At 40.1% G+C, this 144,179-nt stretch overlaps 2 protein-coding genes and 1 non-coding gene across 4 annotated transcripts; 2 read left to right on the top strand and 1 right to left on the bottom strand.

Annotated features, from left to right (window-relative positions):
• Positions 1-40,356: 40,356 nt before the first annotated feature.
• GSX2 (GS homeobox 2) lies at positions 40,357-42,807 on the bottom strand. The gene is made up of 2 exons (XM_004764965.3): positions 41,932-42,807; positions 40,357-41,259 (listed from the first exon to the last, which is right to left on the bottom strand). The coding sequence occupies exons 1-2, from the start codon at positions 42,503-42,505 to the stop codon at positions 40,919-40,921; spliced, it is 915 nt and encodes a 304-aa protein (XP_004765022.1). The 5' UTR covers positions 42,506-42,807; the 3' UTR covers positions 40,357-40,918.
• Positions 42,808-73,623: 30,816 nt separating this feature from the next.
• On the top strand, positions 73,624-73,730 carry LOC123392074. Its single transcript, XR_006606738.1, has one exon. It is a non-coding gene; the product is annotated as a U6 spliceosomal RNA (small nuclear RNA).
• A 2,923-nt stretch (positions 73,731-76,653) lies between these two features.
• Positions 76,654-142,756, top strand: CHIC2 (cysteine rich hydrophobic domain 2). Of its 2 annotated transcripts, none has more exons than XM_045079767.1 (6): positions 76,654-77,145; positions 100,174-100,228; positions 100,372-100,443; positions 133,538-133,594; positions 133,761-133,820; positions 137,284-142,756. In XM_045079767.1, exons 1-6 carry the CDS (start codon positions 77,027-77,029, stop codon positions 137,332-137,334), a joined length of 414 nt encoding a protein of 137 aa, XP_044935702.1. In that variant the 5' UTR covers positions 76,654-77,026; the 3' UTR covers positions 137,335-142,756. The 2 variants fall into 2 exon arrangements, with proteins under 2 accessions (XP_044935702.1, XP_004765021.1); XM_004764964.2 differs by having other exon boundaries at positions 76,667-77,145; positions 100,372-100,527.
• Positions 142,757-144,179: the final 1,423 nt, after the last annotated feature.

Here is a 144,179-nt window from a genome sequence, read left to right as displayed (position 1 = left end):
TACCTGTAGTACAAAATGGTATTAAATGCTTTTATCACAGGAAAATAAGACCATTTACATTTACTGGTAGTTACATGGTCTCAGGTGACAAGCATTTTAGAAATTAAAAACACTTATTGCAAGAAATTGTCTCATTTTATTTTTTTAAACATTCTTATATTCACCTTTTTTTTTTAAAGATTTGTTTTATTTATTTATTTGACAGACAGAGATCACAAGTAGGCAGAGAGGCAGGCAGAGAGAGAGAAGGAGAAGCAGGCTCCCTGCTGAGCAGAGAGCCTGATGCGGGGCTCCATCCCAGGACCCTGGGATCATGACCTGAGCCGAAGGCAGAGGCTTTAACCCACTGAGCCACCCAGGTGCCCCAAATTATCTCATTTTAAAGAGGTCAAGATTAATAAGTTATTGCCACCTCCAACCCTGATGAGACTCTTCTAACTTAATTTCTGTTTTAGTAGGTTACATAAGCTTAATAACTGAAACAAATTTGAACCATGAAAATATTTCACAGGCAAACAGTTTCCAAAGGAAAGCACATTTATCTTTTATTGGGAGACTTAGACTGTCAAGACATTTCAGAAATATTGCCCACTATCTTTTTTCCAGTGCAAAGCAGAATTCTTTTCTTTCTCCTATTGTTATTCAACATTATTATGTTTGCAAGTATCATGCATCTAACTCATGATTCCATTTGCTGAGGCTGCTGAGTATTTTGGGGCGTGAGGCTGGAGAGTAGTATTGTTTGAGCACATATTTGAAAATGAGAATGACAATTTGGAGGGGAAAAAATAGCAGCCCTTCACTTCAAAACACATGAACAAGAAGTGGGAAAATATCTCTTGTCAGGTGAAGAGATTACAAATTTGAGGAAGACAAGAATGAAGAGGAATCAGGAGATAATGGAAAAGGGAAGAGACAAAAGAGAACCAGGGAGAAAGAGTGAAGAGATAAAGCATCTCAGTATCATCCATTTATCCAATAAATACATACTGAGCTCCTTCTGGAGCCAGACTGCCCAGAAAAAAACTCCTCACCATTCCAGAAGTTTGACCTGGGGCAAGACACCTGTAAAATGAGATCATAATAGTACCTGACTCTAGAAAGCTATGTGAACTGAACTAAAAGTAAAGTGCCTATAACAGTGCCTGGCATGGAGGACAATGCTAAATAAGAATTTGTTAGGGCTCCTGAGTGACTCAGTTGGTTGAGTGTCTCCTTCAGCTCAGGTCATGATCCCAGAGTCCTGGGATTGAGTCCTGCATTGGCCTCCCTGCTCAGTGGGGAGCCTGCTTCTCCCTCTCTGTCCCTCCCCCTTGTGTGTGCTCTCTCTCTCTCCTGCTCTCTCTCTTAAATAGGTAAATAAAATCCTTTTTCAAAACTAGTATTTGGGGGCACCTGAATGGCTTAGTGGGTTAAAGCCTCTGCCTTCATCTCAGGTCATGATCCCAGAGTCCGGGATCAAGCCCCACATCAGGCTCTCTGCTCAGTAGGGAGCCTGCTTCCCCTTCTCTCTCTCTGCCTGCCTCTCTGTCTATCTGTGATCTCTCTGTCAAATGAATAAGTGAAATCTTTAAAAAAAAATTTAAGAACTAAGTATTTGTTAAGTGAAGGAATGAGCTAATGAGTAAATGAATACATAATGTGGAGAGGAGCTTCCAAAAGTAAAATAAATCCAAAATATACAAATAACTCTTAAAACTCAGCAATAAGAAAACCATCTGATTAAAAAATGGGTCAAGTACCTTAAGTGACACCTCACCAGAGATGATATACAGATGGCAAATAAGCACAGGCAAAAAGATGCTCTGCCTCAAATCCCGTCAGGGAAATGCAAATTAAAATGAGACACCACCACATACCTATTAGAGTGGCCAAAATTCAGAACACTGACAATATCAGATGCTGGTAAGGTTGTGGATTATTAGGAATTATCATTCACTGCTGGTGGGAATACAAAATGGTGTGGCTACTTTGGAAAGCTCTTTGGTGATTTCTTACAAAACTAAACATACTTTCATCACACAATTTAACAATCATGTTCATTGATATTTACTCAAAGGAGTTGAAAACATGTCCACACAAAAACCTGTACACAGGTGTTTATAGCAGCTTTATTCGTAATTGCCAAAACTTGGAAACAACTAAGATGTCCTTCAGTAGGTGAATGGATGAACTGTGGTACAGCCAGACAATGGACTATTACTCAGTGTTAAAAAAAAAAATGAGCTATCGGGCCAGAAAAGACATGGAGGAAACGTAAGTGCATATTACTTAGTCAAAGAAGCCAACCTGTAAAGACTATATACCATATATTCTAACCATATGACATTCTGGAAAAAGCAGAACTGGAAACAGTAAAATGATCAGTAGTTCCTAGGAGGAGTAAAGGGGACCGAAGGATGAACAGGTTGAGCACTAAGAAATTCCAGGGTAGTAAGACTACTGTCTGTGATGCCATAATGGTAGATACATGTCATTCTACATTTGTCCAAATCCACAGAATATATCATAACACTTACAATAATAAGTGAACCTTAATGTAAAAAAGGGTCTTTGGGTGATAACAGTGTGAGGTGATAACCCATTTAATTGTAAAAAATGGGTAAAATCCCCTGATGGTGGATGTTCTAAATAGGGGAGGCTATTGAGGTAGGGGGTAATTAGGAAATCTCTGGAAACTCAGTTTTGTTGTGAACTAAAAACAACTCTAAAAAAGAAAGTTTATGATTGTCGTTGTTGTTTTAAAGTAAATGAACACATAGGACAATCTTAAAAACTAACTCTGAACTAATGGGAGTTTGGTTGGATGGGATGGAAAAGGAAGTCACTGAAGATCAAATGTTCTGGAGTCCTTCCAGAAACCACACTGAAGTCTTACTGGTGCTTACTACTTTACCGTTGCCCTATCTAATCCATCTTCTAGTGGTCAGTGACATCACATTTAAAACATAGTTCAGACCATGTTACCTCAATGAGTTCCCACTTGGGGAAAAAATCCAAACTATGTAACATCACACGTAAGGTCCAGAGCAAAAGGCTTCAAACTGATGACTCCCATGCCACAATGGGTTCATAGATGGGCTTACTTGCTCAGTTTTTATAAAATCCTTTTAAAATTACCCCAAATATACAGATGTAGTGAAGAGAAGGGCCATTTGTATCCAATGTTCATAGCAGAAATGGCCACAGTCACCAAACTGTGGAAAGAACAAAGATGCCCTTCAATGGACAAATGGATAAAGAAGATATGGTCCATATATACAATGGAGTATTACGCCTCTATCAGAAAGGATGAATACCCAACTTTTGTATCAACATGGATGGGACTGGAAGAGATTATGCTGAGTGAAATAAGTCAAGCAGAGAGAGTCAATTATCATACAGTTTCACTTATTTGTGGAGCATAAGGAATAACAAAGAGATGGAGAAGAGAAGTGAGTTGGGGGAAATTGGAGGGGGAGATGAACCATGGGAGACTGTGGACTCTGAGAAACAAACTGAGGGTTTTGGAGGGGCAGGGGGTGGGGGGTTGGGTGAGCCTGGTGGTGGGTATTATGGAGGTTATGTATTCGATGGAGCACTGGGTGTAGTACATAAGCAATGAATTCTGGAACACCAAAAAGAAATTTAAAAGTAAATAAAAATTTTAAAAAAATAAAAGATAAACAAATGAATATAATAAAATTAGTGGCCAGATTTTGAAAATTTGTAGATTTTATTAAAAAAAAAATCTGAGTTATGTCTTCTTTTGAAACTCTGCATCATAGGTATTATTTGTAAACACTATCTTATAGATAAGGAAACTGAGGCATGGAACTTTCCTGAGATCACAGCATAGTAAGAGGCAAAATTGGCACTTAAATCAAGCATGCCAGTAGCTTCATCTATACTCTGACTACCACATCAAAACATTCCCTAAAGATGCTTATTTGTGCTCTCTAGTTCCCCTCTCTAACTTGTGTCCCCCAGACCTGGTCATCACACACTGCTCTGTCTCCTCTGAAACACACTTCCCTCTACTTTAAGGGTGCCCAGCATCTCCTTCTCAGCTTTCTGTCAATTTAAATGTTAGCACCTTGGAAAGCACTTCTCCAAGCAAGTTCAGAGAATTCTTTTCCATGTTTCTCTATGGACAGCATCTGCACATTCTTCACAGAACGTATCACTGTTTCTAAATTATTCTTATTTGTGACTATTTTACCTCGTTCTTCACTAGATTTTCAACTCCATTAAGGTTAAATACCATTTGACTTACCCTGAGACCCTCACAGAAAGCCTCCACAGTTGATTACTGAATGAATGAAGGAATGGATGAATTAATGAAGAAATAAATGGCCTCACATTAAATGAACTTACAGCTAAGGAACATCAATAGACACAGCATTAATGAGCTGGGTAGATTTTCCCACAGAGGTAGGAAAAGGTTTTTCCCTCTGTGACCCATGAAATCAATTACATTGATTGTCAGTTTCCCACCACCATTAAAATGACATCATCTCAAATCATTACCATGCCTTCTTTTGCAAACTGAGTGCCACCTGAGTGCTGTCACCTGTGTTTTCCAAGCAACCCCTCCCCCATCAATCATCCAAGCTTCTTGGATGTAACCCATGTACTCTGACACTTCCCTGTACCCTGGAGAACTGGAGCACTGGGAGGGGCAATTACATGTATTCATCATGACGGGGAAATTTAAGTGAGAGTCATCATTCCAATTCCTTTGACCCAGACTATTTTTCTTAACAATTAGTAGTTCAAAAGAACTTATCAAACTTAACACCCCCCCCCGAAAAAAAAACCCAGTCAAGAGATGGGCAGAAGACATGAACAGACATTTCTCCAAAGAAGATGTACAAATGGCCAAAAGAAACATGAAAAAATGTTTCACATCACTCAGTATCAGGGAAATACAAATCAAATCTGCAATGAGATACCACCTCACACCAGTCAGGAATGGCTAAATTAACAAGACAGGAAATGAAAAATGTTGGTGAGGATGCAGAGAAAGGGGAACCCTCCTACACTGTTGGTGGGAATGCAAGCGGGTGCAGCCACTCTGGAAAACAGTATGGAGGTTCCTCTAGAAGTTAAAAATAGAGCTACCCTACGACCCAGCAATGGCACCATTAAGTATTTACCCCAAAAATACAACTGTAGTGATTCAAAGGGGAACCTGTAGGCCAATGTTCATAGTAGCAATGTCCACAATAGCCAAACTATGGAAAGAGCCCAGATGTCCATCTCGACAGATAAATGGATAAAGAAGATGTGATTGATATATATATATATATATATATATATATATATATATGTAATAGACTATTACTCAGCCATCAGAAAGTGTAAATACTTACATTGCATTGATGTGAATGGAACTGGAGGGTATTTTGTTGAGCGAAATAAGTCAATCAGAGAAAGACTATTATCACATGGTTTCAGTCATATGTGGAATATAAGAAACAGGGCAAAGGCCATTGGAGAAGGGAGGGGAAATTGAATGAGAACTCATCAGAGAGGGAGAAAAACTATGAGAGACTCTTAACTATGGGAGACAAAATGAGCATTGCTGGAGGAGGGTGGGTAGGAAGACGGGGTAACTGGGTGATAGACATTAAAGAGGGCACATGATGTGATGAGCACTGGGTGTTATATGCAACTGATAAATTATTGAATGCTACATCTGAAACTAATGATGTACCATGAGCTGGATAGTTGAATTTAAATTAAAAAATAGACAAAAAATATATACAAATGGATACCTTAGGCAAAAAGTATGGGAAGGTTAATGGCTTCTCTAGGGAGAGCGAAAAATCAATTGTGAAAATCATGAGATATCCCTCACAAGGAACTTCTGTAATTTTCAGTGGGTCATGTGTTAATGAGGAAATGTCAAGAAGCATACAACCTCTTAAGTTCCCCTTGGCAAATTTAGCCTTGCCCATGATTCTTCTAAAGACACTTTCATGTGAATTATAATGATTTGCTTTTGTGCTATATCTCCATTAAAAAGTAAGCATCTTAAAAGCAGGGAGTATGCCACAAGCCAGTCTGTGACTCCAGAACAGAGCCAAAGATGTAGATACTCCGTCACTGTAGAATGGCTAAGTAAATGATGTAGTCCTTGCTCTCCCACAAGTACAATCTAGTTGGGGAACTATGGCACAGGAGAGTGGACAAAAAATTCCAAGACATTTATCTGCTATGAAAAGAGAGATGTATAATAATTGCTGAAGAGATCCAAGAAGGGGAGAAGTTAGTGGTTGCACAGGAAGGTGTCAAGAAGATGACAAGGTACAGAGGGAAAGAAGGTCTCTCCTGATACAGAGAATGGCATAGCTACAAGGTTGGTGCAGGAAAGCACAACATGCCTAATAGAGTTAGGCATCCTAATTAATTAATTAAGGATACTAAGAGGTAGAAATATTAAGGGCCTAAGCTCAGGCAGTGACACTAAAAATGAATGGAAGTAAAGTTACCTTGTCTTTCCAAAGCCTGCATTGCAGGGGGGAATGGAGTTTCTTCAGAAGAAAGTCTCAGCCATAGCACAGCAGAGTGAAAGTGTCCAGCAACAGTTGGAAATTCCGTCTTCAGGACAGAGGTAGCTAGAAGAGATGTTAGAATAGATTATCTGTACATCCATGCTCATAGCAGCATTATTCACAATAGCCAAAACACAAACCAAATGTCTGTCAACAGATGAACAGATAAACAAAAGGTAATGTACACATGCAATGAATACTATTTGTCACTAAAAAAGAATGAAATTATGATCCGTGCTCCAAATGAATGAGTCCTGAAGACATTCTCCTAAGTGAGATAAGCCCGTCGCAGAAGGACGGATATTGTATGAGTCCACTTATGTGAGGTGCCTACGTTGGTCAAATTTGTAGAGACAGATAGTAGAATGGTGGTTTCCAGGGACCATGTGAGGGGAGGAATGGAGCATTATTATTTAATGGCTAAACAGTATTAGTTTGGAGATGGAGGGTGGCAATGGGTGCACAGCTGTGTGAATGTACATTCAGTGCCACTGAACTACACCCTTAAAAATGGTTACCATGGCAAATTTTATGTTGTGTGCTTTTTGCCACACACAAAGAAAGCAATGTTAGATCTGCAAATCTTCTAACAGGAGATCATTGATCCTACATGATCATTAATCACTGATCTTATAAAAGAAATAATTGACTCCCTGGGAGATGCAAGAGCTTTGAGGAAGAGAGTGAGGAACAAGAAAAAGACAGAGTCTTAGGGAATGCCTACTCCATCGAGGGGCAGGAGAGGGAAGAGTTTAGTCCAATCTTCCAAGACTTGACAACCCTATCATTCAAACTTCTCGCCTTCAAGCTGAAAAAGAAAAATCTGAGTCCTGTTGATTATTCCTGAAATGTTCTGGGAGGCATTGAAATGCAAAGTTAGTTACTGGGGGGTGGAGAGGGATGGTGTGATTTTAATCTACTTTCCAAGTTGTTACAGTGGCAACTCTATGAATATGTTTTGAACAAATAATAGTAGCTGCCTGCCAAGAAGTGAGTTCTTAATGCTCATTGGCTTCTAGCCAGTTTTTCTTTCAGAGCTTGGAGAGAGAAATAAATACATCATAAAACACATTCATCTCAATTAGTTGCAGAATTATGGTTCTGCGCTTGTGGGAGATAGGAAGGGATGAGTACATGTATGTGTGTGAAAGGGAATACAAGACAAGGAGTGATTTTTAGGTTTTAATCACAAAATATAGCACTCAGCACCCATAATTATGTTTATGTAAGGGTCACTTTGTCTGGAGAAATAGGAATATTAAAATGGTTTGCAGGAAGACATACTGACTGTTCTTTGTCATTCCAGCCAGGTAAGCAACCTTAACAAATAGGTCTCTATAAACAGCAAATAAGAGTTTGGCATTAAAAAGAATTCAATTTGAAATGCAATGATTTTTTCCAGAAATATATACCCATAGTCCTATTCTCTGGCAGATCTCATGCCCACAGAAGTTAGTTGTCAGGAGAAATAGTTAGATTTCTCAGAAAATACAGAACAAAACTGGTATGTTGTCATAAGATAAAAACAAACAAACAAACAACAGTATGTTTGAGGGGTTTTAAATTAACCTATTTCCTTACCCATCTGGAATTACTATTGATGTGTCTGTCTACAAAGTGGAAAATGGACATTTAAACATAACTGCCCCCCAACCTAATCCTTTATGCCACAAAAACTGGATGGATAATTGCTATATTTCCTAACTTTGTAAAATCCTTGACAAAAAGGCCTTATAGTAAATGAGTAGCCAAATTTAAACATTTTTAAACTTGTAAGAATTAAAACATTTTCTTTTAACTTTTAACCTAACTAAAGTAAGGGTAAGTATTTTGGGGTCTTCTCTTTTTTGTCTACTATGAAAAAGTTGGACTACATCAGAGATGGAGAACTGGTGGTCCATGGACTGAAATAAGCTAACATATATTTTGTTAGGACTGAAATACATTTTAAAGGAATTTTGAGTTATTTGCCAACATGAAATATTGGGAAAATTTACACAAAGTCCTCAATTTCAGGATTCTTTTAGCAAAAATAAAAAAGAAGAGGGCCTGACGTGCTAGACTAAAATCTTTGCAAGATAACAATAGGATAGAATTGACCTCTGGCTCCCTGTACCCTCCAGATCACAATGACTGGATGACTTCATGTGTTTAAGTTACCTGGTTGACTCCTGTGGCACAAGAAACTGATGACTCTACTGGAAAGCTTAGTGATCTCATTGTTTCATGATGCTTAGATTTCAAAGCTCTGCTGGAGGGAAGAACCTGATCATGTTCAAGACATCTGCTATCAGAGGTGAACTGAACTGAAACTAACCAATGTGCCAGCCCAAACTCTGAGTAGACAAGAGATCAGCCACTCAACCTGGTTTGCTGTTAGAGGAAAGGGCATTGACTTATCTGGGGCTGAATACTACTTATAAACAAACACACACAAAATGTCTAAAACAAAAATGACAAGATATGGGAAAAAGTGATGAACTATGACTTATGATCAAGAGGGAAAAAATAAGGAAGGCAGATTCACAGATAACCCAAGTGTTGGAATTAGCAGACAAGAATCTTTAAATAAGTTACAAATATGCTAAAGAATTTAGGTAAAAGATGAACAAAATGAGGAAAGAGATGGAGAATTGCAGCAGAAAAAATGGAAACTCTAAGAAGAGGACTCTAAAAAAAAATTACAGTATCTAACATGAACTGTGCATTGGTTGCACTTAAGAGCAGACATATATCACAGGGAAAAGAACTAGTGAAAGCCAAGACAGGTCAATAGAAATTATCTAAACTTAAGAATAAAGAAAACTGTGAGAGAGAAAAAAAAAATAGAGCAGAGACTAGAGACCTATAGGACAATATTAAATAATCTACCATACAAGCAGCTGGAATCTAGGAATTGAGGAGAGGCTGGAGTAAAAATAAATATTTCAAGATGTAGTGGTGAAGAATTTTCCAAGGTTCATGAAAGAATCAAACCCATATATCCAAGAATCTTAGTAAACACTAAGCTAGAGAAATAAAAAGAGAGCTGTACCTAAAAACATCTTAAAAGCAGCCAGACTGGGGGTGGAGGGGAGGGACAATGATCTTAAGAGAACAAAAATTAAAATGTTGATTGACTTCTCATCAGAGAAAAAAATGGAAGCTGGAAAACAATAGGATATCATATGAAAAAAAGAGTAGTCAAGTTTGAATTCTATACCCTGTGAAAATATCCTTTAAAAAATGAAGGCAAAATCAAAACAGAAACAGGAAAAAGTTGTCCCTTAAATGCCTACACTGTGAAGACATGCTAGAAGAAGGTTTTGAGCTGAAGAGAGATGACTCCAGAAGGAATCCATGAAGGTCACTGGAAAGAACAAAGTAAATGTAAGCGGCGCCCAGATGGCTTAGTCAATTAGATGTCTGCTTTTTCTCAGGTCATGTTCCCAGTATCCTGAAATCGAGCTCTGCATTGGGCTCCCTGTTCAGTGGGGAGCCTGTTTATCTCTCTCCCTCTAATGCTCCCCCTGCCTATGCTCTCTTTGTCAGATAAATAAATAAAATCTTTAAAATTTTAAAAGTAAGTAAATATAATGGCAATGTATTATAGTAGATAAGAAAAAATACACGACAACAATAGCACAAGGTCAGAAGGGTAATAAATGGAACTAAGTACATTATAGTAAGTTCTAGATTGCTTATAAAGTGGTACAATAAGGATCAGTTAAGAATGCATATTGCAGACTTTAGACTAGTAACCACTAAAAATAATGCCAAGAGGTATTACTAGAAAGCCAGAAGAGGAAATAAAATGGAATACTAAGTTATACTAATATACTCAAACAAACAACAAAAAAAGAAAAGAAAGGAAGAACAAAGAAACAAAGAACATTTTTTTTTAAGATTTTATTTGTTTATTTGACAGAGAGCATGTGTCCATGCACAAGCAGGAGAAGAGGGAGAAGTAGGCTCCCCACTGAACAGGGAGCCCAAAGCAGGGCTCTATCCCAAGACCCTGGGATCATGATCTGAGCTGAAGGCAGATGCTTAACTGACTGAGCCACTCAGGTGCCCCAGAACAGATTAAATTTTTAAAAATATTAACAACTATTGAATCAACCATATCAGTTGTTAATTTAATACAAATGACATAAACTCTAATAGAATTTGGCAGACTAGATTTTAACAAAAACAAGACTCAACTATATGCTATAGGTAAAAAACATACTTTAAATATAAGGACACAGGGGCACCTGGGTGGCTCAGTGGGTTAAAGCCTCTGCCTTCGGCTTGGGTCATGATCCCCCGGTCCTGGGATCCAGCCTGCATTGGGCTCTCTGCTCGGCAGGGAGCCTGTTTCCTCCTCTCTCTGCCTGTCTCTCTGCCTACTTGTGATCTCTGTCAAATAAATAAATAAAATCTTAAAAATAAATCTTGAAAATAAACAAATGTAAGGACACAGACTGAAAGAAAAGGAGAATAATCTATAATTCAGAGCAAAAATTATGGTATAGACCAGGTAAAGCAGAAATGTTAGTAGACAAGTATAAATATGGAGAGGGTCAATTATCAAACCTTCTTAGAGGTGAGGAAATGAATCTCAGAGAACAGGAGTTCCCTTCTGTTACTCCATGTAGCAGGACCTGTCAAAGTCCACAGCGACCTGCGACTAAGTGCCCAAGTCTGTATAATTTGGGGTTGGATATTAGCAAGTCCACTTGGCTAACAGACCTGAGCTGTGTGCCTGGCTCTGGCCTCCATGACAATAAAGTGCTGTTTGGAATCTTCATATTTACTCTTTTATTTTTCTAGTTGTTCAGACCTAGGCAGGGAGAAGATGACATTTACTAGGAATCTCCTTGAAGTCTCCAAAGAAACATTGGTTGGCTTATGGCAAGTGAAGCCTTCCATTAGAGCAAGAGATGGGATCCACACTAACCAAAGCACCTGACTACACCAAGGAAGAAGCGTGGCTTCCCTGAGGAAAAATCTAGGTGCGGTCTGGATGAGAGAAGAACCCAAATAGATAATGAAAAGGTATTCATGAGTTGCTTCTTAATATGGTCTGATTCATAAATACTCTGTTTCCTTCTATCAGTTGCTTAGGAAATGTGCTTACAGATTTAATATCTCCTATGTTCTGCACGTTTGTCTTCCCCATACCCTTAAATTCTTATGTGGAAATCTTAACTCCCAAGGTGTTGGTGTTAGGAGATGGGGTCTTCAGGAGATGATTAAGTCATGAGAGCAGAGCCCTCATAAATGGGATTAGTGCTCTTAGAGGCTTCAGAGAGTTCCTTGGTTTTCTGCCCCCTGAGGATGTAATGAGAGTCTACAACCCAGAAGGGTGCTTGCCTGAGTATGCAGGCCCCCAATCTCAGACTTCCAGACTCCAGAGCTGTGAGAAATAAATTGTACTGTTCATGGCTCTTCTCCACACAGCCAGACTGGTTCTCCAAACAATTCAGTAGTTCTGCCACTTTATGCAGAGTAAACAGTGGCCTCTAGAGCCTACACTGCTATGATCTTGCCTTTACTACCCTCCCCAGCACTTACTCTGCTATAGCTGACCTGGCCTCTTTGTTACTCCTCAAACATTCCAGGCAAACTCCTGCCTCAGGGCCTTTGTACAGACTCCACATTCTGCCTGGAATGCTGTTCGCTCAGATACCCATCTGATGATTTTTCTCTTCCTTCCATCTAACTCAAATGACAACCTCCCAGTGAGGTGTTGCCTGACTCCCTCAGCCTTGAGAACAGCAGGGATGGTCACTGTGGCTGAGTTAGTGGTCAGCAGAGAGGCCAACTATATTGATGTCTTTGAGCCTGCACAAAGCATCAGAGTCTGATGGGTGGGCATACTCTGGGCAACAAAGTCATGAAGTTAAAAAGGATCTCAATGCTTCCAACCAAAGCCTGGGTCTCACCTCATTTGCTATACAGGCAAAAAGCCCCACCCAACCTGGATTTCTAGAAGACCCTAACAAGAAGGTGAAATTCCCCAAAGTGTAACTAATATTGGATTTAGAATACATAGACACAGTAGCAATTCACACATCCAGGTGTTATAAAGCAATTCACATCTACCCCACTATATTTGAAGGAAACTTTTCCCCAATACACATGGGAGTATAAATAGACATAAGAAAGGGCAAATTATTATGTCGTACACTTTAAATATACATAATTTTATTCATCAATTGTATCTCAATAAAGCTGGACAAAAATAAAATAAATTTAAAGGAGCATCCAGAACAGCACATGTATCATTATATAAAGTAAATGTAATATTTTCAACTTACTGAAACCACATCCATGAAGACAGCGATGTTATAATAATCCTACAAATATCTGTTGATTAACACAATGAAATAGCTCAGCTCTCTCGAAAACTTTGCTTCACTCTTTATTATGACAAAAATCACAACTCACAATAAATCTTCAAATCTCTGATAAAAACCTCAACTATTCTGGAAGTTGTTTTTTTTTTAAAGGATACCCTTTTAGCCAAGAAAATGTACAAAAATCCTGTAGTCACAAATAGTTTGATATTAGCAACCCTTTGTTTACACTGTAAATAGGTAGCAAGCTGAACATTTTTGACAACTTAATTGCAGGTTGACAGCTAGGAAGGCAACAGGCTACAGGGCTAGATTGGTAAAACTGACTCACGTACATTGTATGAGCTGTTTGATCTTGGAGTGATCACAAAAGAAAATCTGCGAAGAGAGGAATTCATAAAAGAGAATAAAGCTTTGCAAAAAGGAACTGTCTTTGGATCTTCAGAAGTGACTAAAATATTTTAATAGGGTTCTTTGAGTGCCTCTTTCTGCTTGCCTATGAAATATTGACAGGTCTTCCTGACTGGGAAAAATCAAAACTCATTAAACTCACTGTGTCTTACTTGACTGAATAAAGAGAAGTAGAAAGACAGACTCATTATTACGAAAAAGAAACAATAGAAGGTATGGAAATTGGAGTTCCAAACATCAATCTTCATTTGTGCACTCCTGAGCAGTTTTCTTACTTGGGCATCAGCTCCCCACTTCTCTTGTCATGAACATCCTTTACTGAGAATTGCCACAGGCACCCAGATTTGCCACTCAATACCTCCCAGTGCATATGTGCCTCAAAGGCTGAATAATTGTCTGTTGTCCTCCTGTACCAATTCATACATACTTCAGATTCCTCCCCATCCCCTTCCCCATCCTCCCCATACATGTGCAGACTTTTGTTCTGAGATCACATCCAAAAGCCACCTACCCCTCACTAGAAAGATTCTACAAGTAGAGAAGTCAGCCAAGGGCCCATCTGAAGATAGCCTTCCCCCTTTCTGGTTTTGAGGCTAAGGAAATGTTATGAAGAGAGGAAAATGGGCGAGGGGAGATTGACCACTCGTAGGTATATAAAACAGAAATATATATTTTTTTAATCTGACACTATTAAGGGGTGTCTGCGTGTCTCAGTTGGTTATGCCTCTCCTTTGGCTCAGGTCATGATCTCAGGGTACTGGGATCAAGTCCAGCATTGAGCTCCCTACTCCACAGGGAGTCTGCTTCTCCCTCTGCCTCTGCCCCCGGCTTGTGCTCTCTCTCTCTCTCTCAAATAAATAAAATGTTAAAAAAGAAAATCTGACACTATTGAGGGGCGCCTGGGTGGTTTAGTTGGTTAAGCATCTGACTTCAGCTCAGGTTATGATCTCAGGGTCTTTGGGATCCAGCCCTGGGTGGAGCCTATGTCAGTCTCTGTGCCCAGTGGGAGGAGCCTATGTCAGTCTCTATGCCCAGTGGGTGGAGCCTATGTCAGTCTCTGTGCCCAGTGGGAGTCTGCTTGTCTCTCTGCCTTCCCTCACTGTGCTCGCTCTCTCTCAAAAAAAACAAAATACTTTTTAAAAATCTGACACTACTGAAAGCTAAATAATACAGTAGTTACTTCCACAGGGCAGGAGGGAAACCCTGATGTCTTACCCCTGCACCCTGCGCTTGTGGCTCTTCGGCTTAGCAGCCTTAACTCCTTCAGCCATGACTCTGATGACAAAGTCTCAACATCTGTTACTCGTCCAGATATCTTCTTGTTCATTGCATAAAGCAGATAATATAGAAAATTTTATCTTTTATTTTCAGTCCTCCACAGTTGTTAGGATTTAGTTAAACCTACCTAAAAGTGCAATGTTTGCACAGTATTTTATAGCTAGCAAAGCACTATGCATTAAGTTATTTCATTTAATCTTTACAACACTCAACTTTACAGATAAAAGAAACTGCAGATCAGAGAGGTTAAACATTGCCCAGGGGCACACAGCTCATAGGCAAAGGAGTGAGAGATATAACCCTGGTGAGGCTTTAACTTCTAGTTCAGTACTCTTTTCCTGCTAGCAATTCTACTTCAAAGAGATAGGAAAGTTTTGAAGGTTTTTTTTTTTTGTTTTGTTTTTTAGGTTTTATTTATTTGACAGAGAGTCTACAACCAGTGGGAGCGGCAGACAGAGGAGAAGCAGGCTCACCACCAAGCAGGGAGTCCCATGCCAGGCTCAATTCCAGGACCCTGGGATCATGAGTTGAGCTGAAAACAGACAGCCACCCACGTGCTCCAGTTTTGAGGTTCTTGGTAAGACTGCAAGTAAGGCTTATTTTTAAATATAACCTATGAAATTGTGCTGCTTTATGAGAGGTCTGAGAAATACAGGATTTAATTTGTATTGCTTGAAAGGAATACAAAGAAAAACGTATTATCATATTTCTTCATTTTAAGTTCAAAGTCTATTAGAGAATAAAATAGTCTGTAAATTCAAAATCTACTTAATTTTACATTTATATTTTTTAAAAAATACTGTATTCTGAATTTTAGAATGATTTATGTGTCATTTACAAAGTTCTTATAGATTTGTGAATTTCTCAGAGACTGTCATCAGATCGTTTTTTTGAGAAATGTTTTTTTGAGCTGTTGGACTTCATGAGCTCATGGGTTCAAAAGTGTGGAAACTTTGGAAACTTTTCCTATGCATCTGAGTAACAATTTAGGTTTTTGCACAAATACACACACACACACACACACACACACACATATTTACATTTATATAATTAAATCTCTTACTTTTTGATATTGGTACCTCTTTTCTTAAGATTTATTTACTTATTTTTCAGAAAGAGGGAGAGAGAGCACAAACAGGCAGAGTGCAGGCAGAGGGAGAAGCAGACTCCCTGCTGAGCATGGAGCCCGAGGTGGGACTCAATCCCAGGACCCTGGGATCATGACCTGAGTTGAAGGCCAATGCTCAACTGACTGAGCCACCCAGGCTTCCCAATGTTGGTAACTCTTAATTCACTTTCCTTTCTATGGCTTGCTAGAACCCATACAAAAGCATTAAGTAAAATGATTACAGTGGGTAGCTTTTCTTGCTCCCAGATTTAATGGGGATATTGTGAATGTTTCACAACTCGGGAAAATTTTAACCATTAACATATGACAAATGTCCCCAACCAAGTTTAAAATAATTTCTTTCTGGGGGCACCCAGGTGGTTCAGTTAGTTAAGTGTCCAACTCCTGATCACAGCTCAAGTCTTGATCTCAGGGTAGGGAGCTCAAGACCCATGTTGAGCTCCATGCTGGGCATGGAGCCTGTTAAAATAATAATAATAATAATAATAACAACAATTTTTTTTCTGTTTCTAGCATACTAAGAATTTTTATCAGAAATGGAAGTTTAGAATGGAATTTTTGCTAAGGCATGGCCACCTCTAACACCATACCTGATTCTGTGCGCTTTGGGCTATTGAGGAACAGATTTACTAACTTCAACTTCACAAGGAAAATCTAGGAAATAAAAGCAATTAAAAAGAAATTGTTTGGTGCTATAACGCTTTCAACATGAAGGAAAAGTGTTTTTAGGGCGCCTGGGTGGCTCAGTGGGTTAAGCCACTGCCTTCGGTTCGGGTCATGATCTGAGGGTCCTGGGATCGAGTCCCGCATTGGGCTCTCTGCTCAGTGGGGGCCCTGCTTCCCTTCCTCTCTCTCTGCCTGCCTCTCTGCCTACTTATCTCTCTCTGTCAAATAAATAAAATCTTTTAAAAAAAAGTGTTTTTAAAAAACACACGCATTTCATATATATCTGTGTCTTAGATGTCTTTATATATCACACTACAGGGGAAATAATAAATTCAAAAATAAAGTAAAAATAATTCAGATGTTGACCAGGAGCCTGATGTGGGACTCGATCCCAGGACGCTGAGATCATGACCTGAGCTGAAGGCAGCTGCTTAACCAACTGAGCCACCCAGGCATCCCCAAGAACTCATTCTTTTTTTTTTTTTTTTTTTTAAAGATTTTATTTATTTATCAGAGAGAGAGAAGGGGAGAGAGCGAGCACAGGCAGACAGAATGGCAGGCAGAGGCAGAGGGAGAAGCAGGCTCCCTGCTGAGCAAGGAGCCCGATGTGGGACTCGATCCCAGGACGCTGGGATCATGACCTGAGCCGAAGGCAGCTGCTTAACCAACTGAGCCACCCAGGCGTCCCTCCAAGAACTCATTCTTGATGCGTGGTAGTTCTTATGGTACTCAAGAACTTATCCAAAAACAACTTTTCTTTTGGTGTCTTCCAGGACAATCATTCCAAACAGATAATAAGAATTAACATTTTTTTGTGATTATTTTTATTCTATGTGATTTTTTTCTTAGTTCTTTACAGTTTGGGGAAGAAATTTTACATTTATGGATTAGCATTTCTAAAACTCTGTCTCAGTTAACTTTATCTTAGTATTTGAATGACTATATTTCCTGGCATTTTTAAAAATATGTTTTTTTCACAGATGAGTTTTTAGACTCTTCACTTTTTACATTTTTTTAAATTTATTTATTTTATTTATTAATTTATTTATTTTAGACTCTTCTCCTAGAAGAAATCATAGGCAAAATCTTTATGACATTGGATTCAGTAATGATTTCTTGGATGTGACACCAAAAGCATAAGCATCAAAGAACAGAATCAACAAAGTGAAAGGCAACCTAAAGAATGGGAGAAAAATATTTGCAAATCATACATCTCATAAGGGACACAATTCAGAATATATTCAAAATTCCTACAACTAAACAACGAAAAATCAAATAACCCAATTTAAAAATGAGCAAAGGATGTGAATTGAAATTTCTCCCAAGATGATATACAAATAGCCAACATGTATATAAAAAGATGTTTAATATCCCTAATAATTAGAGAAATGTGAAACAAAATCACAGTAAGACATTACACCATTAGGATAGCTACTACAAAAAACAAACAAATCACAGAAAATAACAAGTATTGGCACAAATATGGAAAGTTGGATTCCTTTGACACTTGGTAGGACTGTAAAAAATGGTACAACCACTATGGAAAACAGTATAGTGGTTCCTCAAAAAATTTAAAATATTAAAAAAATTTTTAAATAGAATTACTGTATGACCCAGCTATCCTACTTCTAGATACATATCCAAAAGAAATTAAAGCAGGTCTCAAACAGATATTTGCACACCCATATGCATAGCAGTGCTATTCACAAAGCCAAGAGCATGGAACCCAAAGGTCCAGCAATGGATGAATTAACAAAATGTACATAAACACAATGGAATGCACCATGCAACCTTTCATGTGTCACAAAATGGATGATCCTTGAAAACATCATGCTAAGTGAAATAAGACAGAGTTCTAAACAAAAGATTCACAGCAGCTACACTCTCAGTTTCAAAGGGGAAAAGCCACTTTATTGATATTATAAAAATGTAGTAGAAACATAAAAGAAGAAGAGGGAAATCTGAACATAGATGAGGGCAATAGTAACCAGGAAAGGAGAGTAAGACAAAATGAGATCACATCACATACTTACAACATCCAATCTCATCTACTGGCGAACCCCTGTGGACACAGCCAATCTCAACTGGAAGGAAGCTTTTGAGAGCACTCATCAACAAGTCCTCCTCTCAGGTCAAACTTCCAACTGACCAACCCTATAAGGGCCAAGTTTATACGGCAAATGATGGGATCTGAAGTTAAACATTTGTTTGACTACGTGCAGTTCGGAGCAAGCTGCATTCCTATGTTATCATGTGTTTACATCTTCAAGGAGTCTGGGCTAGGTGTGCTTGCTTCCCCTTCCGGATTCCATTCTGGGGTTGGGGGTGGGCAGCCCAGCCTGGAGCTTGAGGAGATGCAAGGTAAGACTTATAGCTCTTGATGTCCAGACGGGAAGGGTCAATTCTGACCTGGAGGCCACCTCTTGTCAATTGATCAGGCTCCCAAGGTCACTTATGCAGCACAAGTCTCACAATCAACATTTTTTAGCCTGCCTGCATATATGCAGGTCGAAGTGGTTGGTTATGCAGGACGAATCACAAGAACCCCCATCCAAACAATACAGAAAGACACAAAACAACAAATACTATATGAGTCCACTTACATGAGGTGTTTGAAGTAGTCAAATTCATTGATATATGGAAAGTAGAATGGTGGTTACCAGGGGCTGGGGGGAGAGGGAAAAAAGGAGTTGTTCAACGGGTATAGAGTTTCAATTCTGCAAGATGAAAAGTTCCGGAGCTGTTTCACAATGCTGCAAACGTATTTTATACTACTGAATTGTATACCCCAAAAATGGTCATGATGATCAATTCAATTATATGTGTTTTTACCATAATTTTTTTTAAAGATTTTATTTACTTATTTGACAGACAGAGATCACAAGGAGGCAGAGAGACAGGCAGAGAGCGAGGAGGAAGCAGGCTCCCTGCTGAGCAGAGAGCCCGATGCGGGGTTCGATCCCAGGACCCTGGGATCATGACCCGAGCCGAAGGCAGAGGCTTTAACCCACTGAGCCACCCAGGCACCCCTTTACCATAATTTTTAAAGAAGTCTCTTTAAACATTTTATTTGTTTGTTTGTTCATTTACTTGAGAGTGGATGGACGGGTGGAGGGAGAGGGACAAGCAGACTCCCTACTGAACATGGAGTCCAACACAGGGCTCAATCTCATGACCCTGAGATCAGGACCTGCACAAAATCAAGAGTCAGACACTTAATGAACTGAGTCACCCAGGTGTCCCTAAAGAAGCCACTTCAGTGTATAGGTGTGACTAAAACATATAGAAATTCCTAGTTTGGTGGGGTGGGATGGGGGATTAATCCCTGCAGTTACACAGATCACAAAATATACCATGAAAGGAAAGAAGCCAGAGTTTGGTTGGTTGGTTGGTTTTGGCTCCATTTGTTGAAGAGATTTATGCAGCTAAATCAGATAATTAAAGACTATTTGCTTAAAGATCACTTTGGTTTATAGATGTCTGTATAGCCTAAAGGTGGAAATCCTGCCATTATGGGTTGAATTGTGTCCCCCTCAAATTCGTATATTGAACCCATAACCTCCCACACCTGAAGATAGTATATTTTATATGTTTTTTAATCAAAATTATAAAAATTACTACACAAGAGCTAAAACTTTAAAATTCTTAAAAGAAAATATAGGGGAAAAGCTTGATGACATTGAATATGGCAATACTTTTTTTGCATATGACACCAAAAGCACAGCAAACAAAACAAAATTAAGTTTGACTTCATCAAAATTAAAACATTTGGGGGTGCCTGGGTGTCTCAGTTGGTTAAGGATCTGTCTTCGGCTCAGGTCATGACCCCAGGGTCCTGGGATAGAGCCCCTTGTAGGGCTCTCTGCTCAGCAGGGAGCCTGCTCCCCCGCCCCTTCTCTCTCTGCCTGCCTCTCTTCCTACTTGTGATCTCTGTCAGTCAAGTAAATAAATAAAATCTTAAAAAAAAAAAAAGTCACAGACTGGGTGAACACAGAGTTGGGACAGAAATCAGGGAGATAAAAGTGATTGCTTTTCTGTGAGGGCTCACTGAAGAGTGGGGGCCCAAACTGTTAACCCTGGGACAAGAGAGCTGGATGCAACCATTTTCATCCCCAACCCGCCTTTGGTGCTGAAAGCCTTCAAGGAGCAAAACAGCATCACATATTGCAATCCAGACCTGCTTACACTGAGCCTGGCCCCCTGGGCAAAGGGGATGCAATTCCATGTGGACAAAGACACCTGAGAATCAGCACAACAGCCCCCGTCCTCAGGAGGGGAAGGAACAACAGGCTAGTACCAAGTTTATTGATCATAGAGAACTGTAAAACTTCAGCTCTTGGGGAACACAGTATATCACATTCATGTTTTTGTTTTTTGGGGTTTTTTTTTTCCATTCTTTAGTCTTTCAGTTTTATTTTTTCAGCTATTTCTCATTTTTTTCAGTTTTTTTAATTCTTTTTAAATTTTTATTTTATATATACATTATATATGTATTTTTAATTTTTGGTTTCCTTTAATTGTATTTTATTTTATTTTGTTCTGCTTTATTTTAGTAAATGTATAAATTTTTCTTTCTTTCCTATTGTGAGATCAGTTTCTTTTAGCAAATAGACTAAAATACACACGGGATCTATTTCGTTAGCTTTCTGTTTTGTTTCTTGTTTGATTTTTTTTCCTATTTTGTTGTTGTTTTGTTTTGTTTTCTGTTCTTGGTGGTATTGTTGTCTTTTTTTCTCTTTTTTTCTATTCTTTTCTGGACATAATGAGGAGATGGAGAAATTCACTCCAAAAGAAAGAAGAGGAGGTAGTACTCATGGTCAAGAATTTAATCAATGTGTATATAAGTAAGATATCTGAACTAGAATTTAAAACAATCATTATAAAAATATAAGCTGGGCTTGGAAAAAGCATAGAAGAGGGAAGCCTGGGTTGTTCAGTCAGTTAAGCATCTGCCTTCAGCTCAGGTCATGACCTGTCCTGGGATTGAGTCCCACATCAGGCTCTCTGCTCGGTGGGGAGTATGCTTCTCATTCTACCTGCTACTCCCTCTGCTCATACTCTCTCTCTCTCTCTCTCTCTGAAAAATAAATAAATAATTTTTTAAAGGCAGAAAAAAACATAGAAGACACTAAAGAATCCCTTAGTATAGAAACAAAAGAACTAAAATATAATCATGCCAAAATTTAAAATGCTATTATTAAGATACAGTTACAAATGAAGACAAATGAGGCAGAAGAGAGAGTGATATAGAAGGAAAAATGATGGAAAATAAAGAAGCTGAAAAAAATACAGAAAGAACAGCTAACAGGATCACAGAGGGAAACTTCTAAAACTCAGTGATTCCATAAAGTGAAATAATATCTCAATAATAAGCGTTCCGGAAGATAAGGGAGGGCATAAGGTTTATTTGAACAAATAAGTGAGAACTTCCCTAATCTGGGGAAGAAAACAGGCATTCACGTCCACAAGGCACAGAGAATTCCCCTCAAAAATCAATAAAAATAGGTCAACAGCTCAACATATAATAGAGAAGTTTTCAAATTTCAGAGATAAGGAGAAAATCCTAAAAGCAGAATGGGACAAGAGGTCCTTAACCTATAAGGGTAGAAACATAGAGCTAGTAGCATAACTGTCCACACAGAACAGGGAGGCCAGAAAGGACTGCCATAATATACTGAAGGTGCTAAAAAGGAAAAACATGCAGCCAAATATACTTTATCCAAAAAGATTGTCATTTAGAATAGGAGAGATAAAGGGTTTGCAGGACAAACAAGAACTGAAGGGATGTGTGAACACTAAACCAGCCCTTCAAGAAATATCAAAGGGGATTCTCTGACCAAAGAGACAGCCCAAAAGTAACAAAGACCAGAAAGGAACGGAAACAGAGACAATGCACAGAAACAGCAACATTATTCAATGACACTAAATTCATACCTTTCAATAATTACTCCGAACGCAAATGGACTAAATGCTCCAGTCAAAAGACATAGGGTAGCAGATTGGATTAAACAAACAAACAAACAAACAAACAAGGGATGCCTGGGGGGCTCAGTCAGTTAAGCATCTGCCTTTGGCTCATGTCATGATCCCAGGGTCCTGGAATCAAGTTCTGAGCCATGCTCCCTGCTCAGTGTAAAGCCGGTTTCTCCCTCTGCTATTCCCCCTGCTTGTGCTCTCTCTGTTTCTTTCTCTCTGACAAATAAATAAATAAATAAAATCTTTCTTAAGAAAATAAATAAAATTAGTCTTTTGTAGAGAGGTGGAGGGCTGGATCCCAGGGCCCTAGGATCATGACCTGAGTGAGCCAAAGACAGACGTTTAACTGACTGAACCACCCAGACACCCCAAGAGACTTATTTGAGACCCAAAGATACCTCCAGATTGAAACTGATCAGGTGGAGAACCATTTATCATGTTAACAGACATAAAAAGAAAACTGGCATAGCAATCCTTATATCAGACAAACTAGATTTTTTTTAAAGATTTTATTTATTTATTTATTTATTTGTCAGAGAGAGAGAGAGAGAAAGCACATACACAAGCAGGCAGAATGGCAGGCAGAGGCGGCTAGAGAAGCAGGCTCCCTGCTGAGCAAGGAGCCTGATGCAGGACTCGATCCCAGGTCCCCAGGATCATGACCTGAGCCGAAGCCATCGTCTTAACCAACGGAGCCATCCAGGCATCCTAGACAAACTAAATTTTAAGCCAAAGTTTGTAATAAGAGATGAGGAAGGCACTATATCATAATAGAGTAGTCTATCCAACAAGATCTAACAATTGTAAATATTTATACCCCTAATTTAGGAGCAGCCAAATATATAAACAAATTAATAACAAAATTAAAGCAACACATTGATAATAATATAATAACAGCATGGGACTTTAACATCCCACTCACAGCAATGTACAGATCATCTAAGCAGAAGATCAACAAGGAAACAAAGGCTTTGAATTATACACTGGGCCAGATGGACATAATAGACATATTCAGAGCATTCCATCTTAAAGCAACAGAACACTCATTCTTCTCAAGTACACAAGGAACATAATCAGAAATAGATCACATAATAGGTTACCAATCAGGTCTCAACCAGTACCAAAAAACTGGGATCATTCTCTGCATATTTTCAGACCACAATGCTTTGAAACTGGAACTCAATCACAAGAGGAAATTTGGAGAGAACTCAAATACATGGAGGCTTAACTGAATGAGCCACACAGGCACCCTATACCAAACATATAAAGAAGAATTAATTCTTTTGAAACTGTTTCAAAAAAAGAAATGAAGGGAAAACTTCCAAACTAATTCTATGAGGCCAATATTACCTTGATCCCAAACCCAGACAAATACCCCCACAAAAAAGAAGAATTACAGACCAATATCCCTGATGAACATGGATATGAAAATTCTTACAAGATCCTAGCCAGTAAGATCCAACAGCACATTAAAAGGATTATTCACCACAACCAAGTGGGATTTATTCCTGGGCTGCAAAGGTGATTCAGCATCAACAAATCAATCATTGTGATACACTATATTAATAAAACAAAGGACAAGAACCATATGATCCCTTCTATAGATGCAGAAAAAGCATTTGACAAAATATAGCATTCTTTCTTGATAAAAACTCTCCACAGTGTAGGGATAGAAGGAATAAACCTCAATATCAAAAGCCATATATTAAAACCACGTGGTAAATATCATCCTTAATGGGGAAAAGCTCTCAGCTCAGAAATATGACAGGGATGCCCACTCTCAACATTGTTGTTCAACTGGGAGTCCTAGCCTCAGCAATCAGACAACAAAAAGAAAAAAGGCATCCAAATTGGCAAAGAAGTCAAACTTTCACTCTTCACAGATGATATGATACTTCACATAGAAAACCCAAAAGACTCCACCCAAAAATCGTTAGAACTGACACAGGAATTTAGCAAAGCTGAAGAATATAAAATCAATGCACAGAAGTAAGTTGCATTTCTATACACTAACAATGAAGAAGAAAGTGAAATCAAAGAATCAATCCATTTACAATTGCACCAAAATCCATAAAATATGTAGGAATAAACCTAACTAAAGAGGTAAAGGATTTGTATTCAGAACTAGAACACTCATGAAAATATTGAGGCAGACACAAAGAAATAGAAATATGTTCCATGCTCATGGATTGGTATAACAAATATTATTAAAATGTCATGCTACCTAGAGCAATCTATACATTCAGTGCAATCCCTATCAAAATACCATCAACTTTTCTCACAGAAATGGAACAAAGAATCCTAAAATTTGTATGGAACCAGAAAAGACCCAGAATAGCCAAAAGAATGTTGAAAAAGAAAACCAAAGCTGGTGACATCACAATTTTGGACTTCAAGCTCTATTACAAAGCTATAATCATCAAGACAATATGGTACTGGTACAAAAACAGTGCCAAGGAAACAGAATTGAGAACCCAGAAATGGACCCTCAACTCTATGGTCAACTATCTTCAGCAAAGAAGGAAAGAATAGCCAATGGAAAAAAAAAGACAGTCTCTTCAACAAATGGTGTTGGGAAAATTGGACAGCCACACACAGAAGAATGAAACTGGACCATTACCTTATACTACACAAAAATAGACTCAAAATGGATGAAAGACCTAAATGTGAGACAGGAATCTATCAAAATCCTAGAAGACAACACAGACAGCAACCTCTTCCACCTCAGCTGCAGCAACTTCTTGCTAGACATGTCTCCAAAGACCAGGGAAACAAAGGCAAAGTGAACTATTAGGATTTCATCAAGATAAAATGCTTTTGTACAGCAAAGGAAACAGCCAACAAAACCAAAAGACAAGTGACAGAATGGGAAAAAATATTAGTAAATGACATATCAGATAAAAGGCTAATATCCAAAATCTATAAAGAACTTATCAAACTTAACACCCAAAGAACAAATAATCCAATCAAGAAATGGGTAGAAGACACGAACAGACATTTCTCCAAAGAAGACATCCAAATGGCCAACAGACACATAAAATACTGCTCAACATTGCTTGGCATCAGGGAAATACAAATCAAAACCACAATGAGATATCACCTCACACCAGTCAGAAAGGCTAAAATTAACCAGTCAGGAAATGACAGATGTTGGAGAGGATGCAGAGAAAGGGGAACCCTCCTACACTGTTGGTGGGAATGCAAGCTGGTGCAGCCATTTTGGAAAATGGTATGGAGGTTCCTCAAAAAGTTGCAAATAGAGCTACCCTATGACCCAATAATTGCACTACTAGGTATCTACCCCAAAGATACAAATGTAGTGATCAATAGGGACATGTGCACCCAAATGCTTATAGCAGCAATGTCCACAATAGCCGAACTATGGAAGAAACTCAGAAGTCCACTGACAGATGAATGGATAAAGAAGATGGGATTTCATACACACACACAATGGAATATTACTCAGCCATCAGAAAGGATGAATGCTTTCCATTTACATTGATATGGCTGGAACTGGAGGGTATTATGCTGAGGAAAATAAGTCAATCAGAGAAAGACAATTATCCTGTGATCTCACTGATATGTGGAATTTAAGAAACAAAACAGAGGATCATCTGGGAAAGAGGAAAAAATACAATACAAAACCAGAGAGAGAGAGAAACAGATAAACCATAAGAGACAAACTGAAGGTTTGGAAACAAACTGAGGGTTGTTGGAGGGGGAGGAGGGATGGGGTAACTGGGCGATGAATACTAAAGAAGGCATGTGATGTAATGAGCACTGGGTATTATAAAAGACTGGTGAATCACAGACATGTGGTGATTGGTTCTGAAACCAATAATATATGTTAGTTAATTAGAAAAAAACATAACTACATGAATAACAAGAATCAACTATATGTTTAAACTCCATAATACTTTATTTTACTTTAAACAGTCAATTCTCTCTCTCTTTTTTAAAGATTTATCTATTTATTTATTTGAGAGAGAAAGAGAGAAGGAGAGCACAGAGGAAAAGTGATAGTGAAACAGGTTCCCCAGTGAGCTGAGAGCCCAATGTGGAACTCAGTTCCAGGACCCTGAGATCATGACCTGACTCAAAGGCAGACACTTAATCAACTGAGCCACCCAGATGGCCAACGGTCAATTCTCTTTTTAAGGAAATTTTCTAAAGCATATTCTATATTTACCCCCACATAGTTACCATCTCCAGTGTTCTTCACTCCTTTGGATATATGTAGATTTTTCTCTGTTATCATTTTCCTTCTACCTGAAAGACTTTCTTTAACATTTCTTGCAGTGATGGTGTGCTGATGATGAGGTCTTTCTGCACTGTATGTCTAAAAAAGTCTTCATTCAACATTTGTTTCTGAAAGAGATTTTTGCTGAGTTTAGAATTCTGGTTGACTGTTTTATTCTTTCAGTAGTTTAAAGACAGAAACCACTGCTGTCTTTGGCTTGCATCCTTCTTGACGACAAACTGACTGTCATCCTTATCTTTGTTCCTTTGTATATAATGTCTTCTTTTCTCTAGCTGTTCTTAAGATTTTCTGTTTATCATTGTGATTTTGATGTGCCTTGGGATGGCTTTCCTCATGTTTCTCCTGGTTGGAGTTTACTGAACTTCTTGGATCTGTATAGTGTTCATCAAATTTGGAAAGGTTTTGGCCATGATATCTCTAAATGTTTTTTCTGCCCCTTCCTCTTTCTCTTTCAATTCCTTCTGGAACTCCAATAACATGTATAGGCCACTTGATATTGTACCACAACTCACTGATGCTTGGTCTTTTCATTTTTTAAACTCACCATAGTTTGCTGTGGACAGTCTTGATGGCTGTCCTTAGGGTCACTAATCTTTTATTTAGGGTGTCTTGTGGTTGTTAATCACATCTGATGGGGTTTTCATCTCAGGCATTATATTTCCTAATTCCATAATTTTGATTCAGCTCTTTTTAAAATACTTTCCAGATCTCTCATTACTATGCTCATGCTTTCCTCTACCTTCCCGAATATAGCTGACCATTGAACAATAGAGGGGTTGGGGATCTGACACCCACACACACTGTCTAAAGTCTATATGTACCCTTTGACTCCCCAAAACTTACTGACTCCCCAAAACTTAACTACTAATAGCCTCCTGTTGACTAGAAGCCTTATGGATAACATAAACAATGAATTAACCCATATTTTGTATGTTATATGTACTTTACACTGTATTCTTACAATTAAAAAAGTTAGAGAAAAGAAAGTTATTAAGAAAATCTTAAGGAAGAGAAAATACATTCATGATACTAGACTGTGTTTATCAAAATAAATCCAACTGTAAGTTAACCTGTGCAGTTCAAACCCACATTATTTGAGGTCAGCTGTATATGGATGGGATTTTTTTTTTCTAGAGATTTTATTTATTTATTTGACATAGAGAGGGGAAGAGCAAGAGAGGGAATTCAAGCAGGGTGAGTGGGAAGAGAGGGAGAAGCAGGCTCCCCGCTGAGCAAGGCTCTATCCCAGAACCCTGGGATCAGGACCTGAGCCAAAGGCAGATGCTTAACGACTGGAGGGCATTTTTAAATGTAATGATTGTTTTAATGTCTTTGTCTACTAATTCTGCCAATTGTGTCATTTCTGTGTCTGTTTCTATTGATTGATTTTTCTTCTCATTGTCAGAATTTGCAACCTCTTTTCATGCCTGGTATGTTTTCATTAAATGAATTTTATCTTCTAGGGTGCTAGGGTTTTTTGGTTTTTGTTTTTTTTTAATTCCTTTAAATAATTTTGAGCTTCCCTCTCACATGCAGTTAGTTTACTTGGAAACAGTTTGATCCTTTTGAAGCTTGCTTTTAAGCTTTGTTAGGTGGAACGTGAGCAGCCTTTAGTCCAGGGCTAATTTTGCCCTACTACTGAGGAAATACCTTTCTGAGCACTCTATTTGAATGAAAAGACTGCTGTGTGTTAGGAGGTCTTTTCATTCTGGCCAGAGGGAGGACAAAGTATTACCAGGCATGTGTGATGTGCTGAACTCAGTCTGCTTCTTCTTTTTTTATCCTTTTTTTTTTTTTTTTAAGATTTGATTTATTTATGAGAGAGAGAGAGAGAGCAGAAGCTGGGTGGGGGCAGAGGGAGAGATAGACTCCCCTCTGAGTAGGGAGCAGGATGTGGGGCTCCATCCCAGGAACCTGGGATCATGACCAGAGCCGAAGGCAGACAGTTAACTAACTGAGCCAACTGGGCACACCTGTTCAGCCTGCTTCTTTGTGGTATTCTTTCTCTGGCCTCAGGTAAGTTTTTTATGTGCAAGTACCAATGAACACTTAGCTGAAAACCTGAAGGGGAAATTTCTATAGATTTCTAGAACTTCCTTTCTGAGCAATTTGCTACTGCATAGGTACTGTGTCCTGTGAATCCTGGCCACCTTGGTGGCTTCTGAATTCTATCTCCTCAGAATTCAGGGAAACTGCTGGACTTTGTTCAGGTTACCCTCCCAGAGTGCATGAAATTTTCTCCAGGCAAGAAGCTGGGTCAGACAACCCACCTCATTGTCTCCCTCTCTGCTAGTTCTTTCTCATCTCTGTGACTTTTCCCCATACTTGTAAGTCTTAGATTTTTGAGTCTCCAGCCCTCAGCTCTCAGGTTTCTTTCCTTTTTATTCTATACTCACGCTCTTATGAGTTCATCTTGTCTCATGGTTCTAATATCATTATGTCCATAACTTCTCTATTCAGTTCTCCAGTCTGGATCTCACTTCAGAACTTCAAGCATCTTTCCCAATTGCCTTCATGATATCCTACTATCACTTTGATGTTTAATTATCATTTCAAACTTAACATATCCTAAAATTCATCCCTCCTATATTCTTCTTTTTTTTTTTTCTTTTAACACTTCACTGACCGAGCCACCCAGGCACCCCAAGAGTTGTTAATTTTTTTTTTAAAGATTTTATTTATTTATTTGACAGAGAGAGAGAGAGAGAGAGAGATCACAAGTAGGCAGAGAGGAAGGCAGAAAGGGGGGAAGCAGACTCCCCACTGAGCAGAGAGCCCGATGCAGGGCTCGGTCCCAGGACCCTGAGATCATGACCTGAGCCAAAGGCAGAGGCTTAACCCACTGAGCCACCCAGGCGCCCCCTCCTATATTCTTCTTAATGCCAACTTTTTCTCTTCTAAATGCATGAGGTAAACACCTTGGTGTTCTCCTTGACACTCTCTCTCACTCCTCAGAGTCAGTCTTTCAGAAAATCCTAGCTACTCTACCGAATCAAACCCAAGCATTCTGCACTTCTCCCCACTCCCATTACCTCCACTATGGTCCACGCCACCATCACCTCTTACCAGGCTTAATCTGACAGACTTAACGTCCATGTTTCTTTTAACACCACAGCCAAATAATCCATATGTTATGCATATCGCTCCTCTGCTCAAAATCCTGCCAAAGCTTCCCAGTTGACTAAAAATAAAAGCCCAGGGGGCACCTGGGTGGCTCAGTGGGTTAAAGCCTCTGCCTTCAGCTCAGGTCATGATCCCAGGGTCCTGGGATGGAGCCCCTTGCCGGGCTCTCTGCTCAGCAGGGAGCCTGCTTCCCCCCCCCCACTCTGCCTGCCTTTCTGCCTACTTGTGATCTCTGCCTGTCAAAGAAAGAAAGAAAGAAAGAGAAAGAAAAGCAAAGCCCAAGTCCTCACTATGACCTACAGGATCCATCACATTCTGACCTCCCTTCTACCACCCACAGACACATACTCTTTGCAGTCACTCTGCCTCTACCCCATTTCTCAGGGACCTCAGCCCTGTCACCAACCAGACCTTTGCACCTGTTGCTACCTCTGTTGGGAATGTTCTTGCTCCATCAAAAGCCACAAGTTCATTTTCTTCACACTTCTTTCAGGTCTTTATTCCAAAGTTACTCTTCGAGTTAGTCCTTCTCTATTTTCTCTAAATATCTGTATATCTTCATATATATTTCCTTATTTAATCCTTAACACTCAGGTGCCTGGGTGGCTCAATCAGTTAAGATCCTAGGGTCCTGTTGGTGGGAATGCAAGTTGGTGCAGCCACTTTGGAGAACAGTATGGAGGTTCCTTAAGAAATTAAAAATAGAGCTTCCCTATGACCCTGCAATTGCACTACTGGGTATTTACCCCAAAGATATAGATGTAGTGAAAACAAGCGTCATCTGTACCCCAATGTTTATAGCAGCAATGGCCACGGTCGCCAAACTGTGGAAAGAACCAAGATGCCCTTCAACGGATGAATGGATAAGGATGATGTGGTCTATATACACTATGGAGTATGATGCCTCCATCAGAAAGGATGAATACCCAACTTTCATATCAACATGGACGGGACTGGAGGAGATTATGCTGAGTGAAATAAGTCAAGCAGAGAAAGTCAATTATATGGTTTCACTTATTTGTGGAGCATAACAAATAGCATGGAGGACAAGGGGAGATGGAGAGGAGAAGGGAGTTGGGGTAAATTGGAAGGGGAGGTGAACCATGAGAGGCTATGGACTCTGAAAAACAATTTGAGGCTTTTGAAGGGGGGGGTGGGAGGTTGGGAGAGCCAAGTGGTGGGTATTATGGAGGGCACGGATTACATGGAGCACTGGGTGTGGTGCATAAACAATGAATTCTGTTACGCTGAAAAGAAAAAAAAAAAAGACCCCAGGGTCCTGGATAGGGTTACACATTTGTCTCTCATGAATAAATAATCTTTTTAAAAAATAACCCTTAACACTCTTATAAGGAAGGCACTATTAATTATCCCCATTTTACACCTGAGAAAAATGGAAGTTAGTGAATTGCCCAAAGTCAATTGCTAGTACATAGAAGGGCAGACAAAGTGATTCCAGAAGCTTCTCGCTCTCTCTCTCTCTCTCGTTCTCTCTATATATGTGTGCATGTGTGTGTATCCTATAGATGTGTGCGTATACCATATACATTATATTTATCACATATATGTATATACAACTACCATGAAATACAGCTGTTTCTAACCTCCATGTTTGAAGCAACTGGTGGAGACTTGGAAGCAGACTGATGCTTTGATCCAGCTGGCATCTATTAGGCACCTACTGCATACTAGGATTGTGATCAGTGCTGAGGACATAGTTGCTGCCATCATGGCCCTCACAGATGGGAAAAGGGAAGAAGACACCTAGAAGCCCATGGGGGGGAAAACTCGGTAGGACCTAGGGACAGAAATTATGAGGGAAGGGGCGCCTGGGTGGCTCCAGTGGGTTAAAGCCTCTGCCTTCAGCTCAGGTCATGGTCCTAGGGTCCTGGAATCGAGCCCCACATTGGGCTCTCTGCTCACTGGGGAGCGCCTGCTTCTTCCTCTCTCTCTGCCTGCCTCTCTGCCTACTTGTAATCTCTGTCCATCAAATAAATAAATAAAAATCTTTAAAATTAAAAAAAAAGGAATTATGAGGGAAGACTCTGATTCAACACAAGGAAGTGTTCCTCATGGTCAGATCTGTCTGAGATGGAATGGGCTGGGACGACTTCTCTTACAGGAGTTATCCCAGCAAAGATGAGGAGACAATTGACCAGGCTATTACAGAAGAGACTGACTCAAGGGTAACATGGCTGGTCAGTCACTAGGCAACCACACTGAGCTGGGATTTTTGAAGAAATATTTCAACGAAATGACTATTTGCAGAGATGTGTGTAGGGCTGAGGCAACGAACAAGAATGTGGATGCACCTAGGAACCAGTAGAGTCCAGAAAGCATTTCCACCCTTTTCCATGAAGGTGTAGGGGAGCCTGATTAGAACTGGAGCCTTGGAAAAGAGGCTCTCAGAAAGGAAGTTTCTGGAAAGAAGCAGCAACTGTCTGAACTGGAACAGGGCAGCAGAAACATCCCAGGAAACAACTAATACACGTCTCCTCCCTCCTTAGGCTGCCCTGTTAGTCACAGTGCCACTCACCAAACCCAAATAGAAGCCAGATCCAAGGGGCTGCAGGAGAGGCAGGTCACAGAGGAAATAATACAGTGCAAAAAGGGCGGTGTCTGCGGGCACCCGGCAGGTCAGAGGAGGGTGGAGATGGATCTAGAAAGGCAAACAGAATAACCAGTACAGCTGGCTAAGGACCCTGCTTCCCTAAGAAGCAAAACAAATTCTCCCTGGGGACCGTAAAAATGAACGATTAGGAGATAAACCACAACTATGGGGGAGGAGGAGTGGTGAAAATTGGAACTGAACGGAAAATCTGGCTCTGTTCTCCCCACAGGCTGTCCCACCACCGCAGGCCCCCGGTGCGCTCTTGTGCGCACCACCTGCTGTGGGGTCTGGGAGAAGGACCAGGACTGGGAGCCTTCCCTTCTACGCGGCGACCAGACGCCTGAACAGCCAGGCCCCGGGTCTCCGCCCAGCCTTGAGGGGCCGAGGAGGCCAAGCTGGGGCACGCCTCCTGCCCCGCCCGGGCGCTGGCACCCACAGGGTCGGCCCAGCCGAGCTCTGAGCTCCGGAGTCGCCGCAACCATTCCGAGGACCTCGGGTCTGGGACCAGAGGAGCTTTGCACGTGGGCCGGGGCGACGCGGTTCAGGTGGCAAGGATCCAAGGCGGAGCCTTCTTCCCCCCGGGTCCACCCTCCGCCCCTCCCCACCCCCGACCCAGAAAAGGACACGCACACAAAAACTTTTGCCACACTATTAATATATTCGCGTTTCCTCCCACTTTCCCAATGGGCTACCAGCTGCAGAACTCCTGAATAGAAAGCTTAATTGTGCTTTGTCATGCAGAATACCTCGATTTTCTATAGAAGGTTACAAAGGGCCATTTGAAGTATTTCTTTCCCCCCTAATAGTGAACCATTTGCATAGGGCACCTCCGCGCCTGCCAGACCCAGGTAGCAGCCGAGCCTAAAGCTCCGAGGCCCCGGGGTAACAAAACTCAGTGTGGTTTCCAAGGGCCGCCCTACTCTGCCTCCAGCCTCGCATCCGACTTGTCTCTGCATTTCCTCGGATCGCAGCCAGCGCGGGCAGCTGATGGAAAGGATGCGAAGCTTGAGGCCGGCGGGCCGCGGTGGCCCGGCCCCTCTCGCTGACCTCTGGGCGGCCTCGGGCCATCTCGGCCCTTCTGCCCTCAGCTGGGTCCTGTTCCAGGCGGGGCCTCCCGACCCCGAGTGGTGTTTTCGGCTCCTACCTGCGGGTCCAGAGCACAGGCCGTTACCCGTGCGGGGCCCACAGCCCGCTCGCCTCCAGCACAAGGCCCAAGTGTCGTGCGGAAGGAACTGGAAGCCGATTATGATTTGGTTTCGTCGCTGTTCCATTTCTCCTGGTTGATTGGCAGGGCTGCCTTCCGAATATCTTTTCTTGTTGCTTGTTTTGACAGTTCAAATCCAGGTCTATGTGACATATAAAGCTAATAAAATTCTAATTTCATTGTTAATCTTATTTCATTGCAGTATAGGTTTTTACCCTCACACCTGCGTGGCAGGGTGTAATTCCATTAATAAAAAAATCAACATATTCATTGCATGTCTTTTCCCCGATGATATATTGTGAGCAGTGTGAGTTGAAAAAGAACCATTTATTCCCACCGTGAATGAGCCTGCATGGGGCGGGAGCTTCACCTGCCCCTCAGTCAATTAGGAATGTATCGAAAAGTCTAGCAGAAAACGAGTTAAATTAACCGTTCGCTAATTTCCTTGTGTCCCTCCTACATAATCCCCCCTTTTCAGCTTCCAGAAATTACCACATGTTGCAAGGTTCAAATAGTGCCTAATGAAACAGTGACTAAACGCTTCTCCCTCCGGCGCCGCCGTCGGGGCAGCCCTTTCGCCGGCCTTTAAAGCGGCGCGATCTCCCAGTCCCAGCTCCATATGCTTTAATAAAAAAGAAAGAAAAAAAGGAAAAAAAAAAAAAAAGGAAGGAAGATAGAGAAAAAGAAAGTTAGTTTCTTTGGTAGAAAGGAATAAAAAAAAAAAAGCAAGTTGTCAAAAACTCTTGATTCTACCGGTGAAATGACATTGGTGCCCACTCACTTCTCACCCGGACAAGGCGGTGGGGCTCCCCGGGTAGGGACCACTGCGTGGGTATTCCCCCCTCTCACCGGACAACTGGTGGCCTGGAGTTGGCAGGGTTGAGCCAGGAGCAGGGGAGTTTGGAGGAGAATAGGAAGGTCAGCCAGGAGAACAAAGGAGAGAGAGAGAGAAAAAAAGAGACAGAGAGAGGGAAAGAGAGAGAGACCCCAAGGCACAAAGAGACAGAGAGAAGTAGGCAGAGAGAGAGAGAGAGCATGATAGGGTAGCAGCAAGGGAGAGACTAACACGACCAGCTCTCCACTCCCTTCTCCCAAGTTAAACCACGTGTCTGGCTCTAGCAACTCTTCAGCCCCTCCGGGAAAGCGTTCTGAAGCCTTGAAATTCGACCCTAATAATTAATCGTGGTCATTAATTAATTAAGGAGGAAAGGGGGGAGGTGGCTTGCTGCTGCTTGACCCCAAACAATTTAAATTAGGCTTTGTGAAGGTAGACTCCCAAAGCCTGCCCTCCCCCTCCTGCCTATTCTTTCTCTTTCAAGCTCTCAAAAATTTCCATTATAATCCTCGGCGGCTGGGGCCGCAGAGCGGCGGGTCCCTCTCGAGCCCGTCCCCGCACAGCGAGGCCAAGCTGTCTCCAGCCCCTCGAAGCCGGCTGCCGCCCAGAGGCAGGAAACTCTTTGCCTTCGGGAGCAGGTCCACCTGCCTTTTTCCTCTGCACCTGCTGTGGATCGTTTCTCCCTGAACTTCAGAAATCAAGTAGTAGCCTAAGATTTCGTCGGCCTGCAGTGCTCACACAGACTGAATATTGCTACATTCCCCTTTTTCTCTGCCTCTTCTCTCTCTCTCTCTCTCTCTCTCTCACTCTCTCTCTCCCTGTCCTTCTCCCCTTCCCTCGCTCCCTCCCTCTCTCTCTCCTTCTCCTCCCTCTGGCTAGAGACTTGAGTTCCTTATTTGAAATGGTGCAGCTAATACAAAGTCATCAAAGCACTATGGTTCTTGTCTTAAAGTGACAGCCCTCTTTATGGGGCTGTTTAAAATACGCCCCCTGCTTTTCAATGTCTCTCTATCCATCTTTGTCTGCTCTTCAGAAAAGCGGACAATATAAAGCCCAGCCTGGCGAGCTCCCCACGCTCAGGCCTGGGCAGTGCCAACCTCCGCCTTTAAGCAGATTGAAATTGTCACTGCTTCATTAATCTGAAACTAGTTACTTTCCTAAGCACACAGCACACACTTCCGATCTGTGGGGATTCACTCAGAGGAGCCCCTGGGGCCTTCCTGGGTTTGGGATTTGGAAGGCTCAACAAAGGTAGGACAAGGGTTCAGGAAAATACAGAGCTCAGCTTGAAGAGAGGCGATGCCCAGTCCAGAAGGGCCGGCAGGGGCATCAGTATAAGGGCACACAGAACGCTATTTTTAGAGACAATGGGATGCCCAGAATTGTGGAGGGTGCACTTGAGAACAAGGAGCCCAGCCATGGGAACAGACAGGCAATATCTATCTCATTGTGGGGTCTCAGGTCTGTGAGGTCTCATGGGCTTTGGGTTTTCTTTCCTCAGACTGAAGAAACTTACTTCCCAATATGAGTCACTGCTGGCTTTTGTTTTTTTCATCTGAGTTCTGCTTGAACTCTGTTGCTGAGACTTCTGCCAGTTCCTGTTCTTACTGGCTTCGCTTCTTAGCTCCAGCCTGCGTGACTCCAAGGGCCAGGACCTTGGGTGAAGGAAAGCTGCGTCCCTGTAGAATTACCCTGTGAAATGAACTGCCTTTTTTCTTCACACTTTCACCATTAACAAAAGACAGTACAAAAGATTCTTCTACTTTTGATATTTCCAGCTAGCTTAGAATAGCAAGTTTTTGGATTCTATTACATCTAATTTAGGGGAGAGATGTGGGCATTTTTTTTTTCGGAGAAGCTTCATTTTCAGTAATGTGAGCCTAAAGATTTATAAAATAGATTTATATTAAATTATGTTAATAGAAGCCTAGTAAATGCACCGTTTAATTGCATGGAAAAATGTTCCCTTTTAAGAGGTCTGTCACCTTAACAGGTACATTCAAAGATTCCCTGTGAATAATGAAAATAGGAACAATTGCTTTGATGCACTGAGCTGTATTCATCGTCTAGGACAGCTTTAGGCTGTGTTTGGAGAGGGTGGGAGGAGTTCCTTTTAAAGCAGTGATTGCTCCTTTAAACCCAATTTCCTCTAGCAAATAGGTTCTATTCGGAGTGTCATTCTTCTCTCTCCCATACCCTTAAGATCTCTCTCCCGGGTCCCTCTCCTTTTTCTCCCCCCCCCCCCCCCATAGCTCTAAATACCTTTCCACCTCCCTCAAAGAAATCTCCCAAGGAGTGCCATGAAAAGTGAGTAGAACCTGCAGGAAAGGTAGAGATGTAAGGCAAAACGAAACAAAATAAAATAAAATCTGGTGCAAATAGCTCTTTCCTTTCCATGTATATGACCACCTCCCAGTGGAATTCTCTCTCTCTCTCTCTCTCTCTCTCACACACACACACACACACACACACACACACACACACACTCTTGCTTTCTGTGACCACTTTCACTTAGAACAATCATCTTCCTGGCAATTCTCTGACCAGTCAGAGCAAACCCAGCGAGCTGCATTTCTAATACTGATCAGAACTGGTAGACAGTGGAGGTAAGAAAAGAGAAGAGGGAGCCAAAAATCAAAGACTTCCCATCCTCAACTTTTTCTTTCTCTTAAAATACCTTCAGATATCCTTAGGGGGAGTAGGGGAGATGTGGTGTAAGGGGGAGGAGAACCAAGCTAAGATGATCAACTTAGAATACTTCTGAATAAAGGAAGTCTATCATTACCTGCATTTCTATCATCTGGGTCTGTGGATACCCCAAGGATAGGATGCTGGGTCCCTTCTGCCCTGAGCATGGTTTGCACTCAAGAAGCCTTGCCAAGGGGTGCCTGGGTAAGTGGGTTAAGCTTCTGCCTTTGGCTCAGGTCATGATCTCAGGGTCCTGGGATGAGCCCCGAGTCCGGCTCTCTGCTCAGCAGGGAGCCTGCTCCCCCACCCCCACCCCCCACCCCCGCCTGCCTCTCGGCCTACTTGTGATCTCTCTCTGTCAAATAAATAAATAAATCTTAAAAAAAAAAAAAAAAAAGCCTTGCCAAGTGCTACAATCAATGCTAAGTCCTTGGCCTTGGACTTGTGTTGGTCACTGAGTGGGAGGGTGAAGGGGAAAGGTCTCTGTTCCTCCTTTTCTCTCAGAATGTCAGCACTGGGCTTAGGGCACAAGGGCAGGTCACCCTTTCCACCCAGAACCTCTTCCCATTTGAAACCATCACGAGAACTGCTTGCCAAGAGTTGGATTCCAGCACACTATTGGCCCCTGCTGCTGACTTCTTTTCTCTGTATCAAGATCCTAATTTCTAATTCTCATTTTCATTCTCTCTCTCTCTTTCCATGATGTGTTTATAGGCCCCTAAGAGGCCATGTTTTGGGAAAAACTACTGAAAAGCTAGCATCTGGTGCTTTCCTAGTAGAGAAATTGTCAAGAATGACCCCACACATCTCTTTAAATAAATCTGTGGGTATTTCACTTAAAGTGTTTGATTGATATCAAGATTGCTTAGCAGACTATGTCCTATATGTTGCCCTAGGAACTCTTAACGTGAGGTCAGACTGTAGATCTTTAAAATCAGAGATTCCCAAGGACTCCTTAGGATTTGCAAACTTCAAAAACAGCAAATGATTACCTTGGGTGGACGGAAGGGTGTAAAACCTACCCTAGTAGATGGGAGACCTCATGGTTCACCGTGAAAGTGAGACGAAGGTCCGCTGGGCGCCAAATATCCTAGAACCTCCCTGAAACCCCCTAAGAAGTTTTTCTCAGGAGAATGTCCAACGTCTAGCTATGTATCTCTGTCTGAAACTTTTTGCCTCTGGTCGGAGACGAATTGTTAATTGTCTCTCCCCTAAGGAACTTCCCCCCTACCCCCCAGAGACAGAAAGGAGGGGGACTGACACCATCCAAGCAGCCCAAAACCTGGCAAGAAGGGCTGGTGCCGCGTGTCCTTCTCCCGTGGGGGCGGTGGGGCTGGACGCCGAGCTGGGTCGGGTGTGGCAGGTGGGTGGTTCCGCGCTCCGGGCGCAGGGCCTGGGGTGCGCGAGCCAGGCGAGGCACAGAGACACAGAAGCTCGGGTTCCGATTGGGCTGGGACTCGGGGAGGACCAGGGCCCAGCGCTGGGCGACGTAGGGGTGCCCACCCCCAGCCGGCTGTGGTTGGGAGGGGGACCAGGGAACAGAGGTGTCGGCCCACCGCCCAGCTGAGGATTCGCTTTGGGCAGGAGCGCGGAGAGCTGCAGCCGGGGCTCTTTGTCCTTCGCGTGATTTCCCGAAAATGAATTCTCTGTAAACGCTCTCGTTCTTTGCGCCTCAAAACTCCTTTCCTCCCACCCTTATATTTGTGGGCGGAGAGTCCTGTTTATTGGGAAGGGGGGAGAAAAGCAGCGGGAAAGGCAGGAAAGGCAGCGGGCGGGTTACCTCCTCCCCTTTGCGGCGGGAAGCACGACGGGCCCAAGGCTCCGCGCGTGAGAGAGTCCGGGAGGCTCAGCCTCCCAGGCCGGGGTAGGAGCGAGCTGGATGCCTGTGACCGCTGCGTAGGACCAGGCCCAGACCCGTGCACAAAGCGGCGACAGCTCCCTATTCAGTCCCTCCCGCCTGCCCTGGCCGGTACCCGAATAGGAGCTGAAGACCAAAGTCCTTCTCTGAGCCTCCCGTGTGTGTGTGTGTGTGTGTGTGTGTGTGTGTGAGAGAGAGAGAGAGAGAGAGAGAGAAACAGAGACAGAGACAGAGACAGAGAGAGGAAAGAAAAGGAAAGGAAAGGAAAAGAGAAGAAAAAAGAAAAGAAAAAGAAGAAAAGAGAAAGAGAAAAGAACTAAAGAACTCTGGGTAGGGAAAAACCATAATCACATCCTCCACCCCACCCCCACCCAACTTTCCCCTTTGCCCAAACTAGCTTCCTGACCTCAGTTGTAGAGCCCCATCTCACCTGGTAAGATTTCAGTTCCTACCTACCAAAAGTAAATCAGATCTAGAGAAACCTGTGTGTTGTAAACAGTTCCTATTAGCGTGAACCCCTTGGGTGGCATTATTTACAGAAAATAATCAGAAATAATACCAGTGAGGGTTAGAGGGCTCAGCTTGCCTGGAACGAGACCCAGTTTCCACATTTCCAGCTTCACTTGTCTTCCTTAGGTGACAGGCCCTGGCTGCACAGAGCAAAGAGCCAGGTTGCCCTGCTGAGGGCAGAGTAAATCTCCAGGAACAGGTTTGCAGCAATTAACTCTGCAAGATGAGGGGAAGAAAGGGATCAGGAGGGAACAGATTTAGGTTAAAGTTAGGGAGACCAAGGAAAACTGCAAGAGTCCGAAGGCACCTCTGAGCTATTTTGGAAAACTGAGAATATAAATCTTTGGGCAGAATAATCCCCTGTCCCTGCCCTCATGTTTTCTCAGCACTGATGGTATCAGCTGATTTCTTCAGTAGAGGAACAACGGGGAACTAATGTTTCCAGTCACTTGCAGCATCATTTGTAAATTTCCTTGTGGATTGCTTCCAACCTGTTTGATAGATTGTTGCTCTTCCTAAAACTGTTCGAATTCCATTACATATTCCGGTTTTAGTACTAAAAGAGCTGTAGGGGGAAAGGGGAGGAAAGGAGAACTGCCACAGAAAATAGATACTAGGTAAGGAATATTGACATTTCCCTGCTAAATAAATCAACAAGTTTGTCATTAATTGTCAGTGTCACTTTAAATGGAATGACTTGTCCTTTCAACTGTGAGCAGCTTAGCTCTTTTGAGGATGGGGAGTTAGTATTCCGTAGGCAACATCATCACTGAGGGGGTGCCTTGAGCTCCCTTAACCCAAGCCCCACATTACTAGTTTTTAGTCAACACTTCCCTCTATATTCTCAGACACCTTCCCTCCCCCCATCCGTGCTTTCTCTAGGTATTGGCAAGGGGGAGACAGGGGAGCAAACACCACAAATTGAAAACCTTGATTTTGTTTCATTTATTTAAATAAATATAAATATAAATTTTATATAAAACTATTCACATACAAAGGGACTTCTGCAACTTGAATTCCAATCTCTCCCCAGGCAAATTTTCAGGAGGTGAGACCTACAGGATTCAATTCTCTAAATTATTTGCAATTGAATACTTTCATTTAAAAAACAACAACAGAAAATAATCAAGAAACCCCCGGTTCTCTTCTTAGGTTCTGAAAGACAGTGGGGAAGGGGAAAAGACATGCGCTTTCAAAAACCCTCATACAGTGTTAAACTTAAACCAACCGTGTTTTTTTTTCCCTGCTACTTGACAAAGCAGAGTTGAATCTAGATTATTTACATTAAAAAAACAAAGACCTATAACTTTGAGTGGAACTTCAAACAAACAGGTCAAGGATGAGACCTGAAGGGTCACGCCGGGCATGTGCGCGGGGAGAATGCTCAACTCCGTCCTTCTGGAGATGGGACCACAGCATGGGTGAGGATTTGGGCCCCTGGGTACCGGTCACCTTGGTGTTGTGGGGGTGGCCAGGAGCGTGTGGTGAGAGGGAGGCGGGCCTTCCTCATAAGGGAGAAATCTCCTTGTCATCGTTGGCCGAGGCCGGAGACAAGGAGTCTTCATCCTCGGAGCGCGCGTAGTGCGCCTGGCTGCCTACGCACTTGCAGCCCGCGTGACTGTTCCTCTGGGTGCCCTTCCCTTCTTTCTTATGCTTCACCCGACGGTTCTGAAACCAGATTTTCACCTGCTTCTCGGACAGGTTCAGGTATGTCGCGATTTCGATCCTCCGGAGTCGAGACAGGTACATGTTGGAAGAGAACTCGCGCTCCAGTTCCAGAAGCTGCGTGCTGGTGAACGCCGTCCTCATTCTCTTGCCATTGGGTACCTGGCTGGCGTCCGAGCCCCCTGCAGACCGGCCAAGAGAGGCAGAGACGTAATTCTCGGGTGAGGCGATCCCACCCCACGTGCCAGCCCTTGGACAGGACGCCTCTCCAGGACCCACCCGCGAAGCTCAAGCACCTGTCCCCATCCCTCTCCCTTTCCTATTTCATGGCACTTCGTTATTCAGCGGGGAAGGACAGAGACCCCCACAGCAAGTGAAGGCCTTTGATGTGTGAGATGTGAAGTCAGAAGCTTAAAGAGGGGTGGGGAGCATTGTCCGGTCGTCTCCCTTCAAGCCTAGCAGAGAGGCAGGCTGGCTTGGCCAAAAGCATGGACATGCTTTAGCTAGCCCCGACGACGGAATGCCACACTTAAGTTCAAACATACCCACCCCGAACCTCAGCCAGTTTAGCCTTCGGTTTCTCAACCCTCAAGTTTGAGGTCTCAAAGGCCCCGATATTACGCAAGACTGAGACACCAGGTCCCCGGAGTGCACGGACGAGGCTGCTTGGAGAGGTTGGAAAGCTAACTTCCACCTTGGTGGAACTTCTGGGGACGACTCCACAGTTACACGAAAAGCCCCTCCTCCCACTCACCCCCCCGCCCCAGGCTGCCACTTCCTCCACTGGAGGCGGAAAGTTTGCTCCTGGGAGCCGGGAAGGCGCGGCGCGTAGGTGCCCAGAGCCCCCGCCCTACCCATGGTGAGGCAGTGGAATCTCCGCGGGTCCCCCACGTTGTAGGTGGTGGCGGCGCAGACAGGTGCGTGGTGCTGAGGATGCCCCAAGGCTGCCGCGGCTGCCGCCGCAGCCGCCGCGGCCGCTGCAGCGGCGGCGGAGCCCGGCTGCTGGGGCTGATGGTGGTGATGGTGGTGCTGCGGCGGGTGGTGATGATGGTGCGCGTGACTCACGCGAGGACAAAACTGCGCGTCCCCGGGACCCGAAGAGAACTGACCCTTGAGCAGGGGCAGGGCCCCTGCGCCCCCCGGCGCCCCCCCACCGCCGGCCCCTGTGCTCCCGGCGCCTGCGCCCCCGCCGCCGGAGCCCGCGGGCCCGCGAGAGGAGTGCAGGTGCGAAGTGACGCAGAGTGGGCAGACACAGAACGCGCCACTCTTGCGGGACGGGCAGCCAGGCCCAGACACAGACATCACCAGCGGGGACGGCATGCCCAGCGGGATGAAGAAATCTGGCCCCGGGTGCGGCTCTGGCAGCGAGGGCGCGGGACGCGAGGAGTCCTTGATGATGAGCGAGTCGACATAGAAGGAGCGCGACATGTCGGGAGGGGGGGTGGCTGGAGGGCCGGGCCGGCGGTGGCGCCCCCTCCCCTCCTCTCCTGTTCTGAGCTCTGCCCCGGGCGCGGCGCGGACGCAGGCGGTCAAGCCCTCGGGGACGCGGAGGTGTTCGGCGTCTGGGCTGCGAACAAAGGGGTCCCTGGAGAGGGCTGGTCCTCACGTCCCCCGCCCGGCGCCCCGGCTCCGGGATTTTATAGCCCCCACCCCGGCACGTGATGCTGCGGAGTACCGCTCGGCTCAGGCTCCTCAGCAGCTCCCCACCCTCGGGATAGGCTGCCCGAGTCACAACAGAGGCGGCGAGGAGGGGCGGGCGCGCGGCAGGGAAGAACTCAAAGGAGGGGGATGGGGGAGACTTTGCAAAGTGTAGGTTTTGTTAATTTCGCGGGGAGGCCGGCCTCCTCCCCCTCTTTCTCCACGCTTTCTCGAGAAATCAGAGCTGCATCCTCCATCCTACCCCTTTCCCTGGCCTGGGCCCCAGCCAACTCTTACCCACTCCCGGCCGAAAAGGACACCAGGTGGGGACCTTGAGGCCTTTTTAATAGGGATGCCCAGTGCTCCCTGCTCCTCTGTACCAGCCGCGGCTGAGGCCGGGAGAGTGTGAGGCCTGCTGTTCCCAGCACGATTGTGTGGGCGGTGGACTGGCTCCAGCCCAGTCCCGCACCGCGGCTTGGACCACGGACACACACACACACAGTCCACCCCCCGCCCCCCCGCCGCCCCGCCAGCATTTGGACTTGGCCAGAGTCATTCAGGTGGTTAGTTCGTGACCCTTCCGACCCGGGGCGCAAGAGTGAAGCCTCCTACCTAAGAAGCTTCAGAGAGCTTTTCATTCTAATCCTTGAGACGCTCCAAAATGCCTTTGCACTTGGGGCCTTCCTGGAGCTGCTTAGATCAAGGACACTTCCTTGTGCTCCTTTATAATCGTCGATGTAGCCTTCGGCGGAGAGACCCGTCCAGGAGTCACTCTCCTTTCTCAAGCCAATGCAATTCCAGGACAACCCTGGAAACTCCATCCCAATGATTTTGGAGAGAGGACCCAAACCCCAGCCCTCCTAGAGACGGAGCAGGCTTGGGGAAGGCTATGCTCTGGGTCCTGTGATTTTCTGCGCCTGTTTTACAGACCTTGAGCAACTGGCAGGCTAACCGGGAAGCACTCCCCCCCACCCCACCCCGCAACTCTTTAAAAGCTGAAAGAGGCTGAAGGAATTTGAGCCACTCAAGGAATCCTGCCTCAGGATACGGAGAGGTGGTTTGGTAAAGGAAATCCGAGGGGCACAGGCTCCAGCAGAAGACTTGCACCTTGGTGGCTGCGGAGATAGAGGTTATTGATTTTTGGAGAAGGTGAGAGGGCAGAGGTGAGAGCTTTCCCTTTTTTGCCCCTGTAGGGAAGTCCGGTTGGAGCAGGGAGGGTGAGCAAACGCTCCATACAAATCTGACCCTTTTTCCAAAACAGCTGACTTCAGGCCTGCGTTCACAATGGTGTTAAGAAACTTGGGGACAGGACTCCCTCCACCTCTGAGAAACCAGTGCCCAAATCCTAAGGGAGCATCAACTTCTCAGTGCGAGGCATAGGCTCTCTCTCTGTCCTCTGTCTGTCTCTCCCTTCCCCCTTTTCATCTCTGGGACCATTTCTTTTGCCTACTAGAGAGGTGTAATTGGGTTGTAGGGACGCCCCGCTCTGGGGAGCCCAGGATTTATGGATGGCAATTAAAGTTTTATGAATTGCAGCTGAGGCTGGTTATTGAGCTATTTGAATGTGATTAGAATTCAATTAGAAAGCGGTTAGTGGACGGTGGGTCTCCAGAGTGTAAACAGACAGCTATTCCAGAAATGTGCTAATCCAACATCTTGTGACAACAATTAAGGAGTCTCAGGGCTTAACTCAGGGCAGCTCAGCTGTAACTACTTTTGTACCACAAGGTTTGCCGAAGCAGCCACCCCAGACACTCAGCCTCACTCGTGTCAGGAGAACGCCCGTAGTCCCAGAATCACTCAAGCCCCAACAAGAATGGGAGCTCAACCACTAAGAGATGCTTAAAGGCTGGGTGTTTTTTAACAGGCCTAAATTGTGCAAACAGGTGACATGATTTCCCCACTCACTTTGCAGATGCGTGTGTATATGTGTGTGTAATTTATATACTTTATGCTTATGTGTATTTATTCACTTTGCAAGTGCTCAAAGAAAGTAATAGCTTTCCCCTTTCCTTTTTCCCCTTCTGGATTGGGTTGAAGGTCATCAGAGGTCTGTTTTCGGCTTACAGTTTGGGTCACTGTGTTCCCAGTGGTTCTGGGTATGCTCACGGGAAGAGCTCCTATGCTAATTGCTGGAATTTGTGCTTATGCAAGGACCATTTGGTTTTAGAGAATCCTAATTATGAAGCGTGAGCAACTAATTTATGTCTAAGTATGGAAACGTCCGACTGGAATGCTAAGGAATTTTGAGAAACGTGAGAGGCCCACGGGGTGACTTAGGGCTGCAGGGGGAGCAGTGGCTTGGGGCCAGATTTGAGGCGGAAAGCAGACCCTGCCTGAGAAACCTGCCTGTGTGAGAGGACTTGGTACATTGCTTGAGCCATGGTGATGAGCACAGGATGACATATGGAAGTGTGAAGTCACTATATTACACACCTGAAACTAACATAACATTGCATGTTAACCAAGTGGAATTAAAATACAAACTTTAAAAAATTTAAAGAATAAATTGCTTGAGCCCACCAAGAGCAAAAATCTGGGGGTCACGTTCTATATTGGAGGCTCTCCTTAGAGTCTCCTCATTAATTCTCTTTGGATCGCTTTCTTTCTTTTCTCCACTCCAGCCCCATCTTCAGAAGTTGGCTCCACTGTGCCTTGCCACCCCTGTTCCCAAAGGAAGCCTACCCTCCATGCCCCTGAGCAGCTATGTGGCTGGCCTGCCCAGTCAGACCCTTCCCTAGGACAGCAGCTCCTTGAACCTGCTCAAAGCCAAAGGGGACCCCTGAGCCGTCTGTCAGTGTGCCCCCACAGTGCCCCCGCTGCCACGCAATTTTATTTCTCAGTGATTCTGTCCGATAAAATTTCATCGTCCATTAAGTAATCCCTGAAATGAGAGCTCTTATGAGCCTATAATGAGCTCTAATTGCCACGACTCGGGGAGCCACGTGGAAGGATTTATTCGGCATTAAGCAGTCGGGTACAGAGTACAGGCTGTTACCTAAGCCATTACTTTCATAATTCAAGGAGAAAATTAGTTCTTTTAAGGGGCAGGGGGATCCTTTGATTTCCTCCTTCTTGCTGGGATGACAGAAGATGGCTTTGTCTTCCTTGAGTGCAAGACAATGTCACAAATATGAAGGTAACAAAATTGTCCCCCCCATCCACCTGAACACATGCCCATGGGGTACCCCACCCTTACCCTCCAAAGAGAAAAAAAAAATCAAAGCATTTCAGAGGTGCCACTTTCTTGCCCCTGCACTCTCCCACTTGAGCATGGATGAGCAGTTTCCTCCTACTCAGTCTTGAGATTTGAATCTTGGTTGTAGCTTTCAAGAGGTCTTCCAATACTTCCCCCACCCGGGATCACACCTGACCTGGACCCCACATTCCCCTCTTGCTTCTCACTCTATTTCCTTTCATGGGCAAAGTCAGGGAAAGCAAAGGATGTGGACTTAGTGTAGCTTATTCCGCAGTCCCTAGAGTTCTGACCTATTGATGTGCTTAGCTGTTTTACGAGCTGTAACTCCCACATTGCCCTTTCCTCTGCGCACACCCCAGCCCATGGAACAGCACCCCCCCCCCCAATCCCTAGTCCTTTTTCTCTTGTTTTTAGAGTTTGCCCACACGGTTCTCCTGCCCCAAACGGAGGCGGCGAGCAGGGCGGGACAGCCCAGGAGTTGGCGGGGCGGCCTCGGATTTATTTGCTCCTCTTACATTGATTTCATATTAGTTTCCAAAGCGATGAATGATCTCAAAGCTGGGTTTTGTTAGCCGAACACAAACAGGAGACAGGACTTACTTGCCCCCAGCTCCCTTTAATGAGGTCATTATCAAAGCGTGAACAAGTCTATGAATGTTTTATTGAAAGCGCATCGTTAACTTGTATCCATCCTTTTCTCCGAGTGGCATTGTGATATTGCTGTCTGTGGCACATCTTACCCGATATAGCCCGAGATTTCCCCATTCTCTGTAACCAGGCAACCCTTTCTGAATACCCAAAAATTGAAAAGAACCGCTTAGTCTTCAAGAAAGTCCTCAATAATAGTGGAAAAGAACAAAGATCCAGGAGACAACAAAATGCCACAGGGGTGACTTTTCATGAGCAATTATCTCTCATTAATCAGAAGAACAGCTGCAATATTAATTTTCTCTCTTTCTTCCTCTCTTTTCACAGTCCCCAACATTTGAATAATCATAAATTTTGATTTTATGAAGGAGTCACATTTTCAGGGGCTGGAGGAAAGCAGCTACCTTAGGTGAAGACAAGGAGAAAACGCTCTCGTTTTATTTATTTATTTATTCATTTTTGTTTGGGTAAAGCTGCCAACAAAGCAAAATGAAAAAAATTAAAAATAAAAACAAGAGGGATATACTAGAGAAAATGGTCCTCCCCCCTTTCTTCTAGATGGCGGCTTAGAATCGGGTCTCCTTTCCCGCGCCGCTTGCTGACAACTCTCCCTCCCTCCCTTCTCCCCCCCTCCCCCCGTCACCCCTGCCCAGACCCGTTCCCCAGTTCTGCTCTGAGCAGGGCGGAGGGAAACGTCGCCGGCCTCTGGCGTGGGAGTTTCAGCCGGGTTTCTGCCCGTTTAACTTGCAAACGTGAAGCCAAGCGTTGTCGATCTGACCAAAGAGACACTCTTTGGGCGTAACTCGCATTGTGGCCATCAAAAGCCCGCAAGCCTCGGATGAACTGAGACGTGCATTCCGCAGAAATGGGGCGCTCGCTCTCTTTGCAGGGGCCGGAGAGGCGATTGTTCACGGGATGTGTAGCCAGGGTGGAAAACGAGGATCCCCAGATAAGGCTGTAACCTGCAAACCGGACTGGGAGTGGGGGAACTAAAAGAATCTCATTAAATCCGAGGTTGCCATTAGCAAATACACACTCTTCGAGAACCCGAGCCCTTCTTCGAAAGCCCTGAGTCGGGATGAAAGCAGGGCCGTTCCGAGTCGGTCCCCGCATTCCTGCGCTGGCAGAGGGAAGAGGGGCTCTGGCGCCCGGCTCTCCCGTGTGCTGGCCGAATACTACTGTGAGCGCGGCGCAGGCGAGCCCGTTCCGCCGAGAGGGCAGCCGGCGGGCCCCGTGCTCACCCGCCACCAAAAAAATGGTCTTGCTTCTCCCTAGTGTTTATTCAGAGCGGATGGGCCTTTGAGAAACCTCAATTCGCCTTTGTGCTCACGACAAGCGCCAGAGTTCAATACGGCCCTCGGAAGAGGGGGCCGGGAGGAGGCTTCTGGGAAAGGAGTGAGGAGTCTGGCTCAGAATTTCGGGAACAGCCTGAACGGTTTTGATGACACCGAGTCCCAGCCACACAGCCCCTGTGCTCCCCACTTCCCCTTAATTCATATTCGCCCACTCCCAAATCCTTCAGCCTAACAGGGCATCCCTCCCCCCACCCTTAAAGCGCTCCTCTGTCATCAGAATAAAATTTATTGAGAGCCTACTCAGTGCCCAGCGTGTGCTAGGCCCTGCGGGGAGCACGCCTGAAAAGGCCGAGACTGTATCCAATAGAATATTGTTTCATTTCAGTAACAATGGCCTGAGGTGCAGAACAATTATCCGGATAATTGAAGCAAATGCTCCACCTCCCTCCCTCCCTCTCCAGTTCCCTTGGCGCTGGCCTTTTTTTTTTTTTTTTTTTTAAACTACCTTCTTCAAAGTTGGTGGTTTTTGTTATGTTGGGGAGGGTGTTGCTGGGAGCATAAGGGGAGGGCTCAATCGTTCGCAAGCAGATGAATTCCCCACTTCCCTCGGTCTAAAGTTTGTTGAAAGCCATGTCCTGAAATAGCTGCTTAGTAATGGAATTCAAGACAGTCTTGGGTTTTGTTTTTGTTTTTGTTTTAAATGCTACGAAAAAGAGAGTGAACCTTTGTAATTTTTAGCCATCTAGCCTTTTTGGTGTTCGACCTTGGTCATCTACAAAAAATCACCCGGACAGTGCTATAAAAATAGGGATGCTTTCGAGATTTTGATTTAATGGTAGGGGCCCCAAGCTGAAGAATTAAACAAACATGCTTGCTATGATTCTGATGCAGGTAAGCGTTCAGAAATAAATGATAAATCCTACCCCCGCTAATCCTGGAACCTGAAGAGAAGAACTTAACCCTCTCTAAGGCTGGTTCAGCAGTTGGTCTTTGGAAAGTGTGCATGGCGCACCTACTGTACGCAGGCTCTTGGCAGACAGGGAAAGCTGTTGCATGAGACAGCTCCCTTGGGAATTTCAACAACTCAACTCAGTGGCGGTCAATGGCAAAAGGTCGCGTGAAAAGGAGAGAAACTACCATTTGGCTCTAGGACTGGGTAGAACTGAAGCCTGAAGGTGACTGGCAGAATGAGTGGCAGTTGGCCTGGGAAAGAGGGTTGGGAAATGTGTTCCGGGCCACCGAAGGGCACACACAAAAGCTGGGAAGACTTTCTCTTGGTTAATTGCAAGAACTGAAAGGAAGCCAGGGAGATTGGAAGAATCTCAGTTTCTGAGCCTGTGAGATGGGAAAATGCCCGCCACTTTCTAGTCCTTGTGAGGACTTGAGGACTGCTTGGCGCCGGGCCTGGTGCCTGGTAAGAGCTGTCAGTGGCTCTGGTTTTTATTATTATCTGGGATCTGCAGGTCCATGTGCCCTTGAGGCCCGGGAATGAAGTATCAGAATGCTGGGCTTTGCAGAGGGAAACCAGGAGGCTGGAGTAAGCGACCCAGCATCTCTCTGAGATGGCGCACCTTTTCTGAGCTGAGTTTCTACTTCCAAGGCTCCTTTACAGCCTGGAGCCTGCACCCGGAAGGTGCCCAACTCGGGGTTCCTCTAGCCTTCAATTTCTGGGCGAACCTGTCTCCTTCAGCAGCCCCATCAACCTGGGCCTGCTAGGGGAATTTTCCCACGTCCCACTCTCCAACCCCTTTGAAGGCCTGGTGTACTGGAAGCACCTACTTGGGACCTTGCCCTAAATTTCAACACTCCTCTGGCCTGGAGAAACCTTTTGGCATTGCTGGTCTGTTTGGTTTTTTGTTTGTTTGTTTGTTTGTTTGTTTTTAACGTCTATTTATTTAGTAATCTCTAAACCCAACGTGGAGCTCGAACTCAGGGCCTGGAGATCAGGAGTCTTGTGCTCCTCCAACAGAGCCAGGCAGGTAGCCCCTTTGTCGTCTGTGCCATTTCAGAATGCCAGTCTTCATAGCCACCATTTCCTGAGCTCCACGGTGTGCCTGGCTCTGAATGAGGAGCCTTGCCTGCATGATCTCATTTGATCTGACAGGTAAAATGCTATTATGATGGCTGTTTCTTGTATGAGAATCCTCAGTCTTAATGAGGTTCAAAGACTGACAAGGCCAGATAACTAAAGATGGTAGAGCCAGGATTCAGATGCTGTCTATCTAATGCAGGGGTGTGGAGTTTGGGGCACTAGGTAATACTGTCTCCTAATGATACTTAGCATTTATTGAGCACCTATTATGTGCCAGGGTATCAATTAAGCTTTTTAATGTATCTTTAAATATTCACAATGACCTTGTGAGGTAGGTACTTTTATTATTTACTCATTTGGTTTTTGTCCACTTCTTGGTTAGTGTGGTTTTCCTATATAGTAAAGATCACAAAGGCCAGTTTAATGTGGTCCATATGACGGGGCACAAACTGGTAGTGGGGTGAGGACAGGGAACGGGATTGTTTTTATTCCCCTACAACCTGAACATAGAAAGTGCTGAAAGACATTTAAAGTGGGTAAATGAAACAGCTTATTCCTTTACTTGAAACGCTTTGACTGTAATCAATACATAGGTCCACTGATTGATTGGGTACGTGCCCCTCCGCAAATGCCTGCAAGCTGCCCCTGGAGAGAAACTGGGTCTGTTTTGTTTATTCACCGTCTGTGTCAAACACCCAGCCTAGAGCTGGCATATATCAGGAAATAAATATTTGTCGAGTGATTTCTCATTTTACAGATAAGGAAACAGGCTCAGAGAGGCTACACAAATTGTCCAAGGCGCAGAGCTTCCATGTGGCAGAGGAAGGATTCAAACTGACATCTTTCTCATACGAAGACCCTGCTCTTCTTTCTACCCCAGCCCACAGCGCCCTGTGCTGTGCCCCCTGGACCACGAGGACTGAGCGGGGGGAACCCGGGCTGCGCGTCCGGGGGGGCCGGTCTGAAGTCGGTCCTCAGTCAACCCCGAACTCCAAACGTGGGTGAAGCCGAGGGAGACTGCTACCTAGATTGACATAAATAGAGAGCGCTCGAGGCGTTCCCAGCGCTTCTGCCACTGGGCGCTTTCGCTGCGGGAGCTGGAGACCCACGTCGTACCCCTTCCTGGTGTCTTGACCTCCTGGGTCCCGGTCTCTCCTTCTCCCTGATTTATTTCTCATTGGAAAACGAAGCGACTCTAAGGCATCCTACTGAACCCACAGCCGGAGAACCCCGCGACCAGCCGCGGCCCCCAGGCAGACACCTGGCATCCACGCTCTGCGCTGCGTCCTCGCCGCGACAGGCGCGCATGCGCGAGCGTGTGTGCACCGAGGGGAGATTTAGCGTGAATCTGTGTGCGCCAGCGCGTGGGAAGTGTGCGTGAGCGTGAGAATGAGTGCGTACGTGGCAGTGGGATACGGGGTGTGTGGAAGCGATTGCGTGTGTCGGCAAGTGCGTGAAGAGTGCGAATATGAGTAGTAGTGTGTGCGTGTAGGTGTGCACTCGTGTAAGTGAAGCGTGTAGGTGTTTCAGAGCGCGAGTGGGGATTGTCAGCACGACTGTGGATATATGAAGGGGCGGAGAAGAGAGGCTGCGTGTGTGAGAGAGGGTGAGTGTGAGAAAGCGTGTGCTCCTGTGAATCTGTGCGTAGGCGTATGTGTAAGGACGTGCGCGCACCAGGGTGTGTGTAAAGAGTAAGAGCGGGGGTGTGGGAGACCACGCGCATGAAGCTTGCCTGTGAGTGTGCGTGCGTGGGCCACGGGCGTGGCGCGGGGCTCCGGGAGCCGGACCTCCTCCCGCTCACGCCCACCCTCCCAGTGGGCGGCCGCCGCAGCCCCGCACCTCTCTCAGCCGAGCAGCGATGGGAGGACAGGGGTGGCCCCTCCCGGGGGAAACCTGCGAATAAGTGGGAGGGGCTTTGGGGGCATCACCAGGAGCCCCCTTTTCACCTGTCCTCCAGTTTTCTTCGTTCACCCTCTGGATCCTCTTTCTGGCCATTTACCCAACAAGTGTTCATGGAGTACCTATATTAAACCAGGCTCTGCTTTCCACGCTGGGGACACCAGAAGAACCAGACAGCTTAGGTCTCACTCATCACGGAGCTAACACGGGGCTTTCTGTTTCTGTGTAACTTCTGGTGTTGTACACATAGATTTTGGTCTCTGCCCTCAAGCAGAGGGGGCACGGAGAGCTTGGAAGAGAGAGTATGATAGCAGTGAGACAGTATGTTCAAATAAGTGCAGAGGCATTCCATCTCCGCCCAAACCACAGCCCTTCCACTGAACTCTTGAGCTTGGGCTGGAGGCTAGGCAGTCCTGGGTGTGAATGCTCCTCCTTGACCATGGAAATTATAAAGGCACTCTTCTTATCAGGTAGCTCCGTGCGGTGAAGGAGTTGTCATGACAACCCTTGGCACAGTGCCTGGCACAGGGTTAAGACTCAATACGTACAAACTTCAGCGATGCCGACGCTGATGTTCTGTTGGCCTGATGGAATGCTGTGGAGCAGGGAAGATGTGCTGTAGCTTTGTTGTTGTTGTTGTTAAACATTTATTTATTTGTTTGAGGGGGAGGGGCCTCCATCTCCCTATTCTGAGATCATGACCTGAGAGCAAATCAAGAGTCCCGTGCTTAGCCAACTGAACCACCCAGGTGCCCCCATGTGATGCAGGTTACACAGTTTGAGAGATTATCTACAGATTCAAATTAATTTGTCCATATTTATGTTATATCGGGCTGTGAATATCAGATGCTTGGTCTTTTTTTTTTTTTAAGATTTTATTTATTTATTTGACAGACAGAGATCACAAGCAGGCAGAGAGGCAGGCAGCAGAGAGCCTGATGTGGGGCTCGGTCCCTGAGATCATGACCTGGGTGGAAGGCAGAGGCTTACCCCACTGAGCCACCCAGGCGCCCAGATGCTTGGTCTTTATTCTTCTCTATTAACTTCTTACCCTCCTGAACCAATGTTATTACTCAATGCTGTTGTTAAGGGGAAAGGAAAAAGTATTGGGAGAAGATGGCAAGAACCTGTCAGAGCCAAATGTTCTTTCAGGCAGCCTTAGAAGCATTTTTTGTCCACCCATGTGCCATTACAGTGAAAGGGAATATTTTCACAGTGACAAAATCCATGCTGTAGTTAAACCTTGTAAACGAAACTTCCAATTAAGTATGACATAGGAAGTATGTTTCCTGATTAGCTATGTGCCACCCTGGAACAAGGTAATTTATAAACAATTACGGGACATGGTACTTTTGTTTTGTTTTTAATGTCATAATGTCTTACTAAGTTTTGTTTTGTCTTGTTTTGTTTTGGCATTCAAACTAAGACCACAAGTTAATCTTGTTTTAAACCAAAAAGGAGTCTCTTTTATGACTGAATTTCCTTCTTGAGACTTTTTTTAAGAAATAAATATATTTTTAAAAGTGTTGAGGAAAAGAAGTCTTGAGAAATATGAGAACTGGCTGCAGCATTGAGGCTCTCAAACTTGGCAGCTGAAAATGAATTTTGCCATTATTTGGCTGACCCATCCATCTTGTGTTACAATCAGAGGAACTGAGGTCGAAAGAGAAGTAGTGTTACCAGTGGTCAATCCCTTCCAGCAGTCACCTAGTAGGACCATCTCAATTTTGTTCTGTCTACACTATCCACACTTACACATTTGTAGGAAGATGTCCTGGCCATTAGGAAGAGAAAAGTGAGAGGATTACCAGCTCCCTTCCAGACTGGCACATCCCTATTGTGGTGTCTCAGTCCCAAACCCTTGGAATCCCCCTCAAATCCTCTCTTTTTCTCTGTACATTTAATTTGTGGAGAAGGCTTGATGGTTCTGCCTTTAAACACATGCAGAAACTGACCACTTCCAACATCCCCACAACTATCACACTGGCCCAAACCACACTCTGGTCTCCTGCAGAGCCCTTTGACTGGGTCCTTCCATCCATCCTTGCCTGTACGATCTGTTTCTCAATTTAGCATCCAGAGGAAGCCTTTAAAAACCGAAGTTAGATTGGGTCAGAGTAAGAACCAAAGACCTCACAATGGCTAAAAAGGCCCTCCCTGGTCTTAACAGTGGCTATCTCTCCGAACTCCTCTCCCATTGACCCACTCCCTTGTCCTGCTTTCCTTTCTTGTCTGACCCGCTCCTGCACTGGCCTTCCCCTCTGCTGAGAACACTTCCCTACAAGTCCCCTTGCTTACATTCAGGTCTTCCCTCAAATGTCACTTGCTCACTCTTTTTAAAATATTGAAGCCCCAGGTGCCTGGGTGGCTCAGTGGGTTAAAGCCTCTGCCTTTGGCTCAGGTCATGATCCCAGGGTCCTGGGATGGAGCCCCACATTGGGCTCTCTGCTCAGTGGGGAGCCTGCTTCTCCCCTCCTTTCTCTCTCTGCCTACTTGTGATCTGTCTGTCAAATAAATAAATAAAATCTTTAAAAAATATATATATCGAAGCCCCTACTATGCCCTTTGCACTCCCAACCCCCTTACCAGGCTTTTTTTTTTTTTTTTTGTTCTCCATAGCGTTTACCACTTTCCAACATATTATATACTGTATGGAGTTTATGTGTTTATTGTCCGAATCTGCCTTTGAGAATGAAAACTCCTGGAGGATATTTATGTCCATGGGGTCACTAAAGACAGTGCCTGGCATAATAGTTGCTCAGTCAATATTTGATGAGGATTCAAAAGAAGAAAGCCAGTGTTCTTGGTAGATGCCTGAACACAATTCTATCTTAGCTCTACGTGGCACTTTGGTGTTTACAAAGACTTTAAAATCTGTTATGTCATTGGATGTGCATAGTTATATAAACCGGATAGGACTTTCTTATTACTGTTATTTCCATAATGAGATATTCAAAGGTTAAAGGACTTGTCCAAATCAGATCTAGGACTGGGAATTAAATCAGATTGCCATTTTTGATAGAAGACAAGTTCTCTATTCTAAACCTCTTGGCTAAATGAGGAAAATATAGGTTACTGGATTTACTCGAATCCTAAATTCTTGCCCTGGGATGAGGGCTGGGTCCTTCTTCCGCTGCTTGCCTTTGGGATTATGTTCAATTCCCAGCTAAATAAGTGATGTTTGGGGGAACATTCCACAATGGCCTCATCCTCTTGTTTTTATAATTTGCACAGGGTTGAAAACAAGAGATATTGTCTTGCTGTTAGCTCAAGCTCATTTGGAGTCTGGCCTGAATCTCTTGACTTGGCTGGATGCCCTCCCTCATCTGACTGCTCTGGGCGAACCAACATACTGTCTTAGTCAGTGCATTACAGTTCCTTCCTCATGTTTGTGTTCTCTGTCAGTCCATCAGATTTAGCTGATGAGCTCATTGACTAAAAACTGATTGAGCAAGACAATATCCCTCATTCTCTAGGCACACACAGCACCATTGTCTTCCCCAGATACTAGTAATAATTGACATCCTCTTATGAGGACATTAAAATCTCAAGAGTCATTCATCAATGACTGCTGTTAGAGCAAGAATTTATCATATTGAACTACAAAGGTAGCAGAAAGAGGTTATATGATTCAGAAAATAGATATAAATATGTAACTACCAATTCTGAACAAGTTTTTTAAAAAAATATTTAATTTATTTATTTGACAGAGATCACAAGTAGTCAGAGAAGGAGAGAGAGAGGGCAAAGCAGGCTCCCCACTGAGCAGAGAGCTCCATGCGGGGCTGGATCCCAGGACCCTGAGATCATGACCTGAGCCGAAGGCAGAGGCTTAACTCACTGAGCCACCCAGGTGACCCTCTGAACAAGTTTTTAAGATAACATATTTTCAGGGCATCTGGCTTGCTCAGTTGGAAGAGCATTTGAGTCTCGATCTCGGGGTCATGAGTGTAGAGATTACTAAAAATAAACTTAAAAAAAAAAGATAACACCATTTCCTCAAGGATGTTCACATGTAGCAAAATATATGCGTTTCTTCTCTATTATCTTTCAAATACCTACCATGAACTATTACCTTTTTATGTGAATAAGGAAAATTTAAACATTTTAAGATAAGAAAAGGAATAGAACAATTTGTTTATTGAAATATTAATTTGGTGTTTGGTTATTCGTGGATTAACCCATGCCATCTCCACTTAGAATGTAATACATGTCTCGATTTTACACTGTTTTTCTGTTCCAGGTGCTCTAAAGCACCAGAGATGTTTATTACAAATGCAGAAGGCATGGCTCAGAGAGGAGCAATGGCAGCCAAGTTTACTGCATCATTGCTGTTCTCCAGGGGCCTTTTTTTTTTTTTTAAACCTTGGGTGGTGGTGGTGGTGGTGGTGGTTGTTTGAGACTAAGCAAGTTACTGGAGTTCCAAACAATGTACTTAGGGATGATCATAATACCGTTTATATTTCCAGAGAATGACCCCTAGCCAGAGAAGTATTTGTGTATTTAGTTGCCAAAAAAAGGCAAAGCATGTCAGATGAATGGCTACTTTTAAAGATATGGCCTAAATCATACCGTTGGATGAACTTCTGGAAAGCTCATCATAGAGCTCATGGGGCTACAGGTGCTATTGAAATTTACCATTCTTTATCAAGCGCCTGCATGAGCTAGGTGTTAGGGTCCAAAGATGACTCAAGCCTCAGCACAGCCCTTAATGAATGCTAATAGGTGTGTGATAATGGAATGCAATAACCTATGGACTCATGGAGGAGAGAGCCATTCTGTCCTCCAGCTGGTATCAGGAACTCCGGGATTGGGCCTTGGAGCTGTGTGTAGGGTACATTCAGATTAAAAACAACACAACAACAGCAATAGCACAGCAGTGAGAGATGAGACTTCTAGGCCCAGGGTCCATGAACGAGCACAGACCTGGAAGGTACATTCTTTGGCGATGCAATGGCTGCCTGAAGCTGGGAAAACAATCAAGGGCTGCCTAGCAATAGAAGCGGAGGGTTGGGGCGGTTGGTGAAGGAGCAGGAGATGGGAGTAGATGGATAGTCTTTGAGGGATGCTAAGTAGGAAATGGAAAAGATTAGATTGAAATCATTCTACAGGAGGGACTGGAAGAGAGAAACCTCAGAGGCAGTTAAAGTCTAGGAGTCAGTCTCGGGCACCTGGGTGGCTCAGTAGGTTAAGCCTCTGCCCTCGGCTCAGGTCATGATCTCAGGGTCCTAGAATCGAGTCCCACATCGGGCTCTCTGCTCAGCGGGGAGCCCGCGTCCCCCCCCCCCCCCGCCGCCGCCTTCTCTCTCTCTCTCTCTGCCTGCCTGCCTTTCTGCCTACGTGTGCTCTCTCTCTGTCAAATAAATAAATAAAATCTTAAAAAAAAAAAAGTCTAAGAGTCAGTCTCAAAATGATGAGGGTCACACAAATCACTAATGGTGGGAAAGGAGAGGAGAGGAAAGGAAACACTCAAGGCGGCCAACGGTCCCCGGTTGTTCTTTAGATGGGACGCGGGTTTAGAAAGAGTAACGATTCAGTGGGGAGCTGGATTTCTGGCTCAGGTATCTGTGTTAGTGAGGGTACTGTTAACAAATAGAGCGGTTACAGAAGATAAGCTCGTTTCATTGTTTCAGATGGGCTGGCGGGTACAGTGCGTGAAAGAGAAAGGAGGTGAGGCTTTCGGTGCTCAACACCATTTTGAGTGTGTAACAGCAGTTGGAAATTTTTGATTGTGTAATAGCAGTTGGAAATATAGAGCTGAACTTCGCAGAACCTGGGGTTGGAAATAAACATGACACCAGCCTATAGTATTTAAGCTATATATAATTGTTGGAACCTCAAGGTGAGATGACATTCCTGAGGGTTGAGGTGATGGTTAGGACGGCCAAGCTCATTGTCTTGTCATAGTAACTTTCTGAGTAATTGGCACATAGTAGTTAATGTACTTGTTACATGCGGACTCTGTTCCAGGTCTCACTTCCCTGCTCTCGGGAATTATCTAATCTCTTGGTCAGTCTATCCAGAGGTAAGCAATCGAGTACCTACCACTTGACAATGGTTCTGGAATATAGTGGGTTTGGAAGGCAAGCCAGGTTGGAAGGCAGCTTGGGGTGAATACAAGATTAGAGTTAAAAATAGCCTCATTTAGGGGCGCCTGGCTGGCTTAGTTGGTTAAGTGTAGTGTGTTGCTCAGGTCATAATCTCAGGGAATGAGCCCCCACATGTGCTGAACAGGGAGCCTGCTTTTCCCTCTGCCCCTCCCCCACTTGTGCATGTATGCTCTCTCTAATAAAAAAAAATCTTTAAAAACATTTTGGGGCATCTTGGTGGCTCAGTCGGTTAAGCATCTGCCTTTGGCTCAGGTCATGATCCCAGGGTCCTGGGATCAAGCCCCACATTGGGCTCCCTGCTCAGCAGGAAGCCTGTTTCTCCCTCTCCCACTTCCCCTGCTTGTGTTCCCTTCTCTTGCTGTGTCTCTCTCTGTCAAATGAATAAATTTAAAAAATCTTTAAAAAAAATTTAAAATAGCCTCCATTAGCCAACCAGTTGCCTTAGAAAGTTGGTCTGAGCACTCAGTCCCCATCCGATCTAATAGAAACAGAGTGAAGTAGGGAAATCTTGATGTCATCTTCAGGTATCCTGCCTTGTTTTCATTCCAAAAGACTTCTTTTCCTACGCAGACCTGAGATATTTTCTGATAGATTCAACCTTATCTTCACAGGGCCTGCTGACAACATGCCATGAAGTAGGGCTGACAGCAAGGATCTATCAAGTATGGCAGCCAGATGTTTATGGCCTGGTTCTGGCTTATTAGCACAGCATTGTTCAGATTCCCAGTCTGAGTCAGAATCCTAAGTGACTGTGCCAGGTCACAAGATGTTTGTGTTTCCTGAAGGATTTAAATGCTTGCAAAATAGCCTGTCATATATCCACCTCCAGAAGGAAGACTGCTCATCTTTGAGATCCTATGAAGATGGGAAAATGAGGGAGAAATGGCAAATCGATGCACCAAATCATATACAGTGTCACCATTTATCATCAGCTAGAATTTGGTATTTGTTCTATTAATTTTCCTATCAGTTACCACATCACCTTACTGCCCTCATCCTGTGACATTCTAGATCAACTCTCTGCTTCCACCAGGCAGACCTGTTTGTGGTCATAGCACAGACAGCCCCTTACATGGGGCTTCGTACCCACACCTTTCCCCACTTTAAGTGCTTCTATCTTTTTCTCACTCATCCAGTTTTAATCTTTAAAATGCTCCTCAAGAGACTCCTGGGTGGCTCAGTCAGTTAAGAGTCAACTTTCAGCTCACGTCATGATCTCAGGTTCCTGGGATCGAGTCCTGCATCAGACTCCTTGGTCAGTGGCGACCCTGCTTCTCCCTCTGCCTGCCCCTCCCCCTGCTTGTGCTCTCTCTCCAGCGAATAAATTAATAAAATCTTAAAAAAAAAAAAAAAAGAACGGTTCCTCAGAATGGTAGCTTCTTCATATGACTTCTTCCTAATGGTAACAACTCAAATTATCCAAAATTCCTCAATGTTTACACATATCCTAACTATAAGTTTTATCTCTACATAGTATATTCTATTTCTTTAGGACTTATGAATACCCTTAATTTTTCCAAAGCAATTTTTTAAATTAACATATAATGTATTATTTGTTTGAGGGATACACGTGTGTGATTCATCAGTCTTACACAATTCACAGCACTCACCATAGCACATACCCTCCCCAATGTCCATCACCCAACCACCCTATCCTTCCAATCCCTTCACCTCCACCAACCCTCAGTTTGTTTCCTGAGATTAAAAGTCTCTTATGGTTTGTCTCCCTCTCTGGTTTCATCTTGTTTCATTTTTCCCTCCCTTCTTTTACGATCCTCGGTCTTGTTTCTCAAATTCCTCATATCAGTGAGATCATATGATAATTGTCTTTCTCTGATTGACTTATTTTGCTTAGCATAATACCTTCTAGTTCCATCCACATCATTGCAAATGGCAAGGTTTGGGTTGTTTTGATGGCTGCATAGTATTCCATTGTATATATATACCACATCTTCTTTATCCATTCATCTGTTGATGGACATCTAGGCTCCGGAGCAATATTTTATAGACTAGCCCTCAGAATCACCTGGATAGATTGTTGAGTTGAGTGGACTGTTCAACAAAGTCAATTTGAAGTTTTTTGGATGATGGGAGTAATAATGACGATGATTCATTCACTGAGTGGTGTGGCAGACACTATAGTAAGCATTTTGCCATGTTATTACATTTGATTGTCACAATAAAGAGTGAGGAGGAGATCATCGTCATTTTACAGATGAGAAAATTGAGGTTCAAAGAGGTTAAGCATTTGCTTGAAGTCACATGATTAGTAAAGAGCATAACTGGATTCAAACTCTAGTCTTTGAGACTCTACAGTTCATAATCTTGCCATGTTTTCAGTGTCTGTTTTTTAAAGGACAAAAACAGTTTCTGGTATTTTCTTCATCTCTCTCCATTCCTCCTTGTACAGGGCTGTGTACCGAATGCTGTAATTAAATCTGAGGTCTCAGGAACACATGGCTGCTAATTTCCTTCAGTGGATGAGAGTTTTGGTAAGCACAGAGGAGGAAGTCAAGGAAAGTAGGATCTGCCTCAACAACTGTTAAGCCAGATCTCATGGAGAACTGAAAAAAATCACTGCTCTTCATGCCCATTTCCTCAGAACGGCCTTACTTAGAGTTTTATGGCTCCTCTTTCGCTGTGAGAGCAAAGCTCTCAGATAAAAGGCCCTTTATTAGAAACCAGTTCTTTCATTAATTCAACAAATATTTGAGAGCTTACAATATGTCAAGCACTCTTCGAGGCACCAGGGAGAAGTGGTGAGCATAACAGATAAATTTTGTCTTAATAGGGCTTCTGTTCCAACAGTCTTATATTAAGTTTTAGTGAGAGTAATTCTCATGTGGATGTTTTCTTCCTGATGCTTATTCCCTGGTTTGAAGACTTCCTCATTTTCAGGATTGTGCTTGAACTAGAAGTGGGTATAAGCCAGTATTTTCCAAATTTATTTATGGTGGACACCTGTTATTGCTGCTGCTGCTTTCTCCTCCTCCTCCTCTCCTTCTTCTTCTTCTTCTTTTTAAGATTTTATTTATTCATTTGAAATGGAGCACAGCAGGGTGAACAGCAGAGGGAGAGGAAGAAGCAGGCTCCCCACTGAGCAGGGAGCCCAATATGGGGCTCCATCCTATCATGACCTGTGCCAAAGGCAGTTGGTTAACTGACTGCGCCACCCAAGCACCCCCTGTTAGTTGCTTCTACAGCATGAATAGTGTATGGTTTCAGCCTTGGAATTCTGGGGAAGCTGACACTATCTATGAAGGAACGTATGATCCAGGTTAAGCCAATCAATATGTTATCCCTTCCACAATGATCAGCTTAGTGAATAGCATGTGACCTGAGAAGGTCCAATAAGAGCAAATCTCAGAAATTTTAAAGAATACTGATTCTTTCTAATGCTCAGGAGATTGTGATGTGTACATATAAGAACTGGATCTTCTGCAGTCATTTTGCAGAGAAGAGGGAAGAATCAGTTACACAGATGTAAGCAGAGTCCAGAAATGGAGCTGGAGGGCTCTAGACTTTAGCCATCAGTGAAGCCAATAAACATCTTCATTTTTTGAAACAGTTTGAATTCCCTTTCGCTAATTGCAACTTACAGTATAGCTGTTTATACTAAAACAAGAGAAAAAAGAATGGAAAATGAAAAAACACTTACCTTTCCCTATTTTTTTTTCTAGAAACATTTTATAAGACTAGGTTTTCTTAGAATAAAATCACATTGGGAAATGCAGATTTTGACAGTTGATAGCTATTAGCCAATGTCCTAGAGAGGATAAAATATGCATCCCTTTAACCCTCCTACGCTGTTGGTGGGAATGCAAGCTGGTGCAGCCACTCTGGAAAACAGCATGGAAGCTCCTCAAAAAGTTGAAAATAGAGCTACCCTATGACTCAGCAATTGCATTACTGGGTATTTACCCCAAAGATACAAACACTGTGATCCAAAGGGGTCCCTGAAGCCCAATGTTTATAGCAGCAATGTCCACAACAGCCAAAATATGGAAAGAGCCCAGATGTCCACAGCTGAATGGATAAAGAGGACATGGTTTATATCTACAATGGAATACTATGCAGCCATCAAAAGAAATGAAATCTTGCCATTTGCAATGATGTGGATGGAACTGGAGGGTATTATGCTGAGCGAAGGAAGTCAATCAGACAAAGATAATTATCATATGATCTCACTGATATGAGAAATTTGAGAGGCAGGGTGGGGGGCTTGGGGGGTATGAATGGAATAAATGAAACAAGATGGGATCGGGAGGGAGACAAACCACAAGATACTCTTAATCTCACAAAACAAACTGAGGGTTGCTGTGGGGTGAGGATGGTGGGGATAGGGTTATGGACATTATGTGCTATGCTGAGTGCTGTGAAATGTGTAAGCCTGATGATTCACAGACCTGTACCCCTGGGACAAATAATACATTATATGTAAATAAAGTAATGCATCCCTTTGACTAAGTTTTTTCTTTTTAAGATTCATTTATTTATTTGAAAGAGAGAGAGGGTGCAAGAGGTGGAGTGGGCAGAGGGAGAGGGACACAAATAAACTCCCTGTTGAGGGGGAGCCCAACAAGGGGCTCTATTCCAGGACCCTGGGATCAGGACCTGAGCCAAAATCAGGAGTCAGATGTTTTACCAGCTGAACCACCCAGGTGCCCCTTGACCAAATGTTTTTGCGAAATAATTGTATCTACTATTATGTAGTCGAAGTGCAAAGAAATCTTCACTGCTAATCTTCAAAAATGGCATGTGGTAGAGGTGCCTGGGTGGCACAGTAGGTTAAGCATCTGTCTTTGGCTCAGGTTATGATCCTAGGGTCCTGGCATCGAGCCCCACAACGGGCTCTTTGCTTAGTAGGGCATCTGATTCTCTCTCTCCCTCCACCTGCTGCTCTGCCTACTTGTGCTCTCTCTCTAATAAATAAAATCTTTTAAAAAATGGCATGTGGTTAAATTTTTTAATATGGTTGTTCAGTCGGTGTTTAAAACACCTTTCAGATAGTTAAGGAAAAGAAGAGAGGAAAAAAAGAGGTCATTATGATTACAGTTGATAGAAATTATGTATCTCAGGAAAAAGAAAAGATGGAAGAAATCAAAAGAGAAGGTTAAAATCAATAGTCTGGAAAGGGAGCCGAGCAGAGAACCTGATGTGGGGCTCGATCCCAGGACCCTGAGATCATGACCTGAGCCAAAGGCAGAGAGGCTCAACCCACTGAGCCACCCAGGTGCCCCCACAAGGAGATTTCTTAAGTTTAAGTGGACAGAAAACTGAAAGACAGGCTCAATACAGACGAATATAGTCCAAACTATATTAATGAAGTTGTTTCTATGTTATTTTAATTATGATCCAGAAACAAAAGGGGGATTAAAGAGGATTGAAGGACTATTCCCTAATGGTATGAGCCTAATCTGGCTCCGTTAAATCTGACTGAATTGCTCTGATCAGCATGACCGTCAACATGTTGTTTTTGATCATTTTAGGAATGAGAACAGAAAGTAATCTGAGCCTTTGGCAATGGCATTTATCAGAATGGTATTTGACGCGTGTGGGATGTTAGGGTCCTGAGCTATCTAACATTTGTAAGCTCATTTCAATAAGCTGAAAAACCCCTCCATTAGTGAGCACTAATTATAAAATCAACATGTGAGAAATATTACATTCCTGGGTTGATTGGCACCACTTGTGGTTGAGCTAAGATTATCATCTAAAGAGCTTTTGATTTTGGGTTCATTTGCCAAGTTACATCATTCTTGAAGCATCTCAAATTGGGCAGGACAGGGTAGACTCGCATGCTGATGCCGCAGGGTGTAGACGGATCCCGATGGCCCTGGTTTAGTCTACAGTCATGCTCTAATCATGAATGATCAGCTGCTCTGTGATACCAACAAGAAGGTACCCCTGCTCATGTGACATGGCCTTAAACATCAGTTCTTCATGGTTGGCAGTGGGGTGGCAGGAAGAATGCTGTGGGAATGAAATCACAGAGATCTAACAGACCACAGGCAGAATGAGATCTCCCAGGCCAAGTGGGATCACTTGGCACACCAGCCTTGCAAGGACATTTGGAGGAAGTATCTCCTTGTGGACAAACCTCTCGCAGGCTAATCACTATGCTAATCCACGGCAAAAATCATCTGTCTTTTCCTTAGATGATACATGTATTGCCCCCGCAGTGAACCTCTTATCAATGATATGTACTGTTCCTTGGAATCTCAGAGAATAATAAGTCAAATTGACTGTTCTTTCCAGCTTGGCCATTGAATTTTTTTTTTTTTTAGATTTTTATTTATTTATCTGACATACGGAGAGAGAGACAGCGAGAGAGGAAATACCAGCAGGGAGAGTGAGAGAGGGGGATGCAGGCTTCCTGCTGAGCAGGGAGCCCAATGTTGGGCTCCATCCCAGCACCTGGGATCATGACCTGAGCCAAAGGCAGATGCTTAACCGACGGAGCCACCCAGGTGCCCCGTGGCCATGAATTTTTAAGTTGCCCAGCACCTGTGTAGGTCTGAATGAATGACTACTCATAGACCCTTTCCACCTCCTTCCCATATGACTTTGCTCAGAAGGGCAAAGAGAAAAACAAACAAACAAACCAAAAAACCCAGGAGAGAAATGGTTGCCATATTTTCTTGTCTTTCTATGTGGATTTATAAATGCTCAAAACATGACCCGGCATGATGAATTGTTCCTGTGAGTGAGGCAGCTAGACAGGAACACCGTCTTCATTTTCTAGATAAGAGAATTGAAGGAAGATAATTTAGCGTAGGCTGATTACAATGCAGCCTGAAAATGCATATCTACCGCTCTCTATTCTAGCATTCCATCCACCCTGATTGAAGTAGCACTGTCTTCAATAATAACAACTAACGCTTATTGAATACTCACCATTCTTTAGGTGTATTATCTCATTTAATCCTCCCAACAACTCTATGCAATAAGGGCTATAATTAGCTCCCCTGCACAGAGGAGGATAACAAGTATTGAGTCAACCCAATTTCCTGTTTCTTAAGTATCATCCTGGGAATGTTAAGTGTTTGGGGAGGTAAATGAGCTTTTTTATAACCACTCAGCAGTTCCTCATTATACTGTGTAAAAACAGTTAGCCTCATTTTCTCATTAGTTTATATTTTTTCCTTCTTATTTATCTTCCCTTCCTGGTAGTGGAAACGTACCCACAGAAATAAAAGGAGTCTTTCTTTGATCTTCACTGTATCTCAGCCTTTCAAGAGCCACTTGAGCTCGAGTAACTCATTTAACCTGTTTCCTCTGAAATTTATAGAATAGAAATAATATCCCACTGTTTATTTCATTGAGGTGTTATGAGGGTGAGAGGAGACACAGATGAAAATGTTTTGTAAATTGTTTAGCACCATGTAAACACTGATATGGATACTATTTTTCTGTGTAGATGGTCTTTTTTTTTCTTTTTTTTTTTTATTTATCCGACAGACAGAGATCACAAGTAGGCAGAGAGGCAGGCAGAGAGAGAGAGAGAGAGAGAGGGAAGCAGGCTTCCCGTGGAGCAGAGAGCCCGATGCGGGGCTCGATCCCAGGACCCTGAGATCATGACCCGAGCCGAAGGCAGCAGGCCAAACCACTGAGCCACCCAGGCGCCCCGATGGTCTTTTCTCTTTGCCTCACTTTCCCCCTTATTTCTCTGAATAGAGATTGCATTCTTTTAACATGTTCGTATCTGAATGTCTTCCCGTGGTGCAATTAACTACAACAATAAAGATAATAGCAAGATTTCTGAGGAAATTCACTTACAACTATTTTGTACCTCTAAGTATGTTAGTCTCATGGTAGTAAGGTATATTTCATTTTCTGAACCTCCACAATAACTTACAGCTCATTATATCTTCTAAGGACACACTGGTATCTTTATTTATTTATTTATTTATTTGACAGAGAGATCACAAGTAGGCAGAGAGGCAGGCAGAGAGAGAGGAGGAAGCAGGCTCCCTGCCAAGCAGAGAGCCCGATGTAGGTCTCAATTCCAAGTCTCTGGGATCATGACCCAAGCCGAAGGCAGAGGCTTTAACCCACTGAGCCACACAGGTGCCCCTCACACTGGTATCTTTAAATACACAATGCCCAGAGTTATTAGTTAATCTCCCAAAGCCTAAAATTGTTCATGCATCTTCTTAAGTGCTTAATGTCACTAGGCGCAACACAATACCTTGCATATTGAAGCCCTAAAGTTAATTTGAGAGGATTCTACCTCCAAATTTTAGTTCCATGTAAAAGTAACTCACATTTTTTTTTTTTACAAACATAGTTTTGCTTTTTTTAAAGATTTTATTTATTCATTTGACAGAGATCACAAGGAGGCAGAGAGGCAGGCAGAAAGAGAGAGGAGGAAGCAGGCTCCCTGCTGAGCAGAGAGCCCGATGCAGTGTTCGATCCCAGGACTCTGGGATCATGACCTGAGCTGAAGGCAGAGGCTTTAACCCACTGCGCCACCCAGGTGCCCCAGTAACTCACATTTTAAGAAGAGGTTGAAACACAGTAGCCAATGACTAGAAAAGAAAGAAACGCTGAGGAGCTCCCGGGTGGCTTAGTCGGTTAAACAAGTGCCCTCCCCTCAGGTCATGATTCCAGGGTCCTGGGATTGAGCCCCGCATCGGGCTCCCTGCTCAGCAGAGAGCCTGTTTCTCCCTCTCCCTCTATCTGCTGCTCTCTCTGCTTGTGTTCTCTCTCGCTCTCTGTCAAATAAATAAATAAAATCTCATAAAGAGAAAGAAACTTCAGAAGTGTGAGTGTAAAAATCAGACGTTCAGAAAGAAAATGGTATGAGAAAATATTATAAGAAAAAAATCAGAATGTGACTGAAAACACACCATAGCAAGGCTAGTGTATATGTGTTGGGGTGGGGTGAGCAGTGAGAGAGAACACAGAGGCAGGCTGTCCCCCACGTTCCCCAGTGTCCCCATCCAAGTACGAACCAGGCCTGACCCTGCTTCGCTTCCAAAACCAGCCGGGGTCGGCGCGTTCAGGGTGATACGCCCCATAGACCCCATTCCCACATGAAGCTGGGTGCTGGCTAACTTCGATCATGTGAGAAGTCCAGCCTGACTCTAACTACTAAATCCAGCTCTTCACTGTACCATGTTCGAAGAAGTGTAGACAGCTCTAAACATGGGTGAGTAAGAAGGCCATTGGCTCCCAGTAAGAGTTCCAAAATGATGGAGAACAGGTTATCATCACACCCATTCAGGAGCAAAAATTGGTTGCGCCCCTCAGGCCTTAAAGGAGAAGCACAATATTTCAAAAGTTATGTACTGAGTGTCTATATAAGTATGGAATTATGGCATCGCTACAGAGGCATAAAATAAAACAACTTAACTAAAAAAGGTACCAAAGAAACTTTGGCACATGGACACACACACACATGCACATCTCCCCCCAAACCTTCAAAATCAATATTTTGATCAATCTATTCAATATATTTTTCTTTGTCTTCCTAGCATTTCTTATGATATCCAGAAGGAATCCAGAAGGAAGAGCGAGTTCCTATTTCTTCTGAGTTGGCTATAATAATCATCTCTTACTACATAACTGAGTACCTCAAAACTTTGTGGCTGAAAGAAGAGTAAATAAATGCTGGTTATTTCTGGCAGTTTCTGTGGGTTAGGGATTGGTAAGTGGCTTAGCTGGGTGTCTGGCACAGGGTCTCTCGTAATATTGTAGTCAGCATGTTATTTGGGGCTGCAGTTGGGACTGAAGGCTTGATTAGGGTTGGCGAATCTGCTTTTAGGATGGCTTAATTCACAGGAGTGTCAAGAGGCCTCAGTTTCTCTCCCTGTGAGCCTCCCGGATATTTGAGTATCCGCATGACATAGATGACTTCTCTCCAGTGGGAGTGATTTAAGGGAATAATATGGGGGTGCCTGGGTGGCTTAGTGGGTTAGAGCCTCTGCCTTCGGCTCAGGTCATGATCCCAGGGTCCTGGGATCGAGCCCTGCATCGGGCTCTCTGCTCAGCGGTGAGCCTGCTTTCTTCTCTGTCTCTGCCTGTCTCTCTGCCCACTTGCGATCTCTGTCTATCAAATAAATAAATAAAATCTTTTAAAAAAGAGAGAATAATATGGATACCTTTTATAAGGTAGACTAAGAAGTCACATACTCTCATGTTTACAAAACCTATTGGTCACACCAATCAGCTCTATTTGGAGTGGGAGGGAGCTACACTAGGGGGATACTAGATGATGAGGCTCAGTAGGGATCATCTTGGAGGTTGGCGGTCACACTGGTCAAATCACTGCTTTTGAACCCTAGATAATAAAAGGGCTATTCGCCAAACAAGGCTGGTAGGAGTCAGATACAGTCTTTGCAAACAGTCACGAACTTGAAACTACCTTCTTGAAAGAAAAATGGTTGAAATAAATAGGCATGTTTGACTCAAGTAAAAAAGATTTCGGGTGGGGACATTTTCACTTATTTGCAGGACTATCATCTAGAAGAAAGAGTAAACTTATCTTCCTAGAGATTGGAATGAGAATTAACAGATGAAGAGGTATTGAATGACTCTTGGATTCCAGGCCATATTCATGGGATTGGAAGGAAAAAACCAAAAAAAATCCAAGACATGGTCTTAGACCTTAAAGAATGCAATCTTTAAAAACTATGGAAGAACATATTTTTGCATATGCTCAATATATTATAGCTATTTAATGTAATTATTGAGATGTTCAATAAAGAAGGAAACACCACATGATTTAGCCTGAAGCAAGTTTTGGAGCCAATGTGGACAAGATGACTTCTGGGCTGCATTCTGGTTCTGTGAGCCTATAATTTTAGGAGAAGTCTCCAGACACTTGTGAATTTAAAAGATGGCAATGGAGGAAACCCATTAGCACTTGTATGTCATGTTTACAGCATGGCTTGTTTTTTTTTTTTTTTTTAAGATTTTATTTATTTGACAGAGAGAGACATCACAAGCAGGCAGAGCAGCAGGCAGAGAGAGAGGGGGAAGCAGGCTCTGCTGAGCAGAGAGCCCGATGCATGTCTGGATCCCAGGACCCTGAGATCATGACCTGAGCGGAAGGCAGAGGCTTAAGACACTGAGCCACCTAGGCACCCCTACAACATGGCTTTAAATCAGATGAGCAGCCATAAATATTATTCTAGGGTAATCTGAGAATCCATATGGATTTTAGTTTATTATAAAAATATTTAGGGACAGACACAGTAAATATGTATATACAGTATGAAATCATCAAGGAAAAATGGAAACAGGATGATTTCATACATGTAGCCATCTATTTAATGTTTATAAGGCACTAACTATATTTATAAGGCACTGTTGTAGGTATTGCAAAAATAGAGGGAAATAATGTGAATATTTCTCTGCTGGTGTTTAAGACTGTAGAGCAAAGTGATAAGCTCATGAGATAAAGAAACATACTGTTTAGGCTCAAATCCTGGTTCTACCATTTTCTAGCTATCTTGGCCCAAGTTACCTAATTTCCTTTGCCCTCAGTTCGCATATATGTAAAATAGTGGTGAAGATGGTACCTATGTTATAAGGATGTCTGTGAGGCTAAATGGGTTGATAAGTACAGAATTCCAGGAGAAAAATTTTCCACATTGCTTCTATGGGCCCATGGCAGAGTTTTTCTGGTTTCTGTTTTGCAGCTCCTCCTGGTTGGATGCTGTGCTCTTGCCTTAAATCTACCCATGGCCAAGTCTCTTATCACGTGAGTGTTAGAACTCTTGCCTTCAGCTCTTGGGAATTAACCTCTGGTCCAATAACTCCCTCCCTACCCACTTCTCTCTCCCAGCTCCATGGTATAGGTTATGAATCTGTCAGTCAAGCTTTAGGCTTCATCTTTTTTTCTGGCAGTAAAACATTTCTCCTCTCTTTTGAATTTAATATTTACTATATTACTATTTTTTACAATAGACTATTTTTTAGAGCAGTTTTAGACTTTAGGAAAAATTGAGAAAATAGCCCAGGCAGTTCTCTATTTTCTCTGTTATTCACATCTTCAGGTATGTTTGCTAAATTTAATGAACCAATATTGACACATTATTATTAACTAAAGTCAACAGTTTATTTATTTTTTTTTAAGATTTTATTTATTTATTTGACAGACAGAGATCACAAGTAGGCAGAGAGACAGGCAGAGAGAGAGAGAGGAAGAAGCAGGCTCCCTGCCAAGCAGATGCAGGGCTCGATCCCAGGACCCTGGGACCATGACCTGAGCGGAAGGCAGAGGCTTTAACCCACTGAGCCACTCAGGTGCCCCCATAGTTTATTTCTGATTTCCTAAGTTTTTACCTAATTTCCTCTTTCTGTTCCAGCATCCTGTTCAGGATACCACGTTACATTTAGTCATCATATCTTCTGTGGCTCCTCTTGGCTCTCACAGTTTCTCAGACTTTCCTTGTTTTTGATGACCTTGACAGTTGTCAGGAGGACTGTTCAGGTATTTTGCAGGATGTCTCACTATTGGAACTTGTCTAATGTTTTTCTCATGAGTAGAGTGGGGTTATGGGTGTTTGGGGGTTAGATCAGAGAGGTTAGGTGCCATTTTCACCGTATCATAACAAAGGTACCTATTATCAACATGACTGACAGCTGTTTTGACCTTGATTACCTGGCTGCCATCGTGTTTGTCGATGTCACCACAGTGGTTAGTCTTCCTTAATTTCCATACCACAATCTTTGGAAGGAACCCTCACCTAAAGAGTGGGGAGTTATGCTCCCCTTTATTACTGCTTTTTAATGGCTATATTTGATTTAGGATTTTTTAAAAAGATTTTATTTATTTATTTCAGAGAGAGAGTACGTACGTGTGAGGGAAGGAGCAAAGGGAGAGAGAGAGAATCCTGAAGCAGACTCCCCGCTGAGCACAGAGCTGTTAAGGGGCTTGATCCGAAAACCTTGAGATCACAATCTGAGCCCAAACTGAGAGTCAGTCTTGAGAGAGCCACCCAGCCGCCCCTATTTGATTTAGGATTTCTGTATGTTTGCAGAGTCGAGGGGTTCTGGGTTGGCTCTGTCAAATTGCTGGTTATAGAAATTGATTGAGTCCTTCTCTATGATACAGTGACACTCTACTCTTGGTTCCTATCTTGCATCATTTCTGCAGCATCTCACATGGATGATTACTACCTCCCTCGTTTCCCCCCTTTTGTTGCCCTTGTACCACCATACTGTCTCAGTTTGCCTTTTGCCACTTTGGCTATTTCCTTTCATTTTCCCTTGTCAGTCTGTCCTCCTCTCCCTATCTGGAATCAATCGAAATTCCTTCATTCTAGATCCTCGTACCTTCTCACTCTCTCCCTAGGCCATCTCACCTCTTGGCTTTTGAACCATCTCAGTCATTTCTTTCTTTCTTTCTTTTTAAGATTGATTGATTGATTGATTGACTGATTGATTTTAGAGAGAGGGGGGTGGCGGGAGGAGCAAATGGAGAGGAGAGAATCTCAGGCAGAGTCACCACTGAGAGCTGAGCCCAGCATGGGGTTCAATCCCATGACCCATGAGATCAGAACCTGAGCCAAAACCAAGAGTCAGTTGTTCAACTGACTGAGCCACGCAGATGTCCTGCCATCTCAGTCATTGCTATGGTACTTTTATCGTCTATTTACTGATGGATCCCAATGTATTTATTTCCTGCCAAGACTTCTGATTTGGGCCTCTTGCTCCCCTTTTCTGTTCTCTATATTATCTGTCTAACCATTCATGCATGCACACTTCTATCCATCTATCTTTCTAATATCTTTATCTATGTTCTACCAGTCATCTCCATTGGGTGTCTCACATTCCACAAACTGAATCCATTATCCTCTTCTACAAACCCAGGAGATCTTTAGGTGTGGCTGAACTCAGGGTACTTAAACATGATCATCAAGACAAAGTCATGTTTGCTTCATTCCTTGGCTCTGCTTTCCTCAGGGTTGGCATCATTCCCAACCATTTTCTACCATTGCAAGAACAGCACAGATCCTGGTAGATCCATAGAAAAAGAGTTTTTTCCCCTTCCCCATAGTTCTATTAAAAGTCCTGGTACTGAATCTCACTGGGTCTTCTGAATTATGTGTCCAAACCAATCACTGTGACCCAAGGTTATCCTATGCTCTCTGATTTGCTAGTTTTAGGCCATGAGCTCACTCTTATGATTGGGGATATGGTCAGCTTAACCCAGTCACATGTACTGAGAGTGGGGGAGGGAGGTATGATTTACCACAAGTCATATTGGGAATGTGCTGTTTTCAAAAGAAGTAGGGGATGTGTTCTGGGTAGGTTGGACTACTGGCGTCCCATTTGGGAATTTTAAAATGCACTGGCTTTCTTAGGCACACTGCCTCCCTTCACATATGAACTTCATACTCTTTACCAAGGCCTTCAAGTCTCTCTCAACCTCCTTGACCCCATCTCAGTTTGGCTCTGCCTTCCTTACGATCGTCCAACCATGCCGGCTTTAGTTTGAACCTGATTTAGGTCATTCTCTTTTCTGCCTTAGAGTCTTTAAACATTGCTATAGACTGGATGTTTGTGTTTCCCCAAAATTCATAGGTTGAAATCTTTTTTTTTTTTTAAGATTTTATTTATTTATTCGACAGAGAGAGATCACAAGTAGGCAGAGAGGCAGGCAGAGAGAGAGGAGGAAGCAGGCTCCCTGCTGAGCAGAGAGCCCGATGCGGGACTCGATCCCAGGACCCTGAGATCATGACCTGAGCGGAAGGCAGCGGCTTAACCCACCGAGCCACCCAGGCGCCCCATAGGTTGAAATCTTAACTTTAGTATGATGGTATTGGGAAGTGGGGACTTTGGTAGACGATTAGGTCATGCGGGTGCAGAAATAAATTTCTGTTGTTTATAAGTCTATGATATTCTCTTACAGTGTCCCAGACTGTTGCTACCAACATGCTGGTCCCACTTCCTGGAGCTTTCTCTTCTCCTCTATTTCCTCATCCTCATACTTTTGAATGAATCATCAGGTTAAATGTCATTTCTCTAGAGAAGAGTTCCTGGTTTCTCAGAGTGAGTTAGGACCATTAACTATTCTCATGGTCCCCTGTACTTCTGCACAGGACTGACTACAATTCTAACAGTTAATCATTTTTGTAATTACTGGTCAGCCCTCCACAATGGGCTTTATGCTACACGAAGGCAGAATTGTGTTTTGTTTAATATCTTATTGCTAAGCCATAGTTCCTGGCAGAGAATGTAGCACATGGGAGTCATTCAGAGCATATTTACTTAATGAAGGAATGTGTGGAAAAGTGAGGGTTTACATGCTGTCAGAGTCAGCTTGGGCTGTCATGACAAAATACCATAGAGTGGGTGGCTTGAACAACAGAAGTTGATTTCTCACCACTCTGGAGACTGTAAGTCCAAGATCAAAGCCCTGGCTTATTTGGCTCCTAGTGAGAGATAGCTTCCTGTTATGTAGGTGGTAATCTTTTCTCTGTATCCTCACATCAAGGGGGGAGAGGTGGGGAGAGCAAGCTCTTTGGTCTCTTCTTATAAAGGCACTAATTCCATCCTGAGGACCTACCCTCATGACCTCTTCCAAACCTAATTACCTCCAAAGGTTGTACCTCCCAATACTGCCATCACAATGGAGGTTAGTACCTCCACATATAAATTTGTTGGGGACACAGTTCAGTCCATAGCATTACCTCATTTGACCTTTGATAACTTCATGACATAGATTCGATTTCAGGATGAAGAGAAGGAGGCTTAGAAAGTTGAATCTGGTGCTTGCTTCGGCAGCACATATACAAAAATTAGAACGATACAGAGAAGATTAGCATGGCCCCTGCGCAAGAATGATACGCAAATTTGTGAAGTGTTCCATATTAAAAAAAAGGAAAGGAAGAAAGAAAGAAAGAAAGAAAGAAAGAAAGAAAGAAAGAAAGAAAGTTAGTTGAATCTGCCCAAAGCCACTTAGTTAGGTAGTGACAGAACTTGGAAGTTTTCAAATCTAGGAATATCTGCCTTAAAAATCAACGGAAGATCTGTTGCCTCCTGAGGCTCCTGACGCATAATTATTGTTTGCTTTTGTCTGAAGGGAAATGTGGTAAGTGTGTGAAGCAGGAATGAAGAGGGGACGGGAAATGGAGAAGAGTCTATACGGTAGAGAGCAGGGGAACGCCTGGACACTGAGGGAAAATCAACTGAGAAATGGGAGTTTGTTCCCAGGAAGAGACTAGAGCGGGAGTTTGACAGGAAACTGGACCCTGGAGGGTTTGGGGTGGAGTTTGGGATTAGGATGTCAACCATCATCAGGGAAATATTCGACTCATCTTCTCTTATCGTCTCCCCCTCATTCCCAGGTCCCACACCCTTTTGCTAGCTCTGACAGGTTTTTGAGAGCAGGGAAAAGAAGAGCGAAAGAGGAAGAACAAAAATAAGACAGCCCCCACCTTACACTGAGGCCGCGGGAGATACAAAGACCACTCTATTGAACAGATCTTAGAATAAGAACATTTCTCCCACACAGAACCAGTGTTAAGATAAAAGGTGACATTCTCACAGTCCTCAGAAGCCTAACTAACTCGCGACATTCTGGAGCTAGCGCTAGTAACAACACACCTCAATTCAGAGAACATGGATTGGGCTCCTTTTCTGAAGCAGGAACTTGGGAAAATGCTGAGGTGGAAGGAGCTGTGGGTAATTTCCTCTGCCCTTGGGAAGTTGTCAGCTATGTGATGATTTAAATACTTTAGGGCACCAGTCCCTTATCTTGGCCACTGCTTCCACAGAAAGGTGAGTTCCAGTTACCACACCACGTTGGATGTAGGCCAGGCCTTCCTCTTGTTCCCTTTTCTTACCTCCCATTTGCATGCTCTCCTTTAAGAGAATGGGGCCACTGGCCTCTTGTGTCCTGCAGAGAAGGAAATTCAGGAGCTTGGCTTACCAGTGCATTGAAGTCGAAGCCCTAAGTTTGACTTTTAGATAGCCATTTGGCCATGAGAAAGTCACATAGCGTCTCTGAACTGAAGGAAGAAATTACATCCTCCTTGGTTACCTCACTGGGTTCTTGGGGATTATTATATGATTTGTTAGGTATGTGCTTTACCATAAATCATTAACCGTAAAGCATAAACCGTAGAGCATTAAACAATGCAAACAACTGTGCTCATCCTCATAGAGCTAATTAGGGACCCTAGACATCGTTTATTGCTACCCCATAGCTGCTGTGTGCCAGGCCCTCTCTAAGCATTTTATGTATTTGCAGAGCAGACCAGTGGGGTTAGGTACTTTTATCCTCATTTTACACATGAGGAACAGAGAGGTTAAGTGACCTGTTCAGGGTCACATAGTAAGGGGCAGAGTTGAGACTCAAAAGCAGGCAGACACACTTTGGAGCCCATTGCTAACCACCAAACTAAACTGCCTTCTGTGTGCTTTGTTAGTACCCTCTGTGAACTCCTCTGGGACCACTTGACGGAATTATAATTGCTCACCTCAGTGATAAATAAGCTACTAGATTAGAGGGACTGTATCTCATTCACACACACAGTACCTGACACATAGTCAGAGCTCACTAAATATTTGTTGAATGAATGAATGTCCTCTGGGGAGGCATACAGCAAGTCTGATACAACTCTTGTGCTTTCGCTTTGTCTTTTCTTGGCTAGCTACCCTCATTTCCTTCAAGTATTTCCAGTAAGAAAATGGTATTTCTTGCTATCTTCATTGTCCTCTTTTGCATTTTCTCAAGGTCAATACTGACCCATCTAAAGGGAAAAGTTAGAATGTGAACACTGTACTTGGAGAATGGTCTGACCAGCACTGGATCCAGGGTGGCTATCCTCTCTGGCCTCCATCGTGTATAATCATTATCCAGGACTCTTAGGAGCTCACTCTGGCTCCTGAAGTTTTTGTATGTCTGGACAGTTTCTTGACTATGAAACTTAGTATCCAAAGTGACCCCTAGGCCTTTACTAGTGGTCTAAGCAGGTAAGTAAAATCTGTTATACTCTTCCTTTCTTCCCTTCCCCTGTTCTCCCCTCCCCTCCCTTCTCCACTCTTCCCTTGGGTGGGAGGAGCTGTAAGGAAGGAAAAGGGATTCCCTAAAGCTCTAAAGGAAGCGAATAGGTTATGGTTGATGAGGGAGTTGGGGCAGAAGACTGCATCTTTTAATCTGGAATCCAGAGAATGTGTCAATTTTGTTTCGTGTCATGACTACAGTGAGTTTTCTTCTAAAAACCATAGCATCACTGGTTTAATATATTGGACTATATTTAAGGGGATGATAAGACACAAGGTTTGAGTTTGGACATGTTTTGAAAATTCCTGTATTAAAGTGAACAAACATATTTGCAGTGTTTCTGTTGGGCTCCTCAAACTGGGAAAGCACAGACTCTGGTTCTCATCAAGACTAAGGAAACTGACAAAAAGCGAGATTCAATTATTAGATAAATAGGCAGACACACACTATAAATTCTCTCTTCCAACCAGTGTTTTTATTTTTAGTTGTTCTGATCAGAGATTACTTGAGGTGACCAAGCGCTTCATTGGACACTCCGAGCTCCGTCCTTTGAGTCGGGGTCAACGCCTCCGAGCCTTCCAGCCCTCCCTTGAGAGACCGCGACCCACTTGGTGGTGGGCGGGACCTCGCCCGCGGGAGCGCGCTCGCGAGGCGTCGGCGGCGGCGGCGTGGGGAGCGGAGGCAGGAAGCAAGGCGCCCTGGGAGCGCGCGAGGCCTCACGTGCGCGCTCCCGCCCGCCAGCCTGCGCACACCGGCGCCCACGCGCCCGCCCGCTCTCCCGGGAAGTCTCGCGATGCCGTAGCCGGCTGCTCCCGCTGCGGCTGGCTCTGACTGTTGCTGTGGTTGCCTGAGTTGCTGCTGCGGCGGCGGCGGCGGCGACGGCGGCGGCGGCAGTGGCAGCGTTAGCCGCGGCGCTGGTGGAGGTGTCGGCCTTTGGGCGGATGTTGACATTGTGTTGTTATCGCTGATGATAATGGCGGCGGCGGCGACGGCCGGGACCCCATCTCCTCTGTAGCCGGAGCCGAGGCAGCCAAGACCGATTTCCGCGGCCTCTGAGCCCGCGGCAGCGACTCCCCTCAGCCTCCGCCGCCTCGCCAGCCCGTACCCCCGGCCCCAGCCCTTGGAGTCAGGCCCCTTTGAGTAGGGGGTCTTGGAGGCTCAGGATGGCGGATTTCGACGAGATCTATGAGGAGGAGGAGGACGAGGAGCGGGCCCTGGAGGAGCAGCTGCTCAAGTACTCGCCGGACCCAGTGGTGGTCCGCGGCTCCGGTCACGTCACCGTGTAAGGCCCGGAGGAGGGGAGGGCGAGGGCGGGGAGGTGCAGGGCCGGGGTGGGTCCCCCCACCCGTCCCCCATGGTCCTGGGGAGTCCTCTGTCCGCGGTGTCCGTCTTGTGTCGGGGCCTTCGGGAAGAGTAGGCTACCAGGAAGTGAGAACTTGCTTTAATTTTATTTGTTTCGGTCTCCGAAGTGGGGACAGACACTGCCCTTTCTCCCCAACCCCCCAACCCCCTTTAGCGGCCCTTTTAGGCCCGGGCGATGTCACGGATCCCAGGAGGGATGCTTTTTCTTTAGGGTCTGCCCTTTGGGCCACCCCTTCAGCTGCGGAGTGGAAGTACACGTATTGATGAGGTGCCTCCCCCTTGATGTCTCATCCACTTACCCTGTGGTTCTCTCTCCTCGTCTGTGCCTTTGAGCCTATTGACATCGGGCTGTGGCCAGATCTGGGCCATATGAGACCCCAGTGACAATTGGTAATGAGTGGTTGACTGTCGTTGTGCCTGTGCCTTACAGCACATTCACAGGTCTTCCCAGTTTCTTGCACAGGCAATTTCTGCGGAAGTAATGCAGGTTCCTTTGATCGTGTATGATAAGAATGGATAGATGAACGTCTGTTTGAGATATGCAGAGCGATGTGTGTTTACAGCCAGTTTTTAAAAAGAAATCTATGTGATGGACACGCACTGCTCAGGTTACCGAGGGCTCTCTGTAATCTAAGTCTCCTCTGGGCATGAACTCTGGGATGGTTTCTTCATTCGATAAGGGTTCCTGTAAGTCTGATTTGCAACATTTAAAAGTCCAGCATTATTCAGACAATAAGGAATGAGAGCTTTGTAAAAGGTCATGACTAATAGAGGAATGTGAAGACTTGAACCAAATAATGAGCTGTCCGGAAGCAGGAAGTTTTGTAATGTTTCTGTGAGAAGTCCAGAGTTTTGTGCAACTTGAAGTGTTTATATTCTTCATTTTAGATCTCCTGTTCAAATCCTAGATCAAACTTCCACACTTGTCAGGTATCTCCACACTTCTTTTTAGAAAAAAAAAAAAAAAAAAAAAAAAAAGGCCAGCAAGTCTGAGACTGTCTGGAACAGTTTTCATTATACTTTCGGTGTAGGGTGAGTGGGATGTGCAGTGAGTAACTTTCAGTGAAACAGTCTAAGACTCTCATATGAGATTGTCAGCAAAATCCTTGCATTTCTCACTACGTGTTATGACCAGCCGTATTGTTGTTTGGATATGCTTATGTAATGCTTTGATTTCTTTAGCACCTGTTAAGTTTATGTTCAGGTGACTTACTGGGTAAAAACTGCACTGCATAATCATAACGCCATGGGAAGACTGTGGGATTTATCACCACAGTAGCAGTTACTTAGTGTTTTAACTGTCACCTCCAGCAGAATTCAGAAAGATCATGGATATTAAATCTCTTTTTAACATATATCACGGAATTTTTTTAGTCTCATAGCCTGCCATGTAATTTTTAAGTTTGACTCTTAGGACCTTTTTACCTGAGGAGTATAAGGATGCTTAAAGAAGGGGTTTTTCAAACTCTTTCATGCTGTCTCGCTGCCTTTCCTCCTGCATTCCTCTTGTCAAAGAACAGCTGGCAAAATTTTGTTATTTAAAAGGTGCAGGTATAGTTCTAATGTTTCCTCTGTTTAAGGAAAAGAAAAACTAAGCACTTGGCTGGGCAAATAGAATATATAATAGATGAAGTGCTCAGAACAAAATAGGTGATTAGTAAATTTGATTGTAGTTGAGTACTTAGGTTGACAGGGTGGGGAAGAATTATTACTAGTTTTCAGTCTTACTGCCCTTTAGAATTACCTGGAGAGATGAAAAAAACAGAAGAACAAAAAATGTTCTCCCCAGGCCAGGCCAGTTGAATGCCAGTTATCTAAGTGAGGGCTCCAGGCAAGGATACCCATCCCCCCAACCCCGCCCCCCAAGACAAGTCCCACAGGTGACTCTCCTGTGTAGCCAGGGATGAAAAGCACTATTCCAGAGTATGAGGAGGAATTATGTGCCATCAGTAAGCAGTATGCCTTTCTATATTGGAAGTTAATTCTGTGATCTCTCAATCACTACCTCTCTTCACCATTACGTTGATTTGAGGCTCTGGGTTCAAATCTGCCCTCTGCTACTTGGGTGGATTATTTATATGTCTCAGTTAAGACAGAGATTATAGTCCTTAACTTTTAAGATTATTAAGGATTAAATTAGACAGTTTGTGCCAAGAATTCATCATCACATTATGTGATACTGTGCTCAATAAATATCAACCTTCATTAATTATCCTCCACACTTAGTTTTTCACTTTGAGAAACATAAGTATAAGGCATAGAAATAAAAAATCAGAACTACCATTTTCAGACCTAACAGTGATGGACTTTAGTCCTGTTTTTCCATCTCTAAACAGCTTATATATTTAAGTTGGTAGGTGGAGTATTTTGGTGAAAATTAGTAAGAATCTTTATTGAAAACCTAACCCTGTTTTGTGGTGATATAGATAAGTAGAGTAATAGTAATACAAACTTTTTTTTTTACATGACTCTGTCATGTATAATTCACAGGTATGCTATGCCAATTGGTAGCCCAGTTAGTGCCTAAAAAGGTTTTTGAAATTGGTGTTTATGGATTACTATAACTGTTGAGCATGGTCAGTTTTTCTTGCCTCTAAATATAAATGGGAAGAACTAGTAAAACAGTTACGGTAAAACTGCTACTACCCCACCTGTTTTTTTGGTTTTTGTTTTTTAACTAAGGTGCTCTTTAACATAGTCATCCCTTATTGGTCTGGAAGTAAATGATAGTGCCAACTGAATCATCTGTAATCCAGATCAATCTGAAAAGATACAGATTCAACCACTTATGTTTTTCATAGATTTCTACTTCTGAGTGGACCTTTATAGTTGAATGTTTTTGCTCTATTTTCCCTTCCTACTTCAATGTATCCTATTATAGTATTATTTTATTTTAGAAATCACTGTATTCTCATATGACATGATTTGGCATGTCATTATAGTGTTGTGGGAAGTAAGTTTCTTTCCATTTTCTACTACACAAGCAGGTCAGTTTGGGGGCATAACCAGATTTTATAGATATGAAGATATAAAATAATAATTTGCCTAAAAGTCTGCTTTAATGTGTGTGGGTTTTGTTTTGTTTTGCTTTGTTTAAGATTTTATTTATTTATTTGAGAGAGAGAGACATAGAGAGGGAACACAAACAGGGGAAGTGGGAGAGAGAGAAGCCGGCTTCCCACTGAGCAGGGAGCCCAGTGCTGGGCTCCATCCCAGGACCCTGGGATCATGACATGAGCTGAAGGCATACAGACGCTTATCGACTAAGCCACTCGGGTGCCCCATTTAATGTGGTTTTTAATACAGATATTTTCATTTTAGTTATTTATTTTTAAAGCAGGCTCCATGCTTAGTGTGGAGCCCAATGTGGGGTGTGAATTTATGATCCTGAGATGCTTAACCCACGAGCCACTCAGGTGTCTTGCAAATATTTTTATATTGGCTGCAAATGAGACTTATACTTTGTACTTCCATCATGATCAGTATTCTTTTTTGACATCCCTTCTGGGTGAGTTTATTAATTTTCTTTGTTAGATTTACATGTAGCAGTATGGAGCAATGTGGCGATTCCAGCAGGGAGATAAACAGAAGCATATTTTGAGAAAAAGTAGTATTTGAAGGAAGAAGAAAATAAGTTCCTTTATTCCTTAATATTTATGTACATGTAATTTAAAAGACTTCAGTTCACACTTCAGTTAAAAGATTTCCTCTGTGTGTGTGTGTGTGTGTGTTTGAGAGAGAGAGAGTCTTACTATGTAATGAGGAGGGGGAAATTGATTAACTTATTAGGTGGTGTAGGCCAGATTGGTTAATATTTTATAATTGTGAATTTTTCTTAACCTCTCAGTAAATTTGTACAACATATAGTGATCATTATTGAAGACTGAGTTTTCACAATGATGATAGTGCTAAAGGATGTTAATCAAAATATTAGAATTTAAATCTGGTTTTTAGGCCAGTATTCCCTCTCTGATCTATCACTATAACTGACATTATTTATTTCTATATCACTTCATGCCCTCCCATATCACGGTCACTCTTGGGGCTTTCCTTTGACTTCTAACTTAAGCCCTGTCATAGAGCCATGTTACTTTGCTAGGGTTTGTTTCTAATAATGTTATTCTCTTTTAATTTCACTAAATTATTGTATCTTCATGTACTCTCTTCTGAGGTATAATCTTCCTACCATCTCCACAAATAATTCCTCATCCTTCAGCACAAGTTTTTACCAATGACTGTGGAACTCACTCTCTTTGCTTGTCTTCATCTCAGGTATGCTGTGGAAAATTGAAAGATTTAGAAATGTAGCTTAAAATGAAAAACTAGGAAACTACTTTGGGGTACAATAAGATCTTTACATAGGAGATATCACAAGAACACCTTGACCTTTCAAATGGTAGATTTGATAAAAAATGGTCTATCTTGAAATGTATCAGTATTTCAAGATGGCTATCAGATGCTGTACTTAGCAATAGGAGATCTGAACATGAATCGCTTTGATTAAACAGTTTTTTTAACTTTACAATTTTTATCCCCCTCAGCATGATAGATAAGACATATTCCATTTTTAAAGATTAAAGTTTTTGTTTTAAGGAATTTTAGAAAAGATTTTATTTATTTATTTGACAGAGAGAGAGCAGAAACAGGGGGAGCAATAGGCAGAGGGAGAGGGAGAAGCAGGCTCCCGCTGAGCAGGGAACCCGATTTGGGGCTTGATCCTAGAGTCCTGGGATCATGACCTGAGCTCAAGGCAGATGCTTAACTGACTGAGCCACACAGGCACCCCATGGTTTGAGATTTTTGAAGACCTTTGATGTTTCTCCAGAAAGCTGTAAAGTTCTTTGAGGGCAGGAATTGTGTTTATTGGTCTTATTTCTCCGCTGTTAAATACAGTGTCTGGAATATTGTAAGTCCTAAAATGTTCTCTAAATAAGTGAGGTAGTTGCATACATCTTTGGATCTTGTCAGAATTGCCAAACGAGCAACTGTTTTCCTCCCTTCCTGCACCTCCTACTGAAGGTAAACAATATTTTACAATAGAACTCTTATAAAATCATATTCAGAAGATAAATGAGTTCTCTTTTTTTTAAGCAAAACTTGATAAATATGGGGAAATTGTAAAATTAAGACTTTTCCCCCCAGAAATTTTTCTTACTTTTTATCATTTGGCAGGAAATTGGTTTGATTTAGAATATAGCATTGAACGTACTTTTGATAATACAAAGAAAAAAATGATTAATAATTGGATCAACTACTAAAATTTCTCAGTGGGTAAACTTTCTTGAAGAAATGAGGAATGTGGTAATAAACTGAAGTTTCAAACTTTTACTGTATTTGAGTTTGAAATTTATGTGGTATTTCAGTCCAAATAGTTCAGTGTTGGGTTTCTGCCCATTAACAGATGTAAAACTGACTAGTACTTAAAATTGTATGTGACTAGCTAAGTGGAATACAGAGACTAAATGGTGAAAAATAAGTTATATGAAATTATTTATGATGGTAATTACTCAAATACTATTATTCCAAGTAACACTGCTCTGAATAATAATATTTCTCTAAAGAATAGTATTTTTTTTAAAAAGATTTTGTTTATTTATTTGACAGAGAGACAAAGCAAGAGAGGGAACACAAGCAGGGGGAGTGGGAGAGGAAGAAGCAGGCTTCCTGCGGAGCAGGGAGCCTGATGTGGGGCTTGATCCCAGGACCCTGGGATCATGACCTGAGCCAAAGGCAGACACTTAACAATGAGCCACCCAGGCGCCCCTAAAGAGTAGTATTTTTACTTCGAGATCTGCTCTTGAACTCAAATTTGAGTTTATATTCCTAATAGGTAAAAGGCTCAGGATATTAGACCAAGTGTATACTCGGAAGGGAATCTTTTAAGTCTGTATAAAATCTGTGATTTTGTTTTCTAAACTAAAGCTATTTAAGATTTTATTCTGAATAAAATTATGCTTTAAATATAACATGTAGCAGTAGATACTTGTAAGTACCCTTTAGTATCTTTTGTGTAAGATTTTTTTGTGACTTTTCATTATTTGTTTCAGAATCCATTTATAAAATGAGATCTTAAACCAGACTTTCAGTATTCAGGCAGTCTAGCTTAGTCCCAATGCAATTAATTTCTTAAACTTGCCTGATTACTAGAATCAGTAAGAGCATTTTAAAAGATACACATTTTAGATTCTTAGCTCTGACATCCCCAATCAGAATTTTTAAGAAGAATTTAGGAATTTTTATTTTTAATAAGAGCTTAGGCAATTCTCATATCATACCGGACACATTTAGAAGCAATTGATGGTATTTGGAAAGAGCATGGTCTTTAATGTTAAGCAGATTAGTTTTAATTCTCAGGTACTTCCCTAACTGTAACCTAACTGTAACCATTAACCTTCTGAGCTTTAGTTTTCTCATCTGCAAAAGGGATAATGTCTACCTCAGAGATTAGGTGAGGGAGTAAAGAATAATTTATCTAATGTCATGGACCCACAGTAGACATTAAGCAAATTATTATTTATTACATATTTTGTTGTTTATTCCTTCATGCACAATTTTTGGCTAGTCTTGACCAGTTTCTTGGAAATCCATCTAAAAGGTAATATATGTTTCCTGCTTTTAAATAAGACCCTGAGCATAAGTCAGAATTATTCGATTGAGTTGAAACATTTAATGAGAAACCAGTATTACCAGGTTGGTATACAGTGATATTCTTAGGGATCATTGAAGTATTTTGGGGTTTGAAGATCTCCTCTAAATGTCACTTCCTTTTAACTTTCACATGTGTGGGCTTTTCCTTTGTTTTACCTTCTTCCTATCTAATGGATGAACCATAGGTTGGGAATGAGGCAGCCGGCATTATTAGAACTGCAATAAAGTGAGAGAAGTTGGTTCTGAGTACTGAATTTAGATGATTGAATTTTAATACTTGGGTTTTAAGATACTTGGTTCCTCAGAGAATTTTATTTATTTATTTATTTATTTGCTTAATCCTTCCTTATCAGCTGTCTTACTGAGGTTTCCTGGTAAGTATTATAACAGGCATTTACTGAATTTTATGTTAAGTATTATTTGAGACACAAGATACACATAGTTATGAATAAAACAAACATGGTTATTTTGCCCTCATAGAGCTTATAGTTAAGAGACAAATTATGTTTGAGCAAATTGCTTCGAAGGAGCCTGATAGAGTTCTGTGTCTGAAAATAATGTGATTAGATAGAAGCTCTCTGAGGAGTAATATTTAGGAATGATGAAAGGGTTCTGTGAAGAGCATCCCAGGTATGGGGAACAGCAAAATAAGTCTGGCTGGCCTGAGGAACTGAAAGTCTGCTTGCGTGTTGTGGCCAGACTATAGTGAGTAAAGGGAATAGTGCCTTGACATGAGGTTCATGAGCTCAGTAGGGCAGAAAGGATTGTGGAGAGAATAGAGTGAAACTGGGGAGAGGAGTTAGGAGGCCGTTGAATGGTTTAGAGAAGACGTGATCGCGGTGTTGGTCTTTAGATAAAGAAGATGTTCTAGTTCTGTCTGTAAGTCATCAAATTTCACAGCTTTCCAGTGAGGTCTGGAAAGACAGCAGTGGCTGCTTGTGCCATCCTTTTCCCATTTCCATCTCATTCTCATTCCCATCTCATGTTTTGTTTTGTGTTTTTTGCTTTGGCATTGTAAGGAGTCAGGTCTAAGAACTGTGGCTGCCCTTACTGTTGACTGGAGACTGTCTCCATGACATACCTGCATTTCCTGTTCTGCTACCATAGGGCAGTTAGCACGCAAAGGAACAGCGTGTGCTGGAAGTGGAAAGGTCTTTCCCCCAAGATCAGACATTTGAAGTGAGGAACTTTGTAAAGTCTTACCCTTTAGTTACAAGATGTGTGGTGTTTAACAATGAATGATCTGTTTATTAGATTTGAGGGAGGGGCTGTGCTTTTTAAGTCTTTACACTTTAAAACTAAAGCGAATACACAAGGGCTGAGATTTTCTCACAAAGTCCTAGACAAATGATTTTTTTCCTTAAGCTCTTCTCCATCCTGCCATCTACCTAAAATCCTACCATCTAAATAAACCTAAACTTATTTAGGTTGGAGTTGGTTTGACTTGGGGTAACGTATCTTTGTTTTTTTTTTTTTAATTGTGTTTGTATGTATGCTTCCTGCTAGAGCTTCTTTTTTTTTTTTCTCTTTGATCTTGTGTTGTAGTTGTAGTGGAGTCCTTGGTTAGTGTAATAAAGGAATTACTGTGTACTCAGCCTTCTTTTTCTGCCCTTTCTAAACTATTGTAGATGTCTCTTGAAATTGGTATTTTTGGTAGTTTATAATCCAGTTCAACCATTTATTATTTCTTAAATGAACATAAATAATCATTATTGTGTTCCTCATAAGATTAATGTGTGAAGAATATTCTAATATGCATATAAATTAGATAGTTGAGTTAGATTAGTTGAATTTGTGTGTCATCAGAGGTTAATACCATGAACTTTAATCAGTATATATTTACATAACTTCCTTTGTTTAACAACATATGTAATCATCTGTAAATACTTGAAAATAAAATCTTAATAATTGAAAATTAGTAAAATTCTAATGCTAGAATATTATAGAACTGTATAGTGATGGGGTTTATGATAGAGTGAATTAATAAATGATTTAAATAATTAAGCCTTTGATTTCACTAGTTTATTAATAAGATTGTATTTTCACAAAGCTGGATGAACCCATAATTTCAGAATTTGATAACACAGTTAAAATTTTTAGATGTGTTCTGAGATTTACATATATGTCTCCAACTTTAGGGGTTCTGTATCTTCGGGGTAAACACAGGTAAACACTTTCAGTTCTAGCCTTTCTTCCGTTAGCCACATTGATACTCAGATGTATATTGAGGCAGCCAGTTGAATTTAAAGTGTGGCTTTTATGAATTGATACCTTAATTTCTTCTATAGTCATGACTTCATCAACCAAAATAGCTAAAAAGCTGATTCCATTGAGCTCAGAGTTCAACATTAGGAAATAAGTGCTGTCTTCACTTGTCATCTGCACAGCTGATGTTTTTATTTTGAATCTGAAATTTCTAGTTCATGTTTATAAGTCTTGTCATATCTGTAGGAAGATAAAATCGTATGAGTCTAGATTTGTATAGGTTGAGTATCTCAGGATCCAAAATACCCCAAACTGATTTCATAATCTTTTCCCCAAATCAATTTCAACTGCAGCCTTCTAATTCTCAGTTGATGGCAGATCTGGCATCCTATTTGCTTACACTAAAAACATTTTGACACATAAGGTCTCTCTTTCTCTTTCACTGCATGCGAGCTGTCAAGAAATCACCCGTTCATGATGCCTGGGTGGCTCAGTTGTTTAAGTATCTGCCATGGGCTCAGGTCATGATCCCAGGGTTCAGGGTCCTGGGATCCAGCCTTGCACTGGGCTCCCTGCTTTGAGGGAGCCTGCTTCTCCCTCTCCCTCTGCCTGCTGCTCCTCCTATTTGTGCTCTCTCTCTCTACCAAATAAATAAATAAAATCTTGAAGAAGAAGAAGAAGAAATCATCCATTGATTTTGCTTCAAAATGTTTTCAAGATTTGGCTACTTTTTATCATGTCTGTTACTGGTGTGAGTTGTTACCATCTCTCTTCTGCTGTACCCTTCATATTCTTCTTCTCTCTTTCTTTTGCCTCTCAACTTTTACAGTCTTCTTAGTACATCTCCCATAGTGATCCTTTTTAAAACATAAATCAGATCCTGTCTCTTTTTGTATCAAGCCCCCCCCAAAGCTTCCCATCCTCATCCTTTTTAGTGGCCTACACGACCTTATGTTATCTTGACCCATTGTTACTTTTCTGACTTCTTTTCTACTTTTTTTCTTTTTTTTCTTAAACAGTTTATTTATTTTCGAGAGAGAGAGTATGAGAGAGAGCACGAGAAAGCATGAGTGGGGAGTGGAGAGGGGCAAAGGGAGAGGGAGAGAGAAATTCAAGCAGACTCTACACTGAGCGGGGATCCCGCCCGAGGTGGGGCTGGATCCCAGACCCTGAGATCATGACGTGAGTGGAAATCAAGTCAGATGCTCAATTGACTGAGCCACCGAAGGGTCCCCTCTACTATTCTCTAATTTGTTTACCCCACTCCAGTCACACCACCCTCCTTTCTATTCTCCAGGCACACTCCTGGCTTAGGACTTTTGTACTGGCTGGTTCCACTTCCTGGAATATTCCCTCCAGATAGCCAACTGGCCAGTTCATTGACTTTCAGATCTTTCACAGTTATTTTCTTTTTTCTTTTCAGAATTGTCTTCTTAATAACCCCCCCACGTTTTTTAAAATTAAAACTCATTCATGTCCCCCTTACTCTTCCTTTTTTTTTTTTTAAAGATTTTATTTATTTATTTGACAGACAGAGAAATCACAAGTAGGCAGAGAAGCAGGCAAAGAGAGAGGGGGAAGCAGGCTCCCTGCTGATCAGGGAGCCTGATGCGGGGCTTGATCCCAGTACCCTGAGATCATGACCTGAGCTGAAGGCAGAGGCTTAACCCACTGAGCTACCCAGGCGCCCACTCTTCTTTTTTCATAATTGCTTTCTCAGAAAGGTGAGATGAGGCATACTTGATAAAGAGTACAATCTTCTCCTGAAAGGAGAAAAACAGAAACTTTTTGACAAGAATAATGTTTTAAACTTTCTAGTTTACAGCATCTGTCCCACCTGTAAAATGTGAATTCAGAAAGCCTTGCTAGTTTTGTTTTCTTTAAAAACATTTGACCTTTGGGCGATATATGACTCTGAGAGGCCAGTTTGTCTTACTTGCAGCAAATTAAGTCAGACGGGAGATTTGTTTTCCTAAGACAATGTACCCTGCTGCTTTCTGAACCAGGATTAGAATTTAGGCATATGTCACTCCATTGTATTTTTCTTCCATCTGTACCATAGTAACTTCTTTGTGCTTTTCAGCCTTTGTCTCACCTGCCTGGATTTGTGGCCCGATGCTTGCCCGTATTAGCTTGCAGGGTTTGTAACTCTTTAGTTTTGCCTGGCTTTCCTTAACATAGCACCTCCCTGGGTACCCTGTTTACTTCATACCACCCGCTGACCTTAAGAGGTTGGCAAAAAGTTGGAAAATCTTTCACAGTTAACACTAGCCAATTTAATCATTGGCTATTCTATTTGCTAAGCTGTTTGAAGGGGATATTTGTGAAGTCATTGGTATTAGGGCATTCTCTCATATATCAAGTTTTCCATAGTGCCTGTGAAATGATATTGCCCACTTTACTAGAAGAATGATAACCATGATAAAAACACACCAGACATTTATGTTGTTTTATAATAATAAAAGCAGTTGCTGCATACAGCGTTTATGCCGTTCACTGATGGTGCTTTATTATATTATTTAATGAGTCAGGCGCTATTATTATCCCTGATGTATGGATAAGGAAACTGGGCTCAGAAAAGATAACTCAGCTTGCTCCAAGTGGCACATCTAGGAAATGGCAATGTCAAGATTTCATTCCAGGCAGTCTGCCTAGTTCCAGAGTCTGTTTGCTTAATTGCATCTTTTATTTTATTGAACCAAAGCAACAAATTTATGCATTCTCTGTATTATTCATCAACACAAACATTTATAAATCCTATATATCTTGGGATTTTAGGTACAAAAAAATCCTATGATTTTCCTGTGAAAAGCTGAAAAACATTTTATTTTTATTTTTCTAGATCCATATAAGAATGTTAGCATTTATTTTGTGCTAATTGTAATTTTATAATTTGTTTAATGGAAAAAGAACTTTTCCCCCCTCCAATTCTCAAATATTTTCTCAATCTAGAAGTTTCTTAACTAGAGCCATTGTCCTGTAGTAGAAATTGTCCCAGGCTTGGGTTCAAGAGAATAAGGCTCTAGACTAGGTCCTACATGTTAAGTTTCTTCTCTTACGCATTAGTTTTTTCATCTGTAAAATGAAATATTTGGACTATGATAACTCTTTTTTTCTAGCTCTCAGATTCCGAGATTCTACTCTTGTGAATTAGAAATTATTTTTTTCTCCTTAATTTCTAAATTCTTTATGATATACCTATTATATATTTAAACTTACTTTAAAAATCCTAAAGAATGTACGCTACAATATACTTTAAAAGTAGAATTATTTTGAAGTCTAGGCATGCCAGTTGTACATGTATTTCTTTAGTCTGATTTAAAAACAAAACCCCTTTTGGGGTGCCTGGCTTACTGGCTCAGTCATTGGAGCATGTGACTCTTAATCTTGGGGCCGTGAGTTCAAGCCCCATGTTGGGTGTAGTGATGACTTAAAAATAAAATCTTTAAAAACAAAACAAAGTTTCTTTAATCATTGGTCTTTTACTTTAGGTTTAATCCTTTTTCTTTATCTTTCTTTTTTTAAAGATTGTATTTATTTGTCAGAGCAAGAGAGAGCACAAGTAGGAGTGGCAGGCAGAGGGAGAAGCAAGCTCCCTGCCAAGCAAGGGGCCGGATGGAGGACTCCATCCCAGGACCCTGAGATCATGACCTGAATTAAAGTCAGATGCTTAACTGACTGAGCCACCCAGGCATCCCTCATTTTTCTTTTTTTAGAAAAAATCCTTTTTCGGGGCATCTGGGTCGCACAGTTGGTTAAATGTGTGCCTTCAGTTCAGGTCATGATCCTGTAGTCATGGGATCAAGCCCCGCTTGGGCTTCCTGCTCAGCAGAGAGTCCGCTTCTCTTTTTCTCTGCCCCTCACCCTGCTCTAGTCTGCTTTTCCCTCTGATCCTTACCAGGCTTGTGCTCTCTTGCAAATAAATAAAATCTTAAAAAAAAAAAAAAAAAGCTTTTTCTAATTATAATGAAAAACAAAGATTATTATAAAAACAAAGATTATTTTAAAATTGGGAAGTAGTACTCTCAGTGAAGCAGAAAATAAACTGTCTATAATCACCAAGAAACTAAGGTCATTTTAATATTTTGGTGTATTGTTTCTCATCCTTATGTAGTTTTTCTTTCTAGGGATTTTTTTAAAAGATTTTATTTATTTGAGAGAGAGAGAGCGGGCAAGTGAGAGGGAGTGGGAGTGGGGGCTGGGGGGGAGGAGCAGAGGGAGAGGGATAAGCAGATTCCTTGGTGAAAGCGGGGCTCATTCTCACATCCCTGAGATCACCACCTGATCCAAAATCAAGAGTTGGACACTTAACCAGCTGAGCCACCCAGGAGCCCCTGTTTAGTTTAAAATAGCATAGTTTTCCTGGAAAACCAGGAAATAAATGAAATATCACCCATTAAGCTTATTGCCTATGATTAACCATGATTAATATTTTGATGGATTAACTTTTTAAATTGTTCCATGCATATATGTAAGTATTTTTGTTAAAAAATTGAGACCGGGGGCACCTGGGTGGCTCGGTGGGATAAAGCCTCTGCCTTCGGCTCAGGTCATGATCTCAGGGTCCTGGGATCGAGCCCGGCATCGTGCTCTCTGCTCGGCGGGGAGCCTGCTTCCTCCTCTCTCTATGCCTGCCTCTCTGTCTGCTTGTGATCTCTGTCTGTCAAATAAATAAATAAAGTCTTTAAAAAAATTGAGACTGTACTTATTTTGCATTCTACATTTTTCATTTAACATATTGGGAACAGATGCCGGTATCATTATGAGTTCTTAAAGTATGAAATATAAGGCTCTATTAGATTTCAAAGAACAGAACCACTCAGGGGACCTTAAGCAGTAGAAGTTTATTATAAGAATGCGTGGATACTAAGGAAGACAGGAAGTTTTGCCATTGTACAGCCAGGCTTCAAGGAGCCGAATATTATTGTTTATGGACGTAGTGCAGTCTGGTTATGAAGTTCTTCTGTTCACTTTTCTCAACAGCATGTGTCCTTTGCTCCCTGATCTAGTGTCTGTCACAGTGACTTACTAACTTTCCGTTCCAGCTTTTGCTGTTGCAGTATGAACTGGCAGACTGCTTTTCCCCTCTGTCTCATAGTGTCTGCTTACTATTGGTTTCAGCTTATTCTTTACTTCTGCTATCAGATTGAGTTAGTTAACGTTGTCCAGGTTGGATGCCGTTGTTGGGCCTTGCCATCCCATATGCTGCTACCCAGCCCAGGTATTAGCTGTTCTTCGATGAGATTCCCATTTGTGGTCAGATTCACCCCAGCACCTGGGCGCTCCCAGTCAGGCACTCAGAATGACAGGCTACTCTCTAGTATACTTGGTTTTGAGTTGTACAGTGTCTTTTCAAATTGATGTATTATAATTAGTATAATTGACATTTTTATTGTTTTAGAACTTTCACTGTTAAAAATAGCACTGTAACTGAGAAGCAAGAGAAAATAAGCACAAAGCAAAACAAGTTGAAATCAAATTCTTGAAGTTCTGTATTTAAAAGGTAAAATTCATCATGAGAGTGCAACATAATTCTGCTCAAAATAACAGTGCATTAGTGAATTATAAGAGGCATTAATATGAGGAGATACATGGAACATGGAAGAATTAAAAAGGAAGTAAAGAGGACTAGAGATTGTATGGTCTTGAATTGTAGAAAAGGTTGAAATACATTCAGGGGAACTATTGATTAGTGAAACCAAACTCCCTGTTTGTTTATGATAAATTACCTAGTTAATACCAAATAATAGATTCATATAGAAGAGATTATGATAATGGCATTGTATATTATAAAATGCTTTAAAAATATTTATTTAGCAACAGTTATACATGTGAAAATTAAATCTTAATTTAAAGAATAACAAATAAAATGTATAATACTCCCTTACCAAAATAACATTGTAGAAGACTTCATTATTCATTAACATATCTGTGCCAACTGTAACTATTTTTTTCTGATACATTCCTAGAAGTAGAATTGACCCACTAGTACCCGGGGTCAAAAGGTATGAATTTGTTTTGATTTTTATATATTATCAAATTGTATTCTGAAAATATCTGTTATTTTGTGGGTTTTCTTTTTTTACAGTTGAGATCCCACTGTATGTGCAATTTTGTGTTTTCTTTTTTACTTAATACTATAGTGTATGTATACTCTTTGTTATTAGTTTGCAAACTTCATTTTTTTAAACAATTTATTTGTTTATTTGAGATTATTTTCTAGGCTGGATTCCTGAGAGAAAAATTACTGTGACAAAGGTCTAAATATCTGTAATGCCAAATTGATTTCTGGAATGTTTGTAATAATTAAAAGTTCCATTCACAATGCATGATATTTTCCATCGTAAGACCTCCTGCCAAATATTTTTTAGTTTTATTTACAGATTATTCTTTGTAGATAACTGAATTAAGATTCTACCCACCTTGAATCTTCTCTTTTGAAATTACTAAGGGCTACTTGCCGCTTTTTGGATTAATGCAATGTTAGATTATTAAGTTTGAAGAGAGTTCGGCTTCCTACCCATTACTCTTCTTTCAACCATACCAAATTATCATTTTATATGATAAAATTTGTTTTTTTTGGTCCTGTGCAGGGATAATTGTACTTTGATTTAGAATAAAGGAAGTTATTCTTTGCCATATTTAAAAACTTTAAACTTAGAGAGCATAATAGATAAAAGTAGTTTATAATGCTGTCAAATTACGGTAAATCGTACATCTCATTTTCACTGCTAACAGACCCCACTTCCTGCCAAACTTAAAACAAACAAACAAACAAACAAACAAAAAAAAGCACTCCCCAAACTGGGACTAAGGTAGTATCAAAACTAAGTAACCTCTGTGGCATAAAAACCATTTAAGGTGATATTGGAGTTACGTTAACCAATATGAAGTATGCCTTTCCTTATACATTTAATAAAATAAGATGAACTTCTTAAAACTTTATCTGTCAGTATTGCTTTCATTGGCCTAGAGTTAAACAAATAAAAGCTCTCTCAATAAAATAAATCTTTTAAAAAAATGAAGTTTGCAAACTGATAACATAGGAGATACATATACTATACAAAAAACCTGGCAGAAATCAAAGGCACTGCAAGGGAGGTATTTGCTGTATCCTGTGCCAAATAAGACATTCCCCACTCTCAATACTGAAGCTCTTTGCTGGGAGAAGGCGTGCTCTAAGAAGGAGGACCTGCTGAAAGGAGTTGTTTTCAACTACCCTGTTGAGTGGTCTCATGAGTAAAGAAATGTAGATTAAAGTCTGGATTGTGGTAGTTTGAATAATGAATGGAAGGTGAGATAAAGATAGTAAATGTGAGGACTCTTTTAAGATACTGGATGAGGAGAAGAGGTAGATGCCCTCATCCATTAAGGGAAAAAAAATAGAGCTTCAGATTCTCAAGCTGGGTAGACTTACAGGTTGGTTTGTAAGGAGCCAAAAGAGAGAGATCAAGATAGTGGATTGCAGAGGAGACTGGAGGGGATGCAACCAGGAGCAAATGGTTAGCTTTTAGAAAGCTTGCCTCCACTGAGAAAGATGGTAAATATACTGAAGACACAGGTAATTCTAACTGGGGTGAAGACAAGAGTCTAAACTGTCCTTAGAGAGTAGGAAGGTGTAGGAAAAAGAGTTAACATAGCAGGCTCCAGACTGCTGCGCTTAGACTACTTGTTTGCAGTGTTGGCTCTTGGCTGAAAGCTGGGAACTTAGACTTTAGGAGAGTCTCCAGTATTCCCAAAATTGATAAGAACGGTTCCCTGAGCCTAAACTGTTTGAACAAACCATGTGATTTATACTGAACATCTGTCTTCCTTCTGGGAATCTGGAATTTTGGTATAAGTTAAATAGAGGATGCATGTTTACCAGTTCCTGTTAAAAGCCTTGGGCACTGAGTCTCTAATGAGCTTTCCTGGTAGACAGTATTGTATTGTACATGTTGTCAAAACTAGTTGCTGTAAGGATTGTTGTATTGCATTGTACATATTGTACATGTTGTTGTATTGTACATATTGTACATATTGTCAAAACTAGTTGCTGTAAGGATTAAGCACCTTCTTGTGTCTTCACTGAGAAGACACTCTCATAAGCTTGCTCTTGGTTTCCTCTGGACTTTGCCCTATGTGCCTTTTCCTTTTGCTGATTTTGCTTTGTATCCTTTTAACTGTGGATACAACTATAGACTGAGTCATATGAGTTCTCCTAGTGAATCATCAAACCTGAGGGTAGTTTTGTGGATCTCTGGCACAGAAGGAGTGATGTGGAAGGCTGAAAATGATGGTTGAGATTTGAAACAATGTGTTAGAAACAGAAATCATGGGCATCAGAGGAAGAGAGAACAATGGGGTGGAAATTTGCAGTGAACTGTTAGGACATATTTTATGTTTTGGAAATTGATTAATTTATTCAGCAAATATTTATTGAGTATCACGCATTGGGCCAGATGTTTGGGGTATAAAGATAATTAATATACCATACCTACCCATAAACAACTCATTTATCAGTAGGAAGGTAGGCTTGTAAACATAATTATGATACGTGATAAGGACTGTGATGTAAGTCTTCTGTTGTAGGATCTTGTTATCCTGAAGTACTATGTAGAAGGTGTTCAGCACTTGTGATTTGAATGAATTCTCTTTAAGTACTAGTATATTTGAAAACTTGTAATAGGTAAGAGTAAAATATGTTTAGCTTAATATATTTTATCTTGTCATATTTGCCATTCTTTGAAAAAAATTTAAATCTTTTATCATTTCTGAAGCCATTAGTGTTTTAACCATAATTGAGGAAAGGGTCTTTGAGGTAATAGGTGTGAATATAGATATAACACACATCTACATGTCTTCATTTTCTTTTATACCATCTAATGGATTGATAGTAGGTATTGAATGGTAAATGAGACAACTGTTGGTAGCACTTTGTCAGTGCTTACTTTCTTCTTTATTTCTTCTCTCCCTCTCTCCTTCTATTTCTCCCTCCCTACTTTTCCCTACGGTTTTCCTTCTGCTTTTATTGCCTGTGTGTACCTAGGAGACCTCTTAAAATGAAAAACCATTGCTCATTTCCACTAGTATCATTCAAAGCTAGGAAAAAAAATATTAAAATAGTATATTTTGAAGTTAGTTTTTAAGGCATAGGTGGTGACTCAAATATTTTTAAATGAATCTTTTTTTTCTTTAGTGCTGGCTAACTTTCTGCCTCTTATTATTTATTATTTATTCATTATTTATTTTTAAATTTTTAAAAAAGATTTTATTTGAGAAAGAGAGGGCATGCATGAGCAGAAGGGCTAGAGGGAGAGAGAGAAGCAGACTCCCCACTGGGCAGGGAGCCTGATGTGTGACTCCATCCCTGGATCCTGGGATCATGACCTGAGCTGAAAGTACACTCTTAACCAACTGAGCCACCCAGGTCCCCTGAACCTCTCACTATTTTTTATAAATAAAGCAAGACTGTCATTTCAAGGAAAACAGCTGATAGCATTTGCTGTCTGTAATGAAATTCTAACTTTCAGATAAAAATTAGAATTTTGGAAAAGTTGTATTTGTCACCATGAACTTGACAGCTTCCCATAGGTAAAAGACCTTTCCGATGAGATCAGTTTCATGTTAATGAATGTGCTGATTCTAATATCATCCAGTGAAGTGTGTCAACATTTTTGAAAATCTGAATAACTCAATTTACTCATATTTTCAAGGGATGGATGTATGAAGTTAAAAATCAGGTATAGGTAAAACCATTCAAAATGCAAGATATACCAATGAAATTTAATTTTAACAGAGTATTAAAGTTCATTGATGTAGTTTCAGTTTCCTTCCTTGTAATAAACAGTTAAGACACTATCCCTTGTCAAGTTTTATTATATTATCAAGAGTGATATACATGAATTTCTAACTACATACCTAGTGAGGCCTAATTTTCTTTATAAAATCAACCAGAGAGCATATCACAACAGATGGAATGCACAAAGAGATTTGAGAACCCAGCTGTCTTCCATTGTCAGACATTAAGGAGGTGTGGAAATGGAAAACAGTATTTTTCTCTAAAATATTTTTGTTTGAAGAAGTTATTTCTCATAAAACTGATATTTGTTAGCATATGCCGGGCTCATTTATGAATAAGTTTGTTTTTTTTTTTTAAATTAGGGGGAGAGAGAGTGAGCTCAGGGAGGGCGAGGGAGAAGGGGCAGTAGAAGAAGAGAATCCCAAGCAGACCCCACGTTGAGCATGGAGCCCCACATGGGGTCACGACCCTGACATAACAACCTGAGCCAAAATTAAGAGTCGGTTGTTTAACTGACTGTGCCACCCAGGCACCCCATGAATAAGTTTTTTTTTTTTTTCTTTTAAAGATTTTATTTATTTGACAGAGATCACAAGTAGGCAGAGAGGCAGGCAGAGAGAGAGGAGGAAGCAGGCTCCCTGCTGAGGAGAGAGCCGGATTTAGGGCTTGGGATCATGACCTGAGCCAAAGGCAGAGGCTGTAACCCCCTGAGCCACCCAGGTGCCCCCCCCCCCGCCATGAATAAGTTTACAAAGTATTTTAGGTGTCTCAGTTCTAATGTCTAATCCAAAATATTGATAAATATAAACCACATAAGCTTATCGAGGTCCTCAAGGATTTAAGAGAGCAAAAAGGTCCTTATGCCAAACCTTGGAATCCCCCTTTAGGGCCGAATTGTATTCCAAATGGAGGTGAAGAAAGAGTGCCTGATTATCATGGCTCACTCTGTCAGTAATCATGAGTACTTGATTTGAATATTAAATGTCTTGTTTAGAGATTTTATTTATTTATTTGTCAGTACAAGCAGCAAGAGAGGGAGAAGCAGGCTCCCCACTGAGTAGAAAGCCTGTCATGGGGACCCTGGGATTGTGACCTGAGCTGAAGGCAGACACTTAACTGGCTGAGCCACCCTGGTGCCCTGTTGTTTGGATTTTTTTTTTTTTAAGATTTTATTTATTTATCTGACAGATTGCAAGTAGGCAGAGAGGCAGGCGGGTGTGGGGTGAGGTGGGAGAAGCAGACCCCCTGCCGAGCAGAGAGCCCAATGCTGGCCTTAATCCCAGGACCCCAGGATCATGACCTGAGTCAAAGGCAGAGGCTTAAGGCACTGAGCCATCCAGGCACCCTGTTTGGAGATTTAGAAGAGGAAGCGAAGTACAGTTGGGGTTCGCTCCTGTGGGCTGGGGAGACCTTAAGGACTTTAAGTGCAGCATTATCTTGACACTTGTTCCGGGTAATTCTTGTTCAGTGGGTGGAGAAGTGCAAGTAAGGGGAATGGAAAAATCATTAGCACCAAGTTAATGGCTGGTGGAAAAGCTAAGCACTTTTCATATCGTGATAATCTTGTCACTAGATAATCTTTCTTGGGACATTTTTTTGGGGGGCGAGATGAACAAAGTGGAAGGTTTACTATCTGTTCCTAAGATACAACTTAACAAAAAAGTATAACTGAAGAGGAGTTGAATAAATGTCCTTGGAACCTGACTTAAAAGGAATCCTGACCTGCAGGACTGACAGGGCAATTAATTAGCTGGTTGTGCTCCCTGGGTAAGGAATTAAAACTCAGTTACATGGCCAGTAAGGAAATATTGAGGCTCTAGAAAGAAAGGAAATTAGGGTTTAAGCTCATCCTGGACTGCTCCCTCAGCATATTATATGGTGGCAAACAAAATAATTTAACCTGTGTTAAGTGTCTTAATGGCTGGAATGAAAGGGAAAGACTTTTCTAGTTAGGAGACTTGGTGGGGGCTCCTGGGTGGCTTCATTGGTTAAGTGTCTGGCTCTTCTTTTTGGACTAATTCATGATCTCACAGTCATAAGATGGACTTTGTACTGGTCATGGAGCCTGCTTAAGATTCTCTCCCTCTGCCTTTCCCCTGCTTGGCGTGTGTGTGCGCTCTTTCTCTCTAACAACAACAAAAAATAGAAAGGAGACTTGGAGATATCTGGTTGTTTTCTAAAAAATTTCAAAGACCAGTTGGAAGGAGATGGTTAATTGGAGTAATAAACATGGTTGAGGAGCACCTGGGTGGCTCAGTTGGTTAAGCGTCTGCCTTCCGCTCAGGTCCTGATCCCAGGGTCCTGGGATTGAGTCCCACATTGGGCTCACCCTCTGCCTTTTCTTCATCCCCCCCACCCCCAGTCATGCTCTCTTTCTCTTTTTCTGAAATAAATATATTCTTTAAAAAAATGGTTGAAATGGAAACTATTAATTGAAAGAGAAAATCTTCAGACTAATGGACATAATACTTTAAGAGATAGAATTTAAAATTTATACTCCATAAACATTTGCTGATTGTCCTCTTCCCTAAGGGAAATAGATGAAAAGGAAGTACATTATCTAGAGACCTCACTGAGAGCTGTCCTTCTAGCATGTCACACCTCTTCCTCATTTCAGGATTTTTAAGATTGGAAATGAGTTATCTCTTGGGGCAAGTAAGAACCATGTTGCACTGAGGCATATAGACAGAAAATGGGTTTAAGTGAGTCTGTCAGTCTTAGAATGGCATTAATGCCTGAATTACATAGAACAGTAATAGTTGCCAGTGTGTGTTTAGTGTGAAAAGAACTTTGCATTGGACTTAGGTAGTTGCATTTTAATCTTTTTGATAAATAGTATCCATTCTTTATAAAGACAGATAATATCATTCAATGTCAGATTAACATCATTCAATGCTGCAATAAAATAATGTATAAATCACTTAAGATGAAGATAAAATGGTCTCCAGTGCCACCATCCACAGGTAGGAAAGTCTAGATAATGATGCAGACCACAGCCTGACCTCTGAAGTGTTCTGTTTGCCTTGCACAGTATTTTAAAGATGGGAAATTTTTATATAGAAATCTGGTTTCCCAGTTCCTCTTAGAGAAAAAAAGTCATATCACTTCTGAGATATGGGCCTGTATTCTAATATGATAGTAATCAGCTGGATCTGACCCATGACTCACCCCCCCTCCCCAATTCTGTATACCCTCCACTTGGCCAGCCTCCACCATTCCTTACTGCTTTCATATAGCCCATATTACTCGATTTCCCTGTTTAGCTGTACTGATGGTTGAGTAAAGAGACTCCTGACCTGGCCAGCTGTTTGATGCAGAATATCTCAGGAGATACCTCTTGCTCTTGCAAGCTACCTAAAGTCCAGTACTATGTATTTATAAGTGTTATTAAGACAGTGAATGTGAGGAGATGGATGTTAACCAAACTTACTGTGGTAATCATCTCAGTACATACATGTATCAAATCATTATGTTGTATACCTTAAACTAATACAGTGTTGTATGTCAAGTATATGTCATTTAAAACTGAAAAAAAGTTTGGCTATTTTTTTTTTTTTTTGGATCCAACAAAAGTTATATTGAAGTAACTCAATTTTTATTTCTAGGTGCAATGAGCTATTACCAATGTGTCCTTGCGTATTTTGTTCTTTCCTAATAACTTACACAAAGAAATAGTCAAGTGCCCAATCCATCCTCATGATTTTTACAGACATTTAAAAGTTTAAAGATACTAAAATGTACTACGTCAGTTCCATTTCTTTGGGGTTTTGTATACAACAAGTGTTGTACTTCTAAGTTAAAGTAGGTAGGCAGCTATCACCTTGTTCCAGATGTTTTTTTAGCATTTTCTGGCTGCAACAACAATATGCTGGTCTCAGAAAATGCCAGCCGATGAACTTGCATTCTTAGATATGTTACAGCTTTATTGAGTGTTAACACGGGGTCTTGACCTAAAGAATAATCGGTGGCAGAGATCGTAGCTTTCTGGTACTTAGTTGGAAGAATCTCAGTAATTTTTACAAAGTTGAATAATTGTATTGTTTTCCATTACATTAATATTTTGTTTATAAACAGAGTCCCAAAGAAGTAATATCTTTCTGTATTTTCAGTCTCTTATACAAAAGTTTTTATTCAGCTGCTAAAATTGCTTGTAACATTTCATACATTGCAGATTACAGTGTTTTTGTGTTTCAAACTTCCATTGTTACTCTGTATATCGAGTTGCATCTGTTTACTTGACCTTTGATTAAGTTAGATGGCTTTTTTTCAACGTGTGTGTGTAATGACATATTTTTCTTCTTTTTTTAAAAATAGATTTGGACTGAGCAACAAATTTGAATCAGAATTCCCTTCGTCATTAACTGGAAAAGTGAGTGTCATTTACTTAGGTACTATTTATATACTTCAAAAGTAAAGTCTTTTCATAACAAATTATAAAAACAATTATTTTAATGAGACATGCTTATTGACATTAATATTGCAGTGTTGTTATTTCTTAAAATTTTTCTTTAGGTAGCTCCCGAAGAATTTAAAGCCAGCATCAACAGAGTTAACAGTTGTCTTAAGAAGAACCTTCCTGTTAATGTACGTTGGCTACTTTGTGGCTGCCTTTGTTGCTGCTGCACATTAGGTTGCAGTATGTGGCCAGTTATTTGCCTCAGTAAAAGAGTAAGTTGAATTAATATATTTTAATTTAAATTTAGAAGTCGACAAGCAAATCTTGCATTCATCTAGTTTTTATTTTTTTGTATTGAACGAGTCATACCATGCTAAATACTATAAAAAATGGTCTGATCTAGTAGAGGAGTGATAAAGTAAATTATGGTATGTCCACATGCTGTTACATTAAATTTAATTATAAATTTCATTCATAATTTTTATGACCTAGGAAGTTATATAAGAGTAGAAGAGAATACAACATTCTCTCTCTGTATACGTTCATGGTGATATAGCATGGTGTTTGAGAATGCTGGGTTCAGATCTATCAGTTATCTCTGTGACTCTAAGCAGGTTTCCTAACCTCTTTAATCTCTAGTTAATTATCTGTAAAATGGCAGTATTCACCTACCTGCTTGAATAAGATTGTTGTAAGTATAAAATGAAATAGTGTATGTAAAGCTATTAGCAAAATAGCTCAAAGTATCTAATAGATATTGACTAATAGCATTATTACTAATATTTATGGTAGTACCCCTAGAAGAAATAACATGGTTACAGTGTTTATTTCTAGTTGGTAAGATTATGGGGAATTCTGGTTTCTTTTTAAGAAATTTTTTCTTTGTATTTTACAAATTTTCTGAGATGAGTGCATAATGATTCTGTAATCAGAAAAAATGATTTAAAGATTCATAATTTTGATTGTTTATAATGAAAAATTTCCAAGATATGGGTAAAGATATGGCAAGTTGTTATAGATGGAACACGTTACATTTTTGTTAAGGTTTTAAAAAATTGTGGTAACGGTATGTATAAAAATGAAATACTATGAATGATTTGTGTGGCTCCATTTCATTTTATCATCAAATAATGATAGGAAATATGGAAAAGCAAATTCTGTTTGTCTCTTGATTTCTGTAAGTAGTATATTTCTACTGAAAAAAATTTCACTAATACATTTTATAGATAAGGAGATAATGCCTTTGTAGTAGGATTAATTTTGTAATATTTACTTTAATATTCATATTTATTTTTTCTCCAAAAAATATTTCTTCTTTTTTTCCTCCATATTTCTGACCACATCATCTTCAGACCACAAAATTTTTTTTTTCTTTTTTTTTTTAATTTTCAGTTGTCCCTTGAAATTTGCTGCTCTTGGAGTTATAGATACTCTCACTCCCTCCTATTGTTAGGGCATTTTCATCGTTTAAATAACTGCTGTCTTAGGGTGCCTAGACTGGAGAAATATACTTGGTTATATACCTGACAACGATTTATATTCAGAACATGAGAAGGACTCTCAAAACTCAACAGTAAGAAATGACTATTTTAAATGGGCAAAATAGGGGCGCCTGGGTGGCTCAGTGGGTTAAAGCCTCTGCCTTCAGCTCAGGTCATGATCCCAGGGTCCTGGGATCGAGCCCCATGTCGGGCTCTCTGCTCTGCAGGGAGCCTGCTTCCTCCTCTCTCTCTCTCTGCCTGCCTCTCTGCCTACTTGTGATCTTTGTCTGTCAAATAAATAAAATCTTATTAAAAAAAAATTAAAAGATTTAAAAAAATTAAAAAAAATAAATGGGCAAAATAGGGGCACATGGGTAGCTCAGTTGGTTAAACATCTGCCTTTGGCTCAGGTCCTGGTCTTGGGGTCCTGGGATCGAGCCCTGAGTTGTGCTCCCTGCTCAGCGGGGAGCCTGCTTCTCACCTCTCCTTGTGCCTCTCCCCTCTACTTGTGCTCTCCTCTTTCAAGAAAATAGATAAAATCTTAAAAAAAAAAAAAAGGTGACTTCTGTATCCCTTGGTTATTACTTAACCTGAGGAATCAGAAGAATCTTATTTTAGAAATCTGTGTGATCTAGTTTTTTTTGAGGCTTTGAGATCCTTTTTTTGTTTGTTTGAAGATTTATGTATTTGTTTATTTAGAGAGCTAGCAGGGGGAAGGGTAGAGAGAGAGAGAATCTCAAGCAGACTCCCTGCTAAGGGCAAATCCCAGCATGGGGCTTGATTCCACAACCCTGAGATCACCACCTGGGTCGAAATCAAGAGTCTGATGCTTAACTGACTGAGCCAGCCAGACGCTCCTGTTTTTTACTTTCTAAATGAGAAAACAAGATATTGCAATATGTGCACAACATAGGATTTAGAAAACAAAACTTAACTTTCTATTCCTCTGTAAGCATTTTTAGCAACATAAGATCACTTTTCAGATGATTTCATTGAATTCCTTTTTATTTGAATCGTAGGTTAGATTGATTTTTTTAGGCTATCCTCTATAGTTTCGGAAAGCACATTTCATTTAACAGTGTAGTATTCAGTCTGTGGTCTCTCTTTGTATGTATATAATTAAAATTTATGTGGACTTTACTATCTAGTGAATGCAAACAAATAATGATTATTGTTAAATAAAAAGCTGTGCATTTCCGTGTCTTGGGTGTAAACTATTATATACCCATGGAGAGAGTGACATTTCATGCATGTATGAAGGTGTTAGTTACCCTGTGAAAAGTAGTGCTGTGTACAGTGGGAGCAGGATAATTTAGAGCAGGAATTTTTAACTTTCTTTTTGTCGTGAGTCCTTTTGGTGTTCGAGGGATGCCTATGAACCCTCTCTTAAATAATGTTTTATTTGTATTTTAAAAGGTTTAATGTATTTTATTTATTTATTTTTTAAGATTTAATTTATTTATTTGGCATAGAGATTACAAGTAGGCAGAGGCAGGCAGAGAGAGAGGAGGAAGCAGGCTTACCACTGAGCTGAGAGGAGAGCCCGATGCGGGGCTTGATCCCAGGACTCTGAGACCATGACTTGAGCTGCAGGCAGAGGCTTAACCCGCTGAGCCATCCAGGTGCCCCAAAATGTTTAATGTATTTTAAATGTGTTAAATGAAATCCACAAGATTACAAAAGAAGCCAGTTATATGAAATAAAGTTAATCAAAGTACTAAAACCCCTCAATTAGGGGCGCCTGGGTGGCTCAGTCGGTTAAGTATCTGCCTTCAGCTTGGGTCATGATCTTAGGGTCCTGGGATCGAGCCCCACCTGTGGCTCCCTGCTTAGCAAGGAGTTTGCTTCTCCTTTCCCTCTGTGCTCTCTCTCTCCCTTTCTTGCTTTCTCTCAAATAAAATCTTAAAAATAAGACCCTCTCAAATATATTATTTATAAATGTTTATTAATGCATACAAAATAAGATAGCAGAGAATCTATGGTAATATGATGTGATAGGAAGTGATAGAGATAGAGGTCCAGTTTTTTCTACCACAGTTAGCTGCATACATTCATAACCTAAGGAAACTATACTACATTCCAGTTAGAGGTTAGTAAAAATGAAGATGAATTTTTGTTTCATCCACTTTCATAGATTCCTAGAATTTTATCTAGGTATTGCATGTTAAGAGTAGGAACCCTTGACTGAGAGGTACTAGTATAAATAAATTTGGCTAAAACCCTGCCTGATCATTAGCCTCTGAACTGTTCCTTTTTCCTCATTTGTGATGTGGAGTATGGTTAGAATTGTCTCAGAGTCTTAAGACAAATCAGGACCGAAAGCATACTTTATATGCAGATCAGCATTTTCACCTTCATGACATTATTCAGGAATTTGGGTAACTAGATTTCTGCCTTAATTTTGAAATCCATCTCCCAACTGAGTGTCCCTTTTTATGAACTGATCCTGTTCTGGAGACATTGTTTTTAAATCTGTATTATTATTATTGTTCCTTCCAAATTACCTTTCCTTTTTTAAAAAATTGCCATAAACTATTTTTAAAAATTATTTACCATAAAGCAAAATCCATTCTTTTTGGTATATAATTTTATGCTTTTTGACAAATGCATATAGTTGTGTAAAACCACAACCAAGATGTATTACTAATCTCTCCAAAAAAAACTGTACTGTCCCTTTGTAGTCATACCCTTTTCAGCTCTTAAACCCTGACAACCACCGATCTATTTGCTTTCCTTACAGTTTTGCCTTTTCCAGTTTGTTATATAGATGGAATTATACAGTATATATAGCCTTTTGAGTCTAGCTTTTTTTTTTTTTTTTTGTCCTGAAAGTCCTTTATAGGAATCTACTTGAAGATAAAACTCATTTTACAAGAGAATTAAAACAATTATAAATGACAAAAACTCAGAATGGATATAGTTAGAGTTGATGAGGAGAGTTTACAATTTAGCTGCAAGGAAATCAGGTTACAATTTCTGTGACACATAACATTTCCATAATTACAGTATCAAGCGGTGATCTCTCAAAACATTAAAACTTTAGGAAGTGCGTAGAATCTCTAGAATAGTTATAGTATTTTCCCAAATGTAATCCAAGGTTTATCATTGGTTCAGTAGTACTTCATGAGCAACTTCACATACCAAGGAAAAGCCTGAGTTAAAGAGATTTACGATTTAAATCTTGTCAACATTTGCTAAGATCTTAGAAAGTTTTGAAGCACATGCCTAAATATAATTAGGGATGTTAAACACCTGATAAAACATAGAAACTCGTTTTTCTGGGCAGGCAAAGAGAAAACCATTTACATTTTCTTAACAGCAGATCAATTGATCTAAGAAAACATTGTCCTTTTGAACAGAGAATTCCAGTCTTGTACCAATGTACCTTTAAAACCTATTCATTTCAATCTTAATCCATTCTTGACCATAGCTAAAATTCCTTTTCTGAAGATTTCCCTTCACAAACCTTCTACAACTTTCCTTTGCATTCAGGTTTTGTCCCAAGCCATTTCCTTCTAAACAACCATCTCATTTAGGACAAAATTACCTTTCTTTACCTTCAACAAAATGTATTCCCATTCCTTAAATCTTTCTTACATATCTCCTACTTTCCTACATACAGAGTTTCCCTTCATTTCCATCAGTCTTAGTTACACTAAGCAGAACTTTGTATTCTTAGAAACACCTTTAGTTATTAACCAATTGTGAACTGTTACAACAGAATTCTTCAGGTGGCAATTTATGAATCAGTTAAGTGGCAAACAAGTTTACCAACAGATTTAAATACTCTTAGTTTCTTTGCAGTAAGAAGTCAAAAGCACAAACCTACATTCAGTAATTAACGACGTAGCATTTTATCCTGTTTGGTTAAGACCTAGATGTCCACAATTTAATTCCATTTGTCATCCAAGCAAAACTTAAAAAACTTTCAGGTTACCAAAGACTTTGAAAGCTACTTCAGCAATTACCCATTAGAACTTTGAGACAGACAATTAACCATCAGTTTAGTCATTTCTTTGCTAACAAATTTTAATAACACAAGCTTATTTAACCTTCAGTAAACTTCCAAGTTTCACATTTACTGCTGATAACTTAAAAGACACGTCTTTCTTAATTAAACCAACAAATTTAACTTAGTTCCAATAGCGATTTACATTCCACCTGGGCCCACTCCAATTTGAATGTTTACCTGAGACATGCGTGGGAAGATCTGGAGTGGGGGTGTTCTTCTTGCTCCTTGACAGTGAAGAGAGAAGGAGCCGTGGTGCATGATCTAGAGGCTAGTCAAGCAGGCTGCACGCACCTTGGTGCAGAAACAGAAGGGGAAAACAGAGGAAACAAAGTGCTGCCACGAGGCAGAGAAGGGATTCCCGGTTTCAGAGCTCATAAGCCCCAACAGAGGAGCAGATGCCATGCTTTCCCACCAGCCAGGGGGGAGGGGTTAGGCAGTCCAAGTCAGGCCAGAGAACACAGGGAAACTTCCCCGAAACAAAGATAGTTTCGGCAGCTGCTTGGGAATATTCCTTATAGTCTCTGTCTCGAGTTAGACTAACCCCAGTTGGCTCCAGTTATAGCCATTAACACGGGAAGGGAGTGAGGGAGAAGCCCCCACATCTATTAGGAGAAACAGAGAGAAATAAAGCCAGAGTCCACTTTGCTAGGGATGGCCCAGCAACCTGGGTTTACTAGAAGAAGGCTTATTTACGTAATTACCATCCAATATGTCAGGAGAAAGTTTACTAGCTGACTCATTTGGGCAAACACATTCCGCAAAAGCCCCTTAGTCTGGGGTCCTGGTGCAGAGCAATGAAGGCCTAGGTATGAGCAGTGAAGGTATCCTAGGTCCATTTGCCCTGTTTCCTGCAGAGGAGATCTAACTGATAGATCCCACTGAGGCCATGCAGTGTTACAGGAGCTCAGTCCTTTCCTAAGTTTTGCAATCCAAATTATTTCCAGTGGGTTAAAAGGCACCCCAAGGTAGAGTCCTTGGGAACTGAAGAAGCCTACTGAGGCCATGCTTCCAGAAAAGTAATGAAGGTCCATTACCAAATCCCCCCTGACTCCTGGGTAGCGTCCCATGCAGGATATGTCAGAGGTTCCTGTGTGTTAAAAGCGACCAGAGGCGTCCCTCAAGATATCGCTATTGATCACCATCCTGCCTTCCCTGGGAAGACATTTCTGCCATAAAAGGCCCTGGAGGGGTGCCGGCGTCCCTCCACTACCCCATCGCATCCTAGGCTACTGATGGGTGCCTGGTGAATGGACTAAAATGCTTGTGCCATGCCATTGTATGTCCTGAAGACTGCATACTGTTTTGCCATATTAACCCATGGAAATGCTAGAGAAGTTTTGGCAAGGGGAAATTACTCAATTTCATAGCTTTAGGCGGTTTGCAGAAGACACTGATGAGAAACAGTAAAGATTGAAATCCATCATGGTCTATGCGACATTCCAACACATGTGGTCCTTGCAGCCAACTTCCCTAGGAAACGGTCCCCGGTTGCGTTTTAATTCAACCGGGTACTGGTTTCGGCCGGCTCCCAGTGGAGGTCTCGCGGCCAGAAGTGGCTAGACCGGGCATGTGGAGGGGATCACATTAGATCAATCAGGAGGAAACCTCACACGGGAGTCTTAAGATTGGCAGCCGTCCTGGTGACTTAGGTGGCTGTCCCGTGCCCAAGAGAAACAACTTTCTATAAGAACAGGAATAAAGAGAGGCCATCAAGTTTCTGAGTCTTATTGCCATTCCGGCCAGGGTACTAGCTTACAGCCAAAAGGCAGATGCTCTCCTCCCTGTGGAGTAGCCACGGGCTAGAGGATTACAGCCTGAGCAATTGACATGTAAGTGTTCCAATAAGACCATACTCCTTGAAAAAGCCCTGGAATGAGAGTAAAGGAAAAGGAGAGAAAGTACTCACCAATTTTGCACCGAAGCTCAGAGTCCAAATGTAAAGTCTCACAGCCCCACGCTGGGCGCCATATGATGAAGTTCTAGAACCTAGGTGAGGTTTGGTGGGCTGAGGTCCGGAGCCGATGACCAAGAAAGAATTCTTGAGACATCTTTGGTGCAAAATGGTGGTTTATTAAAGCACGGGGACAGGACCCGTGGGCAGGAAGAGCTGCTGCCGCCCGAGTCTAGCTTTTTTTTTTAAATCTAGCTAGTGCATTTGAGATTCATCTATTTTGTTGCATGTATCAATAGTTTATTCTCTCTCTCTCTTTTTTTTTTTTTTGGTCTGAATAGTATTCCATTGTATGGATGTGTTATAACTTGTTTATCCACTCACTAACTGAAGGACATTGGGTGGTTCCCAATTTTGGTGATTTTGAATAAAGATGGTATAAATGGGGCTATAATAATAATCTTTGAATAAAGATGCTATAAAGGGGGCACCTGTATGGCTCAGTTGTTAGGGATCTGCTTTTGGCTCGGGTTGTGGTCCCAGGGTCCTGGGACCGAGCCCCACGTCGGACTCCCTGCTCAGCTGGGGGGCCTGCGTTTCCCTCTCTGCCTGCTGCTCCCCCTACTTGTACTTGCTCTCTGTGTCAAATAAATACACAAATAAAATCTTAAAGAAAAAAAAAAGGTGCTATAAATGTTCACATGTATGTTTTTCTGTGAACATAAGTTTTTTGCTTTTAGGAGTCAGGTTGTTGGATCCTATAGTAACTGTATGGTTAATTTTCTAAGAAATTACCAAATTATTTTCCCAAGTGGCTTTCCAGCCAACAGTGTCTGAGAGTGACAGTTGTTCAGCATCTTTGCCAGGACTTGGTATTGTTAGTTTAAGAAATTTTAGTCATTCTGATAGATTTGGTGGCATCTCATTCTGGTTTTAATTTACATTACCCTCATGACTAATGGTATTGAGCACTTTGCCATTTGTAAAACCTCTTTGTTAAAGTGTTTATTCAAATATATTCCCTTTTTTTTTTTTAAGATTTTATTTATTAGAGAGAGAGAGCGAGAGAGCGAGCGAGCACAAGCAGGGGAGTGGCAAGCAGAGGGAGAGGGAAAAGCAGGCTCTCTGCCAAGCAGAGCCTGAGGCGGGGCTCGATCCCAGCACCCCAAGAACATGATCTGGGCCGAAGGCAGATGCCCAACCGACTGAGCCACCCAGGCGCCCCTATTTTGCCCATTTAAAATAGTTATTTCTTACTGTTGAGTTTTAGAGTCCTTTTCGTGTTCTGAATATAAATCTGTTGTCAGGTATATAACCAAGTATATTTTTCCAGTCTGTAGCTTGTCTTTTTATTCTCATAATGTCGTTGGCAGAGCACAGTTTGATTTTGATGAGGTGTGATCTATCAGTTTTTAAAAAATAGATTCTGTGTTTGGTGTTATATCTAAGGATTCTTTGCCTAAACCAAGGTCACACACTTTTTCTCCTATGATCTCTTCTGCATTTTACTTTCAGCTCTGTGACCCATTTTGAGTCAGTTTTTTGTATACTTGAGAGGCACAAGTTAAAGTTCATTTTTTCTGTAGATGACTATGGGTTATTTAGCACCATGTGTTGAAAAGACTGTTTTCTTCTCTCATTAAATTACCATTGGATGTTGACAAAAGTCAGTCAACCATATTTATGTAGATGTGTTTCTGAACTCTGTTTTATTGATCTCCATGTGTGTCTCTTGATTTTAATACCATATGGTCGTCTTTACTGTAGCTATATAGTAAGTCTTGAAATCACGAAGCGTGTATTCCAAACCTGTTCTTATTTTTCAGGATTGTTTTGTCTATTCTAATTTGTTTGCCTTTCCATGTAAATTTTAGAATCAGCACACCAGTACTATGTCTAAAAATTTTTTTTTGATTAGGATTGAATCTACAGACCAGTTTTTTGGGAAAATTGACATCTTAAGTCTTCCACATGGCATATCTCTTCAGTTATTTAGGTTTCTTTGATTTTTTTCATCAGTGTTTTGTAGTATTTCCTTTAGGATACAGATCATGCACATATTTTATTAGCTTTATATGTATGTATTTCTTTGTGCATAGGGCTTTTGTTAATGGTAATGGTATTTTTAAAATTTTGATTTCCAGTTCATTGCTTGTACATAACAAGTACAATTGATTTTTACATATTAACTTTGTGTTCCGTGACCTTTCCAAATTCACTAATTAAATTCCAGAATGCTTTTGTAGATGCCACAGGATCTTCTATGTAAATAATAACCATGTTGCCTGAGAATAGTGATAGTTCTATTTCTTAGTTTCTAATCTGCATACCTTTTATTTATTTTTCTCTTTTTTTTCCACTGGGCAAGACTTCCAGTAAAATATTGAATAGGAGTGATGAGAGTGGACTCTGCTTCATTCCTGATTTTCTCTGTTGTTTTCTGTTTAGAAAAACTTAATTGACTTTTTTGCTCTTATTTTTATTATTTCTTCTTGATTTGGATTTCATTTACTGTTTCTTAGTTTCCTTAAACTCATTGAAGAGGATATTGATGTGAGAGTTTTCTTTTTTATATGCTGGTATAAGCATAGAAAGCTAAAATTTTTCTCTAAAGCACTGCTTTGACTGCATTCTATATTTTATTTTCATTCAGTTCAAAACATGTTATGATTTTCCCTTTTTTAAAGATTTTATTTATTTATTTGACAGATAGATCACAAGTAGGCAGAGAGGCAGGCAGAGAGAGAGAGAGAGGGCAAAGCAGGCTCCCCTCTGAGCAAAGAGCCCAATGTGGGGCTCGATCCCAGGACCCTGGGATCATGACCTGAGCCGAAGGCAGAGGATTGACCCACTGAGCCACCCAGGCGCCCCTGCTGTATTCTTGTCCACATTTAGTATGGATAGTCTTGTTAATTTTAGTCATCCTAATAGGAGTGTAGTGTTATCATTATGGTTTTAGTTTGTATTTCCTTAATAATAAATGACGTTGCACATCTTTTCATGTTTATGTAACATTTGTGAATGTTCTTTGTTGAAGTGTTCCAACTTTTTTGCTTTTTTTTGTTACTGAGTTCTTTCTTTATTGTTGAATTTTGAGACTTGTCTATATATTATGAGTACAAGTATATACTTTAAAAGATTTATTCCAATTAGTGGTTTGACTTTTTATCCCCTAACAGTCTTTTCGAAAGCAGAAATTTCTAATTTTAATAAAATCCAATTGGTCCATTTGCTCTTTTATGGATTGTGCTGTTAGTGTTATACCTAATAGCTCTTCCTCTGCCTAACTACAGAGATTTTATTCCTGTGTTTCTGCCATAATTTTTATAGTTTCAGGTTTTGCTTTTAGGCCCAAGATTCATTTTGAGTTAAAATTTTTGTATGGTACAGTGTTATCAATGGAAGGATTGAAGTTAAAAATTTGTGTGTGTATGCATGTATAGAAATCCAGTTGTTCATTCACATTTGTTATAAAGGCTATTCTTTCTTCACTGACTTGCCTTTGTACTTCTGTTGCAAAACAGATACACACACACACACACACACACACACACACACACATATATTTCTTAGCTCTGTTCTGTTCTTTTGATGTGTTTGTTTATTTTGATGCCCGTACCACACTGTCTCTTGAGTTGTAGCTTTGTAATTACATCTTATAATTGGGTAGTGTTAGTTCCCCAACTTTGTCCTACCTTCCCAGTTTTGCTTTTTACATTGTATTCCATATGGATTTTACAATCAGTTTGTCAGTTTCTACAAAGGAAATCCTGTTGGAGTCTTAGTTTGGATTGCATTGAATCATGCGTCAATTTTGAGATACTGATAACTTAAAAATATTTAGTCTTTTGACCAGGAAACAGTGTCTCACTCAATTTACTTAAGTCTTTAACATTCTTTTCTGAACAATGTTTTAAATTTGAGTGGACATGTCTTGCATATCTTGTATAGATTTATTCAAGTATTATTTTTTATGCTCTTTCAAATGGTATGTATTTTTATTTATTATTTATTTTTAAATTAAAAAAAAAGATTTTACTTATTTATCTTGACAGAGAGTGGGAGAGAGCACAAGCAGAGGGAGTGGCAGGCAGAGGAGAGGGAAAGGGAGAAGCAGGTTCCCAGTTGAGCAGGGAGCCTGATGTGGGGCTCAACCCTGGAACCCTGGGATCATGACCTTTTTAGCTGAAGTCGGATGGTTAACCGACTAAGCCACCCAGGCAACCCTATTTTTAAATTTTTAAATTAAGTTTTAATTCCAGTGTAGTTAATATATCGTATTTATTAGTTTCAGTGGTGAGGAGTATCTTTTCATGTGTCTGTTGGCCATCTCTGTGTATGTATTCTTCAGAGAAATGTCTGTTCATGTCTTCTGCCCATTTTCTAATTGGAATATTTGCTTTTTGAGTATTGAACTGTTTATGTTTTTGATATATGTTGGGTATTATCCCCTTATTGACTATGTCATGTGCAAATATCTTCTCCCACTTAGTATGTTAGTATGTTGCCTATTAGTTTTGTTGATTGTTTCCTTCACTGCACAGAAGCTTTTTATGTTAATGTAGTCCTGATAGTTTATTTTTGCTTTTATTTCCCTTGCCTCAGAAGATGTAGATAGAAAAATGTTGCTATAGCCAGAGAAATTACTTCTGTGCTCTCTTCTAGGATTTTTATGGTTTCAGGTCTTATATTTAGGTCTTTAATCCATTTCAAGTTTATATTTTTGTGTATGGTGGAAGAAAGTAGTAGTTTCATTCTTTTGCATGTAGCCATCTAGTTTTCCAACATCATTTATTGAAAAGACTGTCTTTTTTCTATTGTATATCCTTTTCTTCTTTGTTGAAGATTAATTGATCATATAATAGTAGGTTTATTTCTGGATATTCTCTTCTCTTCTGTTGATCTGTGTGTTGTTTTGAGCCAGTACCACACTGTCTTGATCACTACAGCATTATAGACTTGAAGTCTGAAATTGTGTAGTGTATATTTTTAAAATTTCAGTTATTTTTTTCTTGCCAAGTGTTTAGTTTTGCTAAACGCACCTTTTCCATTAACTTATTTGTGGAGTATTGAATTGAATTTCTTTATAGACAATCATATCATCTGCAATGAAGACAGTATTGCTTTTCTTTGTAATAGAGATGCTTTTTTTTTTTTGCTTTTCTTTATTGGAGTGACTAGAATCTCCAGAAAAACATTGATTAGAAGTAGTGAGGATAGATATTCTTACTTTGCTCCTGATCCAGAAGAAATGAATTTACACTTTCTTCATTTCAGATCTTAATTGCAGGGTTTTGGGTTTGTTTGTTTGTTTTAAAGATTTTATTTATTTACTTGACAGACAGAGATCACAAGTAGGCAGAGAGGCAGGCAGAGAGAGAGGAGGAAGCAGGGTCCCTGTGGAGCAGAGAGCCCAATGTGGGGCTCGATCCCAGGATCCTGGGATCATAACCTGAGCCGAAAGCAGAGGCTTTAACCCACTGAGCCACCCAGGTGCCCCAATTGTAAGGTTTTTAAAAATTTAATGATTTTATTAATTTATTTGAGAAAGAGTGCACACAAGTGGGGGAAGGGGCAGAGGGAGAAGGAGAAGCAGACCCCACTGAGCAGGGAGCCCTAGGTGGGACTCGATCTCAGGACTCTGGGATCATGACCTGAGCCCAAGGCAGATGCTTAATTAACTGAGCCACCTAGGTGCCCCATTTGTAGGGCTTTTGTAAATGTTTTTTCTTATCAGCTTGAGGAAGTTTTATTGCACTAATTTGCAGAAAGTTTTTATTCGGAACACATGTTGGATTTTGTCAAATGCCTTTTTCCTCTTTAGGAAGATTTTTAAATTAGGAATATGTTGAATTACATTTATTGATGTTAAACCAACCTTATATTCCTGGGATGAACCCAATTGGCTGGTTATATCTATTTCTCTTTTTATATTTCTTCTGGATTTGACAGAATACAACTTTGTTTAGAAGTTTTACATCTAGGGGCTCCTGGCTGGCTCAGTTGGTGGAGTATGTAACTCTTGATCTCAGGGTCATGAGTTCAAGCCTCACATTGGTGTGGAGCCTACTTTAAATAAATAAACTAGTTTAAAAAATTTTTACATCTATGATCATGAAGGATACTTTCCTATAGTCTTTTCTTGTAGTATCTTATTTCAGCATCAGGGTAATGATAGCCTCATAAAATGAGTTGGGAAGTGTTCTTTCCTCTTCATTTTCCTGGAAGAGTTTGTGCAGAATATGCATGGTTTCATCTTTAAATTTTGGAAGAATTCACCGATGAAACCATTTGGGCCTGGAAGTTTTTTGTTAGAAGAGTTTAAGCTACAAATTCAATTTCTTAAATAGATACGGGACTTTTCAGGACATCTTTTTTATCTGGGTTAAGCTTCATAGTTTCTGTTTCTTAAGGGAATTGTCCATTATATCATAGTTGTTTATAATAGGCATAATATTTACTAATTACCTTTTTAACCTTTTGTAAAATCTCTAGTGATAATTACTTTTCTTATTCCTAAAATTTTTAATTTATCCCTTGTCTTCCTTTTTTTTTTTCCTGGCCAGTTTGGCTAGAGGTTTATCAATTTTATTAATTGACTCAGAGACCAGTTTTTGGTTTCATTATCTATTCTTTTGATTCTGTCTTATATTTAGTTGGTTTTTAGTTTGACTTTTATTATTTCTTTCTTTGAGCTTAGTTGTTTTTTGTTTTTTTTTTTTTTTCCTAGTTTCTTAAGGTGGGAACAAAGGTCATTAGTTTGAGACTTTCTTCTGGTGTTTAGTATTACAAATTTCCTTCCTAATTTATGCATTCATTGTATTGCCCAAATTTTCATATGTTGTGTTTTAATTTTCATTGAGTTCATTTTACTTTTATATTTCTCTTTTGATTTCTTCTTTGACCATTGCATTATTTAGAAATATTTTATTTAGGCTTTAGATATTTTGGGGACTTCATAGAGATTTTTTTTTACTGATTTTTAATTTAATTTGTAATAAAAAACTAACAGTTTGGTTATATAACACTTTGTTTTGAATCCCTATAAATTTATTAAGGATTGTTTTATTCCAAAATGTGAGCTATCTTGATAAATTAATTGATTATTGTGCACTTGAAAAGAATATGTGTTTATCTATTACTGGAGGGAATATTTTATAAATGTCAGTTAAGTTTGTTGATATGTTTAGATCATCTGTATTCTTACTGATTTTCTGACTGTTCTATCAGTTAACAAGAGAGTAGTATTACAGTCTCTGACTATATGTGATTGTGGATTTATCTATTATAGTTTTTGTTTTATGTACTGTGACGCTGTAATTAGGTACATAAACTTTCAGGTTTTGTATCTACTTTGTGGGTTGACCTCTTTATCATCGTGAAATTGACCTTATTTATCTTCACTATTTTTTTTTAAAAACTACGTTGATATTAATTTAGCCATTTCTACTTTCGTTTTATTAATATTCGTGTGGCATATATTTTTTCAATTTTTTTGCCTTTAACTTATTTGTGCCCCCCTATTTAAAGTTCATTTCTTGTGTGCCTGGGTGGCTCAGTTGGTTAAACATCTGCCTTCAGCTCAGGTCATGATCTCAGGGTTTTGGGATTGAGTCCCACACCAGGCTCTCTGCTCAGGGTGAGTCTGCTTCTCCCTCTCCCTTTCCCTTTGTGCTCTCTCTCAAATAAATAAATAAATAAATAAAATCTTTAAGAAAACAAATAAAGTTCATTTCTTGGGATGCTTGGGTGGCTGAGTGGGTTAAGCATCAGCTCAGGTCTTGATCTCAGGGTCGTGACTTCAAGCCTGGTTTTGGACTCTACACTGACCATGGAGCCAACTTAAAAATAAATAAAGTAAGTTAATTTCTTATGGGCAGTGTTGATTCTTGCTTTTTCAAAAATTCAATCTGTCAGTCTCTGCCTTTTAGGGATTTTGGACCATTCACATTTGTTGTGACTAGTGATAAGGCCAATTTAAAATTTCATTTTACTATTTTTTTCTATATCAATTTTTTAGTTTCCATTTTCATTTTCTGCCTTTATATTTTTCCAAGTAATAAGTTATTGAGGTGAAATTCACATAACATAAATTAACCATTATAAAGTGGATGACTTAGTAGCATTTAGTACATTCACAGTATTGTATAATTATCATCTCTACCTAGTTCCAAAGCATTTCCATCACTCCAAAGTAGAACTCCTTACCTTTTAAGCAATTTCTCTTCATTGCCTTCTCCCTCCAGCCCTGGCACCCATCATTTTTGTGTTTTGTCTCTGTGGATTTATCCGTTCTGGATATTTCATATAAATGGAAAAGTGTGACGTTTTGTGTCTGTCTTCTTTTACTTAGGATAATGTTTTTGAGGTTCATCCATGTGTCAATACTTTCTTCTTTTTTTATGGCTAAATAATATTTCATTTTATGTATATACCGTGATTAGTTTATCCATTCATCCATTAATGGACATTTAGACTACTTTCACCCAAAAGTGATTAGTGCTTCTATTAACATGGGTGAACATGTATTTGATATCTGTTTCCAGTTCTTTTGGGTGTATACCAATAAGTGTGGGATCATAAGGTACTTGTATGTTTAACTTCTTTTTATTCTATATGTATATTTTATAAAGTTGTTTTAAAGATTATTTATTTGAGAGAGACAGTGAGATAGAGCACCAGTAGGGAGGACAGAGAGAAGCAGGTTCTCTGCTGAGTGGGGAGCCCAACATGGGGCTCAATCCCAGGACCCTGAGACCATGACCTGAAGCGAAGGCATACTCTTAACTAGTTGAGCCACCCAGGTGCCCCATTATTTTATCTTATTTTTTTTTTAGAGAGGGGTGGAGAAGGGTAGAGGGAGAGTGAGAGGGAAAATCTTAAGTAGGCTCCATGCCCAGTGTGGAGCCCCAGACAGAAGTCAGTCTCAAGACCCTGAGATGATGACCTGAACTGAAATCAAGAGTCAAACACTTAGCAACTGTGTCACCCAGGCTTCCCTTTATGTTTAACTTCTTGGGGTAACCAAAGGAGGGTTTAATCTAGGGCTAATTATTCCCTACCAGGGAGGCAAGACTATCGTGGATACTTTTCTTCTCCTCTTTTTTTTTAATTTTTAAAAGATATTATTTATTTATTTTAGAGAGAGAGTGCAAACAGGGGTGGTGGGTGGGGAGGGGATGAGCAGACTCCCTACTGAGCATGAAGCCCAATACCAGGCTCAATGTCAGGCCAATCTCAGGACCCTGAGACCACGTCCTGAGGTGAAATGAAGAGTCTACTCCAATGACTGAGCCACACAGGCGCCCCTATCCTGGATAGTCATCTTAATTGTCTATGGATTGTGACATTTCCTAGTGTGACTGATATGTGAGACAATTTTGCTGCATCTTGGTAAGCTTTGGAGATTGTTACCTCTAGTCCTTTCTCATAGTTCTTTTTGTTCCTTCTTTGGTAGTGTCTTTACCTGCATGCATTGCTCAGTACTCACCTTAATACTCCTTGGGACTGCCTGCATATCTTTGGAGTTCATTCTCTGTGTATCACTCTCTTCTCTGGTACTCTTCTGTGGCTTCTAGCTGCCCTGGTCTCCTCAGACTCTCAGCTTTGTTTCCTTAACTTAGGGAGTCCCCAGGTTTGGGGCTGCATTTGATGTGGCCTGGAAGCTCTCTTATATCAATAAGCTTGGGAAATCATGGGTCCGATCTTGTTTTTTCCTGATCTCTCAGGAATCAGTGTTTTTTGTTGTCTGTTGCCCATTGTCTTTGAAAGAGCCGCCTTTTTTATCCTGTCAGGCCAGAGGGTAAATCTGGTACCTGTTGCAGTATTTTTGCAGAAAAATGAAAGTCTGAATGTTCTCTTTTTATAGAAGCATTTTTAAATTTTTATTTTATTAACATGTAATGTATTATTTGCTTCAGGGGTACAGGTCTATGAGTCATCAGCCTTTCACAATTCATAGCACTCACCGTAGTACATACCCTCCCCAATGTCCATAATCCAGCCACTCTTCCCTCCCCCCACACCTCCCAACAACCCTCAGTTTGTTTCCTAAGATTAAGAATCTCTTGGGGCGCCTGGGTGGTTCAGTGGGTTAAAGCTTCTGCTTTCGGCTCAGGTCATGATCCCAGGGTCCTGGGATCGAGCCCCGCATCGGGCTCTCTGCTCAGCAGGGAGCCTGCTTCCCTGCCTCTCTGCCTACCTGTGATCTCTGTCTGTCAAATAAATAAAATCTTTTAAAAAACAAAACAAAAAAAAGAATCTCTTATAGTTTGTCTGCCTCCCCAGTCCCATCTTCTTTGATTTTTTTCCCTCCCTGCCCACCACGACCCCCTCCCCTGCCTCTCAAATTCCTCATATCAGAGAGATCATATGATAATTGTCTTTCTCTGAATGACTTATTTCACTTAGCATAATACACTCTAGTTCCATCCATGTCATTGCAAATGGCAGGATTTGGGTGTTTTTGATTGTATATATACACCACATCTTCTTTATCCATTCATCTGTTGATGGACATCTGGCTTCTTTCCTTAGTTTGGCTGTTGTGGACATTGCTGCATAGACATGCATTCTTGACATGAAAGTACTGCACTAGAGGCTGGAGATAGAAAGATGTATATTAATGCTCTACTCAGATGGCCTGTAGTCTGTTTGGACAGTTGGCTGAGGGCAGAGGTAATTTAAGTTTGTAAGTACTTGTCATATTTTTCATGAAGTACCTAATAATAAAGACAATAAGTATATGTCTTTAGGGCCTAGAAATACGAAATGGCCACATAATCACAAAACATATTTGAAGTCTTGTCTTACATCTCAGATACTCATTTTAACTTTTTTTTTTTTAAAGATTTTATTTATTTATTTGACAGAGAGAGAGATCACAAATAGGCAGAGCAGCAGGCAGAGAGAGAAGGGGGAAGCAGGCTCTCTGCTGAACAGAGAGCGTGATGCGGGCTCAATCCCAGGATCCTGAGATCATGACCTGAGCTGAAGGCAGAGGCTTAACCCACTGAGCCATCCAGGTGCCCCTCATTTGAACTTTTCGTTCTGTTATACAACATATATTTGTTTTAATGGAAAATGTCTAAAATTACTTACTAAGTCAGTACTGTTGGAAAAGAAATGTATCTGTCTTACAAAAATGCATTTCAGCTGCCATTTCTTTTTTCTTTTTTTTAAAGATTTTATTTATTTATTTGGCAGAGAGAGATTACAGTAGACAGAGAGGCAGGCATAGAGAGAGAGAGGGAAGCAGGCTCCCCGCCGAGCCGAGAGCCTGATGCGGGACTCTATCCCAGAATCCTGAGATCACGACCCGAGCCACAGGTAGCAACCCAACCCACTGAGCCACCCAGGTGCCCCAGCTGCCATTTCTTGATGCTGCTCTTTTGCCATTCTCTGGCAATTATTACTCAATTCAACTAATATTTCTGAAACCATACTATGGGCTCAATACTGTTTTAGATGCTGTTTAGATACTATTTAGAGGTTATGTGGTTCCTCTCGTGGACTTAAAAGGTAAACAAAAAGCAATGAGGTGATTACAGATAGTGGTAAGTACTTGGAAGACGATAAAACAGGAAACCTCAGCCTGAGGAGCTTCCGAGTGAATAAAGTGCTTCAGTTTTATTAAATAGATTTTATGACATTTCCTTTGCAAAAGCTTATTTTTGTTTGTACATTTGTTTATACTCTGCTTCTTGATTATATTATAATTTTAGTATTAGAGTTTAGAAAATTAATGTCCAAGTAAGTGAACTCTTTATGACTTGTATGTGCTTTTAGCTTAGCTGATTTTTTTGAGGAAACAAGTTTCATAATTTTACTGTATGTTGTGTTACAGTATATTTGTTTTGCTTTGTCTTTCGTATTGAAGTAACTATTAGTTTTAGTTTTCTGAGATTCTGTATGTATATTTATCCTATCCCAACTTCAGTGACTTTATAGACTTTGTATATGCTCTCAGCCATTATCTTTTTTTGACTGAAAACTTTAGATTGTTGACTGTTCAATACATCAACTTCTTAACCTTGTTTGTGTCTTACCTCCTTCTTTTTAGTATTTCATCTCTCTTACGTTTGATGACCAGAATTATGTGGGTTTCTAAAAGTGCTCTCTATATGGATTTGTTGTATATAGTGTATATTTCCATTCCCTTTATATTCTTTTGTTTGTATTTAGTCTTATATCAGGGGATCATTTGCTTAGGAATAGGGAAGTAGGCTACATCATGGGGTACCTAGGACTTGCACTTTGGCGTTTGGAAAGTGGAACTTACTCTGAGTAAACTTCAGTTTTCACCTGTCCGAAATGCTATTAATCTCTTACAGTGTTACTTTAAGAATTAGAGCAAGTGCATATAAAATACTTACTATAGTATTTTGCCTGTAGTGGGGGCTTAATTAATGGCATTGCTATTATTATCATTTATTACTATTCTTCCTAGTTTTTGTCTTTCTATCCCCAGTGTCTCTCCTGGTACCTCACATCTACTTTGTGTTCAATAAATATTTGCTAAATGAATGTACTCTTTGGCTTTTGAAATCCTTGAGTACTAAGGTTATAAGATTTCAGAAGATAATAGTCCTTGCTGTTTAAAACAACATTCCTGAGAAGATAAAAGCATTTTCTTTCTTAGAGTAAATAACAGACATTTTTCTTCTGCAGGGACAATGTGACAGAGTGTAATAGGAAGTAAATCACTGTTTGAAGCTGGGTGAACTTGAGCGAGTCACTGAAAAACCTCTCTGAGCCTGGAGTTTTTCTGCCTCCTACTCTTCTCTTTCTTTTAATCTGAGAAAAAGACTAACTGACCTCTCAGGTCCTTTATAGCTCTGAAAAGTCTGTAATCCTTTGAATATTGAGAGTTGTATTGGTCTGCAAAAACATGTGTATTTCTAAGCTTTAAGTAAAGAAGTTTTCAATGTTGATTTTTATTTCAAATCTAAAGAACTAACATTTTAGTTAAAATTTTCAGTTTTTTTGTTTGTTTTTTAGTTTTTTGTTTTGTTTTGCTTCTCTGGGTTTCTTTTTTTGTAGATTTTATTTTTTTTAAAAAAGATTTTATTTATTTACTTGACAGATAGATCACAAGTAGGCAGAGAGGCAGGCAGAGAGAGAGAGAGGAGAAAGCAGATTCCCTGCTGAGCAGAGAGCCCGATGTGGGGCTCAATCCCAGGACCCGGGGATCATGACCTGAGCCAAAGGCAGAGGCTTTAACCCACTGAGCCACCCAGGCGCCCGGTAGATTTTATTTTTAAGTAATCTCTATACCCAACATGGGGCTCAGACTCAAAACCCCAAGATCAAGAGTTGCATGCTCCACTGACTGAGCCAGCCAGGCACTCCAAGTTTTGTTTTGTTTTTTAAAGAAAATTGCTATTTAGTTCTTGAAACTTTGATGAAAAGGATACAAAGCCAGTCTAACTGCATTTCTCTTACTTTAAATTTAGTATAATGCTTAGATTCACTTTTGGATATCTTTTCTCTCAACCCGGTTTAGTTATCTAATAATTGTGAGTTACTTTACTTAGGATTTTATAAGAGTTGAAAATCCAAATGGGAGAGGTCAGGAGTAGAGTTCTTGAGTGAGAATGTACCATTCAGATTTAAAGAAGTTCAAGGGAAAATCAAGCTGGGGAAATCATAATTAGGAACCTACAAATATTTATATATGGGAGGAACTTAAAATATACTTACTCAGTTATACAGACAGTATTGGAAGTTACCCACAACTTTTAGATTTCTCATTTACTCTGTAATTTGAGTGTTTGTAGTTGGTAACCAGATCATAAAATGAGAGTGGCATTGAACATTTGGATGAAGAGTTAGATAAACAGAAATGCCTTTAACATATTGTAGATAATGAAACAAAGCAAAATAAGCTTAAAAGCCTGTCTTTTTTTTTTGGTAATCTCCACACCCAATGTGGGGCTTGAATTTAGGACCCTGAGTTCAAGAGTTGCATGCTCTCCTGAGCCAGACTGGCACCCCCAAACTTAAAAGCATCTTAATTAAATTTTATTAAAGGGGAACCCTGAAAAGTTTCTAGTGAACAAGGGATGATGAATAAAATGTGTTCTTATGACAGCCATTATTATTAATTGAAGATGCAGAAAAATCAATGCAAATTTTTTTTTTTTTATAGAATGCTATCCAGTTTGCTTTGTTTCTGTAAATATAATAAATATTCATAAGGGCTTTCATGCAGTCAGAATGTTCTTAGTCTTCAGTATCCTTTTTACTTGACTTTAAATGGCCTTATTACAGAAGTTTTTCAGGAAGCTGATCTTTGTTGTGAAGGAAGATTTAATATTGTTCTACTGTACAGTGATAGACTTAGCAATATAAAATATGATTTATAGCAATTTCTGTCCTGTAAAACAGGAGAAAGAAACTTGAATTATACGTGTGTGTGTGTGTGTGTGTGTGTGTATTAGATTATTTATTTATTTATTTGACAGAGAAAGATCACAGGTAGGCAGAGAGGCAACGCAGAGAGAGAGAGAGAGAGGAGGAAGCAGGCTCCCTGCCATGCAGAAAGCCCGAAGTGGGACTCGATCCCAGGACCCTGAGATCATGACCTGAGCCGAAGGCAGAGGCTTAACCCACTGAGCCACCCAGGTGCCTCTAGCAAACGTTTTGTTTGCTAAATTCCTAATACATGTATAACTGAAAATGTTTTGCTAAAATATAAAATCTGTAGTGATACATAATGGAATTAATAGACCCCAAGGAACAAATAAAAAGAAAAATAATTGTATGTATCCCCTGCTTCTTGAAAGTTCACATTGTAACCACTCCAGTTTTATAAAAGATCTATATTATTACTTGTTTTTGTTAACTGAAGGAAGTCTGAAGTGGATTTTCGCTTTTAAGAAGAAAGGCAAAAAGCAAAAATAGCATTTAGTGTTTGTTTTGCAGCCAGCTGCTAAAGAGGCAGCATGCACCTTGAGCAGCAAGAATGGTCCCACCATACTCATTCCTACACACTCAGCATCTCAGCATCAAGCCACCATAGCTTTGAACTGTGTCTGTGAACATCTGTGTTTTATCTTTTATTTATTTTGTACACTTGTTAGCAAGATGTGTCCTGGAATATCAGAAAAACCTAAGAGGTTATTTTTTTGGGTCTGGGAAAGCTAAAAAAAATTTCTGTATAAATTAATTGTAATTGCTTCTTCATGCTGTTTCAGTTTATGAAAGGTTTTGTTAAGAACACTCTTGGATAGGGGTCACTGGTGGCTTGTTTGGTTAAGTGCCTGACTCTTGATTTTGGCTCAGATCATGATCGTCAGGGTCATGAAATCAAGCCCTGCATTGGGCTCCGTGCCAAGTGTGGGGGCTACTTAAGTTTCTCTCCCTCTGCCCCACTCCCTTCCTGCTCCTGCGTGCTCTCAATCTCTCTCTCTCTCTCAAAAAACAAATAAACAAACAAAAAACAAAAACCACTCTTGGATAGCTGGGGAAACCCGTATTGTACATTTGCTGTTAGCAAAGCATTTTATATGCATGATTCTCTTTGGATGCTTTTTGTCTCCTTCTTTATTGAAGTATGATTGACACACAGAGCAGCTGTATGTATTCATGTATACAACTTGATAAATTGGAGCTAAGTATACACCTGTGATATTGTCACTATAAACAGTACCATGAACTGACCATCACCTCTAATAACTTCCACCTTCTCACCCTCTTTTGTATGTATTTGTGTATATGATAAGAACATTTAGGGGCGCCTGGGTGGCTCAGTGGTTTGGGCTGCTGCCTTCGGCTCAGGTCATGATCTCGGGGTCCTGGGATCGAGCCCCGCATCGGGCTCTCTGCTCCGCAGGAGGCCTGCTTCCCTCTCTCTCTCTCTCTCTCTCTGCCTGCCTCTCTGCCTACTTGTGATCTCTGTCTGTCAAATAAATAAATAAAATCTTAAAAAAAAAAAAAGAACATTTAACATAAGATCTAGTCCATACGTTCTTTCTAATCCAGCTTTGAGATACAGTTGACATGTGTAAATTTAAAGTATACAGCATGATGATCTGATGTATACTTATGTTGCAAAATCCATTTATCCTCTTTCAATCTTTACCACAGTCCTATATGGCAAATATTATAACATCTAGTAATTATTGAATGCTCACTGTATGCCAGGGATTGGCTTAATCAGTTTACTTGCACCGTGCCATTTAATCTTCCCCAAGTTCCAAGAGTAGATGCTCATATTATTCCTTCTTTAAGGATGAGAAAACTGAGGCTCAGAAGTTAAGTGATCTGTTGGAAGCCCCACAGTCCTAAAGCTAAGCCACAGGTAGAATCCCGGGCTTACAGCTCCAAACCTCATATTTTTTCTTTTTTTTTTTTTAATTCTTCAATAAGAAAAAAAAATCAAGCTTTTAAAAAGTACTTATTATAATTTGATTTTATACCTAGAAGCAGGGAGATTTTAGAGGTTCGAAAGGAACTTAGAAGATCATTATTTCACAAGTTAGGAAATTAAGACCCATAGAATGTATAATTTACCTAATTTATCTGGCAAAAAGAATTTACCTAAGTTTATCTGGTAATAATGTTACCATTGATTTATATATGGTAATAATGTTCAAGCATTTATATCAGCATTTATAATACTATAGTTTTCCAGCAAATTTATTTTTCCAATTAATTTTTTTTCTAATATTTAAATAAATTTCTTATATCTTGAAGATAGAGTCTCGGTTAAGGAAGGAGGCTGTAAAGCAGATAAAGTGAACACAGGAGAGAAATACATTTTGATTGACTTTTTTTTAAAGATTTTATTTATTTATTTGACAGAGAGAGGTCACAAGTAGGCAGAGAGGCAGGCGGTGGCGGGGGCAGGGGATGGTATGGGGGAAGCAGGCCCTGCTGAGCAGAGAGCCTGATGCGGGGCTCCATCCCAGGACCCTGAGATCATGACTGAGCCAAAGGCAGAAACTTAACCCACTGAGTCACCCAGGTGCCCTTATTTTAATTAAATTTATACAGCCTTCCGGTTGGACAGTTAAGAGTTGATACAGTGCTTCTGGTTCTATATTACTTTTATAAGAACAAATAAAAATCAATATACCTGTCTTTGAAAAATTACTTATGAAGTTCTCACTTACTAACAAATAGGTATACATGTTTCCTGGTAAAGGTTTTTTTTTCCCCCCGATATTACATCCTTCCTTGAAACTTACATATTTTAAATGAGTTAATGCAATGTAGGCAGGACAAGGACTCTCAGAGTTGTGTTTTCTCTGTCCAGCCCTAGGTATTGGGTGTTTGGGTTGTTGCCCCTTCCTCAGTATCTCCCATATGTTTAAGTGCAGGATAAAGAAATAGGTGTCATCTCTTTGGAATGTTAGCTCAGTAGCTTTGGAAAAGGATGTAAAAGATTTCACATTATGAGGAATAGGCCTGAAACTTAGAAAACGGATTCCTGCATAAATGAAACAAACTATGGCCCTGGTGTGAATAGTGCTGATAAGTAGTTTTTAACTGGAATAAAAGCATGTTACTAAATTCTCATCATAAAAGAAGATACTAAAAAAAGTATCAATTTTAAGCCTTAAGTGTACAGAGGTGGCACTGGGTCTTCAGAGAAAGATGTTAAACAACTTAGAAAATGTATTTTTGCCAAAAGCTGGCTGACATTCAGTTCTCTTTGAATATTCATTCATTCATTCACTCACTCATTTTTTTTAAGATTTTATTTATTTATTTGACAGTGAGAGAGGGAACACAAGCAGGGGGAGTGACAGGGAGAGGGAGAAGCGGGCTCAGCGCTGAGCAGGGAGCCTGATGGCAGGCTCAATCCCAGGACCCTGGGATCCTGACCCAAGCTGAAGGCAGACACCCAATGACTGAGCCACCCAGGCACCCCCTTTGAGTATTTAGAACATAGTATTGGTGTGGTTTGTAAAAAAAAGTTTGCTTTGCCTGCCTTCTTCAGTGTCCAGTCTGCTGTTAGCCATCCAGTGAGTTCTTTCAGACATTGGACTTTTAAATTTTAGAATGTCCATTTGATGTTTTTTAGCGAGTCCAGTTCTCTTTGAAATCTTTTCACACGTATTCGTCCATCTTTTCCTTTTACTTCATCAAACATATTAACCATACTTAAAGTTCTGTCAGCTAACACCAATAACTGGATTATTCATGGTTCTGTTTAAACTATGGTATTTTTCTTTATGATGATTATTCACATTTTCCTGCCTTTTATAATTTCTTACTTTATGCTAGATATCATACACAAAATGAGAAGCTCCAGATGAAGTCTTTCACAGTCAAGGGTCTCCTCCTTTCTCATCGGCAGGTAGGGTGAGGAGAGTCAGGGACTGAGCTGGGTTGGCACCGGTTGCAAGTTTAGTAGGAATCAGTTCACCTTTGGATTTTTCCTTTTTTCTTGGGTCTGGCCCTTCTTAGACTTTCGATGAGGTTTGGCAGGTCTTCTCTTTTTCTCTTCCTTTTTCTCCTAAAAGTTGTACCCTTAGGATATTTTGAGTTTGGCTTTTTAGCATTTAGTCTCCTGCAGGTTCACATGTCTTGAGGGAGAGACCAATCAAATGTTGGATTGCTGCAGAGCCTTCTCTGTCCAGCAGAATTTTTGTGTCCTAAGCCCTGGGAGACTGAGTAATTTTTCTCTGTCTTTCTGGCTTGGTCCCTGACCCTTCCATTCTGCCAGGAACTCAGTAATGTTTCTAGGGAGAACTGGCTTTGCATTTTAGGGCACATCTGATTTCCAATCTATTGAGCCAGCATGCACAACCTGCAGAAGCTTTGTTGATTTCCCTTTCCCCCTATTGAGTCCCACTGGTTGTTGCCAAGTCGGATCCTCAGCCCACCCCAGGAATCAACAAACAGAGAAAATGGCCAGTAATCATCAGATGATTTAAGAACGGCTCTTTTCGTCCCTGGATTTTATTTCATGTGTTTTGTGTTGTTTTCAGAATTTTCTGATGTTTTAAAAATAATGGTGCTTTTTTTTTTCCTTCTTCACTTTATTCATTTCAGTTGGCAGTGGAGTGTAGAAGTCTCCAGCTACTTTTACTTGGTATAAGGAATGATGTTTTTTGCATGATTGAAAGAAAAGAATTAGACGATTGTTTTTATCTTGTTTCTACATTTTATTTGAAATTTTAAAAAATTCAGATGCAAGTAGAAATAGTTATCCAAAGTGGAAAGAACATTGACTTTAGGGATGCTTGGGTGGTTCAGTTGGTTAAGCATCTGTCTGTTGCTCCGGTCATGATCCTGGAGTCCTGCATCAGGCTCCTTGCTTAGTGGGGAACCTGCTTCTCCCTCTGACTGCCCCTCCCCCTGCTGGTGTGCACGCTCTCTCTTTCTCTCTCTCTCTCTGACAAACAAATAAAATCTAAAAACAAACAAACAAAAACCATTGGCCTTAAAGTTTGGAGATCTGAGCTTGAATCCTGTCATTCCCTTGAATGGTATGTGTGACCTTGGGCAAACCATTTAAATTCTGTAAGGCTGTGTACTTAATGTATAAAATAGAAATATACCTCAGGTCATGTTTTATTGCAGGAGGCAAGGTATAAAAAATAAAACACATTTTGGATGAATCTCACTGAGACTGAGGAATAGAGTAATTGAATGGGTATTTTTCAGACTTTAGAATCACAGAATATTAGAGGTGGAAAGAATTTAGTTTTAGAGTAAGTTGGATGATCAAGGCCAATAGCCTCGTTAGTGGTTTAGATACTTTTTGCATGTCATAGATGTGTTATTTGACAGATTCTTTACAAATTCATAGTGCTGGTGTATAATGAAAAGAGCATTATATTGAAAGCCATATAATCCTGGTTTCATATCCTGGCCTCTTTCTAGTGTAGCTTTAAGTTTCTTAACCCCTTTAAGCTGTAGTTTTCATATGTAAAATTAAGGTAAATCAAGATGCCTTATGGATGCTTTGTGAATATTACATATGGTAACAAAGGGAAGATACCTAGTTGGATGTGAAGATCAGTAGGTACTATTCTTTATCCCTTTTTGTTTCTCTGGTTGTCCATTATAATCACTTAGCAAGTGACTTTTCCTCTCACCTGTTGGTCCTAACCAGTGTTTCATTCTTGTGTAATTACATAGTTTTTAAAAATCCCTGATAGTAATACTTGGGTTATATTAGCTTAGTGAAATTCACTTGTCTTTATGAACAGTTTTTCTAATCTGATGTCAGTTAAAATTCAGTTTTAGCTTTTAAAAACATTTATTTGAGTATAGTGGACCCACAGTGAATGCAGTTTTCGTTTTTTGAGATGTTACCCGTATTTACTGAAATATTATCAGAGGTAGGGGATAACTCCCTTAATATCATGTGCAGCATTTTGTGTATTTATGTATATATACCTTTTTCATCATTCACCAAGTAGAATAACCTAAAAAAGGTATGAACCACTAGCCTACGTCATAAACTCTTGATGAAATTGAATTTAAGCATACCGTAGTTACAGTCTTGGTACACAAATATCTGTAGTTGCCTAGCTTATCTTCATCTCAAAATACTACTTTTTACAAATAGTACGAAAAGTGTTGTTCTGATGATATTTTGGTGGATGTTTTAGTTTATCTGGGTTATTTAAAAGTTAATGTTCACATGCAGTTTTTAAAAGGAGCCTTTAAATACAGGAAGGGGATTTGTTTAAACATCCTTTTGAGGAATCTGATCATATTCTAGTTTGTCTTTTTGCTGAATCCAGATTTTTCATGTGTCACAATACCGAGGTGTGCCATTTAATTTTCTGCACATCACTGCAATGTAAGATTTACTTTAATCCAGAAGAAACAGGTGACTCAAGTAATTTTCTCTTGTTAAAATAATTCATTTAAAATGTCATATGGTTTCCTTCTAATGACTCGTAACTAGAAACATTGTTGTATCACTTATTTTAGCAATTTCAATTTGTACAGATGTCAAAAGAAAGTATAATTCTTACTTGAAAATACTTTAAAATACTTTAGAAAATGAGATTATGCATATATTTGAAGCATTGTTCTAGTTAAAGCTTAATGTATTATAAATTTAGGAGTTTAAAATTAAAATGTTTTAAAGAAGAAATTGAGCATTTGAAATTGCTCTTTGACATTGTGATATTGTGAATAAATCTCATTCAAATAAAGTTTGAGTTTATTGAGTTAGGTATTTTAAGTTTAAATAGCTGAACTTCTATAGTTATTAGTGAGATACTCTATTTATACATCTTGTTAACATATTTTAGCATCTTTATGTTTTCAAGACTGATAAGAAGGCTGTTTCCTTGGGAAAAATTCAGAGAAATTTTTGTTACAGCTTCCACATTTAACATTTTTTCCATTGGCTTTGAAGTACTTTAAAATTCATGAGATTTCCATTGATTTTCGTTTTTAAACTTCTAGAAAACCACTTTTTGAAAAACCACTTTTCAAACGATTGTGATAAGTGAATCATTGGTAATGAGTATAGTATTAAGTAATAGTGGTAACAAAGTAGAGGAATAATACACTCAGGGTTTCTAAATACACTGAGTCCTTGCTGCCCCGAAATACTTATATACCTAATGGCATGTAATTTGCTTATAAGGAATAGTAATTTATTCCTTAGAAAGTAATAATATTTAGAAAAAATGGCAAAAATGCTTCATAATAAGTCAAATTTGAATTTTCAAGAAACCCTAATTTTTAGTTGTGCTAACTTAACTTTTTCTAGTTCCTTTATAGGTATTTTACTATTGTAAGTGTACTTTAGATGCCTCTTTGAAAGTTGATAATGCAGTATATCTAATGTAAATTTTTAATTAATCATTATTTAATTAGCCATTTTGTGAATTATCCAGGCCATTTTACATCTATTACGGTTTTCCTGTTTTCATTTATTTCCACAATTCTATCAAAAAATTAAAAGGAATCAAAGGCAATAGAAATAGAAGCCAAAGTTTCTATCCTTCTATTACTATTAGTTACTCAGCAGTCTGTGTAGTAAGTTTATTTAGAAATTGAAATGTTTTTGAATCTCTATTATTTTTTACTTTAACATTGCCAAATGGCTATATCATAGTTACTTCACATGTGAGAAAAATGTAATTAGCAAGGTGTTGAAATGAAGAAATATGTGGGGGAAAAAAAGTGAGCTCTGTGATAAGGAAGATAGGTGGCAGTCCAGTTCTTGGGGCTGTCCTCTTCCAGACCAGGTTAATGGCACTACATTATTCTCTTAAAAACTTGTTTTGCTTGCATGGTGTGAGTTGGTGGTCTTGGTCCTTTTAATTAAGAATCCATGATAAAATTAGATTTCTTGTTGATCATCTTATGCTGCGGGTCTGAGGATTCATTGGTAAAGAACCACTAACCTGTCCTCTCACCCCAGGGTGTGAACACTGAAAAGGATTAAGGCCCACTGTAGGGAAGCTAGCACTGAAGCCTGCACTGCCCTTTCCCCTGTTCTTTTCAGTTAAATAGAAGATTTTTAGTTCCCATGACTATCAGTCTGGTGCTTTTCACAAGGACCAAATTCTTTTAAGAAAATTAAGATGATTTATTTTTAGAAATCCACGGGCCTAGAATACTGAAAGATAATGTTTTTGGTATTTTGTGTTGACAGGCCCTGTACGTACTATTTTTTCTCTGATGCATATTAGTTTACTTTAATTTATATTGAATTTGATGATTGATACAAACTTTTAAAAATCAAGAACAGATTTTTGTATGGTTAGATTTGCTTGACTAGTAGTAATTAATAGAGTTTGGAAGTGTTGAGTCTTAAATTTCTTTAGATAGCTGTCTAACAAACCTGTGGACCTAAACTTTTCACTGTTATTTCTAGATGATTGCAATTATAAGATGCTTTCTTTTCATGTTGAAAGGCTTTTAAATAGCTTTTATAAATGCTGAGGTGTCATATATTTTTTTCAGTATTTGCTAAATTGGTATTGTATTTAAGCTTAAAAATATATTTTGGGTTTTTTTAGCTAAAATAATTGCAGAGTATTAAACATTCTTGGTAGTTAAAGCTTTTTTTTCTTCCATTTAATTTGAGCTTTTGTTGTTACTAACAAATAATTTGTGGCACAGTCTTTCTTTCTTTTTTTCTTTCTTTTTCCTTTTTTAAATGACTGCTAGAATCTATATACTTGTCACCTTAGTGTCCTAGAAATGTTCCACTTAGATCAAGGGTTCCTTTCTGGTTTTGTATGTTCTCACCTGCTCCTCACTGTAAATCATTGAGATGTCAAGTGCAATGATTAATTAAGCTGCACGTGCAAGTGCTTTTTTTTCACCTGTCAAGCAGGAAAGAAGTCTTATCGCAAGATTAGATGCTGCTAATTCACTGCTTTTTCTCCAGACTGTCAAGTATGTAGAAATATTTTATATTTAGATGCTTATTCAGAATATTGCATATCAGGGTTCGTTTTGTTTTGAGTTCTTAAATATTGTAAGATACAATTATCGTACCAAACCCTATCATTAAACTCCTAATTAGAGGCAAGGAGTAAATTCAGATTTCCTACATAAATATTTTGGAATTTTAGGTTTATACTTCGTAATTACCTTTTATCCAAAAACTGCTAGTTGACTTAAGTTATTTAAAGTAACTATTTTCAAGTTCTAAATTGATTTTGTATGTATCCTATACACCATGAGATCCATTCCTACTGAGATCCATTCTTATTATAATATAGCCTAGATTTAAATTTGTGATGAAATATGATGATGGTTAGCTACACTTTTTTCTTTGAGTAATGAATATTTACTGAATGTAAGGTTAAGCTTTTACTGTTTTACATTGATACAAAACCTTGGACTTGGATGGCTTTTTCTCCCCACCCTAGTTATTTCATCCTCCACCCCCCTTTTTAAACATCAGTAAAAGTAAAACCTCAAATTGTATAGTAATCTTAATCTATTATTAAAAAGTCCTAGAAAGGAAGATTACAAGGTAGATTCAGGTTTTGAATCGGTTTTGCCATTGGTTTAGCAGCGGGTGGGCAGGCAGATGCCTGCTCAGAGTAGAACCTATTGCCATTTTTCACCATTGATAGAGTAGCCTTTCAGAGTCAATGAGCTCTGTCAATGTGAGCTTGTCAAGGCTACAACTTCATAGACCTGAGAGGCGGTTTGAGAGGTCAGCCCTTTTCAGGTTCGCTGTGATGCAAATGAACTTTAATGCTTAAACAACTATTGGAATTTTTATGTCTGCTCCTTGTTCTTTTTTCTTCACAAAGTCATTGACGAGACATTCAGTGCTTTTTAAATTGGAAGTTGCATTGTGCTAAAGACCTAGTACAGATTTACGGAGGGCTGAAAGCAGTTAGATCATGTTCTTTTCATGGTGCGATTAGAATCAAATCGATTTCCCTACAGCCTTCAGCATTCAGATGGCAATTTTAACAAAGCTTGGGGGCTAGACAAGGGACAAAACGACTGAACTGAATGTTAATTACACTCTGCAGCCTTATTTTCTTTTGATTTGGGGCTGACTGGCAACTAAATTAACAAAAAGTGTGACCATAACTGCTGCCCTATTTTCATTTAAAAGGAGAGCTGCCTCTAAAAGGCTATCTTTACAAAGAAACAAGTGAGGTCTGCTGATCATTGTTAACAAGGGCACTTTTTCTCCCTTAAAATTCTTGCCAAAAAAAAAAAAAAACTGTTCAAAAAAAGTAATGTAATAAATTAGTCATTGGCGTTATTGCTCAGAGTTAGGTGATTTTCTGATTTTTATGACATAAGCTTGGAAAATGGTAATAGTGGGTAATTCATTGGTAGTTATGAATTATAATTGGCACCTCTGTGACCAGTATATCTTTTGTACGTGCAACATGCTAAAAGGTAATATGGTAACTTAGATGACAGTGGATACTTTAAAGAAATATTAACCATTTGTTATGTAACATTAAACTATTTAAAATCAGCTTGATCCTAACAATTTTTTACCTCTCTCATCCTTGCTTGACATGCAGATTTTCATATTTGTTAGTACTCAGTTGTACACATTAATAGCACTAGATGCTTTTCTCCTTCCCTTGCAAGGAAGCTGCAGCTGCGCCAAGTTGCAGTTGATTCTTGCAGCAACACTGTCCCTTTTGCACCTGCAGCTGTGTCGGTCTCATCCTAACACCTGGCATCATGAATTACCCTCTCCTCTATTCATACTTCCAGGCAAGACACATTTCCTGCTGCACAGTAGATATTGCAGAAATCAAGTGAACTTACATTTCTCAGTTGATTGCTTTAACAGTAGTATTGACTTAGGCATTTGATTTTAGTATTTGATTTTAGTATCATTTTTGTGGGCTATATATATTTTGCCTCTGAAAATCTTTATCTGTGGAATAATTAATAAACAGGCTTTTAAATATGGGTATTAGGTGTGATGTGAAAATTTGTTTTGATAGCTAGTGGATTTTTTAAAAATTTGTGAATGTTTAATTATTTTCTTTTTGATTTTACCCTGAAGTCATTTGCATTTTGTTAACTAATATTTAAATAACTTGTTTTAAAATATGAGTGAAGGAACTTTTATCACTAAGTACTACAGAAATATTTTTGGAAGAAATGGGCATTAAAATCTATATCATTTGGTAGATGATGTTAACTTTTTATTTTTTCATTCTTATTTATATTTTTGATATTAGCTTTTTAAAAGACTTCAATAATTTCATATCAGAGGCTAGTAAATTTGAAACAGTTAAAAAAAGATACAGTGTTGAAGAATAAAACCATATCTTTATTATAATAGTACCATTTCTGTTCAGGGTACTACTTAGTACACAAATGTTGAAAGTGTTATAGACCACCATGTGCTCACTCAGTCACTGTCTTCTACCTCTCTCCCTTTCACACAAAAAACAGCTGCAAAACAAAGTTTTTCTAAAACCAGTCAAGAGTAAACTTTTTTCTCATTTGTCTTCCAGACACGAAGATCGATTGAGAAGTTATTAGAATGGGAAAACAATAGGTTATACCACAAGGTGAGTACCACAGGGAGCAGCTTCGTACTGTTGGGGTCTGAATTGCACAGTATGGAAACAGATGCTTTTGTTGAACTAAAAATATGAAAGGTGGACAAATGGGTTAGTCTGTGTGCTGCAATAAAATAGGGCTCATTTTTCTTCTTTTACTCTCCTACTTGTCTAGCTGTGCTTGCACTGGAGACTGAGCAAAAGGAAATGTGAAACGAATAACATGATGGAATATGTAAGTTAAAGGGCTGTTTTGTGAGTTTCTCTATTAAATGATCATTTATTTTGCTTCTGATCTTATTCTTTCCATGATTATTAATCAGCAAAGGTGTCAGGAGCTTAATCTCCTGAGCGCAGGGATTTTCTACGGTTCACAGATGCATGGTTTCATGTGCAAGACTGATTTATAAAGTTATGAATGACTTGAAAACAAGGCTTCACTGTGTTCTGAAAAATAATAAATTAATTGCCAAGATAAAATAGCCTGAACATGTGTTGATGGAGTGTGAAATTTTAGATGCTGTATAAAGAATAACCACAACTTTGGTTACGCAGCAAGTCAGATATGGCTTTTTTATATAATGCTAATCAAGTTTCCAAGTATGGAAGAAAACCTTTCAGCCAAGCCGTTGGAGCTTAAGAAACCTTTAGCCTTTATAGATTTTAACTGCCCATACCTCAGTGGCCTTTAAAATCGTTTGAAATGTTATTAGAATATTGTTTTGTAAAAATTATCTTTAAAGCAGGAGATGAGATGTTGCTCATTCTGTGTTCTTTAAAAGAGACCTAATTGGCACATGTGTACAATGAATTTTAGAGTTTATTCAGTATGGGATATAATTTACTAAATCCTTGATTTACTTGAACAATTTTTCTCCTTTTGAAAAGTTCAGAATACTGTAGAAAATCATGAATTTTTGTTTATTCTTCCCTGAATTTGGGTGTTTTATTTTAAATATGGAAAGATTGCTTTATTAAAAAGCTCTGTGGAAGACTTATTTGTTGAAAAAGAAAGTCATAGTCTTTGTGAAGTAACCAGGCACATTTCTGGCAGATTTTGTCTATTCTCTGAAACAATATAGTCATCATAGATAGTATATGTATGGGTGTGCATGTGTGTGAGAGCGTGTGTGACCAAGACATTGATTAAAACAGTGCTTAAATAGTTTAAAATTATCATAAAGTCATTTTTCTCTGTAGCATTTTCCCTTTCTTTCATTATCATACAGTCAAATCCCATTTCTAGCCTTGAACATAAAAGACATCTTAAAAATGTCTTTTTTCATAGAACAGCTCTATTCAGTGAATCAAAAAATGTAGATTTTATCATTATCTATTATATCAAACATGTTAATTTATGATGATGAGAAAGATACTTGATACTTTTTTTTATTAAAAAGCATATTCAAAGAACTTGTTTTGAGATTGACCTATGAAAATGCTAGTCTTGGCTTTCACCATAGATGGTAAGAGTTTATATATTTTGGGGGGAGGGATGATTTAAAGGATTTGGGGAAAAGATACTCGCTATATTTATGAACCAAAATACTAATACATTTTCGTTATTTACTTTGGGAAGGAAAACATGAAAGTCATTTCCAGTGCTGTTATTTTCAGATAGAATTTTAAGAATGTTATTCATTCATAAAATGCACTCAAATATTCATGTTTATTTTTATGATGTTCTTTTATTAACTAAAAATAATTTAACCATTCAAAACATTCTGAACTTTGTACTTTGTAAAATAGTTTAATTTATTATGAATTTTTAGATAAACACTTTTCCTAAAGCCATATTATTTCACATACCATTATGGGAGGTATCCAGAAGAGATGTCAAAAGGAAAAATATTGGGGTGCCTAGCTGGCTCAGTCCATGGAGCATGTGACTATTGATCCTGGGGTTGTGGGTTCGAGCCCCACTTTGGAGATAAAGATTACTTTAAAATACAAATTTTTTTAAGAAAAAAAAATATAAAAATTGCTAAAAAAATGTATTTTTTCTAAATTTTCTCAGAGTATGTATATTTGTGATAGTTGCATGGGAGAATAACATAATTTCAAAAACTCCTTACGAAATAATTTTCAGAAGTTAAGATAGCAAAATTTTTCTAATGAACTGGGGCCTTTTTTACCACACCTCTCTTTGACCTCATCTTGTCTTTGACTTATAGATTTCATTTGTTAGTTAAAGGAAAATTATTCTCCCAATTATACTTTGAATATTGGGGACAATTTAGAAAAAATACCAATTTGATACCAACTTTTCTTTTATTCAGATACAGTAAGATAGTGTGATTTCGAAGAAATAAGACAAGTGGCCAGTTTCCTTCTGAAGGAAAAGAAGTTGTAGGATATATTCTTTAAAAACTAACGATAATTCAAATATAGTCAAGGTAGCCTTTATTTTGCATTAGGTAGTAAACACTGTAAAATGTAATGCATATACCTAAGACCTGAAATTTATAAAAACTGTCTAATGAGGACAAATTTGAAATATGGAAGTGTTTATTGAATGTTGACTCATGAGTAGTTTAAACATCAAATCAGTTAGTTTAATAATCAGATTTTAGAGCTGCAATGAATTTTGTCATCTACTCAAATCCCTTTATTTATTATATGAGGTAACTGAGAAACAGGGGAATCCAGCTCAAATAAAAAACTGTAGGAAGTTAGCGAACATTTTGTTAGCAAATACCAGGTCAAAAGAGTGGCAGAGGGTGCCGCCGAAGACTTAGTACAGGGTTATAACTCAAGAAGGAGAGAAATATTTTTGAGTTGTGTGCAGAAAAGCTTGCTTTATTGAGGCAGATCAGAAGTCAGGAGAATTGAAGAGTGAAAATGGAAGTTTCTGGCCCAGTTGCCTAAATGTGGAAGAGTGTCCAAGCCTGGAGGTTATATCAGGGCAAGTTTCTGAAAGAAAAATGAGGAGCTCATCAAACTTGGAAGCTTTTCAAATAATATTTTGTTTAGCATCGGTCTCATACAGAGCCTGGAACAAGGGAAAGAATTGATTGTTATTTAAGACGACTCAAATTTGGAATAAAAATTAGCTCTGGTCAACTTGTGTTTTTCTGTATCAGTGAATTTTGGTTTTCCTTTAGTTTCATAGTAAAAGGTCCTTTGGAACAAATTTAATCTTTATTATTGCTGACTTAAGATGAAAAGAGCTTTTTAAAAAAATTAAAGAGATAAAGAACCCATTATCAAGAGATTATGTATCATGGTAGGGTAAAGTGAGAGCAGATCTAGAACCTAAAGAAAGACCCATGGAATTGGGTGATACAAAAAGGAGGAAGGCAGAAGAAGTAAACATTGGGTTGATTGTAACCAGAAGTGTAGTAGGAAGGGCAAAGCTTTGGAGTTAAGGTAGTCCTTTGTTCCAGTACTGACTCCACAGTGCTGTGGTGTTATAATTACTTGGATAATGAGTGTCTTGATCTGTGAAATGAGGGTTATAATACTTGCCTCCTGGAGAAGTTGTTAGGGTTAAATAGATCCACAGTGTATGAGACACTTGGTATGTAGTCATTTCTCAGGAAATGCTAGCTCTGACTCCCTTCCTCATTCTTCCCTGCATGCGTTCTCCTTCAGGGGCACTGTCAAATTGCCATAAGTGATGGAATACAACTGAATTTTTTTTTAAGATAAAAATTTATTTATATCTTTTTAAAACTTTTTTTTTTCTCCTTCTGCAGGTCATCCTCATAGAATTTTTACCAAAGACACCGATTTTTCGACCAGATTAGCATTTACTTTATTTATAGAGACTTTCCAAGTATGTTGTCTTTCCAATGGTGCCTTGCTTGGTGCTCTCCTGGTGGTGACATAACATTGGTTCTACAGAATCGTGTGGTGTTTTTTTTTTGTTTGTTTGTTTGTTTCGTTTCGTTTTGTTTTGTTTTTAAAATAACCGCATGTTCTAAGTGTGCATTTTTGTCAAACTTTGCAAGTTATTTCATACAAATGTTTAATACTTAAGTTATTGTGCTCTTTTCTGTTATGTATTCTGATTTTCAAGGATTACTTTTTTGTATTATCGAAAAAATACATTTGAAATTAGCATAAAAAGTGGCCAGCCTTTTTTATTTTATTACCAAGGTACACACAGTCTTTTATTTATTAATGCCATAATATAGAAGAACACTTTTGTAAGGCTCTACTTACCTATTCTAGCAAGCACACTCTTTGTATTATTTTTCTTCCTTTTAAAATTTAAAATAGTTATTATTTTAAAATAGTAAGTTTTCTTTACTAGCTTTTTGGAACCTAATATATCCTTTCCCATACAATTCCTAACACTCTGTTTACAGCAGAAATATCTGTAACATTATGAAGACCTATCAAATTTTTGAAAGTATTTCTGTCTTCAGAGGTAGTAAGGCAGGATTAAATTATTTTTATTAGAATAGACAAATAACAAATGGTATGCATGCACCTAATGGTTTCTAGAGCTCAGGATCACAAAATATAGTAGCATTACAATCTGTGTATATTTTTGATCAAGATAATAATGGCCTTACTTGTGTTATTTTTTATTGTTTATCAAATCTTATATAGAAAAGTATGGAAATACTCCTTTTAAAGATTTCTAAGGAAAATATTTCTCCCAATCTAACATAATTGCAGAATGGATATATGTTTCTGAAAGGTTTTTGAAAGAAAGCAAAAGTTCTTGAATTAAAAGTGAGCTGGTGTTTAATACCCCATTGATATTTAGAACAGATTATTACTAAGAAATGGAGGAGAGATCTAGTACTGTTTTTATCCACTAGTTTGCTTTCAGTCCAGTTATGTATACTTTTTTGATTAAGAATGTGACATATAAGTATGAATCAGATTAGCTAGTTTCTTTTAAACATAGACAAACATACATATTTTTTCCTTCCTTTTGTTGTACATATCTCCATGCATTTTAAAACCTTCTAAATTTCTGAATGGCCTATGTGTAAATTTTTGTTTTTATAAACGTGAAATTATACAAGTTTTAATGTGTGTCAAGAACTTGTTCCATACAACTGTGGTATCTAGCAATAATGTGAATAACTTTTGAAATTATATAAACTATGCTTACTAATTTGTATTGAGAATTGGTACCACTATACAATATCTTTTCTCCTTGTATTAAATCTTTTAAATACCAGTTTCATTAATTTATATACCTGTATTTTTTAAAAGTATTACTCTGTACTTCTCCAAAGTACTGTAATTCTATATCAATTCGAATAGTTGGATTCTAGTATCTTAAATCCTACATTCTATTTTGGACATAAGGAACTATCTTAAAAACTAGAGTTTTGGTGGTTTTTTTTTTTTCCGCCTGAGAATTATTTCCATTACCCCCCAAAACACTTAACAATTTGAATTTATAGACCGCTTTTCCTCGGAAGAGCTGAAATTCAAACCTTTTCTCACTTTATTGACCTGGTGTCCAGGGTGTGTCCTACCACCTTAAAGTAGTGGAACTTAAAGGTAATGCTATTACAAAAACTAGTATTCCTATATGGTTTCAGTGTGAAAAATTACTGTCTGGAGAAGGCTAAATCTGCCTCAGGATTTAGAGAGACCAGGAAAATAGAACTGTGTAAACTCTGCAACACAGTGTTCTATATCTACAATTCTGTAAATTTGTAGAGTACCGTATTGATCAGCTTATATAGGAATAACTTTACTTATTTAGACAATTTATTTTCTCCTGTTACTAGTCTTCTGAAAATTTTAATTTAAAAATTATTCCCATAAGACTAATTTAACATAAGATAATTTTCACAATTGATAGTATTTAGGTATAGGAATCCTTTTAAAGCTTTTCTGATTTTGAGAGGTATGTCAGTTACTTTAAGTTTCCTTAGAAATGTGCGCTCTTACATTTCTGATGTGTATGTAGAAAAGAACCAGGAATGCCTAATATGTAACATTACGATTAGCCAGTTACGCCTTGAGCAGTTAGAGTTCCATGTTTGGGCTTTTATTAGTGGCCCCCAGTAAGCCCTCTGGCTTATCCTTTCTTGATTCATGAATCTAAGTGCCCATGTTACTGGAAATTAGAAATGTCAGAGATGCCTATGTTGTGTGAACATTAGGAAACATTTCCAAAGGAAATATTTAAAATGATAATTGTTCTTCAGTTCCTGTTTTTTTAGTATATGTGCTGCCAAAGCGAGCACCAGTTCCTATTTTTTGACTTAAAATTTGTGAGACATGAACCATAGGTACTTTTAAAACTGGCCAAGAAAAGATACTATTAGCAGAAAATCTAGTGTATAGATTTTACATAGGCTAAGTGAATAACTTACGGTCTTTGTTTATATATTACGGGCTTTTTATAGGTAGTCCATCATTCTTGTGTAGAAACATTTACTTTTCAAAGCTTACTATATTTTAACACACTGTTGTTATATATCTGAGTTAAAATACATACATACTCTACCTAAAGACTATAAGTAAAATTCAAATGACACATTTAGCTTCTCTAAGGCCCTGCTCACAGGGGGGTCACCTTACCCTACATAAAATGGTCCTCAGATGCTTTATTAAGACTCTTTAATGACTAGGTTCCATTCATTTGAAATATAAACATGTAATTTTGGCCTAAAATCAAGAAGTGTTCAAACCTTTAGTAGTAAGCAATAATTTCCTTTTCGTACTAGAAAAACTACTTTTATAATTGAATAATTTTAAATCGGGAAGAACTACAATTTTCTCCATGGCTGTGTTTTCATGGTTCTTCGTAGACAGCCTCTGATTGCATCTTTGTATTAGTAGACACAAGCAAACTGTATAAAACTTGGACAACATTCCGTACCAATCTTGGGTTATGAAAGAATGATAGTCATAGTAACACGGACCGCTGGGTCCACAGTCACATGCGTCCAGACCACAGTAGTCTTACATAACGTTATGTACATAGACTGTTTTAACTCTTACGGTATTTTGCTTCACAGTTACAATGTTTAGCTGCATGCCTGATTTTCACTGTAAATACTTGCTTTGGCTCAAGTATCGGTTAGTAGTACTAAATCAGAAGTACAATCTGTTCAAAACTGTCTTTGACTGAATTCCAACATCTAGTCCTGGACTCTTTTTCTTTCCCTTATCCTGCTGAAGCAGTGTGGGTGCTTTTGCTACCCTCCTGACATAGGTAGAGAGTCTTCATCTATATGCGGACATAGTTCACCACTGCCTTTTGTTTTCCTTCCCTAGAGCTCGCAGTACAAATGGTCCATTCTTTTGTATTCTTAGCTAAGTGTTTAGAAGGCCAATGAAAGTGCGTTGGTCATATTAAATGATTAATGGGTGACACTCTCAATTCTGCTAAGGCGGTACTTGGATTTCAAAAATTTCTTAACTTAAATTTGCCGTGGGAGCCATGGAACAATTGGTATTTTCCTTTTCAACAGACCTTATCCGCGCAGACTTTGCAGGAAAAGAATAATAGGATGCTTGCATGTGGGGCTTCTCAAACCACCATTTCTGAAGAAAACTGATCTGTATCTCATATGATGGCAGAAAGAATAGGCTCAAGACCAATCCTAAACCAAACTATTAATTATCCTATAATAGTTGTATAGTTGTGTTAAGTATACTTTTAGATATAATAGTCAGCTTTATGTTATTTTTAGGAAATTGCCTTTTATATAAGTTGAGGTGTGAAGGTTATTTGTCTTTAAAACTTGAGTTATTATCTTGTTCTGTTCATTAGGTAGTAATGTAAGAGAAGCCTAAGTATTGTTTAAATTATTAGTCATAATTCTGTGTATTAGGGAGCAATATTCCCCTTCCTCCCACAGTGGCAAGTTGAAACAACAGAGGTTGTTTGTAGCCTTAATAGACAATACTGAAAATAGAAGTTCAGAATGCTAATCCTGATTTTGAAGTTATGTCTGCTGTTCTGCAAAATTATCAAATTACATGGCTTCTTTGCATTTATCTTTTTCCACAAAAGGAAGATACTGTGACTACCTCATATTTTTTAATCATTTTTTTGCTGTTATTTACTAAGACCTGTATAAAAGTAGAAATGAATGAGTAGCTCTTTTGACTTATTTACAGAATCCGCAGAAACCTGAGTTACAATTAAATTTTGCATTTAAAATTAAAGAGAGTATTCCCTATATATATTTATAGTAATGACTTGCATGTTTAAAAATCACAGACATTAAATATAATACTTGAGAAGAGTTTCTTTCTAGTAAGACTCTTTAAGATATAGTTACCTTTCAGATACTTAAGCAAAATCATGCCCCCACCCTTTAAGTAACATCTCTACTTCATAAACATGGTGCTCTGAATTTAAGAGTTGACTGCTTTTTTCTCTTTATGAAAGATAGATAGATAGTATATCGCTTTCTCAGCTTTATCTCAGAAATATTTCAGTGCTCTAACCATACCAGGCATCCTTGATTTTGTCAGATAGGTAAAAATTGTATGTATTTATTTTTAAAGAAAATCATCCAGCCTTTAAGAGAATCCAAGTAACAGATCAGTCTTTTGGCTACTCTGTTAGACCTTATATAACCATACGTAATATATTCTCAAACTGCAGATTTCCTGTTATCTCTCCTGCTGGTTCGTTATTTAGTATAACTGGTTCTAGTTCTTTCTTGACATAAATACTGTATGGATTTAAAATGTTCTAGAGGAACGAATGAGCATTCTATTCCCTGAAGAAACCTTTTGCACTAATAAAAGACCACCTCCTTCTTTCTCTTCTAGTAGCAGCTTATTTAATTAGGTAATCACAATAATCTCATGGCATTGCTATGAAGTCTTCATAAACAGGAGTTTGAAGTTATCAAAGCTCTTTTAAAGTCTCTATTTCTTTTTACATCTGTTGGAGCTAATGAATGACATTTTGTCCCCTCTGAAGAGTTAAGCATTGTGAAGCTGGGGTAGAAGCAAGGTAGACATTGGAAAGCGGTATGCAGAATCTTCTGGCTGAGAGAAATAACTACATTGTTATCTTACACTTTGGTTTACAAGAGGCAAAATTATGCAATGGTGGGGAATTGCACAGAGCTTTATGCTTCCTTTTATATATTCTTTATGTAATATAATGGAACTTTTTTTTTAAAGAAAAAGTATTGTTCTAGATAGAGTTTTTCTCTACTATCATGTCCTTTGAGAAGATAACGGGAAGCTACCTTGAATAAAGTATTCTTTTATCTTTTATAATGTAAGTGTGACAATTTTTTTAAAAAACACTAAGAAGTAAAGGATTTTAGGAATAAATTCCTAAAATCCTTAGTAACCATGGAATAGTTCTTGAATAAAATAATCAGAAACTTATGGTGGGTGAGCAGTTATGCAGACCCAAGTCAGGGTCGCTATTATGTTTTCAGGTAATTCTAGTTACATAAAGGTAAGTCTAGTAACATTCTAAAAAATGAAAATTAAAAAAAAAGTAAAATATACAGTTGAATTTTAAATATATGTATCATGTTTTCTTTCATTATTAAGAAATTAACACCATTGTCAAACATCTGTGTTAAGATTTTGGGGGGTAGCTAAGAATTTCTTGGCCTTCATAATTGTGAAGAAATGTGTAGATGGGTTATGTTTAAGGTGGTTTGGTTTTTGGTCTCAGGTATGTTGCAGTATGTTTAGTCTTATAAAATCAATTCTTAATTGACAAGGTTTTTCTAGTAAACAAATGGGTTTCTAATTTGAACTAGGAGAATCTTTTTTACTTTGCTTGATGACTTTGGCTAGTTGAGTTTTTGTTGTTAAGTGAGTTGGTTGGTGTGTGACTTCAGTACATGGTTCTGTGTTTGAAACTAAAATGAGGGCTAATTTGCAGCATTTGGTCTTTAAAGACTGTATTAAATAAAATGTTAAGCCAATTTAGTTGAAGTTGGAAAAGAGAGCCTGGTACTTAGAGAACAAATCACTTTTAAAGAAATTGGCCAAAATAATGATGTCTGTTGAAATGACCATATGAATGAATACACACAGAGATACTTCTTCTGTAGGGAGGATCTCTACAAATATCTGGGAATAAAATAATTGACATTATGAATATAAGTTTAGGAACCATGAATAATAAATTTTTGTATTTGTGTATTCATAAACTTGCACATAGTTAGAAAAAATAGAAAAATGGTACAACTTACTTTTTTTCCTCCAAAGATCTTATTTAAGTTGTCCCTAAGTTTTAAAAGCCAATACAGCTTTGAAAATAGGGTTCTCAATTATCTTCTTTAGGTTTAGCATTGGTTTTTAAACTTTCAGGGGGAGGCAGAAATAATTCTAAGCATTACTCCTATAAATACACATTATTTAGCAGTATTTAAAGTTTATCTTTTGTATTCTTTCAAGTAACTTTGTCACACATACTTTTACTTTTTCAAAAAATGTTGTACTTGATTGACTCAGATTCTAGTGCAAAACTTTTAAGAAATAATTCCACATATATGGGGGAAAATACATGTAAGTGCAACACAGACACATGCACACACACTTCATTCTAAGATAAATTGTAACTCAGTTTTTGTTAGGCAGTAAAGATACTTTCATCCCCAATCACCTGGATTGCTTTAGTTAAAATACAAAAGGACAATCCTATTTGAAACATTTAAAAACTGAGGGAAATTTT

The sequence above is a fragment of the Mustela putorius genome, unplaced genomic scaffold (assembly GCF_011764305.1).
Source record: "Mustela putorius furo isolate JIRA1106 unplaced genomic scaffold, ASM1176430v1.1 tig00000430_pilon_pilon_pilon, whole genome shotgun sequence".
In the NCBI taxonomy this organism is placed as follows: Eukaryota; Metazoa; Chordata; class Mammalia; order Carnivora; family Mustelidae; genus Mustela; species Mustela putorius.
The sequence above is the reverse complement of the archived record's forward strand: the minus strand, read 5'-3'. Positions and strand labels throughout refer to the sequence as shown.

Coding starts and splice junctions, on each gene's coding strand:
- GSX2 (XM_004764965.3), bottom strand. CDS start 42,505: ATGTCGCGCTCCTTCTATGTCGACTCGCTCATCATCAAGGACTCCTCG. Junction 41,260..41,931: donor ATTCCACTGCCTCACCATGG/GTAGGGCGGGGG, acceptor GCCGGTCTGCAG/GGGGCTCGGACGCCAGCCAG.
- CHIC2 (XM_004764964.2), top strand. CDS start 77,027: ATGGCGGATTTCGACGAGATCTATGAGGAGGAGGAGGACGAGGAGCGG. Junction 100,528..133,537: donor TTATTTGCCTCAGTAAAAGA/GTAAGTTGAATT, acceptor TTTGTCTTCCAG/ACACGAAGATCGATTGAGAA. Junction 133,821..137,283: donor CGAATAACATGATGGAATAT/GTAAGTTAAAGG, acceptor CTCCTTCTGCAG/GTCATCCTCATAGAATTTTT.